Source organism: Lagenorhynchus albirostris, chromosome 10, assembly GCF_949774975.1.
Source record: "Lagenorhynchus albirostris chromosome 10, mLagAlb1.1, whole genome shotgun sequence".
In the NCBI taxonomy this organism is placed as follows: domain Eukaryota; kingdom Metazoa; phylum Chordata; class Mammalia; order Artiodactyla; family Delphinidae; genus Lagenorhynchus; species Lagenorhynchus albirostris.
The window spans coordinates 47,105,521-47,233,514 of NC_083104.1; the positions used below are offsets into that span (position 1 = coordinate 47,105,521).

The window sequence follows — 127,994 nt, forward strand, 5'->3', positions numbered from 1 at the left end:
TAAATAAATATTAAAAGAAAAAGAAAAGGAAAGTAGGGAGAGCTGGTGTCATAGGGCCATGGGGTTAAGGACCTCATCCATTCTCCACAAGCCTGGATAGTTATTCACTGCATGGGTGGAAGATGTGGGAGTGCCTGCTAGAAGGAGAGACGGATGTGTTCCATGCTCATGGCCTGGCTCTGGTTACCTTACTTTCCAGACCAGCAGAAGTTATAGATTCCCTTGTGTGACCCAACTGCCGGGGTGTCAGAGGGGTTAGGGGTGTACAGAGCAGGGAGATGTAGAGGCCATAATTGTTCTGTTGGGGATGATGGAGTACAAGTTGGATGCCGTCTTGTAGGCGGCAAGATGAGAGAATCAGGAGAGTTATGAGGAAGATGTTCTTGAGCACACAGTTGACACTTCATGTGTGGTCCTCAGTCAGTAGAAACTGGGCAGGGAATGGGTAAATATAGAGTCAGAATGACTCAATTGTTCCTTCCAAAATCAGAAGACAGACTGGAGACAGTATTCAGAAATTAAGTGGTTAGGGAGTCCTAGGAGCAGGATACAACCTTGATGAACAGGTAGGCCAGGACTGACATGGACAGGGAACTTGGGTGAAGTGTGTCAGTACTATCTACTGCCACCCTGTGAGGGATGTAGGTCAGTGATGAGGTCTGGGGTAACCCATCTGAGGGTTTTGGGGGTCTGGAATAACTGTTACATTCCCTCGAGCCTCCCAGGCTTAGCCATGGCTAAGATGCAGGTTTCATGAATGGCAAAACATGGGTTTTAATTCCTGACATGAGGTATAGTGGGTGCTAAATCTGATACCAAGAACTTCAAAAGAAGAGAGGCTGTAAATTCAGATGGAATAACGGTCTAGTTGGAGCTGTGGAGGTAGTGTCACCTTTATAACCCATGGAGGAATGACAAAGTGTAGTGTTTCTCAAATATGTCCACAATTTTTTGCTACTCCTACCTTCAAGAGATGGAGCGTAATTCCCCTCCCCTTGAGTGTGGGCTGGATTTAGTGACTTACTTCTAACAAATAGAATAAGGCAAAAGTGATGGTGTGTCACTTCTAAGACTAGGTTGTAGAAAGGCCTTGAGGCTACCTCTCTGCTCTCTGTCTTTCTGAGATGACTCACATTGAGGTAAGCTAGCTTCCATAACTTGAGAAAATTTGAGCAGCATTATGGAAGGCCTGTGACTTCAACCCTAACCAATATCATGACTTCAGTCTCAGGAGAGACCCTAAAGCAGAACAACCCAGCTAAGCTGCTCCTGAATGCAGAAACTGTGAGATAATAAAGTTGTTGTTTAATAATAAGTTTGGAGGTAATTTGTTATGTAGCAATAGATAATGAACACACAATGTTTTTAAGAACTCTCAGATTTCTCACATTGCCCTTGGTCTGCAGTTCCTGACTCCCTCTCTGAAATGGTACTTGGAAATTTTGAGATAGTCCGCTGCACTAGTTAGGACTTTCTTCGTCACACATAAGAGACACAGATCAAAATAGTTTGAGCAAAAGGGAACATTACTGAAAAGAACTTAGATAAACACTTGAACAACAGAGGTGCAGCTGGGTCTTAACAGCCACTGGAAAAAGACCAGAAAGTCTGTCAGAACATACCAAATAGCTCTGTTCTCAGTTGCAATTTAAAAACTTAGAGGACTTACCCGGTGGTCCAGTGGTAAAGAATCCACCTTACAATGCAGGGGACGGGGGTTCGATCTCTGGTCAGGGAACTAAAATCCCACATGCTGCGGGGCAACTAAGCCCCCATGCCACAACTACTGAGCTCTCGTGCCTCAACTAGAGAAGAGAAAACCCACACACCACAACTAGAGAGAAGCCAGTGCACCGCAATGAAAGATCCCACATGCCGCACCTAAGACCCGATGCAGTGAAAAATAAATAAAATAAATAAAAAATAAATCTTAAAAACAAAAAACTCACGAACATCCAGGTTGAGGCTGCACGTTCATTCCGAGATCAGTCAACAGTGCTGGGACAGGATTTCTGTTTCAAGTAATTTTGCATATTAGATAACCTGAAAACAAGCCCTCCTGCACAGAAATGTAGAGATTTGAAAATATGAAAGAGATTGAAAATGTGAAAGAGATATTAAGAGACTTAGGGGAAGGAATTAGGTCTCATCTACATCAATTAGGAATTCAGAAAAGAATAAAAAATGTCTGGGTATGTTCAATGATAGAATAGCCGATAATTTTCCAAAATTGTTTAAAGGGCTGAATCTTTAGATTCAGAAATCCCTAGACTTAACATATCCCAAATGGGATAAATAAATACACCTACACACATTGTAATGAAATTGCAGGGCATCAAAGGCTTTGAAGAGATCCTATAATCAACCAAAGATAAAAAGGACTTCCTACAAAGAAACTACAATTAAACTGACAAGAGATTTCTCAACAAGACAATAGAAGTCAGAAGATAATGTGGTATCTTCAAAAACCTTGAATATGGGGTCAGCCAACTACAGCCTGTAATAGAGTCTGCTTCATCTTTTTTTACGTTTGACAAGTGACATCTTTTAAGCCTAACTCTCCTCTTCCACTTCTCTCCTACATCTGAGCAAGCTGGTAAGAAATCCCGGGTGTTTCCTCTGTTTACACCAGTAGGAAATTCAAACCATTCAGGTTTTGCCCCTCTGTGAGAACCCTACCTTGGCCCCAATCCTGAACCACCATAAAAACCTCAGACCAATTTCCTTTCCCTGCTCTCTCAAGCCTTTTTGTTTGTTTGTTTTGGTTTTTTGTTTGGCTGTGTTGGGTCTTTGATGCTGCTTGCAGGCTTTTGCAGCGAGTGGGAGCTACTCTTCGTTGCCGTGCACGGGCTTCTCATTGCAGTGGCTTCTCTTGTTGCAGAGCATGGGCTGGGCTCTAGGCACGTGGGCTTCAGTAGTTGTGGCACACAGGCTCAGTTGGTGCAGCACGCAGGCTCTAGAGCGCAGGATCAGTAGTTGTGGCGCATGGGCTTAGTTGCTCCGTGGCATATTCCCAGACCAAGGACCACACCCGTGTCCCCTGCGTTGGTAGGCGGATTCTTAACCACTGCTCCACCAGGGAAGTCCCTCAAGCCATTTTGGATCTGCGTAGGAGTCACCCTACTCTCCCAGAATTCCTCATTATGTGAGTAATAAACCTTTGATGAATGTGTGGTATCACTAATCTCAACATACATGCCAAATTTGGCAGAGTGGCTGCATGACAGCCCATGGGCCAAATCAAGCCTGCTGCCTGTTTTTATAAGTAAAGTGTTATTGAAATACAGTCATGCCCATTTATTTATGTATTATTTGTGGCTGTGTTCCTGCTACAGTGGCAGAGTTGAGTGGTTATGACTGAGACTATATGACCCTCAAAGCTGAAAATATTTACTATCTGGCCCTTTACAGAGAAAGGTTTTTTTTTTTTTTTTCACGGTACGCGGGCCTCTCACTGCTGTGGCCTCTCCCATTGCGGAGCACAGGCTGCGGACTCACAGGCTCAGCGGCCATGGCTCACGGGCCCAGCCGCTCGGTGGCATGTGGGATCTTCCCAGACCGGGGCATGAACCCGTGTCCCCTGCATCGGCAGGCGTACTCTCAACCACTGCGCCACCAGAGAAGCCCTACAGAGAAAGTTTTCTGATTCCTGCATTGGAAGATGGCTACAACCTATAATTCAATACCCAGCTAAGCTATCACTCAAGAATGAGGGGAAATCCCAAGAAAATATTTGCAAAATGTATTTCTGATAAAGGATTTATACCCAGAATATACATAGAACTCTTAAAACTCAACAATAAAAAGGCAAATAATCCAGTTGAAAAAATGGGCAAAGGATCTGAATAGACATTTCTCCAAAGAAGATACATATATACAAATGGCCAATAAGCACATAAAAAGGATGCTTATTACCATTAATCATTAGGGAAATGCAAATGAAAACCATAATTAGATACCACTTCACACCCACTAGGATGACTGTTAGATAATAACAAATGTTGTCAAAAATGTGGAGATATTGGAACCCTCATACACTGCTGGTAGGAATGTAAATGTTGCAGCCACTTCAGAAAACAGTTTGGCAATTCCTTAAAATGTTAAACATAGTGTTACTATAGGAAAATATATATATTGTTCTCTGTCCCTGATCCCTGACACAGGGTTCCTAAAACCCTTGTAATTTCCTAAGTAATAAGAAGAGCACTAGGAGCATCTTCAGTTTTAATGAGGTGACTCCGAATGGGCTCCTGGAGGAGGGCTGGTCACTGGAAAGTAAAAGCCATGATTAGAATTTTCAGCCCTGCCCCCCATCCTCCAGAGAGGGGAGAGGGGCTGGAAATGGAGTTAATAATTGATCATACCTACGTGAGGAAGCCTCTATAAAATCCCAAGAGTATGGAGTTCAGAGAGTTTCCAAGTTGGTGAATACATCCACATACTGGGAGGGTGATGCACCACAAATCCACAGGAACAGAAGCTCCTGCCCTCTGGACCCTCCCAGACCTTACCCTATGTTATCTCTTCATCTGACTGTTCATCTGTATCCTTTATCATATCCTTTAATAAACTGGTAAATAAATATAAGTAAGTGTTTTCTGAGTTCTGTGAGTGGCTCTAGCAAATTAATCCAACCAAGGAGGGGGTCATGGGAACCTCTGATTTGTAGACAATGCAGACAGAAGTTGTGGGTAACCTGGGGACCTACTACTTGTGATCGGCATCTGAAGTGCGGTGGGGCAGTCTTGTGGGACTGAGCCCTTAATCTGTGGGATCTGACACTATCTCTGGGTACATAGTGTCAGAATTAAGTTGTAGGACACCCAACTGGTGTTTCAGAGAATTCCTTGGTGTGGGGAGAAACCTCACGCATTTGGTGACCAAAAGTATCAGAAGTTAAGTGTTTTGTGTGAGTAGTAAAGGAGACACACAGGAAAGAAAGACACATTAGGGAAGAAATGGGTTTTTCCTACTCAGGAGGAGAAAACTGGTGGTTCTCCTAATAGAATACCAAAGAAAAATGGAAACATATGGCCACACAGAAATTGTACATGGATGTTTGTGGCAGCATTCATGTGATAGCCCCAAAGTGGAAACAACCCAAATTGGGAATCAACTGGGAATGATTAAACAAAATGTGGTATATCCATACAATGCAACATTATTTGGCAATAAAATGAAGTACTGATAGATGCTCCAACATGGATGAACCTTGAAAATATATACTAAGTGAGAGAAGCCAGTCACAAAAGACCACATATTATATGATTCCACTTATATCAAATGTGCAGAATAGGGCTATGACCCTAGGCTCTGGTATACAGTGAGCAGGGCCAGGGTCAGGACAGGCAGGAGGGCTGTGAAGCCAGTCAGAGAAGGTGGGAAGGGATGTACCAGATGAGAGAGCAGCATGCAAAGGCCCCAAGGTAGTCACGAGCTTGGTGTGTTTATAAACTGAAAGACGGCCAGCATGGTAGGAAACTGCCAGAGAAAAACCAGTCCAGACTTAGTAAATAGAGACTTGTATTCAAAAGAATTAATGCAACAGGGAAAGGGGGACTATTGCAAGACAGAGATCGTGACCCTGGGGTCTGCAAGTGTCTCCAATCAAACAGAAGATGGTTTTTCTTTTATAGGGTAAAGAGGAAGCAAAGATAAGCAGAATCTTTGGAGGGAAAGCTGGACAAGCAAGGTGAAATGACTAGTGGGGTCTGACAGAAAAGTATCTCCCTGGGGTCCTACTCCCGATTCCCGGGAGAAGCTGATAAGGGGGCATGTCCCACTTTTCTGTGCTTGCTCAGTCTTGGGGAACAGCAGAGGTCAGGGGCCTGGAGGAAAGAGAAGCCTGACTGAAGTCTGGCTAGCAAGCATTTTGTTCTGATTGATCAGTGGGGACAAGCAGCTCAGCTAATGAGACAAAGAATGGGAATTTGGCCAGTCTGTATCTCGCTCCGTCTTAAGTACCATGGAGGGTGTCTGTGGGTCTTAACTGAGTCATATATGGGAGGGTGGTTCTGTGCAGTAAGCTGTTTTCTGGAACACAAACGTGTGAGGGGATTTCTTTTTTTTTTTTCTTTTTTTTTTTTTTTGCGGTACGCGGGCCTCTCACTGCTGTGGCCTCTCCCGTTGCGGAGCACAGGCTCCGGACACGCAGGCTCAGCGGCCATGGCTCACGGGCCCAGCCGCTCCACGGCACGTGGGATCCTCCCAGACCGGGGCACGAACCCGCGTCCCCTGCATCGGCAGGCGGACTCTCAACCACTGCACCACCAGGGAAGCCCGGGGGGATTTCTTAACCTTCACTGTTTACCAGGATCACAGGGCTCAGGCAAAATTCCACATTGCCTGAACTGAAATCAATCATGGCTTCTCCGAGGCTAATCCAAGTCCAGGAGCTGTTCATGAGTCAGATCTTTACAGAGGATCTTTCTTGGGCATAAGAGCAGAGAAGTTAGAAAAGCTTGATTTAGTCATAAAAATGCCTTAAATTTTCATACTGAAAGCTACCTTTTTCATATTAAAGATATGTTTAGGGCCAGATTAGAATAATACAAATTTATCTTTTTTCTTTTAGATAGTTCTTATACTTTATTTATTTTAATTTCTTTATTTTAATTAAATTTTTTTTTGGCGGCATTGGGTCTTCGTTGCTGTGCAAATTTATCTTTTACTTTAAAATTATATTTTATCAGTCACTGCTTGACTCAGTGCTGGTTTTCTTTTTCTGCTTTCTGGAAAACCCCTTTAAGTGTGCACTGTGCATCTACATTATACATTAACCAGACCTCCTTAGAAGATTCAGGGATGACTGCTTGACCGAAAAGAGTTTTCTCCTGATGCCAGCAAGATAACTCCTTAGGAGAAAACATTCCTTTCTTAATCCTGTAATCAAAGTGAAACAGCACCAGCTTAAACTGGTTTTGCCTCTTTAAATAGGTGGTTGATTAATCAAACCTTGAGTTATTTTACAGAGACAGCACCACACGTGCGTAAGGCAGGGACCCAGGCCTCCACGATGACCCTGGAACCAAGAATCTTCAGTCTTGACACTAAAGCCCTTTAGGAAGCGAGAAGTCCTTTAATTAAAAAGAAAACATCTGGCTTCCAGCAGCACAAGTAGCTTATCTGGACTAATTCAGGACTAGCCAACCAGCTCCCAAGTTTGAAATTCCCCTACCTCTTAAAATTTTGCCCCAAACACTGGATGGGGAAGGCAGATTGAGAGCCTAAAAGCTGGTGCTATAGTACTGGCTTCCAAGCCCATTAGAAAGCAAGCCCTTTGCTCGGTAACATCCCCACAAATGGAGGAACTGATTGCTTCTTTTAGGCAGTTAAGGGGGAGGTAAAGAGCTTTTCCTGAGTCTGCTGGGTCTTGACTGAACTCTAAGCAAAATAATCCTCATGCCAAAGTGGCATCTTTTCGGGGACTTGTTCGGAACCCCTTCAAGAACAGGCACTGGGCTTCCCTGGTGGCGCAGTGGTTGAGAGTCCGCCTGCCGATGCAGGGGACACAGGTTCGTGCCCCGGTCTGGGAAGGTCCCACATGCCGCGGAGTGGCTGGGCCCGTGAGCCATGGCCGCTGAGCAAGCGCGTATGGAGCCTGTGCTCCATAACGGGAGAGACCACAGCACTGAGAGGCCCGCGTACCGCGAAAAAAAAAAAAAAAAAAAACAGGCACTATGACAGCTTTCCAAGGCAGACTCAATCCCCTATGAAGCTTGCTGGCCATGACATTAAATAAATAGGAATATGGATTAAGCCCTTTAAGTTCTTTTTGGAACTTGTAGTTTATTAGAAAGATCCACAAAAGGGACTTTCAGCTTGCATCCTGTGCTGTTTCTTTTGCCTTTATGATGTGGTTCTGAAACATATCTGCCTCACCTGGAGGCCCTGTTTGCTGGGCCCTACTCCAGTGTTTATGATTGAGTAGGTCTAGAATGGGACCTGAGAATTTGCCTTTGTAGCAAGTTCCTGGGTGATGTTCATGCAGCAGTTTGGGGCACCACATTGGGAAACCCACTATCTTAATGGAAAGCCTCTAAGTTGGCAGCTCAACTTTAGTTGCACATTAGAATATCAGGAGAATTTTTTTAAATTCAGCCCTCCACCCCACCTCAAACCAATTCAACCAGAATCCCATGGGCGGGGCCCAGGCATTGGATTTCTACAAAGCTCTAAAAAGGTCCTTCTGTGCATTAGAGTGAAGAAGCACTGCCCTAAATTTGTTTTGCTTCCTGGGGAAAAGTTCCACATGGATTTCTTAAGAAAAAGTGATACGAACCTCCTCTGTTTGTCGAATTGGAGGGTGGGGCTGTATAAAAATCTGCTCCACCTAAGTTGTGTTTGATCCCAAGTGTGGCCAATGGTTTCAGCCTCCTGCCCTCTGTCCCTAGCTTTTAGAGTCCACAGGTGCCATTGATTAGAAGACCTTAACCTCATATGTACCCTCTGCTTCCCAACCTCTCCTCCTTGGGACTGTTGGGGCTCCTAGAGATGAAGCAGGAATTGTAAACAGAAGGCTCCACCCCGACCAGCGCTTTTCAGACTTTAAGGTACATACAAATCACCTGGGACCTCGCTAAAAAGAAGACTGATTCCATGGGACTAGGCTGGGGCCTGAGATTCTGCATTTCTAACAAGCTCCCAGATAATGGGGGCGCTGCTATTCCGAGGGCCACACTTAAAGGAGCAAAAGCCAAATCTCTTTTTAAAAATTAATAAACAGAAAACTCAGTTAAATAGAGCTGGGAGACCAGAAGAGGGAGCTCTCACGCCCTGTGACCATAGCAAAGCCCAATAGGAAGAAGAAATACTCCTCTTATATCCTGGCAAGGACTCAGCCAATGAAAAGTCATGGGCTCTTTGTTTACCATACCCGCCCTACTTCCTTTTCCTTTATGAAAGTGTTCTCCTTCCCTTGTCGTTCAGGAACTTGCATGTGGTTTGCCATGGTTACAGACCTCAAGTTGAAAATCTCTGCTGATCCTGAATAAACCCACCTTTGCTGGAGAAATATCTGGCAGTCTATTTGTTTCAGGTCAAAATTTTGGTAGCCCACACAGGGACCATTGAAGATCCTCCCATGGCTTCTGCGCTGGTGAGCAAACAGGTGTGGTAACCACAATTTAGCCTACTGAGCTTTCTAGCTCATTGCTTTCTTGCTGACCCTGGAGTTTGAAGGCACGTCTTTCTCCTGGATCTGAGCTCATGCCGTCTTTGCGTTTGAAGCTCCACAGGGTTTATTTGGGATCTACTTAAAGGTTTCATCTTTCTGGTTGAAGTCTTGTTTTGTATGTGTTTGGCACTTTGGTCTGATTTTCAAGTCAGACTGTCAACCAAAGCTGGCTGAAAAGGCCTTTGGCTGATTCCTTCAGAAACAGGGGCTGCTTCTCTGAAACTGTGCTGGTTTTTCAGTCTTTGGCCTATTCCTTTGGAAAGGGCCATTCTCTGGAAACTGGCTGAAAAAGCCTTTCCACCTGGCTTCTCCGAGACCAAGCTATCTCCTTAGGACTGGCTGGTATTCAGGCTTGCAAGCTATTCATATTGAGCTGTTTGTGCTGTAAGCTCTTGGAGCTGTTTGAAAATTGTTCTTTACTCTAGAGAAAAACCTCTGAGAAATGGGATCCCAGTTATCTAAATATTTGGAGGGTGCCTACAGGGACTCGGGCCAATTTTATGTTTCTATGTATTATGGCTTCCTCATGTGCATTTTTTAAAAATAATTTTTCTTGAAATATAGTTATTTACAATGCTGTGGGATATTTTTAAAATAAATTTATTTATTTATTTACCTTTTGGCTGTGTTGGGTCTTTCGTTGCTGCGCAGGCTTCCTCTAGTTGCGGAGAGCGGGGGCTACTCTTCACTGTTGTGCACGAGCTTCTCATTGCAGTGGCTTCTCTTGTTGCGGGGCATGGGGTCTAGGCCTGCAGGCTTCAGTAGTTGTGGTTCACGGGCTCAGTAGTTGTGGCTCGCGGGTTCTAGAGCGCAGGCTCTGTAGTTGTGTGGCACAGGCTTAGTTGTTCTGTGGCATGTGGGATCTTCCTGGACCAGGGGTCGAACCCGTGTCCCCTGCATTGGCAGACTGATTCTTAACCACTGTGCCACCAGGGAAGTCCCCTCATGTGCATTTTTAACTAAGTGGACTGACCTGACTAAAGGCAACTTGTGATATCAATGGCCATTATGGGGAACTTCTGAAATCCCCAAACTTAATTTCCTTAAAACTGAAATGGACTACAAGAGCTCAAAAATTTCCAGAACTGAGTGGAATGCTTATTTCAATTGATATTTTAAGGCTTTCCAACATTATCAAGAGTCTAAATTGCCTCTCTGCAAAGTAAGATTCTGAGATCAACTGAGGCAAACAAATGATTAAAGAAAGATGAAATAGTTCCCAAAGCCTCAGGCTCTTCTCCCTTGGCCTCTTTGCCTCAGGCTCTGCCTCGGGCACCATCTTGTCTCTCTGCAATCTATGCTGCCTATGCCTCCTCTATACCCTCAGTTCCCCCTTAGTAATTCTCCCACCATACTTCCCCTTTTCTCTGAAACTTTTTCAGTCCCCTTTTCCTCTGAACTTGTCAGAAGCTGTCCCTTTAAAATTAAGCCTTCTAAGGTTCCAGAAGCTAAACCCTTAATTTCTTATAATCTCTGGAGTAAAGCTGAACTGCGAGCCATAGTCAAAGATTTTCCCGAAGTAATTGAAGTTCCTCACAGATTTGATGAGGAATTTCATATAGCCATTCTAACTTGTCAGCCTGGATTCTCTGACTTACATCATCTAGTGCATATGCTTGTTGGTGAAGGCCAGACCCAGCTTTGGATGAAAACCACCAATTAGGAAAGTCCTGAAAGGTCTCTAGAATTACAACTGGTAGACCAGCCACCTAACTTACATGATCAGGCTCTGGCAATCGCTAGGCAACTTCATCAAGCAATTCCTGGGGCCTTTCCAAGGCCTGTTAATTGGAACAAAATTCAGGCTTACACACAAATCTGTCAAACCTGTTCATGATTATTACAATCAACTTCAGACTGTTTTTAAAGGAAATTCTGGTCTTCCTTCAGATATTGATTCCATCCAAGTAGCTTTTAACTGTGTCTATTAATGGGCTGAACTGAGACTGTTCCCTTCCAGTAAAAAGGACCAGGATGGAATGGGAAACTATGTCCACTCCAGATTTAGTTAATCTGGCAAGCCAGCTCTCTCATACTCTAGATGAGTCACCTCCAAGGAAGACTGCCAAAATTCTTAATCTTCAACAAATGAAGGCTCGGAAATGAAACCAAAACCCTCCTAGTTTCTTCTATTATTGCAAATAGCCAGGACATTGGAAAAGAGATTGTTACAAATTTAAGCACTTTAGGCACCTTGCCCTCCAACCAGCCTTTCCAACATCTTCCCTATTTTCAAAGATGGGGTTCCGAGGAACTATAGGGGGCTCTTTCTAATCCTCCCTCTTAATTCGTTGGAGAAACATTTCTCCAGATTGGGGATGAATCTCTTCCAGTCCTAATTGACACCAGAGCCCCACACTTGGTGCTCAACCCCACCACTATGGAACAGCCCCCAGCTTGGAGTACTAAAACAGTTCAAATAGTAGGGATCTCTAAGAGGTTCCCCTATTCCCTTTTGTTTAGGCTCTTTGAGAGATATACACCATTTTCTCCTTAGTTCCTCCAGCCCATCCATTTATTTATTATTAGAGAAGTATTATGATGGAATTTCTCCCCCCAAATTGAAATAATTCTAGAAATTGACAGTAGCCATTAAAGTAACCAACACATGAATTGAATAACTCTTTGACATTTTTATTTTTTCTGTCTCTGACTGTACTAAAGCTGATTCTGGAAACGCTGATCATTAGTTCCTATTGAATCAGCTACCACTTTCCTTTTGGGCAAAACCTCCAAATGATGTTGGCAAAATTCACAGCACACCTTCCATCAAGATTCAAATAGTCCCCTCAAAACCTCCTCCCAGAATTAGTCAATACCCTATAAATAAAAAAGCCCTTCCAGGCATAAAGCCCATAATAGATTACAAGGGTTAAACCTCATTATCCCTTGTACTAGCACCTGTAATACTCCCATTTTTATCAGTGAGAAGACCTAAGGGCCAAGGATGGGGGTTTGTCTCCAACCTCAGAGCAAATAAACAACATTGTTATCCCTCAACACACTGTTGTTCCTAACTCTCATAAGTTATTAACATCCATCCCACTGGAAGTAAATTGTTTACTGTAACTGATGAATGCATTATTTAGTATTCTAGTTGATGAAGCTAGCCAATACCTTTTGCTTTCACTTGGAAAGAAAAACAATTCACCTGAACAATAATGTCTCAGTTTTATATTGAGAGTCCTTATTTCTCACAAATCCTGAAAGCTGATCTATATGATATAAAGCTCCCTCGAGGTTCTACTTTGTTGCAATATGTGGATGATCTGCTTCTATGCTTTCCTTCCCGAGCCTCCTCACAGGAATACAGCATACACTTACTAAAGCTTTTTTAAAAAGTACATTAGGTTCCCAAAGAAAAATCTCAGTTTGCTGAAACCCAGGTTCAATATTTAGGGCATCTTGGACTTCCCTGGTGGAGCAGTGGTTAAGAATCCGCCTGCCAGTGCAGGAGACACGGGTTCAAGCCCTGGGCCAGGAAGATCCCACATGCCACAGAGCCCATGCACCACAACTACTGAGCCTGCGCTCTACAGCCCGCGAGCCACAACTACTGAAGCCCATGCACCTAAAGCCCGTGCTTTGCAACAAGAGAAGCCACTGCAATGAGAAGCCTACTCACCACAACAAAGAGTAGCCTCCACTCACTGCAACTAGAGAAAGCCCACACGCAACAACGAAGACCCAACACAGCCAAAAATACATTAATTAATTAATTAATTAAAAAATATTTAGGGCATCTGATATCAGAACAAGACCTATACCTAGAACCAAATAGACTTCATGGTGTTGTAAGTTTCCCAAAACCAAAACCAAATGCTAACTGTGAGGTTTGCTTGGGCTAGTTGGTTATTGATGAAATTGGATTCCAAATTTCTCTTTTATGGCCAAATCTCTGTATGTTTTACTTAACAGTAACGATCCAACCCAACTTAATGGGAAGAATTGGACAATATAGCCTTCAAGGCCTTAAAGGAGAATTCTCATCATACTCAACATTTCTGTCAGTCACCTCACCTCCTACGAAGTCCTTTTGTTAACTGCTCCTCACATAACTCTTTTACCTGGTGTTAACCTTAACCCGGCTACTCTTCTCCCCTTGTCACTAATCAAGTACCTCACAAGTGCATAACACTGACAGACCACCTCCTGTAATGATCTACAGGAAATTCCACTGGGTAACACTGACTTCTCATGGTTCACCGATGGTTCTTATTTGAAAGGTGACAATGGGGAATTCCCTGATGGTCCAGTGTTTAGGACTCCACACTTCCACTGCAGGGGGCATGGGTTTGATCCCTGGTCAGGGAAGTAAGATCTCACATGCCGTGCAGTGCAGCCAAAAAAAATAAAAAGGTGACAATGGCAAATACTGTGCTGGGTATGCTATTGCAACTCCTTTTGATGTTGTTGAGGTAGCATCTTTAACTATGGCTACTTTAGCCCAACATACTGAATTATACACTCTTATACGGGCTTGTGCTTTAGCCAAGGACAAAACTGCCAATATTTATACTGATAGTAGATATGCTTTCAGAGTAGCTCATGACTTTGGAATGTTGTGGAAGCAACGTGGCTTCCTTACTTCCAGCAGAAATAAAATTTTAAATGGTCCTATGTTCGGGAATTACTGAATGTAACACTTTACCTGCTGCTTTAGCTATTATTAAGATTCTGGGGCATTCTAAACCTGACTCTCTGGAAGCTAAGGGAAATCACCTCTGATATTTTTGCAAGGAATGCTGCCCTTAAAGGGACCAACAGCAGCCAAACCTGTCATGGTCCAAAGAGATTAGTTCACCAAAGGATAATTTAGAAAAACTGGCCAACATTTGGCCTCAAAAAAAGGAAAAACAAGATTGGAAATTCAACAACTGTTGGTTTGTTCAAAAGAGAAAGCTCTGGTTTGTACCAAATAACAATCCAGTCCTACTGGAAGCTCTAAAATTCCCATTCCTCACCACTGTACATGCATTAAACCATTGATCTACTGACAAAATGATAGCCTTCATGAATCAATGTTGCTGGGGAAACATTAACAAATTTGCAAAAAGTGCTTACCTCACTTGTCCCACTTGTCAAAATACAACCCAGGGAAGCCTGTTCATACTGCTCCTGGACATTTTAAACTGCCAAATGGACCATTCGAGGTCTGGCAAATGGATTTCATACAACTTCCTTTGTCTCTTGGATATAAATATGTTTTAGTCACGGTCTGTACTTTTTCACACTGGACTGAAGCCTTCCCTTGCAGACAGCCTACTGCCTCTTATGTGACTAACTTTAAACTTCATAGTAATCAAGTAACCCATTTCACAGGCCAGGTGCTTCAAGAAGTCTGTGCTGACCTTCCCTGGTGGCGCAGTGGTTGAGAGTCAGCCTGCCGATGCAGGGGGCACGGGTTCGTGCCCCGGTCCGGGAAGATCCCACATGCCGCCGAGCGGCTGGGCCCATGAGCCACGGCTACTGAGCCTGCGCGTCCGGAGCCTGTGCTCCGCAACGGGAGAGGCCACAACAGTGAGAGGCCCGTGTACAGAAAAAAAAGAAAGTTTGATAGATATCAAAAAAAAGACAAATGAGGAAGCCAGCTAAAAGTTCATTTTTCAGACAGTGTTACCAGGAATTTTTAATGGTTAGTATTTGATCTGAGTTTTGAAATTGGAGGACTTCACAGCAGAGTGAAACTGGAACAAAGGTGTGAGATTAGGATTAATGAAATGAAACAAAATTCTGGCAATAGGGCTAGAAAAGTCCTAAAAGAAAAGATACATTAAAACTCCGGGGAGGGAAGTGCATCTTCCAAAGAAGAGTTGTAGCACTTATCATAGTCCAAGAAGCAAAGAGCAAACACAGCTAAATTCCAATACACAACTGACCTTTTCACATTGCGAAGTTTCCACTAGAGCTTTACTCTCCGAACTTTACTGTGCATCCCTTATCCGTAAACTTGATGCCAATGACAAGCCCTTTCTACCCTAAATGGTACTTAGAGAGATATCAGACTTTTCTTCACTGTTATCCTCTTTCCAGGCTCCACCAGCTTCTGGGCAATGGAAGGAAGCCAGAAATGACAGGGATTTAGGATGACAAGGCAACAGGCTCAACGTATTTCAGGTGAGCAACCCTTGGAGACAGCCTTGTTCCAGACACTGCTAGGAAAGAGAGAGAGAATACTCCTGTCCACCTCCTGGGAGAACCAACCTGGCCCTCTGGAACACCTTCTCTGAGGAAGTAGGAAACATCCACTCACTTAGCAAGTTCTGCATGCTTACTCTATAGAAACATTAGTGTATAGAACACTGGTGTTATTGGGGCACAGGGTAATCTGCTAGATACTCTTAGAAAAGATTAGGCTTAGTCATGTAAGCCCTCCAAGTGCAGATGGAGACATCCTGGAGGCCTAATATGGGAAGAGAATTTACAATTTCCCTGGAGTATCAGGGCTCAGCTTCTTCTTGGCTTTCTCCCGATTGTTCAACTAGCAATAAGGAATGGAAGTACAGTATCACCTGTCCTCTAAAGTGGTGGAAAAACAGGATCATCAGGGGACATTATGGTGGCTTAGGGGGCACATAGATTTTATACATCTAAACTAGAGATCTCATCACCGTTTTTAAATTCCCTACAGCTTATAATACTGGACTGAAATAACGACCCCGCCCCCCAGAAATGTGTATCTCTCAACATTTGATCATATTGTTCCTTCTCCCTCCCAAACCTCCCTAAATCCCACTTCAAGGCTCAACTCAGTGCTCTGCCCTCTGAGGCTGCTTCTGATCCCTTTCAAAATCAATCCCTTCCTTGGCTCTCTGAACTTCTCTTACGTTGTTATCAGATACTGCCTTTTGTAAGTCACCAGTGTCTGCCTGCCCCTTGCCCTTCATGTTTCCAATGTCCAGTCATTTCCATCTCCCTCCTTGAATCCAAAGTTTCTTGTGTAGGTGTTTTTGTTAACCTTTGAATAGTGCTTAACAAGACATGTCAAGACTCACAACTTACCTCACTCAATCCTCCCAACTCTGAGGGATAAGCAGGCATGGATTGGTTTTTTCCATTTCACACATGAAGAAACTTAAGACTCAGTGGATATATAACTTGCCCAAATTGCAAATCCCAGATTGTAAGTTGCAAAGTTGAGTTCTGCCATACTCACAGCCTGGAAAGAAATTCCAATCTATGTTTGAAATGCTTCTGGAAGAATTTGGATTTCAAACCTAAGGCCCAACAATACACAGAAACTGAAAGATTACAGCCAATAGTATCAAGTTTATTATTTCCAAGACCAAAACTGTGCTTTAGGAGACTCAAGGTCGCAGACACTGGCTCAGAAAGAGACGAGGTCTCTGGAATGGGAGGCAGAAAGTCTCAGTTCAAATCCCTCCATGGTCCTGTTTCCCCATCCATAACAGGTAGGAAGATGGTGGCTGGACCAGCGGCTCTAAGGATCCTTTGTGCAATCCACGAGTCCTTGCTAATAACATCCCTGGTGTCTGTGGGAGCTGTGGGTAGGACAGACTGAAAACGCTCCTTCCACTTGGCAAATCTGCAGTTTGGTGGGTCAGAGGATGAGCTGAGGGTCGGGCTGAGGGGTTTCGGGATGGGGATTAAGCTAGAACAAAGAACACGGAATACAGTGCCCCGCTTTTCCGAAAACCTCTGGGGTAAACCCCGGGAAGGAAGCACGGAGAGTCGAGCGGTATGAGGCGGGGAGACAGTCCTGCGTTCCCACCAAACCCCGTCGGGGATGCGCTGGTATCCCCGGAAGTTTCCTGCTGCCCTCTGGGCCTGTCTCATCACGTGTGTCACGGGGTAGGGTCAATACCAGCGCCAACAGCGGGCTGCAACAGCCCGGGACCACGGCTCCCACTCCTGGCAACCTGAGGAAGCTCCACGACTAGCGCGATGACCTCCCCACCAACAGCAGCTTCCAACGATTCCTGAACAAAAGATGCGCCGGAAGCGAATTCCTCTCCGATCTTCGGGCCCTTGGAGCCACTTCCGGTTCTGTCTAGGAAGCTCGGAGGCCTTCTTATCTCGTTGGTCTCCGCGCCAGGGGTTGGCTCCTCGCGGGATCATTAAGGCCAGAAGACCCAGAGAATCCCTGCTTTTCCGGAGTCTACCACGAGGCCATGTTCTGTGACCATCGTTGACACACCACCAGCAGGAAGAAATCTGAGAGTAATTAAAGAATGAGGAATGAATGAGGGTTAGAGATAAGATCCTAAAACAGAAAAAAAAAAGAGGAGGAGGAGGTGGTCTATAGACCTGAATTCAAAGCCTTCCGTGCCCTTTTCATGCAGTAAAATTGTTACCCAGGAAGCAGGACATTTGCCGAGGCTCAGAATCCTCGACTGTAAACTAATGATTCTGTCTTACAGAGGCACTGGGGTGGCAAAGCAGATAAGCAGATACAATTGATGTCTCAATCTCTTTCCTTCCAAGCCCCTCAGTATAGCTGGCAATCAAAACCCAGACTGAACAGATTCTTTCCCTGCTTAAAAACCTTCCACAGCAGCCTGGATCAAGGACACATTTCTTAGAGGTTAGGCCAGGCTCTGTACTGGACACCAGGGAAATAAAGGTGGACTGACCTTGTCTTCCGGCCAAGACAGATATTCAAACCAGCCAGGCTTAGAGTTTGTGCCTTGGGACCCAACTGTGAACCAGAGAGACGTAGCGGCAGCCCACGTAAGGCTTACTGTGCATGGGGGAAGCTGACAAGTAAAGTGTTAACCTGGTGTGACAAATAAGGGCCGTGACAAGCACATGGCAGGCCACCACGGGAGCACAAAGGAAGGGGCACCTAATCCAGGTGGGGAGATGGGGTCCCGGGACGTCTTCCTGGAGAATGGAGTTTCTCAGCTAATTCTTGAAGGATAAGGAGAAGTTTTCAAGGTGATAGGACAGTCTCTTTGCTCTCTTGGCTAGAGCTTGGGCCTCATACATTCCCATTCAAGCATAGTAGCTGGGGTCTCCTGCCCATATTACAACTATCCCCCCACAGGGGACAGTTCTAGGACCCCCATCTTATTTTCAGGGTGTGTAAGAGTGTCCTGGCTGTTGAGAAGGGGACTGTCCACACAGATGATGTCAGAAGGTATGAGCAGTTTGGGGACAAAGAATCTCCAGACCTGACCATGCTCCTCTCTTTGTGGTCTCCTTAAATCCCAAAGGTCCCTAGGAACATCCTTCTCACAGCTGCCCTCACACCAGGCAGGACTTAACACAGGGAAGTGAACAGTGGCGATGATGCAGAGCAGCATAGTAAGTGGTATAGGTATTTTCTATTGTTTTTTGTTGTCATTATTATTGTGATTACATACAAATGGGGCAAAGACTCAGCAATAATCTGGATACAGGGTATAAAGAAGTGTGAGTAAACATGATACTAGAAAACACCTATAATACCTACAATGTGCCAGGCACATTCTAAGTGCCATATATATATATATATATATATATATATATATATATATATATATATAAAATCTCATGCAATCCTCATATCAACTCTATGATTTAGGTATCATTATTATTATTCTCCTTATTTTACAGATGAGGAAGCTGTAGCACAGAGAGGCTAAGTAGCTCTCCTATGGTCACCCAGCCCATGGTATGACATCCAGGGTTCTAGTTTGGGCTCTTGGATGAATGATAGTGCCCTTTATAGTGATGTGAATGTGAGTGGAGCTTCAGGGTTGGGGGTAGATGGTGAGTTCTGCTTCAGGCACGTAGAACTGGGTTATTTGTTCTATTAGCTCTCATACCAAAGCTAGTGTGATAGTTTCCCAGAGAGGTCAGGGGTGGTGTTCCCTCAGGTATTCTGGGACTGTCTTTGGCCCAAATATAGGTTTCCCAAGGTGCTATATGAGGGGCGTCATGGAGCATGTCTCCTCCACTGGAACCCAATCCAGTCATGGTAGGTTAGACCCACAGTGCTGGCCACAGAGGAACCTATGAAGTGTGGACACACTTCCCAGATGAAGCTGGCTCTCACAGACAATGAAAGCCAACCACCTGGGCATGAAACAGCTCTGAGGAATGAAAAAGCTTAATCTTGTTTTCCAGATCCCTAAGTCTCCTACATACCAGGCAGCCAGAACAACGCATCATCAGGGAAACCTGAAAAAGAGATAGCATTTGGCCTGGCCTTAAGAGATTTCCTTCTCGATATCCCTGAGTCTCTGAGGCCTTAATGGGCCAGTGGGCCACACGCAGTGGCAATGTCAGGCAGAAGCTAGGACCAGATAGCCAAGACCTCCCTGTGAGGTTTCCAAATGTAGAGAGTGACCTTGATATCAGAAGGCCACTCATCAGGCTCAGTGGGCAAAGACTGCTGTAAGAGACCTCTTTAAAGACTGTAAAAACCCTGCAGTAGGTCTTCTTATGCCTTCGTTTCTGTCCTGGCTTATGCAGAGATGTGATGGACACATGTCAGGTCCAGAGGTAGACCCAGAACATCCTTGGGATATTGCTGATGGCCTGGACAGCACAAGTTACTGTTACTTCGGACCCTGTAAAGGAACTACTTGCTGGGCTACAACAAGATATTGGGTTGGCCAAAAAGTTCATCAGGGTTTTTCCGTAAGATGTTATGGAAAAACCCGAGCGAAACTTTTGGCCAACCCAATGCATAAGATACATAGTTAACTCCATTGGAAATGTGGCTGATGTTATCCTTTGCCCTTTGTTTCTCTTTGGAACTCAAGTTTTTCTTGAATATATTTTTTTCATATGTCCTTTTACTGCCTCAAGTTGCAGAGGCTTTTCGTTAGCCCCATATATCATTCGTTTTTGGAGGTTGTGCCTTCAGAGCCTCCTCAATCCTTTTAGCAGCAGGGACCTGTTCACATGCTTCTGTATGCAAACCATTCTTCCAGGTGAAGTCCACCTGGGTAACACCTGCCTCCCAGATATTAGACTAGACAATTGCATCTAGATTATGTTGTCTCCATAACTTCCCACTTTTTACTGGCTCCTTGGCCCTCCCTAGGGGGCCTCTCCTTGGACACCAGAGTGCTTGTTCTGTTTTAGGAAAGATTAACCACACCTGCGGCCAAAATATCACAATCTCTGGGCTCATTTCTTCTTTAGTAAGACGGAGATACCTGTTGCTCATTTCATTAAGACTCACATTGGGTGAAAATGCCCTGGGTATCACATACAGTATAATAATATCTGACTGCACGCTCAGGATATGTCAGGTCTTTTGCTGTGTAGTGTCCTTATGTTACCCCTTTCAGCTCTCACAGCCGTGTCAGGCACACGCTGTGCTCTGCATTTTTCAGATGAAAAAACAGGCTCAGAGGTTAGGTTTTCTTTCCCAAGGCCACCAGGAGGGGAAGGGACAAAGCTGGGGTGAGGCAGGGTCGCCCAGTCCTAGAATGGTCTGAGAGCGGCACGTGTGCAGCCTGAAGCCTCAGTTGAGACCCCCTCCCCGCTGCCGCCGCTGTGCCCCAGCCAGGCCCGGAGAGGGGGATCTCCGTGCCCAAGGTGTCACCAGCTGTGTGGCTGCGGGGTCGCGGGCGCCCACTTTCTCAACCGAGACTTCCGGGATCCTGGAGGGGCCGGAAGTGGGGCCTCTCTCGCTTCCGGTCCGGCCATTGTTTTCGCTTACGCCGGCCGCGGCGGCGTCTGGTGTTCGGGAGTCGCGGGCGCGGTGCCCTGGTGAGCGGGCCCGGGGCGGGGGGAGAAGTGTTGCTGGGGCCCGGGGCCGCTAGGCTGGAGCTGCGGCCGCCCACAGCCCAGGTCGGCTACGCCAGCCCGACCCACTCTTCGCCCCCGCGGCTGGCGGCGCGGTCCCCGTGACGCTCAGAAGCCGCCAGATGTAGAGCCGCCTCTTTGTCCCAGTTCCCTGACCAGCCGTGCCTGGCACCGAGCCCAGCACCTGCGGGTACAGCGGTGAGCAGGGCAGACGTGGCCAGGTGAGCGGCGCCGCAGAAGCCTGGTCGAACGCGAAATGTAGATAGACGTTTTTCCAGCCTTGCGCTGGAAGACAGTACGAAGCGTCAGAAGTGGGTCAGACCCAGTCAGAATTTCAGACGTGAAGTATAGCTTGGAGAGCCAAAAATCCAGATGAGATGAGGGGCTGAGCATTCGGAGCAGTAAGGGAAGTAGGAAAATGGCCTGAACTTTCTATGTATTTCAGAGCAGACTCACAGATTTTTAAGTCTGTCTTTGTCTTTTTAAAGAAATTGAGCCCTGGAGAGAGTAGCTTACCCAAGGTACCAAGATGCATGGTGAATTGGAAGCATAGCACAGATGCCCTAGTTACCACTAAGGTGCTGATTTTCAGGGTATTACAGTATGTAAACTGGATAAAAGTCGCCCCCACCCCCAACTTCAGTATCATTCGTTCGCTTCCCACGTATGTGCCTCTGTATGCCAAGTACACACACACGTACAAAGATGACTGGGAACCAGCTCTGCCCTTTGAGTCCTCCCATAAAGTAGAGGAGGCAGTCGTCTAAGTCCCAAACACAGTGTGAGAAGTGCTCTAGCAGAGGTTTGAAGAAAAATGTACTGTGGGTTCACTGAGGCAGTAACCACACTTAAGCCTGGAGAGATCAGCAAGGCTTCCTAGGGGAAGTGGGTTGAGTAGAAGAGCGTCTGGCATTTCTTACTCCATTGGGTTCCTTTTCTTTTGTGGCCATCCAGCAGTTTGGAGGGTGTGAGTGATGAGTTGTGCATAAATTAGTTAAAATACAATGTTACACTGAGAAGTACGGAGAGGGAGGTGACCAGCTCCCCTTCCTGCATGGGGCAATCAGGAATGCCTTCAAGAGAAAAATAGAATTTGTTCTGGGTCTTGACAGGTAAGTAGGTGTTTGTCAAAAGTTTCAGAAGCAGAAAAATCCAGAGAAAGAGTATGTGTGGCTTCTAGCTGTGTCTTTAGAGCTTTAGTCGCTAACTTTCTTTATTGTGCATCTCTATTACAAAAGAGTAGAGTAGAAGAGTTTTGAGCATGCATTTCCAACATAGGTTTATTTGTGAGTTAAAGGTATGTACTGTTGTACAAATTTCAGTGAACATTATAAAACATCCACTAAATAGTTAAATAACAACTTAGTATTTCTTTATCTGCCTTTTGGATTAGCTTGCATATCTCACATTTGGAGATCATTGCAGTCTTTCTAGCCTGGTGGGTACCTGGGGAAAGTGGTAGGGGGTGTGGCTAGAATAGAGGCCTCAGGCCAGGTTGTGGATGCTAGGCATAGACATTTAGGTTTTATCCTGTAGGTGATGGGAGCCACTGAAACTTTAAGGAGGTTACTTGGAGAGATGCTTAGAGAGACTGCCCTGGTTGTGCTCCTTTTTCTTTTTTCTAGAGCTTTGCTTTTTAACTGTGGAGGGTCTGTCATCTGCCTGGGGCTGAGCACTCTGGGGACTCTGATTTCTCTCTTGATGTTTCTGTAGGTGACGTTCCCATCACCCTACATCCTCAACTCTGACAACAGCTTCTGAGATCTGAATTACAGACCATCATTTTAATCGGACAAACCACAACTGAAACAAGCTTCTCTTTGGTGTCACGATGGCCGCCCAAGGCAGGGGAACTTCAGGCCTCATCCCCAGGGGTGCTGTTCTCCAGCGGCAGGAGGGGCGCTTGACCGTGAAACAGGAGCCAGAGAGCCAGAGCTGGGGACAGGGCTGCAGTCTCCAAAAGAATCACCCTCCTGTCTGTGAAATTTTCCGGCTGCACTTCAGGCAGTTATGTTATCATGAGATGTCTGGGCCGCAGGAGGCGCTGAGCCGGCTCCGGGAGCTCTGCCGCTGGTGGCTGATGCCGGAGGTGCACACCAAGGAGCAGATCCTGGAGCTGCTTGTCCTGGAGCAGTTCCTGAGCATCCTGCCAGGGGAACTGAGGACCTGGGTGCAGCTGCATCACCCTGAGAGTGGTGAGGAGGCTGTGGCTGTGGTGGAGGATTTCCAAAGACACGTTAGTGGACCAGGAGAGGTGAGCGGCCGAGTCTAGAATGGCATCTGGAACCATTCTATACTGCTTGGGGTAGCCTGAGAATAGACATTCTCCATTCCCTAGGCCCTAAGCTGGTTTGCCTTTGGGATTCCTGAACCAGTGCCATGTATAAAGGGGAAAGAGTTTTGTGCTCCTAGCCTTAAAGAAAAATGCAGATCCCAGCCACGCTCTGTGAATTACTTTGTGAAGTGCTGTGTCGTGAACCTAGCTGCAGCGTGGAGCTCCACAGAGTGCTCCTGACAGGCAGAGGATCCGCACACGGGTTAGAATAGGGAAGCATGTCAGGGAGAAGTAGCCCTTAGGGTATGCTGATAACATGGGCCCTCATTTGAGAAGTTCTCATTACTTCCTCGGATTTCTCCAAGTTACTGTGCTGTTTTCCTGCCTTTTAGGTTCCTTATGAGATGTAACAGTTCTGGGCCTCATCATCATTTTGTTCTTTTCTAGCTTTCCAAACTCAACTGGGATCTTTTTGCTTCTTTAATTCTGTTTTTGATTTTCCCTACTTTCTGGGGTTCTCTCAAATTTTAAGCCAGGGTAACTCAAAAGGAAAAGTTGGAGAGTTAGCAGTGTCATAACAGTGGGAAATCTGGCTTCTAGGATCACAGAGCTAACTAGTTCAGGGACTATGTGTATTAGTCAGGGTTCAGCCACAGAAGCAAAACCAGTAGGAAATTATATATATACATACATATATATATTGCTAGAAAGTGACCTGTCATTGGGGGAGTTGACAGGTCAAGTCAGAAATTTGTAAGGTAGGCCGTCAGAAAGTTCAGGCTAGAACTCTCAGGCATAGGCTGAAGCTGCTGTCCACAAAGAGAATTCCTTCTTCATGAAACTTCAGCTCTGATTTTAAGGCCTTGCAACTGATTGAATCAGGCCCATCCAGATTATCTGAGATAACCTCCCTTACTTAAACTGATTATGAATTTTAATCACTTGTACACCATACCATCACAGCAACACCTAGTTTAGAGCTAAACTGACATCAAAAGACCATCACACCATGCATGAGTCAGTTCTTCCTGATGAGTCTCCAGTTGCTCCCTTGTAACTGAGCAGGATGGATTAGGGTCCCCTCTACTTTTCCTCCTTTGTGCTTTACCAGGGAAAACCAGTACCAGTGAAATTTCCTTAGTACCCAGTACATCATTTTTATTCAGCGCTTTTTCAAAACTGATTACATATCTAGGCCTAGGGAATGAATTCCAATTGATTGGAGTTCTAGGGCTAGACTTTTTCCAGAGGTAATAGCCAGTACCCTCTGACAGTATCAGATACATTGTCAATCGTTATTTCCTTGTTTAAACAAGTAAACACAGGGATAAATCAACTATCAGTAGGGTCTAGAGAGCAGCTAGGCCCAACCATAGGCAAGGACAAGTGGTTGAAGAAATGTTTAGAGTGCTATTTAGTGAGGAGGGTAGAAGGAAAATTTCCCTATCTCCCGCCTTCTTTTGCTTAAGCAGAAGAGAATATAGCCTCCATTAAAACTGTCTTTTATCCAGGGAGCCTCAGAAGAAAGGTGACTGAGTCACAAACCCAAGAGAGTGACTAACAGTTGACAGTCAGGGCAGCTGAACACTCATGGCTCTAGCCTAGAAGTGGGATCTTTGGAATCCATTTCTTACTCTGCCACTGTCATCAGCTTAAGTTTTCTGACATAAGGACATGAGAACAGGACTATCTCACCTAGCCTGGATTCAGAAAATGTTTTTACGACTAAATGAAAAAACAGGCGTTTTCGTGGGAGTTCGCCAGGAGGAGATTAAGGAATGTCATTCTGATCAGCAGGAGTGAGCATGCACATGTGTGCACATTGGGGCTGGAGAGAGTGGTAGAGGCATCCCTACTGGGCTGCAGAATTTACAGAATGCTTTTATATCTTTTTTAATTTGAGCTCCTAGCAGGCTTACAAGGTATGCAGATAGTAATCATTATCTCCATTTGACAAGCGATGCAAACGTGGAGAAGTTAACTGGCTCATCTAAGGTGACAGAGCTAGTAAGCAGTCCCTTTGTCCATGTGTGTGGGAACCAGGATTTTCCAGCTCCCTAGATTCTAAGCCACTACCTTTTCCCTAATGTCTTGCTGTGGAATGCCATCTTGGAATGAAAATTGGAATGGGGTTTTCATGGCCTGCGAGGAGAAGACACTTATGAGTCCTAGGTAATGAATAGGAACTTTATCAGGATTTAATTGTCAGTGAATTACAAGGTTGTGTTATCACAGTGCAGTTAAGTTCTATCTTCTGCCAGTACCCACAGCTGCTGTATTTAAGAGCTCTAAGTCCCATTTATAAGAACCATCCATGGGAGAGCTGGGGAACCTCAGACTGCAGGGAGCCTCTTGGACCTACCATTCCATTGGAGAGATATACACTAAAGGAGAGAGCCCCCTAACTTCTCAGCAGATGTAACCCAGTAGGGCAAATCCATGTGTTTTGTTGAAGGAGAAGTTATTTTCACGTTATGCTCTGCTATGTATATGCCAGAGTGAATGAGCTTATAAATGTGATTTATTTAAGATAATCAACAAGGACCTACTGTATAGGACAGGGAACTCTGCTCAATATTCTTTAATAACCTATAAGGGAAAAGAATCTGGAAAAGAATGAATATATGTGTATGTATAACTGAATTGCTTTGCTGTACACCTGAAACTAACACAACATTGTAAATCAACTATATTTCAATTTTTAAAAAGTGATTTATTGGGCTTCCCTGGTGGCGCAGTGGTTGAGAGTCCGCCTGCCGATGCAGGGGACACGGGTTCGTGCCCCGGTCCGGGAAGATCCCACATACCGCGGAGCGGCTGGGCCCGTGAGCCATGGCCACTGAGCCTGCGCGTCCGGAGCCTGTGCTCCGCAACGGCAGAGGCCACAACAATGAGAGGCCCGCGTACCGCAAAAAAAAAAAAAAAAAAAAGTGATTTACTTAGATAATGTTTTAGATTTTCTGCTCCAAATGCTGGTACAAGTAGTAACCATGAGATTGTGAGGAACTGATTTGATGACAACAAGCAAGGGTTAGAAAATAAAAGGTCTGTGCTCTGAGATATTCTCGAGGTCTCTAAAGATTGGTGTTATGTGATCCTATTTGACTTTTCTTTTTAAATTTTTTTTTTCTGTTTGACTTTTTGTATAAATTTTTGGGGAGAGGTAGTACATATTGAAAACCAAGTTTGCAGATAACTCTTAGCAAAATATTGAGAGGAAGTCAGTCAGCAAATATTAATTGAACACCACCATTGGGCTAAGCATTGTTCTAGGAGCTAGTGACCAAGACAGAGTGCTCACCCTCAAAACGCTTATACTTCATTGGCAGAGAAATAGACAATAAAGGTATAAATAAGATAATTTAAAGACTAATGTATGCTCTAGAAAACATAACCAGGTAATTTGAGAGAGTGTGACTATCCTTGCTTTGTCAGTGTGATCAGGGATGGCTTCTCTGAAGAGGAGACACTTTTGCTGAGAGAAGTTGGAAAAGCTGAGGTTTGTCAGCTGCTGTTCTGGGGTATTGCTCCAGCTGTCAGCCTCAGTAGCATTACTTGTGCACATACAGGTACATAACACCTGTCACTTTTTACTTCCTTGGTACTTCTGATTGATCTATTCTGTAGGCTGAGGCCCTAGGGAGTGTACTGAATTACTTTCCTAACTCCTTTTTCCAGGGGGTTCTTCATAAGCAAATGTGTGTCTGAAGCACTGACACAGAGTGGAAATGGTTATATAATCTGGTCTTGAAGCTCCTACCGAAAGGGTCAACAGAGGGATAGCAAATAGGATTGTAAGCTGTAGATCCTGCTTTGGCATTTTTGCCCCAGTTGGCTTACTGGTGGGGCTAGAAGGACCCTCTGGCTCTTCTTTCCCTGGCTTTCTCTCGTGGGGGTGCTTCTTAGAGGTTTTGGGTTCTGTACCTTCAAGGATGCTCTTTTGGACCCAATTTTATTTCCTTGTCTCTAGGTTTCAGCTCCAGCACAGGAACAGGAAATGCATTTGGAGATGACAGCCTTGGGTGCAACAGAGGAATCTCCTCCTACCTCACTCCTCAGTGAGGGTTCGGCACCCGGAGCCCACCTGGAGACTCCTGGTGACCCTGGGGCACACCACCACCTCCCCAGTGGGCACTCTGGTACTCACTCCACCCGCTTTGGCCTTAAGTCATTCCTCCTTTCTCTCTTTCGGAGTCTCCTTTCCTTCATCTCCCCATCTCCCACCCCATTGGAGTCCCTTATTGCCCTGCCCTGTGTCTTCCTTCCCTAGTGACTTTGTTCCTTTTGCTTATTCTCCAGTCATTCGTGTATTTAGCACATTTTTGTCAAGCACGTTTCATGGCAAAGGCACTGTTGAGGACCAGAGAGATGTAGTACACCGGCACTGCTTCCAAAGAGCTTGTTATCTAGTTGGCAGAGAGTCAGTCCTAAGTGCAAGAAGAGGCAGCCTCATAAGGTACATGTGAGTGATATCTGTCCGCAGGCATTTGATGCCGTCACGAATGAGCCATGTGGACATTGTAAACGGTGAGCGAGATCATGGAGGGCTGGAGCAAAGACACTCGCTAAGTGGGAGTTCCTTGGACCCCATTGAGGTCAGGTCAGGAAGGACTTATTTGGGAGCCTGAGGTCTGCTTGTGCAGGGCCTTTGGATGGAGGCCAGGAAGATTTTGGGGGCAGGGGATTGAAGCGTTAGAAACAGTATTTCAGAAGGATTACTGTGGCACATGAGCACTGTGGGTTGAGTGTGGAGACCAGTGACCGGGAGCCTCACTAGGAGGCTAGTGTAGAACAGATGTGAGGCACTAATTGCCTGAGTGGGTTTGAGTGGAATGGAAAGTGATAGATGTGACACGTATTTGAACGAAGAATCCATGGGACAATGGAGAGGAGGGAGAATTAGTGGGTTTTGGCTGATGTTTGGAATCACTGAGAAAACTTGTTAAGTCAGGAAAGGAAGATGGAAACATGCACTTTAGACACTGAATTTCAGGTGTTGTGGGACACCCAAGTGAAATGTCCAATAGGCAACTGGAGGCTTGTGATATGGGTCTCAGAGAGAACTGACAGCTTAAGAGCAGAGATTGGGAGTCGTGAGATCTCTGAGAGAGGGAAAGGGGAAGCTCTGAGGCCTGAACGCCTGCCGTGTCCGTGATGAGAGGGCAGGTGCAGGAAGAGAAGCCAGGGAATGAGGGGCAGAGAGGTGGGGGGGAGGCCAGGCAGGCTGCTGCTGGGGAAGCCACGGGAGACAGAAGGTGGTCAGAAGTGTAGCTTCCTTCCGAGAGTGGGAGAGAGAGGGCTGGAAGGAACCACCAGTTAGGTTTGAACAGGGACCTTCTTGCCTCCAGGAAAAGTTCACAGCTCACAAAGGATAATGCCTTTATGGAACAGGGATGAGGGTCCGTGTGTGTGGAGCCACCTGGGTTCTCCTGAATCCACTTGCTGGGATACAGACCTCATTGGAGCCAAGAGCAGGGCTGGTCCCACTCAGAGCTTTCTTTCCTCCCTCAGCTCAGCATGCTTCCCCGGTGCCTGCCCTTCCCCAAGTGGGGAACGTAGGAGACCAAGCAGCGGCAACTGTGCTCCGGATGGTCAGGCCCCAGGTGAGCTTCCTGAGTTCCAAGTCTGTGGCCCAGGAATAGCTAGAGCTCATCTCTGGGCCTCTGGCCCATTCTGAGTCTGCTCCTGTGGCTTCCCCTGGAGCTGGTCCTGTCCTAGATTTGTCCTTTTTTTTTTTTTTTTGGCTGCACCCCACAGCTTGTGGGATCTTATAATAGTTCCCCAACCAGGGATTGAACCCGGGCCCATGACAGTGAAAGCACTGAGTCTTAACCACTGGACCACCAGGGAATTCCCCCTTTTAATCTGTCTTTCCCAGATTCCCTCCCCCCGCCCCCCCCCCCCCATTTTACCACCAGGTTCCCCGACCCTGTCCTCTTGGTGCCCCTAATGACTGCTTTCCAGGCTGGGAATGTCCCTGAGCAATAGAAGCTTGTCATTCCAGGAGGCTGCAGAGTTCGAGTTCCTGTCTGTGGACTATACTCAGAAGAAGTGGAAAGGTCCAGCTCTCAGCCAGAAAGCAGCCCTGTACCGGAACATCGTGCCAGAAAATTGCTGCAGCCTGGCTTCATTGGGTAATGACTCTGTTACCCAGTAACTTAGAGTCAGCCTTCTTTACATATTCTTTGCTATATTCTTTTTCTTTTTTTAACTTTTTATTATGAAAATATAAAGAGACAAAGTGGAGAGAATAGTATAATGAATCCCTCTACATCATCATCCACTTTAACTGTTATTAACATTCTTTTTACTTTCTTATTAATTGAACTGGGCTGGTTTAGTTAGAGTTTGTAGTTGGAAGGAATAGAAAGCCACTCAGTTGTAAGCAGTGAGCTAAGTTACTTACAATAAGACTAAAGGAATGGAAACCTAGAACAAACTGACAGCTAGACCAGACTTCGGGAAACAAAGCTTTGTAGGGACTTGGGAGCCTGGGAGCCACAGCAGCAAAAGTGAAAGAATTTTTACACCAGTGTCGTAAGACAGCTGTGCTCTGTGTATCTGTTTTCTCCTCCCTCTGATACCCATTCTCTTCACTTGAATCTTTTGTCAGAGCTCCTTTTTAGTCATACTTTCTGTTTCCTCACACGTTCTGCTTGCTTTGGCTCCCGATGGCTTGCCTTCTCTCCATGCATCATTTCAGCTTGGGTTTCTACTTGTAATTTCCTTCATCTTGTCTTACCTTCAGTTCAGAATTTATGTAGAGAGGAGCTCCAAGGGTGGTTCAGCCATTAAATAACATCTTTGTTTGAGCAGAACTTTGGTCCTTGCTGCACAGAGGCGGATGATTAATCTACAGATAAGCCACACTTGGGTCTAGTGCTGGGCCCTGTTCCAGTCACCTGTTGTCCATCATGGGCTGAGCTGGGTTGTTTGGCACAAAGCATGGTTGCCTCAGCTTCTCCTTCAGAAAGACTGGGGCAGGGCTGCTTCCTGGAAGGAGCTGTTGTCAGGGCAGGTTCTGGGCTTGACCGGTCTAGGACAGTAGCCTACTCTGGGGAGGGTGGGCTTAGAAGTGAGAGATTCAGACGTCTACAACTTGCACACACTAAATTAGCATGAAGGTTTATAGCCCTGATGTAGATGTCATTGAAAGGAACCAACATTTTTAGGTTAAGCTATAACCATAATTGCTCTGCCTTCTCCCAGTTTTTGTACTGAAAAATCCTAGAATTTAAAAGCAAATATTCAACTGCTCACTTTCCTTATGATTCCTGATTATCAAGATACCAAAAACATGTTTGATTTATATTTCAATTTATTGATGCCATTCTTAGTTTTTTGGGGTTTTTTTTGATGTGGATCATTTTTGAAGTCTTTATTGAATTTATTACAGTATTGCTTTTGTTTTATGATTTGGTTTTTTGTCCTAGAGGCATGTGGGCTCTTAGCTCCCCAACCAGGGATCAAACACGCACCCCCTGCATTGGAAGGCGAAGTCTTAAGCACTGGACTGCCAGGGAAGTCCCCCATTAGTTTTATTTATTTATTTATTTATTTATTTTTGTGTGTGTTGGGTCTTAGTTGCTGCGAGCGGGCTTTCTCTAGTTGCAGCTTGTGGGGGCTACTCTTTGTTGTGGCGCACGGGCTTCTCATTGTGATGACTTCTCTTGTTACGGAGCACGGGACCTAGGTGCACAGGCTTCAGTAGTTGTGGCACGTGGGCTTCAGTAGTTGTGGTGCACGGGCTTAGCTGCTCCATGGCATGTGGGATCTTCCCGGACCAGGGCTCAAACCCATGTCCCCTGCATTGTCAGGCGGATTCTTAACCACTGCGCCACCAGGGAAGCCCCATTCCTAGTTTTTATAGGAGTGCAGTATTGTACTTACCAGTCAGTGCTCCAGGGACTAGTAGGTGCCCAATTTTATAGCTTTGCTTTCCCCTTCAATACTTTTCCCCAGTATTTCTCTACCCATGGCTTCTCCAAATCTTGTCATTGTCCTGCTACACCAGAATCACTCCTTTATATACACTTTTTCCTAATCATATCCTCATAATATAAATTTCCCTTCTACTCTCAGGTTTGCCCACATTGTTTCTCATATTTGATTTGAGGTATTTGCCACCACTTTCTCTCCCCAACATCTTTGCTGAGAAGTGTGGAACCATACAATGTCATGGTTGGAAAGGACCTTAGAGTTCATCATTTTACTAAGGAGACGTCGCATCTAAGTGACTTCTGGAAGATCACACCATGCTTTACAGTCTGGTCTCTTGCCTTTCAACTGGCCTGTTCACCTGGCTCAGCATCCCTCTGTCCTGATAGCTCTTCTTCTGCCTTCCTCCACTGACCAGCTTCCCCTCATTGTTTTTCTGTCCATGAAGAGAAATTTGAGCTGTTTTCTCATTTTCTCTCCAGTTCTCAATGTGTCTCCTCATTCCTTACCCATAATATGAATTTTTTTTTTAGGTACATAGGTTCCTGATAGTTCATTTCCTCAGTAGGGTAAGAGTGAGTAACAGTTGTTTTCTTCTTTCTTTTGGCAGCAGGTGAGAACAGGATGGAGAGTTCAGAGTTGCCTCCAAAGCAGGAAATTTCTGAAGAAATGGGGTCATCTGATAGGACCTCAGGAGTACTCTATGGAGTGATTCCTGGAGGACCAGAAGCTGGAGATGCCTGTGAAGAGGCTTTAGAGAAGCTAGAAGTTCAACCCTCAGGCAAACAAGGGAGCAGACTGAAGAGTGATTTCTTGGAAATAACACAGGAGGTTAAAAATAAATGCACAAAAGATGAATGTGATGTATATAAGGAACTTGAGGAACATCCAGATCTGTCCTCAAGTCCTGCAGAACATAAGGAAATTCTGAAGGGACAGAAATTCTATCACTGTGATGAATGTGGCAAAGCTTTTAATCGGAGTTCTCACCTCATTGGGCATCAGAGAATCCACACTGGAGAGAAACCCTATGAGTGCAATGAGTGTGGCAAGACCTTCAGGCAGACCTCTCAGCTCATAGTCCATCTCAGAATCCATACGGGGGAAAAGCCGTATGAATGCAGTGATTGTGGAAAGACCTATCGCCACAGCTCCCATCTCATTCAACACCACAGACTCCATAATGGGGAGAAATCATATAAATGTAACGAATGTGCAAAAGCTTTCACTCAGAGTTCTCAACTCATTGACCACCAGAGAACCCATACTGGGGAGAAACCCTATGAATGCAATGAGTGTGGGGAGGCCTTCATTCGGAGTAAAAGCCTTGTCCACCATCAGGTGCTTCACAGTGGTGAGAAACCTTACAAGTGTAATGAGTGTGGGAAAGCTTTCTGTTCCAACAGAAATCTTATTGACCATCAGAGAATCCACACTGGGGAGAAGCCTTATGAGTGTAATGAATGTGGCAAGGCCTTTAGTCGAAGTAAATGTCTTATTCGACATCAGAGCCTCCACACTGGGGAAAAACCATTCAAATGCAGTGAGTGTGGGAAAGCCTTCAATCAGAACTCTCAACTTGTTGACCATGAGCGAATTCATACTGGAGAAAAACCTTTTGAATGTAATGAGTGTGGTAAGGCATTCAGTCTGAGTAAATGTCTCATTCGACATCAGAGACTTCACACGGGTGAAAAGCCCTATAAATGCAAAGAGTGTGGAAAATCCTTCAATCAAAACTCACATCTTATTATACACCAGAGAATTCACACTGGTGAGAAACCTTATGAATGTAATGAATGTGGGAAGGTCTTCAGTTATAGCTCCAGTCTTATGGTACATCAGAGAACTCATACTGGGGAGAAACCCTATAAGTGCAAAGATTGTGAGAAGGCTTTTGGTGACAGCTCACAGCTCATTGTGCATCAGAGAGTTCACACTGGAGAGAAACCCTATGAATGTATTGAATGTGGGAAAGCCTTCAGTCAGCGTTCTACTTTCAATCACCACCAGCGAACTCACACTGGAGAAAAGCAGTCAGGTCTGGCTCGGTCTGTTTTTTAAGATGTGATTCTCTAAGACAGCAAGGAACTCTGAGTTAAGGTTTCTATAGAAGAAGTATGCTCACCCTGGTCTCCTCTTGGAACCACTAATCAAAGTGGATCATTCCCTAAATGCTCTCTGGTGGTCAGGAAGGTGGGAGAGTGGGAGTAACAGTATGGTCCTTCCTCACTAAGGACTACACATTTCATGTGCTTGTAGATTTCTTTCCTTCTTTCTTTTATTTCATCTGTTTAAAAATCTATCTCATTTTTTATTTAGGTGTCCCAAAATCAGAACATGTACTTCTCAAGGACAGAGGTATTTCCTTATTGAGTTCCACTTCCTCCGTTTTACCATTTACATAAAGTCATTCTCCAAGGTACTGACTCATTCTTTCTTTCTCTTGGCTGTGGCCCTCCTTATTCTACTTTTTGAACTTCTAATATAGTCCCTCATCACTTATGTTCCCTGTCTAGAAAATCTTTTTTCTTTTCTTTTGCTAATATGTGTCCCTCAGAACCTGCCAGATCCAACTCATCTCTGAAAGACTTTCTTCTTCAAATACGTCTTCATTCATCTTAAACTGCTATTCGTTGGACCTCAGTGCTTTGACTTAGCTGGTGCTATGTGTACAACTGTTGTTAAATTGTGTTGTAAATTATTCTGTATTTAATGCATATGTGTTCATACCAACTTATAGGCTCTTTGAGGTTGGGTATAGTATCTATTTCTTTTAGTATATAGATAATAATTTTCATATGGTAGTTGTTTAATAAATACCTTTTGAAAACTCAGCTCTGTAATTGAATCATCCTTAAATTGGACACAATCTCCCCTCCCCCCATCCCCACCAGACTAGAAGCTTCTAAAGATAGAAGTGACATCTCTTCATAGGATATCTCATATAAAGCCCTCATTGATATCTTCTACATGTACCCCTGGAAGTCTCCCTATTGTTTTACTTCATTGTTGGTTTCTGATAAATATTCTATTGGGTTTAGGAAGTTTCCTTCTTTTCCTATTTTTTTCTTTGTTTTGGCCATTCTGCACAACATGCAGCATCTTAGTTCCCTGACCAACGATCAAACCCACATCCCCTGCATCTGAAGCTCGGAGTCTAAACCACTGGACCACCAGGGAAGTCCCTATTCCTATTTTTAGAAGCAGCAATATAATACAGTAGTTAAGAGAATAGATTTTTGTGCCTGGTACTCGAGGTTCAAATCCTGACTCCTTACTTTCTTACATGTGTGATCCTGAGTAAGTCATTTAGTTTCCTTGTGTCTAGCTCTTCCATATATAAAATGGAGCTACCTCAGGGCTGTGAGGGTTAAATTAGTTCATAAGTGTAAGGCACTTAAAACAGTGCTTGGCACATACTATACCCTATAATTATTATTATTGTTTTGTACTTTGAGTTTTTGTTATGGTTTTTAAGTTCTACCATTTTTTTAAAAAAAATCTGTAATTTCATGGATAATGTCCTTTATTTTTGTAATTTTAGGGGGAGCAAGTTTCTAGATAATTGAAATTTCCTTGCATTCCTGGAATAGAATCCATTTGTTAATGTTTTAAGTACAGAACCAAGTTGAATTTACTAATAAGGTTTTGCCTGCCTTGCAAAATGTATTTGTTTTTCTTTAATTACTCTGGAAGAGCTTGAATAACGTGGGAATTATTCTTTGAACAGTAAAAATAACTGGGCTTGATCCATTTTGGGGGATGAGGGAATTGAGAGGGAAAAGTCGTTTTTTTTTTGTCCTGCCCCACCCCAAGAAGCATAAATCTTTAGCAACATTTTGATTTCTTCAATTACTGCCCTCTTTAAGTTTCTACCTCTTTGTAACTTTTGGTGAGCTCTATCTGGAAATCATCCTTTCTACTGGACTGTCAGAGAGTGGCATAAAGCTGCACCTAGTATTCTGTAAAGTTTTTTTTGTTTTTTGTTTTTTTTTTTGGCGGTGCGCAGGCCTCTCACTGTTGTAGCCTCTCCCGTTGCAGAGCACAGGCTCCGGACGCGCAGGCTCAGTGGCCATGGCTCACGGGCCCAGCTGCTCCGCGGCACGTGGGATCTTCCTGGATCAGGGCATGAACCCGTGTCCCCTGCATCGGCAGGTGGACTCTCAACCACTGCGCCACCAGGGAAGCCCTGTAAAGTTCTTTTATTCTCTTTTGTATATGTAGTTAGAGCTGTGTTTCATCCACAGTTTTTTTTATATAGATTTTATTTAGTTATTTATTTTTTAGGCTGCACTGGGTCTTCCTTGCTGTGCGCGGGCTTTCTCTAGTTGCGGCAAGCAGAGGCCACTCCTTGCTGCAGTACACAGGCCTTTCACTGCAGTGGCTTCTCTTGTTGCGGAGCATGGGCTGTAGGCCTGCAGGCTTCAGTAGTTGTGGCTCGCGGGCTCTAGAGTGCAGGCTCAGTAGTGGTGGCGCATGGGCTTAGTTGCTCAGCAGCATGTGGGATCTTCCCAGACCAGGGCTCGAACCCGTGTCCCCTGCACTGGCAGGCGGACTCCCAACTACTGCGCCACCAGGGAAGCCCCATCCGTAATGTTTTACATTTTGGTTTCCTTTCAGTTTTCCTTTCATGATTGCCAAGTTTGTGGGGATTTTTTAAGTTTTTTTTTTTTTTGATGTGGACCATTTTTAAAGTCTTTATTGAATCTGTTACAATATTGCTTCAGTTTTATGATTTTTGGTTTTTTGGCTGAGAGGCATGTGGGATCTTAGCTCCCCAACCAGGGATTGAACCCACACCCCCTGCATTAGAAGATGAAGTCTTAAGCACTGGACCACCAGGGAGGTCCCTTGAATATATTTTTTTCTTATGTCCTTTCACTGCCTCAAGTTGCAGAGACTTTTTATTAGCCTCATATTTCATTTGTCTTTTTCTTCACTAATCAACAATATTTGCCCCAAGATAGGGAAAGTGGGTTTTCCTTGAATTGCTTTATATTCTCTTTGCGTGCTGTTAAAATTGTCTGTTTAGACTTGGAGCTAGAAGGTGAGTTATAAATTTATATTACTAATATGCTGTGCAGCAGTAAAGAAGTAAAAGAGCAGCTCGACATTTTGCTAATCTGGTTGCAAATCTTCCGCCCAGAGCCCTCTTTTCTTTTTTGCTCAGCCTTCACACTATGGGTACAGTGGAGGCTCCTTCCATGTGCTCTACCTGTTGCGAATAGCTTTGTTTTAAAAGAACTGAATGTGGAAAAACCTTCAGTCACAACTCAGACTTTATTTTACCTCGGCAACTCCAAACTGAGAAAATAAACTATTCCTGAGATAAGTGTGAGAAAACATTCAGTTGTGTGAAACATCCACCAGAGACTTTATGCTTACAAGGAAGTCTACTTATTCGTGTGTGGGAAAACCTTGGTTATAGTTTATTTCTTGTTTGGCATAACAAAACCCACCTGGGTTATAATCTGTTTTGGATTTTAGAGGGCAAGAAATCATCCAGAGCTTCTATTATTTTGTACACATTTTTGAAAAATATTATTCCTGGAATAAGTGTAGAAAAGCTTTTAGTTATAGCACATGGCTTCTGCTCCATTCATGAGTCCACAATGCAAGTAAAGAATTACAGTAAGCAGTGTGATAGAGCTCCCAATTTGTTTTTAAAAATCAAAGTTTGGAACTTCCCTGGCGCTCCAGTGGTTAGAACTCCATGCTTCCATTGCAGGGGGCACGGGTTCAATCCCTGATCCAGGAACTAAGATCCTGTATGATGCGCGGCACAGCCAAAAAATTAAAAAAAAAAAAAAAACAGACAAAATTTATACCCAGGAGATAGTTCAGGTGACCAAATATGGTGGTAAACGTGTTAGGAGCTGGACACTTACCCTCTTACCTCTTAAACACAAAGAAAATATTCCACAGCTATATTCTGCATCTCAAACCCTGGTAATTCAACTTCTAAGACCAGTAGGAAAGGTCCAGAGATTTTGGGTGCTGACAAGTTGACGAGTACTGTCCCATGCTGGAAGACATTTCTGTGAAGTTGTCGACCTCTTGGAGTGTTACAAAGGATACTCTAGGTGTTAGGGACAAATTGTGAATACCCACAGGGTGGCTTTTGCTCTATAGAAAATTAAAAACAAACCCCCTATCCCCCCTAACATTAGGATGTGTTCTAGCCTGATGGGGCCTTATAAAACTCTTGCCCAAGGGGGATAATGGGAAGGTGTTATGATGTCAGCTGGCTCCAAGTACCTTGTTGTACAGGTATTTGACCCAGGAAAGGACATTATAGACTGATTCCTTAGTGAACCACAACAGTCCTCCCACTAATATATGCACAGGACCAACGGCCTGTACTTTGCCCAGGTGGATGCCCTGTAGGATGAGTGCGCTTTCCCTTTCAAGACCTGTGAATACCCTGCGTGAAAACACAGTTTGAGAGAAATATTCGGTGTTCCACCCCCTTTTCTGATCTGTGACTCTTGGTTAGGAATTTGCAGCTGACTGAAAACATAATGTTTTTCCACCCTAGGTGGCGCAGTCCAATGACTTAAACTTTTCTAGAGATGTATGTACAGTTGGCATTTTATGATATCTAACAGGCTTCTCCCCCAAATCCCTTCCAGTTGCAATGTCTTGTGTATGGATGATGCATTTACAAGATATTAAGTTTCCCAAGCTGGTGCCATATGGATTGTGGATGGAAAGGGACAGGGCCAACAGTCACCCAAGATTTGAGTACAATTAGATGAAAGGACAGAGTAATCACAGGACAATATATATTCCTCTAAGATTAAATGAGGAGTGGTAACAACGGCTGCATGTTCAGGGTCATGGGGTGCATAGGTACATGCTCATCCACCAGGTTGTATACATTATACTTTGGTTTCCATTTGGATGAGATTGAAAAATGCTATATCCCCTCTCTGAGACTGTCTGTGTTGCTCCCCAGGCAAGGAGGGAACAGAATGATGCAATTACACCATACCTGTAGGGACCCTGGCAAGTCAGCATGACCTGATTTCAGAAAAAGGCCACTAGTGAAACCTCTAGTCAGGCTGCCTCAACAATGAGCAAAAATCGATGACACTCAAGCTCTCACTGGGGAGCCACACTACTGGTGCCCTTAGGATTTGAGGTATGTGCAGCCTACTACAGGGGCCATTTATGAGGAAGGTGGTCATGGCAGCTGTTATGGTGCTAAAATTAAAGCCACTGGCAACTGTATTCTCCAGGCTAAGCTGTGCACTTACCACGCTATCCATTGTCAACATCTGTCCTAATGAGCAGCACTGAAATAACGAGATAGTGAGTTATTTAAAAGACTTTCAAAAGAGAACCATTAGAAGAAGTCTAGACAATTCACCTCTTCTCAGGGGTTCCCTGAGGTTTCCATTGAGAGTGGATATGTGGGATATTTGAACTGTATAATCAGGAACTGCTGGGCAATTCCCAAAAAATCTGCAAGAACTAAGGAAGTTGCACATCTGGTTGGGGGCCTCTGATTTGCCCAGAGCAATATGCTCGAATAAGAGTCAGGAATATCTTTCATTGGGGCAGAGCTAAAGCTGTGCTCTACCTGCCCTCCCCCAAACAAGAAGCTATAATGTCTTGGCCTGTAATTAATATCAAGGGTAAAGCCATCTTCTGACATGCCACCTGCTCTGCATCTCCAGGTTCTGGAACACCCCTTTTCCTCTTCTTGGGGGAATCATGAGTTGGTTGCTTCTCAAGGAACTATGTTGCTTCTCAAGGAAGTTGGGTGTATTAGTCTGTTTGGGCTACCATAACGAAGTTCCACAGACTGGGTAGCTTAACCAACAGAAATTTATTTTCTCACAGTTTTGGAGCTGAAAGTTTGAGATCAAGGTGTCAGTGGAGTTGATTTCTTCTGAAACCTCTCTCCTAGGCTTGTATATGGGCATCTTCTCCTTCTCTCTTTACATGGTCTTCCCTCTGTTAGTTTATGTCCTAATTTCCTTTTCTTATACAGTGGTATTGAATTAGGATGTACCCTAATGATCTCATTTACCCTTTATTACCACTTTAAAGGCTCTATCCCTAAATATAATCACATTGTGAGGTCCTGAGATTTAGGACTTCAACATACAAATTTGCGGGGGACACAATGTAGCCCATGGTATCAGTTTAATGGAAAGGCAAGTCTGGATTGACCTGCTAATGTGGGGATTGGCCTTATTCTTAAGTGAACACATTTCCCCCTAGGTTGAACACTGTGGCCGTTGCCTCCTGGGTTGTCTTCCAAATGGCTCCTCAATCTGTATTTTACTCTCTGTTGAAACCTGGACATTTCAGCACTATGGCAGTCACACGAATGGTTCTCTGAGGTGAGTTCCTGACTCTTTTTTTTTTAACGTTTTTATTGAAATATAATTCACATACCATATACTTCATCCTTGTGAAATGTACAGTTCAATGATTTTTGGTATATTCACATGCATGTGCAACCATCCCCACAGGCAGTTTTAGAACGTTTTCATCACCTGAAAAAGAGATTCCCTACCTTTTACCTATCCCTCCCCCTAATTCCCCCCTCTGCCAGCCTTAATGTTTTGTTTTTACTTTTTACTATGGAGAAATTTTAATGTACACAAAATACAAAACAAGAAGAAAAAGAAAAAGAAATTAAGGATGGTATGTAATACATAAGTTCTAACACCACCAGTGAAGAAAAGATATAACTTGAATCTAATCAGGCCTCTTTTCCTACCTTCCAATTTACAGGAAATATAGGGGGATATGATGAGAAAATAAGTCAGATTCACTGATTTTTAATTTGTACAATGTGAGACACTATATAAGACAATTGACCTAGACTCTTTGAAAAGTCAGTGAAATGAATAAAGTTGGCCAACTGTTCTAGATTAAGAGAGACTCTTCAGAAACACAACCACCAAATGCAGTGAGTGAATTTTGAATTTTTTTAAAAAGCTGTAGCAGATATTTGGGGATCAATGGAGACACTAAATATGGAATGGATATAATATTTAATAGTAGGCCCATTTATGATAATATACAATTGTTTAGATTTCTTAAATCTGACAGTTATATTTTGCTTCTGTAAAAGAATGTCCTTATTCTTAGGAGATGCATGCTGCAGTGTTTAGGATTGGAGGCTCATGATCTCTTCAACATATTTTCAAATGGCTAACAATAACAACAAATAAAATGTGTATGTGTGTGTAGAGAGAAAAAGCGAATATGGCAAAATAACAGTTGTTGAATCTACCTAGAGGGTATATGCATGTTTGAAAGTTTCAAAATAAAGTTTGAAAAAGGTAAAAAGGGATTATGGACGGCTTGTTACAACTCAACACCTTTTAGAAGAAATGCAATTTATAGTTTGAGGCAGTGTGGCAGTAGACAAAAGAACACAGGATCTACAGTCAGAAAACCCAGTCCAAGTTTCAAATTGTCCACTACTAGCTGTGCAACCATAAGCAAATCATTTGACATATCCAGGCTTTAGTTTCCTTATCTAAAAATAAGGATAGAATTGGAATTCCCTGGAGGTCCAGTGGTTAGGACTCCACACTCTCACTGCTGAGGGCCCAGGTTCAATCCCTGGTCAGGGAACCAAGATTCCACAAGCTGCATGGCGTGGCCAAAAAAACTAAAAGTAAAAATAAATAAAAATAAGGACAGCATTAAGCCATAAAATTACTCTGAGGCTTAAATTATTTAATGCCCATGGAAGCCCTGTGTGTGTGTGTGTGTGTGTGTGTATGGCAGTAATGTCCCATTCACTTTTATACTTTTGAAGTATCCTTTGATCTTTTTTAAAAAACATGTATTTATTTATTTGTTTTATTTTTGGCTGCATCAGGTCTTGGTTGCCACACGTGGGATCTACCTTGCGGCATGTGGGATCCTCTGCTGTGGTGCACGGGCTTCTCTCTAGTTGTGGCCTGCGAGCTCAGCAGTTGCGGTGCACTGGCTTAGGTGCCCCACAGCAAGCGGGATCTTGGTTCCCTGACCAGGGATTGAACCAGAGTCACCTGCATTGGAAGGCAGATTCTTAACCGCTGGACCACCAGGGAAGTCCCTGATTTTTCTTTCTTTCTTTTTTTAAGTGAATTTATTATTTATTTATTTATGGCTGTGTTGGGTCTTCGTTGCTGTGCACAGGCTTCCTCTAGTTGCAGCGAGCAGGGACTACTCTTCATTGCGGTATGCAAGCTTCTCATTGTGGTGGCTTCTCTTGTTGCAAAGCATGGGCTCTAGGTGCACGGGCTTCAGCAGTTGTCGCATGCACGCTTAGTAATTGTGGCACACGGGCTCTAGAGCGCAGGCTCAGTAGTTGTGGCACATGGGCTTAGTTGCTCTGCAGCATGTGGGATCTTCCTGGACCAGGGCTCGAACCTGTGTCCCCTGCATTGGCAGACAGATTCTTAACCAGTGCGCCACCAGGAAACTCCCCCTGATCTTTTCGTAAAGCCAGAGTCATATCCTCAAAGAGACTGTGAATTACCAGAGGGAAGCATTGTGTTATCACCATTTTGACCAATAAAGTAAGACCTGAATAACTGGATATTTATTTCATTTACCCAAAAATGAGTTGTAATTTCTTTGGTTGACAGATGTCATGATAAAGATTGAAACTGCTGAATATTTAGGCAATTATGAACCCCACAAATACTCTGATTCTGAACAGTGACATCATTCTGGACTGAATGAATAGGTTTTGTCAGAAAAAATAAATATCCTTGTGGATAAAGGCAACAAGTTGGATAGGGTGGCCTGGAATTTGCATTTTTAACATGTGTCCTCATTATGCTCTCTAAAATTAGAGACCAGCTGGAGCTGGAATATTAATGAAATATTGTTACCCCCTGGGACCAGAGGTGGAGTTAAGAGTTTTAATCAGAATTAATAACTCCTCCCCCAAATAAAAGAATAGGTGAAAAGCAAGACCAAGTTGATCATTACGGTCATAATGTACATGAATATTCTTCTTAAGTGTTTCCTGATGTAGTGGCAATAGTGTTGTGCTCCTAAGTTCTACTTCCAGCATCAACTGGGGGTATGAACTTGTGCAAGTCTTATTATTTCTCTGAATCTCTGTGCCTCAATCTTCTTTGGAAAATGTTGTGCCACCTATAAGAATTGATGGATAAGAATGCTCCTGGTATGCTTTAAGTATTCAATATACATCTATTGATTAATGAGCTTCAAAGCTCATTGCTCAGATGACTTCTTTACCTACAGTCACTCCCTAGATTGTCCCATCCTGCCCTATATAGCAACACCTAAATTTACATCTCTAGTTGTGATTTCTTCACTGAACTCCTGACTCCTATCCCAATTGCCTGTTTGACATTTACTCTTGGTTGTCTAATTAGCATCTTTAACTTAACACATCCATAACAAAACTATTGATCCCTCTCCCTAAACCTGTTCCTCTTTCAGTCTACTCTATTTCCAAAAGACAGTCTTATTATAGTTGCTCAGATCAATAACCATGGAGTCATCCTTAATCAACATCCAATTAATTAGCAAATCATGCTGGACATGCCTTCAAAATATATGTAGACCATTTCTCATCACCTAAATCACCTCTAAGCTCGTCCAAGCCACCATCATTTCTCATCTGGAATAGTGCAGTAGCTTCTTAATCTCTCTACTTCTACTCTTGCCCACCTTCAGACTGTTCTCAGCAGAGCAGCCAGAGCAAATTTTTAAAACGTTATGTCATGGAGGTTTATGTCAAAATGACTAAGAACTGAAAGCAAGAAATTAGAATTTATAGAAAAACAGGTTTCTTGGCTCCATTCATATCTGATAGCTAATAAACCTTTGAACATGTGGCAGGAAGAAAAAAAAAAAGGTAAGATCATGTCACTTCTCATTCCCAAAACCCTCCAGTGTTATTTGGGACATATCCAAATCCCTCATGGACCAAAACGTGCGCCCCCTTCCTTCTGGTTTAAGGCCTTTGCTTCCTGATGTTCCATCTATCAGGAATACTCCACCAGCTACCCACATGCCTAAGTTGCTCACTTCCCGTCTCTGCCTTCCCTGTCATCTATAAAATAGCCCCACCACCACCTATCCCCTTCTCTCTCTCTCTCTACCTCCCTCTCTTCCTCTCTCCCTCCTTCTCTCCCCTTAGGCACTACTACATTCTAGGTATTTATTTATCCATTGTCTCCCTGACTTGAAGGTAAGCTTCATGGGGCAGTAAGTTCATTGTCTTCACTACTGTATCTGCAGAGCCTAGAACAATGACATAATAGGCACTCGACACGTATTTTTATATGCTGCCGATAAATGGTAGCCGATCCTGACTTTGAGGCTGAAAGGAGAAGGATGTGTGAAAAGGATGACTTTTCCGCTCAGCAGCCAGAGCTGGGGGTGTGTCTTCAGAGAGTTTCAGTTCGAGGAAGGTAGTCTGGCCGCCCAGTTGATTGGTCCCTCTTCCCGCCCTAACCAAGTCCTTTCCCCAGGCTCCACCCCGTCCAGGGTCTCTCCGCCTATTGGCTGAACTCTCCACACCCTTTCGCCCTCTCAGCCAATGGTAGGGTAAAACTGGGCGGGAGGCGGGGCCAGAGCGTCCCCTGACCTGCGGGCTCGCGAAGCGGGCACAGAGATGCAGAAACCTCCCGATGCCTAGAAGGACCGGAGGGTTAGGGTGGGAGTTAGTGGGGAGTCGGTGACGTAGTTCCTTCTCCGCATTGTTCCAAGATGTGGGTCGGGCGCTTTCGGTGCGGGGTATGTGGCAGCTTGGTGTGGGGCTTCGGGCCGGTTCTGGGAGCGGGTGGGGCACATAGGCCGGGGGCCAGGCCTCCTTCACCGCTGCCCGCTGCGGAGACGGGGGCGCGGCAGGTCAAGGGGTCGTCGTGGGCCCCGCTCCCCTTGTTCTGCGCTGCCCCTTTGTCTTGGGTCTCGTCTCCTGCTCCGCGTAGCTGCTCACTCGGACCAGCTGAGAGCGGTGACAGAACTGTATCATCCTCGTTGCTAGCCATGGGGCCTCCCTGGTAAAAGCGGTCCACATCCCGCTCAGGCTCTCAAAGGGCTCCGCAACACCTAAGTATATGGCTCAGATCACTAATCCAATCCCTGCTGTGTTCTCAGTGAGGAAGCAGACCCAGAGAGGAGGGCAGAGCCTTGCCGAAGATTACTCATTCATTCATTCAAAAAGTACTTAGCACCAACTTGCAGTGTATTATTAGATCCAGGGATTACAGTTGTGTACAAGGCAGAACTATATTCTGGTAGGGAAGAAATGGAACAAGCTTGAAGGGTTAGACGCGGGGTCTGGAAATCTGAAGGGGGAAACACAAAACCGATTTTGAGGCCTAGTGATCCTGAGAGATGGGTAATCATTAAAAAAATTCTCCTTCTAGCATCCCTGTAAAGCCTTATTTCTTCCTGTCTTTAAAGACATTTGACTCAGCAGAGTTTCCCTCATCCCTTTTCTGCAAACTTTTGTTGGAAAGCTGGATTGCAGAGAACTTCTCACTTGGAATGCATTTTTCAGTTAGAGGAGAATGTGGAGACTTAGATATCAACAGAACAGGTGAAAAGGAGCGACCGTGGTGTGATGGAATGAGGATTTCCTTCCGACGCAGAAGGCTTATCTCTTACTACCCATACGACCTTCAGCAAGTCATTCCATCTCTGGGAGCTTCATTTCCTCATCTTTAAAATGGGAATGATTATCCTTATTGCTCTCAGTTCAATAGGAAGGGAAGTGACCCAGGGATGGGACATTGCCCTGAGTGTCCACTTGCAGTTGAGCTGTCAGAGAACTCAAGTCGTTTCTGTGTGTTTACAGTGATCCAAGACCCCACCAGGAACTTTTTCCTGGGCAGATCCTTTGGAGTGAGGCTACTGTGCACAGGTGTGAAAGTGAGCCATTCCCTTCTCTTTGGCAGGTGAGATCTTTATTGTGAAATTAGTCTGGGGACGGGAATCCTGCCTGCTAGAGTATGGGAACCAGGTCTGAAAGGGAGCATTTCTCGAGAGAAACAGAGAAGTGGGAGGCGGACCTCTGGATCCTGAGGAGTAGAGTTTTGGTGAGGAAGGGTGATGTAGTGGAACTCAGTTTTGGGTGTCAGGAGACTTTGGCTTGAGTCCCAGCTCCCCTCTAAGTTCCAGTTTCCCCAGCTCAAAATTTTAATATGAGACGAGGTGGTCTAGGAGTTTCCTTCCAACTCTGACATTCTGAGAATCTCTGAGCAGTTAGACTAGGTCAGTCTCTTAAGGAATTTAAGCCCTTGGATGGCCCTGTTGAGACAGAACTGCCAAGAATGTCAGTATTGTCATGGTGTTTCGACAATATGAAGCACCAAAGAGATAAACAGGTGGAGAGGAGGGATGAGGGTGGTCATGTGTGGAGGGTGCACTTCTCACCATCCCTACACCCAGATAGAATTAGATAGAATCCTGAACTTACTTAACGTTTCAAATCAAACATTTATTGAGCCCTATGTGCCAGGCACTGAGTGGGATCCACATACGAATATCATGGACCCTGTTCTCTGGGGGCTTAGAGCTTAAAGTATACATGTGAGGAGGGACACAGACATACACAGAAGGAATTATGGTATAAGGCAACTCTATTTTATATTACAGATTTTTAATGTTTTTTTTTAAGTGAAGAAATTTTTATATGGTCAAATCTATCAGCTTTTCTGTTATGGTGTCAACTTTTGTTTTATGCTTAAGGCCTAGGCCTTTCCCTGAGATCAAGATAATTTCTAATAGTTCTTTTTTTTTGTCCTTTAAATTTTTACACTTCACTCATCTGTTTCTCTGGAATTTATTTTCAGGTATTGCCTCTTATTCATCACTCCACTGCAGCTAAACAGTAACCAAAGACCATGTGACCACTGCCCAGAGGAACCTGAAAGGCTGGTGATGCTGGTGAATTAAAGGAATACAACGCCTCTAGGTAAAACCTCTGTCTCTCTCTCTCTCAGAATAGAACTTTGCCCTTTGTGGGTTCCTCACGGCCTGAAATGAATGGTGCTCCTGAGATCAGGACACTCATCCATCAGTCTCAGGGATTTGTGGGTCAGAGACCTGTGGGGCCTCATTGGTCCTCTTCCATTTACTGATTGTCTGAGATTGTAATTTTGTGCCCAGTTGCCTGGATACTTCTAGTGACTTGCTATCCTTATAGCCTCATCTATCCCTCCTCCTACTTCTTTAGCTAAGTCCCCACCTCCCTACTGCCTGGGAATTCTTCCAGAATTTCTGAGGGAATTTCCCATCCATTTGGGCAGAGGGCAAATAGTTAGGTTTCCTTGGATCAAACTCTCTTCAAACTATGCCTCCCTGCTCTCCTGATAAGTCTTGCTTCCACCTCAGGTCCCCCAGAACCACCCTGAGCATCCTTACAGCACATCCTTGTGCATTTCTCTTTCTCTCTGCCTGCTCTTTAACCAAAATCTCTATTTCAGCAAGCTTATACATTTTCATGACTTCATCTGTCCCCTATGTCTTATTCTCAAATTAGTATTCCTGACATATTCTTCCTCCTCTTGTCTAAAGTGTTTTCCCACATCCCCATCTTTCTTAGTGATAGTACCATTCTCAATATTTAGACCTGGATCTGATGGCCTAGAATTCTTTCCTTTAGTCATCCTCTATATCCAGTCTGATATATGCATATGCTTTCCTGGAAATAGCTGGACTTGTTTTCTATCCTGTTGTTATTCTGGACTAGGGTCTCACTATCTCATACATTTGTTTATTCATTCAGCAAACATTTATTCAGCACCTAGAAAGTCGCAGGCCCTCTAATGGTCACCCATACTGCATTCCTAAACTTTTCTCCCAACTCATTTCCCTTCCTCCATTCTGTTTTTCAACTCTAATCCATCTGGGCTAATCTTCCGAAAGCATTCTTTTCCTAATTTCACTTTTGGGTAGGGGGATACAAAATTTATTATCCAAACTGGGATGCTTTTGTGAATTAAGGGGGACACTATTAATAATGATGCTGGAAAAAAATTTTTTAATAAAAAAATAAAGAATAATGATGCTGGAATAAACCAGCATCATAGCAGGTATAAACCAGGACTATTCTGGAAAAACCAGGGTATATGATCACCTTACTCCTAGGTGACAGCTCTTGGATTCTTTCTTTTTATTTTCCTCAGTTTACTCCTCATGGGATACCCCAGCTGCCTCTTTCCTGTTTTCCACTTCATGAAGCCCAGAGAAACATGAATGTGCTGGAGGTGGAGGGAAGTCTGGGACTAGGGGAAATGAATGGTAATGCTTGAAAAACTTTGTTCTTGACAAGTGAGAATGAGAAGGAAAGTAACAAGAAAAGAGAATAGCAAGGTAGAAAAAAGAATATGGAAAATAGAGGGAATTCCTTCGTGATCCAGTGGTTAGGGCTCCGAGCTTCCACTGCAGGGGGCACAGGTAAGATCCCTGATCAGGGAACTAGGATCCTGCAAGCTGTGCCATGGCGCAGCCACAAAAAAAAAAAGAATATAGAAAACAGAGAGGAAATTAAGGTTAGATTTCACTCTTCCATTTAGAACTTGTTTCCTGTTGACCAGCAGATTATATCCATATTTTTTGCCCCGTGATTTCAGTGTTCTGGCTGGTATCACTTCACGCAATTCGATTGTTTCATTTCCTCATTTGTTCATGAAACAACAAAAAAATTTTTTTTGAGTGCTTGGTATGTGCGTGGAACTTTGCTAGGAATACAATAATGAACAATATGGACAAAAATCCCTGCCTTCATAAAGCTATGTGATAGTGTAGCCTCCCACTTATTTCTGAGTACATCAACCCTGTGCTAACATCCTTTTGAGAAAACAGTTCTTGCTTATCCTCAGGTTCAGCCAAAGTTCTACCTTTTTAAAGCACCTTTCCACAAGCGTCTCAAGCCCCAGTACTCACTCCCTCTCCTAGCCCTTCATCCCCTGATTGGGTACTTTGTAAATTTGTAATTTACTTTCTTAGTGTATTGTCATCACTCCATTATAAGTTCCTTAAAAGTAGGTATGATATTTCACGTTTATATTAGTCTCCTTGGGCCTCCATAACAAAATTCCACAGATTGAGTGGCTTAAACAACAGACATTTATTTTCTCACAGTTATGGAGACTAGAAGTCCAAGATCATGATGACTGGCTGATTCAGTTTCTGGTGAGGACTCTATTCCTGGCTTGTAGATAGCCACCTTCTTGCTGTGTGCTCACATGGCTTTCCTTGGTTTGTGTATGTGGTGGGAAGGGGGCAGGAGTGCAAGTTGAAAGCTAACTCTCTGGTATGTCTTCCTATATGGACACATTAATCCTACTGGGTCAGGGCCCACCCTTATAACCTCATTTAGCCTTAATTACCCACTTAGAACTCACATCTCCAAATATAGTCACATTGGGGGCTTGGGGTTCAACATATGAATTTTGGAGGGACACAGTGTGTAACAGAACTTTTTTTTTTTTTTTGCATTCAATAATGGTATTTATTGCTTGTGGAAGATGGAGTCATGTAAATACCTGGTTATTAATGTTTTTCCTGAACACCTCTTTTTGGAAGGCTGCAAGACTGATCTTTCCATAACAGCCTTTAAGGATATAATAGTTACTGCACTAGCTAACTGGGGAGCATTGGATCAGCCATGCCTAGAAATGAGACATCCGGGGGCTGGCTTCAGGGCACTGTCTCATTCTGAATCTCTAACATACTTTGTTCTAGTAATTATGGGAATTTGTTCCTCTAAAGTCATTTCCTGAGTTTTCATAAGTAATACTGTAGAAAGAAGAAGAATTAAACAATAACACAAGTTAGCAGAGGACAATTTGCCAGCAAAATGGGAGGCTTTCATAACAGCAAGTCCATAAACTTATCCACCTAGTCATCCATCCATTCATTCATACCACAAATGGTTTCACTTTTCTGCAACAATGCTTTTTGAAAATTTCCCTGCGTGAGACCCAGGACAGAGATATGTACAGGGTAGAGTGTTCAATAATTACTAGTTGAAGAAATGTATGAAGAAAAGAAAGTTTCAGAGAAGATTAAAAATGGAAAAGAAACTGAGAAAGAACCATCAACTTTCTCAGAACTCTGGAGATGGCTTCACTTACTGTCCCACTCTGCTCTGTAGTTCCCCTGGCTTCTCACTGAGTTTCCTCCACCTGCTAACTCCTGTTTGATTAGGAGGGTAACAGCAGCTGGATGTGAGTGTGCTCAGGCTCCTGCCAGGAACCCCTCCTCCCCCACCATTTTCTCTGCCTGCCCTCCATATCTTGGGTATGAGTCTGTGTATATATGCCTGTGTATCTTATGGGTGGCACTCACCCTTCTGAGATGTGAACTCTACCTCCACAGTTCTCTTCTTGCTGGCCTTGAGCACTCACCATTGAATATGTCCCTCCTTCAGAGGTCTTGACTCAGTTTTTCAGAATGCTATGGGATAATGAAAACTGGTCAAACTTTTTGAAAAGCAGTAGGTAGTACTACAAAACAATGTCATTCCTTCTGACCCAATCACTCACTTGTGGAACTTTTATCCTAGGAATATATTTCAATGAGAAGAAAACTTTATATGTATAGAGTGATCATGATAGCGTTATTAATAGTGGTTAAACCTCAGGGAACAACAGAAATGTCTGACACTAGCAAAATTGTAGGTAAACTGTAAGGAGTTTAATTGGTGGTGAATTATGCAGTCAGAAAATGATCATATGAAGAGTTAATAGCAATATGGAAAAATACTTACAAAAATTAAGTAAAAGAAGTAGGATGCAAAATTATATCTACTGTATATTTACAACTATATAATTATGAATATGGACAAGTCTGAAAAGGAACATAGTAAAAGGAAAATTAGTCATGTGTTAGTATCATGGAGTCATCTTTCAGTTTTCTTTTATGACTCAACCCCCTCTAGATTGAGGTCTGCTAGGGATATCTATATGTTCAGAGCTTTACATCAAACCAGTTGGGAAATTCCTGCTCATCCCTGACATTGGTTTCATGTATTGCCCCTCTTGGTTGTGCTGCCCACTGCTCTCACCCTATTGCCATCTTTAGATATTTTACCACTGTACCATGCAAGGTCCTATTAGAGTTTCCCCTGCCATGCTTTAATTAACCCTGTTTCCCAGTTCAGCCTCTCAGGTTCACCCAGTAGACTGCTTGGTGAAAAGCAGACAGACTGAACTAGCACATACGGCTGGATCCAGCTACAGACCAGCCGCTACAGAGTAGGCTATGATATGACTACGCTCCAATATTGGAAGAATTGTGTTACCCCTATCACAACAAAGTTTAAGAAGAGGGATGTAGTACCTCGACCAAAGCAAAAGATGAAATCTTAGTCATACCTTAAGACAAAATCCAAGTTATTATTCTATAAAACAATTTTTGAGCACCTATTTTGTTCCAGCCACTATATCACTGGTACTAGGGGAATAGGTCAGCATGAACTAAATGCCAAACTGATCTGAAGATTAGTCACTTAAGCTACTGAACGAAGGATCTTTCAGTGCATTTTTTCTAGGGATCAGATTAGGAGTTAGATGGCTCCAATTCTGGGAGTAGAGCATGAGACAGGAAGAAACCAGGATGGGTTTTATACTACTTATCATTCATGCTGATGCTGGACATGTTGGGCTCCTGTCAGCCCCTGGCTTTCCATAAGCCTTTCCATTGGCTTCTATGTCTATCCTCATTTTTCTCATCTTTTTGATCAGGTCCCCCTGCCTTTGAACACTTACTTTTCCATGAGGGACCTTGTGTTCTGCCACATCTTGTTATCCTTGGATAATTCTCCTTCCTCTAGTATAGAGAGCAGGTGACATGTGCAACTTTTCTTTCTTCTGTCAGATGGTGAAACGGGGATTGAGGAAGTATTGATTCAAAAACATCATTCCCGAAAAATCTGAATCTCATACTTTCAAGAGAACTCCGCAGACGTGTTGCCAAGGAAGTCGATGTTTAGAAAGCTCCTCTGAAGGGAAAGGGAAGACTCAAGGGGCCACTGGGATGCTTCAAGCAAGAGAAAATGAGGAGAAAGACGAGAAACTTCAAACAGAAGACAGTTAAGGATAATAAAACATTCACAGAAGTGAGTGACCAAGAATCTGAAAAAGATGACCCTACAATAAATGAGAGAAGTCAGGCTGAAAAGAGACAGTATGTGTGTACTGAGTGTGGGAAAGCCTTTAGTCAGAGTGCAAACCTCACAGTACATGAACGAATCCACACAGGAGAGAAACCCTATAAGTGTAAGGAGTGTGGAAAAGCCTTCAGTCATAGCTCCAACCTGGTTGTTCATCGGAGAATCCACACTGGACTGAAGCCCTACACGTGCAGCGAATGTGGGAAATCTTTCAGTGGTAAGTCACACCTCATTCGGCACCAGGGAATCCACAGTGGGGAGAAAACTTATGAATGTAAGGAGTGTGGGAAAGCCTTTAGTCGGAGTTCTGGTCTGATTTCACATCACAGAGTTCACACTGGCGAGAAGCCCTACACTTGTATCGAGTGCGGGAAAGCCTTTAGCCGTAGTTCAAACCTTACTCAACATCAGAGAATGCACAAAGGAAAAAAAGTTTACAAATGTAAGGAGTGTGGGAAAACATGTGTTTCTAATACAAAGATTATGGACCATCAGAGAATTCACACTGGGGAGAAGCCTTATGAATGTGATGAGTGTGGGAAAGCTTTCATCTTAAAGAAGACCCTTAATGAACATCAGCGACTTCATCGTAGAGAGAAACCTTACAAATGTAATGAGTGTGGGAAAGCTTTTACTTCTAATCGAAATCTTATTGATCATCAGAGAGTGCACACTGGAGAGAAACCCTATAAATGCAACGAGTGTGGAAAAACCTTCAGGCAGACTTCTCAAGTTATTCTACATTTAAGAACCCACACAAAGGAGAAACCCTATAAATGTAGTGAGTGTGGGAAAGCCTATCGTTATAGCTCACAGCTTATTCAACACCAGAGAAAACATAATGAGGAGAAAGAAACGTCATAAATGACATATATTGTTGGAAGTGGACCTAATTGCTACTTTCTGGAAAAGCAATTTTTCAGTATCATCAACCTTAATTCTCTAAGAACTCATACAGGGAAAGTAATCAGAAGTAGACAAAGATTAACAGAAGGGCTATTCATGCCAGCATCATATATAACTGGAGGAAGAAAACTAGATTTTCAACCATACAGGGTTTAAGTGAATGATGGTCTAGCCATATGATGGTTTGGCACCCATTGTAAACATTTTTAAAGAATATTTAATGCCATGGGGGAAATGATTTAGATGAAATGGAAGATAAAGAGAAAAACAATGAAATACGATCCAAATTTTTAAAAAACATTTATGCAAAGGAAAGAAATGGGAATGAAATAATACCAAACCAAAATGTTAACAGTGATTATCTCTGGGTAATAGGATTATAGGTAATTTCTATTTTTTTCTCTGTACTTTTCTATGCTTTTTAGATTTTCTACAGTGAGAATGTACTACTTTCATATTTTTCTACAGTGAGAATGTACTACTTTTGTATTTTTTAAATACAATGAGTACATGTTCATTTTCACTCAACAGGGTTATGAAAGGCGCATAGAACATAGACTCTAAAGTCCTGGGATTGCACCCTAATACTGACACTTAGTAGCAGGGGAACCCTGAGCACGTCACTTTCTTTTAGAGCCTGTTTCCTGTGTATTACATCATAAATACCAGTTGTTGGCTTTTGCAGTTTTGAGATAAATTGACTTTACAGTTGTCAACAGAATGTATAATCCACTTTCTTAATCACTGTTAGGTTAAAAGAAAACAGCAAAGCTTTACTACATTCTCCTCTCCCACAGTTTTAGAAGGATCCGCAGATAATAAAGAACCACCTAGGCTCCACCTTTTCGATATATGTCTACAGAAAAAATGCCATCTTATGAAATTGGAACAATTGCAGTTTCAAAGCCTTTAAAGAGACACAGCATAATTCAAACAAGGAGAAGAGTCTGCCTTCACGTGTTACATGGAGTTTCGTAGCTGAAAGTGCAGACTTTTGGGTCAGAGACATATGAGTTCTAATTCCAAATCTGCTGTGCCCTAGCTTGTCAGTTTTGGACAAGTCCCTCAAATGCTCTGAGCCACAGATTTATCTGTAAAATGGGAATAACGACCTACCTCACAGGGTTGTTGTGAGGATTAAATGAGATAATGCATGTAAATGTGTGACAAGCCTTTCTTTTTGTCTAGCCCTCTGAGAAGGCCTTAATCTGTTTACAACCAATATTTTAAACTTTTAAGACAGCTCAGAATCCGTCTGGGAACCCTTAGAATCTCCCCATTCTTAACGCAGCCATTCCTCTTTCTTTGTATACAGTGAATGCCCAAACCTAACACCATTTGTCTTATGCACGTAGTGATTTATTGTTTCAGGGATTACTGAGGATTTGATATCCCATCCAATCCTCATAACATTGGTACAAGAAAATTGAGTCTCAGTGAGGTTAGGTGACTGGCTAGTAAGTGGTTGGAGCCAGAATGTGAGCTCAGATCTGACTTTCAAGTCCATGCTTTCTTTATTATACCAAAGTGCCTCTGTCCATCATGATGGTTCTATGTGAGGGGGAGACCAGTTGGGATCCCCCTGAGTAGCCACTTCTGTGAAAGGTGGTTGATTATATCTGGACAGTTATTTGATCATGGTTTCATAAGGAAGATGCTGTCAGTCTTCTCTGAGTTAGATTTATGGCCTGTCTCTGCACCTTGTAATTTAGTTTTAAGGATTATATATTTCTTCCTTGCTGTTACTTCTTAGAAAGAATTGGAAGGTGTGAAGGGTATATTTGGGTGAAAAGGGATTGTTTGGTTTCGTCCTATTTTGATAGGATAATGGCTTACATATTATTTTGTGATGTAATAGTCCCTCTTTGCATAGTTATTCAAAGCAAGGTTTGGAGGCTCTGGAACAGATCTGCTGCATTCAGGGGGTAGGACTCTTGTAACATTGGTTACCCTTGGGTAGGCACTTCCCCAAGAGTCTGGGTGGACACGAGAGTAGGGTCACCCACATGTGGCAGTGGCTAAACAGAACTGCAGCAGTAAGGGCACTTCCATCATTTTTCCCTTGTCATGTGTCCTTTTAAAATTCTACAAGGGATTTGTCATTAATATTCATGCCTTTTGTCATGGCAGCCATCCTCACCTGCTGATTACCTATGTGGAAACTCCCAGGACTAATGTCTCCTGGCCCTGCTAAAACTGCTTTAAGAAAATAGGCAAACAGCTTCCTGTGTGCCTGTCAGGTGGTACTTTTTAAGCATTTATTATTGCTAAACAGAGTTGTTGATGCTTCCTATATTGCTGAGCAAGTGTTCTCTGACCAAAACATTTTCCTACCACTGTGTCATAGCATCTGAGATTTTTTCTTCAAATAGGCTTTCTTTTTCATCTTAAAAGACTGTGATCTTCAAGAGTAAATACCTTCTAGGAGACTGGCCAGAGATCAGAATACGTTCACTTTTCTTGCCCAGGCAAGCTAAGATAGCGGACCCTGGAGGAGGCCTTCACTAGCTTCTAGTCTGAGAGGTTGATGCCTCTCTTAAGCTGCAGGAGTAAATATTGACAGATGGTCTCTGTACCTTTTCATATAAATATTTTGCAATATAATTTGAACTGACCATCCACCTTCTTCCAGAAGTTTTTCAAGACTACCAGCTGCCTGCTTCAGCCAGAGTTTAATTTTGCAGTTCCTTTCAAGCCCTTTCATGATACACTCTGGAATTCAGGATCTGTCTCCTTGAATGTGTTTTTTCCAACTTCCTGTTCTAATGGAAGCCTGGTTGTTCCCTAACAGCAGTGTTTCCTCTGCAGTCCCTCAATTGCTAGTTTTTTCTCCCCCAACCCGTTTACCTCTTTGTACGGCCATTTCTTCTCTATTCCATCAAAACCCCAGCTCTTTTGAAATGTACATCACTAAACTACTGTGTATTGCCCATCCGTGTTCTTGTCATTTGCCAGCTTCCTGTGCACTCACATTTATTCACTTTAGTTTTTAGTACCCTGAATATTCCTGAGGAATACGAAGAGGCAAGTATTTTTTAGTCACAGATACCCTGGTTATTGAGAATTGCTTTGGTGTGGACTAGAAATATACACGTCTCTTTTTAGTTGTGAGAAAAAGTGTGAAATTAAAATCTTATGTAGCCTTGATTAAAGGGAAATATGAAAGACAAAGAATCATGCATAGAGAGGAAAGTGTCTCCCTAAACTTAGAGATATTTTTCATTGATGGTGTGTACTATGTTAGGTCTTATTAGGAACTGAGAAGAAAATTGAAACCAAAAAGAGCTTTAAATAGCTGAGTAATTCCATTGAATATGAATCCCGTAAGACTATATTTCATTTCAGCTCTGTATCCTGAGAGACAGACTTGCTTTTTAATGTTTTCCCATTCAATATAAATAAAATAGTATGCTCATATTGTTAGGTTGTGTTTAGAAACTAGACTGTCTATAGTCACCTCTGATGTTATAAAACTGGAGTCATAAAACTGTTTTTGCAGAAGATAGCTATAATTCCTCCAATAAATATCTGTTGTTATTTACTTGTTATAAATATACTGAATTTTTTTCCCTTTGCTTCCTTCCTTTATTGAGAGTGGGAAGAAAACTGTCCAGTTTGCTCTTCTTTTAAGCAGCTGTTTTTAGAAAGAATGATTCTGTTGTTTGAGATTCAAACACAACATGAAGCTTGTTATTTTCACACTCATAATAGAGTTGTCCCTCGGTAACTGCAGGGGATTGGTTCCAGGAGCCCCACCCCTATACCAAATTCAAAGGATGCTCAAGTCCCTTATATAAGATGGCAAACTATTGCATACAACCTATATACATCCTCCCGTATACTTTTAAATCATCTTTAGATTACTTATAATACCTAATATGATGTAAGTGCTATGTAAATAGTTGTAAATACAATGTAAATGATATGTAAATAGTTGCCAGTGTGGCAAATTCAAGTTTTGCTTTTTGGAACTTTTTGGAATTTTTTTTTGTTTTTAATATTTTTTATCTGTGGTTGGTTAAACACATGGATGCAGAACCCAGAGATACGGAGGGCCAGCTCTACATAAACTAGAGCTCTAACCATTAGAAAGTGTCCTTCTGTTATTTCCTTAGAGAACTTGAACAGCCACTTATTGTCCCCCCCCCCCCCCCGGTCTCATCTGTGTTTCAAACCTATACTATTATGTAGACATCATTTGGCTGAATAAAACCAGCATGTTCCCTGAAGTCCATTTCTGCTCCAGAAGGCAGTTTGGTGAGGGGTCAAAAAGGATATGGCAGATGCCTTTCTGGACAACATAGATACAGGACTTGACTAGGTCACACTCTTTCCACTGACCATTTCAAATCCACGTGGCACAATTTGACGTACAAGGTTTGTAGACACGAAAAAGCTATAACCAGTCTCTAAGTCCAGTGAAGTCCAAATCTGGGAATCACAAGAAGTAATATAAGTAATTTCCCAGGCCCAGCAAATCAGCATTTCTGGGACAGGGCGTAGGAATCTATATAAAGCAAAACTTTTGCTGTGGGGATTTAAGAAAACTCTCCATTAGGAGCCTTGACTCTTTACATGACTATTTGTGTGATGATTGTCCATTTTCCCTCAGAAAAGTCTATAAGTCACAAAATTATTGAGACATATACCAAAGTTAGTATAATCATAACAAATTAGCAACCAGTTTACTGAGTGAAAGAAAATGCGATCACATTTGCAGTGTTGGTTTAACAACAGAGTTGAAGAGAGATTCATGTTTTAAAAATTTATAATAGAACAATATGGCAAACAAAATAATCATAAAGCCCTTTGGCTATGAAACAACCTAGAAATGCTGGATAAAACTTGAACATCCTTTTACAGGGCTTTCAAGAAAGTGAAATAAATCCTCAAAGCCTAGAATGAAGAGGAAATGGAAGTCAGAAAGATAAGTGGGTGATAAGGCCTTGGGTGCCATGCAGCAGTTTGGAGATCTTGGTCGCCAAGGGACTTAGATTTTATCAGCCACAAGGGCAGGATTTGAGTCCTTGGGCTTACAAAGAGGTGGAAAATTGGAACCTAGATTAACAAGAAACCTAGATCTTTACAGGGCTACATCCTCAGTGAAAGCAAACATTAGGAAAAAAAGTGAGACAGGAGCAGAGAGAAGACATTAAGGAAGCTTGTGGGGCTTGTCCTGGGCTTTAAATGTAAAATAAAAGTCTCCCTAATAATTTATAGCCATGGATCAATCCTCATGGTATTTTAGGGTTCAAATTTGGTAAACACCAGACCAAGAAAGTAATATAAAATTAGGTATTTACATATCCAAGTACACCTGGAACAGTTATTTAAAAATTAACAATTAAAAAAGTTGAGTTATCTGATTGTTTTAAGTTGAACTTTTTGGGAAGTAAACTCTGGGACAGGATAATATGCAGCAAATTTATTGGAGAGCGTTATTGGGATTAACATCTGTAGAGAGAGTGACGAAAGCAGGATTAGCAGTGGGAGAAGATAGCTGTGTTGCAGTCATAGAGTTACCTATGTTCCCTTTGCTGGCTTCAGACTCAGACTGGGATGGCCTTTCAAGATTGCCCAAACTTGAAGTGAGAGGTCTGGGCCATTAGACCCCTTCACTGACACAAGTACTGATTGGCACAATATATGAGGAAACATATATATATAACCAAATCATTGCTGTACACCTGAAACTGACACAACATTTTAAATCAACTATACTTGAATAAAAAAAATTTTTTAATCAAAGTGAGCAGAAGAAATGAAGTAATAAGGTCAGAGTGGAAAACTAGAAAACAGAAAACAAAAACAATAGAAAAAAATTAATGAAACCAAAAGTGGTTCTTTTAGAAAAATCAATAAAATTGATAAACCTCTACCAAGACTGATCAGGCTAAAAGAAGAGAAGACACAAAATACCAATGTCAGGAATGAAAGAGAAGACACCAATTAGATGAGATTCTACACTACTTAAAGGGATAATTATTATGATGGTTAATTTTTTTTTTTTTTTTTTTTTTTGCGGTACGCGGGCCTCTCGCTGCTGTGGCCTCTCCCGTTGCGGAGCACAGGCTCCGGACGCGCAGGCTCAGCGGCCATGGCTCACGGGCCCAGCTGCTCCGCGGCATGCGGGATCCTCCCGGACCGGGGCACAAACCCGTGTCCCCCGCATCGGCAGGCGGACCCTCAACCACTGTGCCACCAGGGAAGCCCTATGATGGTTAATTTTATGTTGAATTTGACTGGGCTAAGGGTTGCCCAGAAAGCTGGCAAAACATTATTTCTGGGTGTGTCTGTGAGGTTGTTTTCAGAAGAGATTAGCATTTGAATCTGCAACTCTGGGAGTTAGAAAGGGCTCTGACAGTTTGGTTGACTGGCTGAAACATGGACCAAAAGATGGCCTGTTGTGAATGAATCAGAAATGCCCGCCCTCCCTTGGTTTAATGTACGGGGCGGGAATTCAAAGGTTTAGGGAGATTGGATTATTAAAGTGGATTTGTCGTTCAAGACCTACTCACCCACACTGGGAGGGTCCAGAAGACAAAACTTTCATCAATACTATGAGAAATAAATTGGCAAAGGGAGTGCTAGCATTCTTGAAGAGCTCCATGATCTCTTCTCTGTATGCCTGACTCAGAATTTAGTGTCTAGAAATAATCCCTTCAAGCATGTAGTACTAATTCCATTATTTTCCAATACCTGAAAGAGAAGTATTTGCATAATCTCTTGGACTGGGGAGGGCCTCAGTTACATTTTGTTCTGCCCAGACACCTAGCCACTGCTAAGGATGGAAGATTCTAGATTGACTTAAAAGTACGCTTTTGGGCCTCTCCAAATTAGAGGTGTAAGAGCATCAATCAACATCATAGATAGGTATTTGAGAAGAGGCTGGAGGGAGAGGACCGATAGTCTAAGATGGGGCTAAGACCTCAGAATACTGGTCAACTAAAACAGAAATCCTAGTCTGAATGTTAAGGTCGTGTTTCTCATCTTTCTATAAAATCCTACTCTACCAGTGTTGTGGGGCTGTTTGTTTGTTTGTTTTTAAATGCAAATTGGTGTGTGACTGACCTATGACAAAGGATCTGGTATAATTCTTCCCTCCCCAAAATGAAGGGTCAATTTTCCTTCCTGTTAAGGCAAGACAATGAAATTAAACAGGAGAACCACAAAGATAGGAGAATGTGTTGATCTTGCTTCTCAGAGACAAAGTGGTCCATGAGAAGGTGAGGCAGCCGTGAGTGTACGTCTGGTCCCTCTTATTTTTTTTTTATTTTTTATTTTTGGCCATACCACACCGCATGTGGGATCTTAGTTCCCTGACCAGGGATCGAACACATGCCTCCTGCATTGGAAACGTGGAGTTGTAACCATTGGACTGCCAGGGAAGTCCGAGGTCCCTCATTTTTTAGTGTCCTTTTCTTTCTCACAAAAAGGGGGTTGTACTCACATATGAACCTGGATTTAAAATCAGAGATTTTGGCTCCAGAGTCTGGGCCCTTAAAAACTATGGGAATGGTTGAAGGGATGTTTGGAAACTGCCATATTAAGAATGGAACTCAAGTTTCCAAGCTATTTATTGGCATTAAAGTAGGGGCTTAGTTCAGAAGAATGTTTCAGAGTTGGCATGTTCTATGTTTAAGTGAACTTCTATGGTATCTGGACAGTTTAGGTGCATGTAACCTGTTGCAAAAGAAAGAGCAGAAAGATCTCAGTTCCATTCTTGCCTATGTCCCTAATTAACTGAATATACTGTATAGCCCTAACAAACTCATTTAATTCTTGTTTGCTTTTGAGGTGCCTGAAGTCCTAATATTAACTTAATGAACAAATATTACATTATGCCAAGTTCTAGATTTTGACCATTACTTCTTTTATCCAACTTTATTGACAACTAAATTGTCTCATAAAGTATTTTCACATGATCCTTTTACTGAATGCTCACAACAACGCTATGAAGTAGGCATTATACCAATATTTGACCGACAGAGAAACTGAGACTTAGAGGCTGACTTAATAACATCACAGAGCTAGTAAGAGAAAGAGCCAGGACCCAAACCTAGGTTTTCTGATTCGAAATCCAGTGTATTTCACCTGTGGGAATTCTATGTGCTAAGAATGTGTGAGTGTACGTAAAACAGAGGCTATGTGTTGTATTCCACCAACATCCCAGCTCTCTGGGCCACTTTAAACAGATTCCATATAGTTCCATCTTCTTCAAAGGTAGGGTGTCCCTTTTCGACTACCATCATCCCACAAGATAACCAAGTCTTTCATCTTGGGGTGAGGATGAGGAGGCTTCAAATTCCTTGACTGTCAGCTGGGCACCAGGCTGAATCTCAGGGCACAAACTGAATGATAAAACTGGGGCTCTAGGCTGACCATTGGCAATTAGTGGTCCTCACCAGCAGACAACTCTGGTTACATCCTTCCAGGCCACTGCTTGGTAGGGTGTGGATGATTATAGGCTCACTGGTCAGTCATCCACAGCCCAATTAGTCATTTTGGCTCCTCTCATTCCTTTCTTCTTCCCCAGCAGAAACACTTGTTTGGCAAGCATGTCTTTCCATCTCCCAAAAGTGTCTATTGACCTGACAGTATAGTCTTTGTCCCCTTTTTTTCTAGTCTTACAGTGAATAACCTCTGTCTACTTGGGCAGGCAGGGGAGGAGAAGGGGCCTCAGGTCACAAGTAAAATGATTTAGTGTAGGGGGAGCAGGGACCACGTTGATTATTATTTCAAAATCTCCCATTCGTGCTTTGAGACCTATAAAGTACTATCTCCTGGTTCTCCTTCTACTTGGTTGGCTGCTGCTTCTAAGCCTCCTTTGTTGGGTCTTTACCATCTTTCTGCTTAGCATGTATCACTCCCTGACATATTTTGTATTTGTTTTCCTGTCTACCCCCACTAGAAATGTAAGCTCCTAGGGACTTTACCTCTTCATTTATGTCCCTAGTGCCTAAAATAGTGTCTAGCACATGGTTAGTACTCAGTTAATACTTGTTGAATGAAAGAAAGAGTAGAGGCTGAAATGTTTAGGCAAGTGTTCATTGAAAGCCAGGAGAGAACATATATACAGAATAACACCTTGCTCATTCAACAAACGTTCATCTAGCACCTAGTATGGCTTTGTGCTAGGTGCCAAGTATACAAGGGATCCAGACAGACATGGCCCTGGCCCTTGACACAGGAGGGAAAGGGGCAGGACACAAACTCTAGATAAATGAAGATGGAGTGCAGTTGTTTGGATTCGATAAAGACCAGCTAGAACCTGCTTGGTAACCAAGGTAGCTTTGAGAAAAGTCTGGTCATTGACCTTTAGCTCATTATACCTTCATTGTAATACTAAAAATCATGCCCCTTCAGCCACGACAGTTCCCAGACAGACCAGAAAAGGCCAAAAAGTGGGCAGTGGCCCAATTCCTGGGAAATCCCCACCCTTCCGAGAAATAGCAATATTCCTTCTGGTAACAGCAATATTCCTCCCATTCCTTAGCATATTAAATTACTTAGCCCATAAAAACTACAGCCCCATGCCCTGGGGCCGCTCTCACTTTCTGAGACAGTCCACATTCGGCCCGTGGAGTGTGTATTGCTCTAAATAAACTTGCTTTCACTTTTCTTTGGTGAGCTCTTGAATTTTTTCCTGCACAACCCAAGGACCCTCACTTGGCCATGGTCCATCCTAAGGGCTCCTGTGGGTCCCAGGACATGACATTTCCCTCTCCTGCAACACCCTCTTGGAGCTTCTTTCTGGTCTGTCTTATATAGGGGTTGACGACTCCAGGAGCCCAAACTTAAAATATCTAAGCATCAAAGAGAGAATCAGAGTTCAGTTTCCTTTACACAGACCTAACTTTACCCAGGGTGATGGACAACTGCAACAACTTTCTCATTCCAGAGAGGCAGTGTCTCTCTATCGCAGTTTCAGCTTGATTAATATTTAACACCAGAGCTCCATTATCTCGTCATCTGGGCAAGAGATACTCGACAGTAAGCCAGTTCACAAGGGAGTCATTTATAAGCCATGTTATTTACAGTGAGAACTGCTCCGGGTTCAAGAATAGATTGGAAAAGTCACCCACGAAGTCACTCAGACATAGGAAGAATTACTCCCCATCAACCTCAGTTGAACTGCAAATTAAAACAAAAAGGTTCCGTTCCTTCAGGAGACAACAAGCGTCCTGAGGGCCTGAACCGTGTGATTCACCGCTGATCCTTGTGTTCCGGAACACAGCTACGCCTACTCTTTGCTTGGGAGGAATGAAGACCCAAGGGTCCAGGAGCTCCGCTTTTCTTCGCCTTCGCCGGGAAAAACTAGGAACCATAGAGCTATGGCTTCCTAGAGAGCCGGCACTGGGAGGTGGGGTGAGCGACCGGAAATCGCGGTATCCGCGGGTCAGCCATTATTTGGGGCCTCAGGTGCTGTGGCGTCCAGTTCCCGTGTCATCTCCCGGCGTCCCGGCGCCGAGGCGGCGGTCCCCAAGGCCGGAGCCGCTGCGGGAGCCCCCGGTGAGCGGGGTGGGCTCGGGTCAGGTTGGCACGCGGGGAGGGCGGCCCGGGGTGCGGCTTGAGCTCGCCAGGGCAGCGCAGCCTTCGCCGACCCCTCACCGGCCCTTACCCCCAGGGCGGTCCCTCCGCTCCGTGTTGAGGTGGACGCCTTGGCTGCGGCTTGGGGAAGGTATTGAAGACAGAGCCCCTGAGTCTGAGTGTCTGTGGACCGGCCCTCGAGTTAGTAGAATGTGCTGCCCCTTTGAGAACACCGCCCTCAGTAGTCAGGTTCCCCAGCTCAGGCTTTTCTGCTCTTTTCCCATCTTCTCTGAGACTGATGCTGAGAAACAGCTTGAGACTTCCCTGGAGCAGGGGCTCCCAGACTAACGGGGGCTTTTTTTTTTTTTCCCTTTGAGGTATGGACCGGTTCTCATCTTTTAATTTTGTAATATAATGGTAATTAAGAAGCAAACTTAGACAAGCCGTACCACCATTGCTTTAATGTATTTTCACATTAAGCACTAAGATGGTAAACTCAGCGTAAACGCCGTCTTTTGCAAGAAAGGTCATTGCCAACCTGCGAGTGACTACGTATGGTTATTTTCGTTTTACCGCTTGCCAGATTAAAGCTTTATAATGAATTGTTGTCATTATTATTCTAAACCATTGCTTTAGAATAGTTGTTTGGGTTTCAGAAGTCTTTTCTTAGATGCAGTTATTTTGGACTTTTGGAGTTAGAATCCCTGAGTTCAGAATTTGCTCCCATAACAGAGTGGCCTTGAGTGAATCACTTAGTTCCTTTGAGGCTTCTTTTGTTCTTTTTAACGTGTGGCTCACAAACCTTTTGTGAGAAGCAAACAAAATGTATGTTTAAGGATTTGTTATTTGTATCTATCTGCAAAGTAAGAGTAAATAGAATTCTGATAATTTACTGTAGAAAATTATTTAGAAATCCTTCTCTTCCCGCCCCGGGTTTTATTTACTTACAGACTTTATTTTTTAGAGCAGTTTTACGTTCACAGGAAAATTAAGCAGAAAATACAGAAATTTCCCATATACTCCCTGCCCCCTCTCTTGCATAGCGTCCCCCCATATCAACATCCCCCACCACTGGAGGGATGGAGTGGGAGTTTGGGATTAGCAGATGCAAGCTAGTATTTATAGAATGGATAAACAGCAAGGTCTTCCTGTGTAGCACAGGGAACTATATTCAATATCATGTGCTAAACCATGATGGGAAAGAATATAAAAAGAGTATATTTATGTATAACTGAATCACTTTGCTGTACAGCACAAATTAATGCAACATTGTGTAATAACTATACTTCAATCCAAAAAAAAAAAAAATCCCCCACCAGAGTGGTACCTTTTGTTGCAGTTGGTGAACCTGTATCAGACACATTTTAATCACCCAAAGTCCATAGGTTACATAAAGGCTCACTCTCTGTGTTTATATATTCTATGGGTTTGGACAGATTTATAATGATTTGTATAATGTATCCACCATTTTAGTATATAGCATGGTTTCACTGCCCTAAAAATCCTCTGTGTTCTGCCTGCTCATCCCTTCCTTCTCCAACCGTTGGCAACCACTGATCATTTTACTGTCTCCATAGTTTTGCCTTTTCCAGAATGTCATATAGTTGGAATTGTACAGTATATTAGATTTTCAAATTAGCGTCTTTCACTGGGTAGTCCATATTTAAGCTTCCTTTGTATCTTTTCATGGCGTAATAGCTTGTTTCTTTTTAGCACTGAATAATATTCCATTGTCTGGATGTACCACAGTTTATTCATTCACCTATTGAAGGACATCTTGGTTGATTCTAGGTGTTGACAGTTACGAATAAAGCTGCTGTAAACATCCATGTGCAGGTTTTCGTGTGGATGTATGTCTTCAGTTTCTTTGGATGAATACCAAGGAGCACAATTGCTAGAATTTATGGTAGGATTATGTTTAGTTTTGTAAGATACTGCCAAACTGTCTTCCATAGTGGCTGTACCATTTTACATTCCCACCAGCAATGAATGAGAGTTCCTGTTGCTCCACATCTTCACCAGCATTTGGTGTTGCCAGTGTTCTGGATTTTGGCCATTCTAATAGGTACGTAAGGTATCTCATTGTTTTAACTTTCATTTCCCTGATGACATATGATGTGGAGCATATTTTCATGCAGTTATTTGAAATATGTATATCTTCTTTGGTGAGGTATTTGTTTAGGTCTTTGAGTCATTTTATCTTAACTTTTTTTTTTTTTTCCCTTGTCACACAGCTTGTGATATTTTAGTTCCCTGACCAGGGATTGAACCCAGACCCCTGGCAGTGCAAGCTCTGAGTCCTAACCACTGGATCACCAGGAAATTCCCCCTTGGGCCATATATTAATTGAGTTGTTTGTTTTCTTATTGTTAAGTTTTAAGAGTTCTTTGTATAAAATATACAAAGGAAGGATAATAGTATGTGTCTTTTGGAAGTATTTGTCTTCTCATTCTTTTTTTTTTTTTTTGCGGTACGCGGGCCTCTCAGTGCTGTGGCCTCTCCTGTTGCGGAACACAGGCTCCGGATGCGCAGGCTCAGTGGCCATGGCTCACGGGCCCTGCCGCTCCGCAGCATATGGGATCTTCCCGGACTGGGGCACGAACCCATGTACCCTGCATCGGCAGGCGGACTCTCAACCACTGTGCCACCAGGGAAGCCCTGTCTTCTCATTCTTGACATTGCCTTTTGCAGAGCAGAATTTTTTAATTTTGATGAAGTCTAGTTTATTAATTATTTCATTCAAGGATCGTGCCTTTTGTGTGTATCTAGAAAGCTATCACCATACCCAAGATCATCTAGGTTTTCTCCTAGGTTATCTTCCAGGAATTTTATAGTGTTGCATATTACATTTAGGTCTTTGATCCATTTTGAGTTAATTTTTGTGAAAGATGTAAAGTCTGTGTCTAGATTCATTTTTTGCATGTGAATGTCCAGTTGTACCGGCACCATTTGCCAAAAAAGACTATATTTGCTCCATTTTATTACCTTGACTCTCTTTCAGAGATCAGTTGACTATTCATGTGGGTCTATTTCTGGACTCTCTATTCTGTCCCATTGATTTGTCTACAATTTTGCCAGTACCATGCTGACTTCATCACGGTAGCTTTTTAGAAAGTTTTGATGTGGGTAGTGTCAGTCCCTCAACTTTGTTCTTCTTCTTCAATATTGTGTTAGTTATTCTGGGTCTTTTGCCTCTCCATGTGAACTTTAGAATCAGTTTGTCAATATCCACAAAATAGCTTACTGAGATTTTGATTGGAGTTGCATTGAATCTATAGATGAAGTTGAGAAGCACTGAAACGTTGACAATATTGAGTCTTCCTATCTGTGAACATGGGATAGAAATCCTTTTTTTAAATTCCTTTCCATCACCCCAGATCAGTTACCAAAGAACTGCTCAGTTTTTCTCAATTGTTCTATCCCTACTACTACTTAATTTAGAACTTTAATTATTTGTTTAGACTACAGGTTTCCCCTAATGTCTGAAAGTAGGGTTGTTTTTGTTTTGTTTTGTTAATTTAGGTTGCGCCAGGTCTTAGTTGCGGCAGGCAGCCTCCTTAGTTGCGGCCTGTGGGCTCCTTAGTTGTGGCAAACAGGGTCCTTAGTTGTGGCATGCAAACTCTTAGTAGCAGCACGCATGTGGGATCTAGTTCCCTGACCAGGGATCAAACCTGTGCCCCCTGCATTGGGAGCATGGAGTCTTATCCACTGCACCACCAGGGAAGTCCCTGAAAGTAGAGTATTCTTATGAAACCTTTCATAAGCTGAAATGATGTAAAGCAAAGAAGCAGTTCCCTTAGGACACGTCTTGCTAACAGATGCACAAAGTAAAAATAGATAAAGCACAGATGCTCACAGACACAGGTTAAATCTACAGTGGCTTGGTGCTGAAATGCTGAGTGTAATTCCTGTGGAAGGAGCTTGACAGTGCCACTCTGGCTACTTGGGATGCCTCTGGCTGCCTCTCAGTAGCCTTTAGAATTGGCTTCTGTTTACCTCTTCACTCTAATTCTACAAAATTACCTCAAAGTTTACTTCCTTCTCTGATTTGCAAAGAATCTTTTTAACAGAGCTATATGTGCTGTCTCTCCCTTGCTTTTGAAATTACAGTTTCTTTATTCCTGGAATGGCTTTTCTAATACTCCAGTGGTCTTTTTTTCTTTACAGCCCAACCCAAAATTACGTTCATGAATTCTTACTGTGCTTATATGTCCTCCTATTAATTGTACTCACACATTATATTGAAATTATGTTTATATTTTGGCCTCCTCTGCTCCATTATAAGCATGAATTTTAAGGGTCCATGTGTTAAATAAAATTAATGAGGCACTCTTATATGTTACTGATAGTAACGTAACTATTACAACCTTAAAAGTTTAAAGTATTTGTACCTTTCAGCCAAACAGTTTCTTTTCTGGGAAATTTTCCTGAAGAAGTAAGCAGAAATGTAACCAAAAATTCATTAACAAAGATGGTCATTGCAGCTGCATTTGTAATAGGAAAAAAATATAAATCTAAACGTCTAACAACAGAGGACTAAAGTATGAATGGGCTGATATATTCTTTTTTTTTAATAAATTTATTTATTTTTGGCTGCACTGGGTCCTCGTTGCTGCACACGGGCTTTCTCTAGCTGCAGCGAGTGGGGGCCACTACTCCCGGCGGTGCGCAGGCCTTTCACTGCGGTGGCCTCCCTTTGTTGTGGAGCACGGGCTCTAGGCACGCAGGCTTCAGTGGTTGTGGCACACGGGCTCAGTAGTTGTGGCACACGGGCTTAGCTGCTCCACGGCATGTGGGATCTTCCCGGACCAGGGCTCAAACCCATGTCCCCTGCATTGGCAGGTGGATTCTTAACCACTGCACCACCAGGAAAGTCCCATGGGCTGATGTACTCTTGAAAATAATGATGAAGAATATTTGATATTGTGTTTACAACACAATGTGTGTGAAATTATGGAGCAGTACAGTTGGATCCAGTTTTGTGATCCAAATTGCCCGTTGGAGAAAGGACTGGAAGAATGTAGTCCAGAACAACAGCAGTGATTGTTCTTTGGTTTTGTATGTGTTTTCTGGTTTTACAGACTTTCCATTTTGTAATAAGAAAGAGACATATTATTTCTAAAAAACGCACTATTTCTAGAAAGCAGAAGCCTAAGAACATAGGAAAGGGTGCTAGTTGCAGAAAGATAATGATTAATATTTGAATCCATATACCAGGCACTATTCAAAAGCCTGAAATGTATTTCACATCAATTTCTTACAACAAGCCCATAAGATAGGAATTGTTGTTGCCCCTATTTTACAGGTTACCAAACTGAGACTTAGAAGTGAGGTAACTTGTTCAAGGTCACACAGGAGTAGCCAGGATGCCCATTGTTAGAATGGTGGATAAAGGATTTATTGTAATTAGGTGGAAGAGAAACTGTGAATAAAGACCAAAGGAGGGACTTCCCTGGCCGTCCAGTGGTTAAGACTCCGTGCTTCTACTGCAGGGAGCGCGGCTTGGATCCCTGGTCGGGGAACTAAGATCCCACATGCCACGTGGCCAAAAAAAAAAAGACCAAAGGAATTTCATGTTTTTGATATCAGCAATGGTCTGGGTAACATGCGTATTAGTGTCCCTAGAGCCTTGGGCCCGGGCTTCTCTGTTAGAGGAGGCATGGCCCAGAATCTAGAACTTTGCATTCAGGGAGGTTTCTTCATTAGTGAGAGCTAACTGGGGTCTGGAAAACCTGATTGTTTCTCTGGGTTAACTTTAACAATGATTTCTTGAGGTCTTATAGATGATGTTCTCCAAGCTCTAAGGAAGAAAGCAAGCAAGGATTAAGGGGACCTAGAGAGGAGCCTTTCTTAAATAACAACAATGACAAGAGAAAATTGGGCCCACAGTGCTCTGAGACAAGAGGGCCTTGTTAAAGGGAAGGATGATACCTGGAAGTGGGGAACCAGCTTCCAAGGGAGCAGCTCCTCTGTTTGGGAGACCTCCCACCTGCACTTTAGACAGTTACGTTACCATGAGACATCTGGACCCCAGGAGGCACTGAGCCGGCTCCGGGAGCTCTGTCGCCGGTGGCTGAGGCCAGAAGCACGCACCAAGGCACAGATCCTTGAGCTGCTGGTGTTGGAGCAGTTCCTGAGCATCCTGCCCGGAGAGATACGGACCTGGGTGCAGATCCATCGCCCCGGGAGTGGTGAGGAGGCAGTGGCCCTGGTAGAGGAGCTGCAGAAAGACCTCGATGGACCAGCACTAAAAGTGAGAAAGGGGAAGGGGGAAGAGTTTGAGGTGGAAGGAGGGAGTAGGCCCAGGACAGAGGGGATAGAGGATGATGCTGTGATTTTCATTAACAATAACACAATAGCAACCCTAATGCTAATTAAAACAGGTTCATGAGCTGTTCAGACCACAGAATGTATTTTGAGAGAAATGGATTTATGATTGGGGTCTTTGGGCCAATTCAGAATCAACACAAGGCATTGACTCTACTTTGCCTCCTTGGGTGATGCTTGCTAATGCTGAGTTTGGTTCAAGAATCTGAAGAACGTAATATTTGTAAGTGTTCCTCTAAACAGAAACATATGTATTGTTTGTATAAGTATGTTTGGAGTGATGTTGTAAGCCTGAAGTATAAAAGGCAGTGGGAAAGCATGAATGAAGCTTTCTAGATCTGGCAAGACCTCCCCATGTTTTCCCCTACTGGGGATTCTGTGAGCCAAGGGATTGGGTTGAGATATTTGCCTCTGATAAGATTTTATATCCTTGGCTATTAAATTGGGATCTTGATATAGTTTCTAGTATGTGTCAGATCTCTTTCTGTCAATCTGGAGCCCACTAGAAACATTTCTATATAAGAAGTCTGGAATATAACTTGGGAGTGATACCAAGGATGGGCTTATTTGTTTAAATCATAAAAATGAAGAATTTAGAGCTACATATTTCAGTACTAATCACTAATCCATCTTTCTCATTTGAGAGATAAGAAAATGGAGGCAGGAAAAGGTTCACTACATTGTCTTAGGTGAGACATCTAGTTAGCAACAAAAGCAAATGTCTAGACTTCTAGTGTTCCTTCTGTTGGAGCAGGAAGGGATAAGTAAAGGGGTAAATAAGTAGAAGAGTGTATTGAACCCAGGTGTAATCTAAAACGAGGTCTGAAGCTCTTAATTGCTTGTTACTTCCCATTCCCTCCTTAACCCACACCCAGGTCTGGCTTCTGTTTCCACCGTTGTGTTCAGTCTCCTCTGGGAGAGGTCACCAGTACCATGAGTGGGGCTAGAGGGCAGCTCCATTGTTCTCAAGGCAAAGCTTTACTGCTGTTTTGATGCTCCATATTTGAGGTGGGTCACTCTCATCTCACAGTTCTAGATTACGGGCAGAAAGAGGTCCATGTTAGGTGAGTCCATTTTCTGGAGGTACAAGAAGAGTCAGCTTATTTTGTTCTGCTTGTTCCCAGGTTCCAGTCCTTGTCCAGGATCAGGACAGTCTCCAGGAGGGTCTGAGCACTCCAGGAATAGCACTTCCTCATGCACCCACTGGCAGCCACATATCAGCTGAAATTCGCTCAAATCCTCTTACTGACCCAGTGGTGTTCAACTTGCTCCAAGATCCTCAACATGGTAACTTACTGGCTATGACTTTGGACTTTTCTCAGGACTCTTACTGTGGCTCATCTCCCTACTCCCAGATAGTTGCTTCCTCTCCTGCCCTTATATGAACCCCTTATGGTACCAAGCTCTTTCCTGTTCTCCCTCTTATCCTTTCCTGGGTCCCTCTGACCCTTTATCCATTCTTTTTTTTTTTTTTTTAATTTATTTATTTCATTTACTTATTTTTGGCTGCGTTGGGTCTTTGTTGCTGTGCGCGGGCTTTCTCTAGTTGCGGCGAGCTGGGCTATTCTTCATTACGGTGCGTGGCCTTCTCATTGTGGTGGCTTCTCTTGTTGGAGCACGGGCTCTAGGCACATGGGCTTCAGTAGTAGCAGCACGTGGACTCAGTAGTTGTGGCTCACAGACTCTAGAGCGCAGGCTCAGTAGTTGTGGCACACGAGTTTAGTTGCTCTGCGGCATGTGTGATCTTCCGGGACCAGGGCGCAAACCCATGTCCCCTGCATTGGCAGGCAGATTCTTAACCACTGCACCACCAGGGAAGCCCTTTCTTTTTTTTTTATTAAAATTTTTTTTTTTAATTTGGTTACTCTGGGTCTTATTTGCGGCTCGCGGGTTCCTTAGTTGTGGCTCGTGGGGCTCCTTAGTTGAGACTCCCCAGCTCCTTAGTTGTGGCATGTGAACTCTTAATTGTGGCATGCATGTGGGATCTAGTTCCCTGACCAGGGATCGAACCCGGGCCCCCTGCATTGGGAACACGGAGTCTTATCCACTGTGCCACCAGGGAAGTCCCCCTTTATCCATTCTTATTGCTATTCTTTGTGCTCTTCCAGCCCTGCACGTGGGGGTCAGAAAATATTTGTAGGTCATTTTATAGCCATCGTTGCCTAGTTCTGGGAGCTCTGTGTCTTTTTGAATTCCTTGTTTATAGAAGATAAAGATATTGGACTTGGAGTAGTGGGCAGGAACAACAGTTATCTCATATGCAGCTTTTTCTCCTTCAGATTCTCCTGCTCCTGAAGCTTCTGCCCTTTCCCAGGAAGAGAACCCAAGAAATCAATTAATGGCTCTCATGCTCCTGACAGCCCAGCCCCAGGTAAGATTTGCATCCTCTTTTCTTCCTAAGATCCTATCTGCACTATCTCATTGTGGCTGAAGTATCCTAATTGTGGTTGGAGTATCTCTCATCCTTGTGCTTGGGTGTCCAGTCAGCTCCCATCTCTAAATCAAGATCGATGCTATTGGAAGGCAGACTTCATGTGGGGTCTCCTATGTCTCCCTGGTATCCCTTGCCCACCTCATGCCCTCACAACCTGTCTTCCCCATAAATGAAAGGGACCTTTCAGTAGGGGAGCTTCCTGGGCATGGATAATCTCACACATACCTGTTATTTCAGGAATTGGTGATGTTTGAGGAGGTATCAGTATGCTTCACTTCAGAGGAATGGGCATGTCTGGGCCCAATTCAGAGGGCTTTGTACTGGGATGTGATGCTGGAGAATTATGGAAATGTGACTTCCTTAGGTAAGGACACTTTCTTTCCATAATTCTTACCTTTACTTCATCAGCTTTTTTTTTTTTAACGTTTTTATTGGAGTATAATTGCTTTACAATGGTGTGTTAGTTTCTGCTTTATAACAAAGTGAATCAGTTATACATATACATATATCCCCATATCTCTTCCCTGTTGCGTCTCCCTCCCCCACAACTTCATCAGCTTTTGTTTGTTTTTCTTTTCTTTTTTTCTTCCCCCTACAGTGGAAGTGCAGATTCTTAACCAGTGGACCACCAGGAAAGTCCCAGCTTTTGTTTGTTTTTCTGATTATGAACATAGTATAGCATACTTATTTTGGAAAACACAGAATATTAGGAGAAAAAAAATTTTTTTAATCCACTATTTGCAAACAGCTACTATCAAAATTTTGATATATTACCTTTCTGGCTTTTTTTGTGTGTTTGAGGTTTTTTACATTGTTTTGAGAGTGTGTATTTATGAATATATACAGTTTTATAGCTTGCGTTCTTTGCAGTCACCTCACTCTCATATTATCACAAAGTCTTTGCAACAATTATCTGTATTGGCTGCGTAATTTGTGTCATAATTTAGTTAGCCATTTCTTAATTTTAAATAATTGCCATAATAATAATCTATCTCTATGCCTAAGGTTTTTTTTTTGTGTGTGTGTGTGGTACGCGGGCCTCTCACTGTTGTGGCCTCTCCCGTTGCGGAGCACAGGCTCCGGTCGCGCAGGCTCAGCTGCCATGGCTCACAGGCCCAGCCGCTCCGCGGCGTGTGGGATCCTCCCAGACCGGAGCACGAACGCGTATCCCCTGCATCGGCAGGTGGACTCTCAACCGCTGCGCCACCAGAGAAGCCCCTGTTTTTGTTTTTTTAATTTCTCATTATTTTTTAGAAGTAGAATTACTAGGCCTAAGTGTTTGAATTGTTTTAAGGCTCTTGCTTCATACTGCCAAACTGCTTTCCATAGTGATCTCAGTCCTCTCTGCTCTTACCAGCTGTACGTGAGAACCACTCCTTTGGCTCTGCCTTCATTGCTGCTGAGTAGTCCCATTCTTTTAAATTATTGTTAATATAATTTTTTAAGTTATAATATCTTTATTCTCTAGTGGATTTCTTTGATTAATAACAAGAGTATTTTTTTAAAAACTGTTTGCCATTTATGTTTCCAACAAACATTAAACACCTACCATGTAATGGCAACTATGGAAATGACGTGATTCTGCCCTTAAGTAGCATGATTTGGGAGATGAACATAAAAAGAATAAACAAGGCAGAGTAAAATAATTGGTAATAGAGTGACGTAAGCCTCTTGAGATGGAAATGAAGAAGACAAAACAACCAGTACCAGTTCCTGGGGATTAGGAAAGGCCATGAAGGAAGTAGCTTTGTATTTCATTGTCTGAGTATCATGCTTTACATTGACAGCTTTATGATACTGAATTTCTATTCAAGAACATTACATATAGTTCCATTTGTTCATACTGCCTTTGTCTGTTTCAGGCCTGTTTTAAAATTGCATTCAGGTGGATCTTACATATTCTGGTTACATTGATTCTTTGAAATAGGAAACTTTTCTGATGTTTTCTAATTGATCATTGTTTGCATACATAAAAATATTTAATTTTTGTATGTTAATTTTGTACCCAGCAACCTTAGTAAATTTTTTATTGTTCATAGTAATTTATACTATATATTTTTACATATATGAGAATATGTCTTTTAGTATCTCAGCTATGGTGTGGTGGTCAAACATTTTGTAGATTTTATATTTTGATACATATTCCCAAACTGCTTTCTATCAATGATGTACCAATTTACACTTCTACAAAAAGAGTACAAGAGGGCCCATTTCCCCTGTATGTGCTTATGATTTGGTCACTGTTTTGGGTTTTTTTTTTTTTTTTTTTAATTTTGTTTTGGCTGCGTTGGGTCTTTGTTGCTGCACACGGGCTTTCTCTAGTTGCAGCGAGCAGAGGCTACTCTTCATTGAGGTGCGCGGGCCTCTCATTGCAGTGGCCTTTCCCGTTGCAGAGCATGGACTCTAGGCACACGGGCTTCAGTAGCTGTGGCTCATGGGCTTCAGAGCGCAGGCTCAGTTATAGCGCATGGGCCCAGTTGCTCTGCGGCTTGTGGGATCATCTGAGACCAGGGCTTGAACCCGTGTGCCCTGTATTGGCAGGCGGACTCTTAACCACTGCACCACCAGGGAAGCCCTGGTCACTGTTTTAAAACTTTGCTAGCTAGCTGAAGGATACTATCTTTTGTTTATTTTTCTTTCATTTCTTTGATTATTAGTGTTATCATGTTTATTGGTCATTTTCTGCTTATTCATATTTTTTCTACATATTTCTTTTATTTATTAGAACTGCTAACCCTTTGTCACATGTTGCACATTTTCCCATTTGTTTGCCTTTCAGTGGTATTATTATTACCATTATTTTTTAAGTCTTAGAAAATCTTTCATGTAGTCAAACAGCAATATTTTCCTTTGTGGTCTCCTTCTCCATAAAATTATTAGTTTTTAAATCACCTGTATTTTCTTCAGACATTTTCATTGTTTCGTTTTTACATTTAAGCTTTAGTCCATCTAAAGTTTATCTTGATATACAGAATGACATAGGAATCCAGTTTGTATGTTTGCTTTTTTTTTTTAACCCAAGTGGCCTTCAGTAGTTCTAATGCTATTTACTCAATAATTCATCTTTTCTTTGAAGAATTTTAAAACATGCTTTATGGGTTAATTGATTAATTTTATGAAAAACACTCACCATGGATCCATACCTCACGCTGTAAGCCAAAATAGATTCCATATGGGTCTAGGAGTTAAATTTGGAGTTAAATTTAAAAACTAAGAATAAAATGTAATTCCTTACTTATTCCAACTCTTTAAGGGAAGAGAAGTTTGAATCAACTTTAATACGTAAGATATGCTCTAACTGCAATGCTGTTAGGGCTTTGGGCAAACAGATACCAAGGTGTTTATGCTCTTTGACCTAGTAATTCTGACTTGAGGAGGCTACCTTAAGGAAATGGTTCAGAAAGAGGGAAAATAAGTAATGTGTCTAAAGAATCTAGTCCCCGTGAAGGATTTATAATGTTTAAAAGTTGGGCACGACCAAATTCCCCCAGACAGAGAAAGTACTACACAGCCCATGGTGTTTTGACCTGGGGGTAGACTGTGACACTATCATATTTGACAGTTTTGTGCACTCAGTTTCTGTGCATTGATAAGCTGGTAGAAAAGCAGACTCCCAGATAGCTTGCACATACTTCTTCAATATGTAAAAGACTTGTATATGTTCATTTAAGAGATTGGAATAGGAGTTGAAGGTTATTATTCAAGAAATATTAAGTATCTCCCACATCAAACTTAGCCCCTGCCATAAAGTACATTCAAGTTGGAGTAAAAGACATTTACACAAATAATTACAATACAGTGTGACAAATGTTATATAATAAAAGTATGCATGAGTGCGGGAGCATGTAGGAGCTTGGTTAGATGGAAGAACTGGGAGGGTGGGGGGGGTGGATGGTTTAGGAAAGGATTTACAGAGGGTGAAAAAATGAAATGTCATTGCTATTTCAATTTGGTTTCATGAGCACCCTCATTACTAGTCAGGTTGAGTATCTTTTCATATGTTATGAACTACCTCGTACTGTTCTTTGCCCATTTAACTTTTGGAATATTGGTCTCTTTTTTTTGGCTGCACCGTGTGGCTTGCAGGATCTTAGTTCCCAACCAGGGATTGAACCTGGGCCCTGGCAGTGAAAGCGCCAAGTCCTAACTGGACAACCAGGGAATTTCCGGTTGCTATTATTTCTTAATTTCCTGTTTTTTGATTGTTCAGTGCTAATGTACAGAAATACCACTGATTTTTGTATATTGATATTTATCCTACAACCTTGCTGAACGTACTTAGTTCTGATAGTTTTTTGGTAGATTCTTTAGGATTTTCTATATACAAATTTTGTAAATAGAGATAGTTTTATGTCTTCCTTTCCAATCTGGGTGCCTTTTATTTCTTTCTTTTGCCCCATTGACCTGGCTAGAACCTCCAGTACTGTTGCGTAGAAGTGGCAGGAGCAGACATCCTTTTCTTGTTCCTGCTCCTAGAGGGAAAGCATTCAATCATTCACCATTAAGTATGATGTTAGCTTTAAATTTTTTGTAGGTGTCCTGTATCAGGTTGACGAAGTTCCCTTCTATTCCTACTTTGTTGAGTGTTCTTATCATGAAGGAGTTTTGGATTTTGCCAAACACTTTTTCTGTATCTGTGAGATGATTATGTGAGTTTTGTCCCTTATACAGTTGATATGGTATATTACATTAATTGATTATCTGATGTTATATCAGCATTTGCATTCCTGTGAGAAGTCCCACTTGGTCATAGTGTATAATTCTTTTTTATATGTTGCTGGATTCAGTTAGCTAATACTTTGTTGGGGATTCTTATGTCTGTATTCATAAGATATGTTTGTAGTTTTCTCTTTTTTTGTCATATCTTTGCCTGGTTTTGGTATCTAGGTAATACTGGTCTCATAGAATGAGTTGGAAAGTGTTCCCACCTTTCCTATTTATTGGAAGAGTTTGTGAAGAATTGGTATTCTTTTAATGTTTGGTAGAATTCAGCAGTGATACAGTCTGGGCCTGGGGTTTTCTTTGTGGGTAGTTTTTTGGTTACTGATTTAATTTCTTTACTTATTATAGAACTATTCAGATTTTCTATGTCTTGAGTCAGTTTTAGTGGTTTGTGTCTTTCTACGATTTTAGCCATTTCATCTTAAGTTGTTCAATTTATTGGCACAGAATCATTCATGGTATTCCTTTATAATCCTTTTTTTATTTCTGTAAGATCAGTGGTAATTCCGGGGGCAGGGGTGACTTTTGTACTTAGTTTTTAAGGCTGTAGGTTTGGGCAGGTAGCAGATTGGGACGAGGAAGAGCAATTTGGGAAGAGAAAGGGGCAAGGGCAGTGATAGAGAAGCAAGCAAAAACATGACATGTTTGGGCATCTCTACGTAGTTTTCCTTGCCTAGAGTCTCCAGGCATAAAGGGTACTAACAAGAAGTGAAGCCAGAAAAATAGGCAGATATAGGGTGAAGGCAACTCTTGGGCTGTTCTAGTCATTTGTGCTTTATCCTATAAGCAGTGAAGGGTTATTTGTTTTGAGCAGGTGAGTGACATGATCAAATATACTTATTGGAAAGATAATTAGCAATGCAGTGGACATGGATTAGAGGAGTGGGCAGTATTGGAGGTAGGGAACCCTGTCTTTTTCTTGCAGGCTTCACCAAAGATTGCAGAAGGTAACCAGCTTCCTCTCTCATTCTCATATTTTTCTCCCAAGTCCCTTAAAGCTCAATAGGCCCATACATAGTCTGATTTCTATACTAAAATTTCGGATCATTTAACCAGCTAATTAGCTACTGTGTATATAAAAGTTGCTCATTTCTTAACGATTTTCCATCTCAGTTTAACCACTTGCAACACTTCTATTCCTTAAAACACTTCTACTTCCTTAAAGAAAGGGAACCTTCCTTTCCACCAGCATCCTGCTTAAATTGTGAAACCAGTCTTGATACAATCACTGTGGACAAGGAAACTGGAGTACTGGTATTGGATAGGCCTAGGACACATGCCCATCCCTACTGCCAAGTGAAGCAGTGTAGTGTGATGGGCAGTCCTACCCAAACTCCAGAGAGAGGGACAGTTGAGATGAGATATGACGGCCTGATCTAAGAATGTAGTTCACTTTAACATTTATTGGATGTTTTCCATTTTCATACTCTCATAAACTTAAAGAAGTTCATAATAGAGTAAAATAGTTACACTCCTTTCCCATGTCTTTTCTATTTAGGGAGAATAATAGTGTTTTTATACTCAAATAGAAGATAATGTTACTATTATTTACATAATTTTACTTATTAGATAATTTGGGGAACTAGTTCATAATTTTTCTCACATTTGGATGGTGAAAATAAGTTTCCAAAACATTTAAAATATATATAATTTCACATTTTAAAATATTTGAGAATGTTAGAGTAGAAAAGAGGTTAACTAGTTTAGCCTCATTATTTTATAGATGTTTTCATGGTTTTTAATGTCTATTGTTTTTCATTTTGTTCTGTATTTCTTCTCTTTTTTATTTAATTAAGTGAGGGAGTCTAACCAAACCTGATAGTTTTGTGAAATGAATTTTAAAATTCTGTTTCTCAATTTTGGAAGGAGAATTCTAAGCATTAAGTTGCTTTTTCATGGATTTTTTTTCCCTGTAGGTTAATTGCTTTCAAGTAATTAAAAAGTGCTTATACACTTGACTTCACCAGTTAAAGATTGTCTTCCAAGTTTTTAGGTATATTTTCTTTCTTTTAGAGTTCCCATCTTCCTAGCAAGAAGAAAATAAAAAGACAGCTCTTTATAAGCCAAATGGTTCTTTTTGTCCCATCCAACTTCTTGAGCCTCAGGTGTGAACCACCTACGAAAGATCCCATGTTCTTTCTCTGGTTCTTCCTTGCATCTGTTTTTTCAGAATCCTTTCTATGTTTACATCTGCTCCCTGAAGGCAAAGAGCTTAGAAGTATCTCAGAATGAATTTTATGTTAATCCATTTACAACATTCTGTCATTAGCATTCTGCTTTATACCCTCATTTAACAAAAATCTTTTCCTTTTTGTATGCATATAAAAGTTGCCTTCTAGCTTGTTTTAAAGTCATTTGAAGATCTTGTTCTTACTAACACAGGGATATGATAATATTTGCATTTTTAATTCCTTTTACCAGAGTGGGAGACCATGACTGAGAATGAGGAGGTAACATCAAAGTCAAGCCTATCTCAAAGAGCAGATTCTCAGAAAGGAGCATCAAAAAGACTTCAAGGAAGTGTTCCCCAGGTTCTTGACTTTGAGGAAGAGTATGAATGGCAAGTTTTAGCAAGTCAGTGGGGAAATGAAACAAGGGAAAGAGATACACTGAAGAAAGGTTCCCTGTGTGAACGAGAAAAGAAGAAAAGGACTCCACCAGAAAAACGAGGCCAAAAGTGGAAGGAATTTGGAGAAAGCTTAACTTCAGATTCAGCTTTTTCTGAAAGTTTAATAGGCACTGAAGGAAAGAAGCTTTATAAATGTGATATATGTTGTAAACATTTCAATAAAATCTCTCATCTTATAAACCATCGGAGGATCCACACTGGGGAGAAACCTCATAAATGTAAAGAGTGTGGAAAAGGCTTTATTCAGCGCTCAAGCCTTCTAATGCATTTACGGAACCATTCTGGGGAGAAACCTTATAAATGTAATGAATGTGGGAAAGCCTTCTCTCAAAGTGCTTACCTTCTAAACCATCAGAGAATCCACACTGGGGAGAAACCTTATAAATGTAAGGAGTGTGGAAAGGGCTTCTATAGGCACTCAGGCCTTATTATACATCTAAGGCGCCATTCTGGAGAGAGACCTTATAAATGTAATGAGTGTGGCAAAGTTTTCTCTCAAAATGCTTACCTCATTGATCACCAGAGGCTCCACAAAGGAGAAGAACCTTATAAATGTAACAAGTGTCAGAAAGCTTTCATTCTGAAGAAGAGCCTCATTCTGCACCAGAGAATCCACTCTGGGGAAAAACCCTATAAATGTGACGAATGTGGAAAAACCTTTGCCCAGACCACTTACCTTGTTGACCATCAGCGGCTCCACAGCACAGAGAACCCATATAAATGTAAAGAATGTGGAAAAGTTTTCATTCGAAGCAAAAGCCTCCTCTTACACCAGAGAGTTCACACAGAAAAGAAGACGTTTGGTTGTAAAAAATGTGGGAAGATTTTCACTTCTAAGTCAAGCCTCATTGACCATAAGAGGATGCATAGCAGAGAGAAGCCTTATAAATGTACTGAATGTGGGAAAGCCTTTACTCAGAGTGCTTACCTTTTTGACCATCAGAGACTCCACAATGGGGAGAAGCCCTACGAATGTAATGAATGTGGGAAAGTTTTCATTCTGAAAAAGAGCCTCATTTTACATCAAAGGTTCCACACAGGAGAGAATCTCTATGAATGTAAAGACTGTGGCAAGGTCTTTGGTTCTAATAGAAACCTCATTGACCACGAGAGACTCCACAATGGGGAAAAGCCCTATGAATGTCGAGAATGTGGAAAAACCTTCATTATGAGCAAGAGTTTCATGGTCCATCAGAAGCTCCATACACAGGAGAAAGCCTACAAATGTGAGGATTGTGGGAAGGCTTTCAGTTACAATTCAAGCCTGCTCGTACATCGGAGAATCCACACCGGGGAAAAGCCCTTTGAATGCAGTGAATGTGGTAGAGCTTTCAGCTCTAACAGAAACCTCATTGAACATAAGAGAATCCACAGTGGTGAGAAACCCTATGAGTGTAATGAGTGTGGCAAATGCTTCATTCTGAAGAAAAGCCTCATTGGCCATCAGAGGATTCACACAAGGGAAAAGTCTTATAAATGTAATGACTGTGGGAAAGTCTTCAGTTACCGCTCAAACCTTATAGCCCATCAGAGAATCCACACTGGTGAGAAGCCCTATGCATGTAATGAGTGTGGGAAGGGCTTTACTTACAACAGAAATCTTATTGAACATCAAAGAATTCACAGTGGGGAAAAAACCTATGAATGTCATATATGTAGAAAAGTCCTTACCTCTAGTAGAAATCTTATGGTACATCAAAGAATCCATACTGGAGAGAAACCTTATAAATGTAATGAGTGTGGAAAAGACTTCAGTCAGAATAAAAACCTTGTTGTACATCAGAGAATGCACACTGGGGAAAAACCATATGAGTGTGAGAAGTGTAGAAAATCTTTTACTTCTAAGAGGAATTTAGTTGGCCACCAGAGAATCCACACAGGGGAGAAACCATATGGGTGTAATGATTGTAGTAAAGTTTTTAGGCAAAGAAAAAACCTTACTGTACATCAGAAAATTCATACAGATGAAAAAAACTGTGAATGTGATGAGTCTGAAAAAGAATTCTCTCAGAGTTCAAACCTTCATCTTCAACAAAAAATCCATTCTGTGGAGGAATTCCCTTGGCTCCAAAATGCCAATGAGTCCAAGACAGAGATTCAGAAAATCTAGTATCGTGTCAAATGGAATAGAATCCCTGCCTACTTAAGTAACTGTTGGATAAATGGCAGCATATGGTTTTTATAAGGAAAAAAAAATCATGATCACCCCTTTATAGACAAGTATGTTGCATGAGGAAGAAAGTTAATCTAGACTTTCAAGACTACAAAAACATAAGCCAAATTCTAGTTAAATACTCTGTCCCAAACCATTTGTTATGAACCTAGAAAAGGACCTTGGAATGATCAAAGATTCTGAAGAAATTGGGTTATGTTTTATAAGATGTAATGGTGTCATTGTAAATGATAGCAAAAATATCTTGGTATTAAAAAGTGTACATTTTTGAAAAGGTATATATACATTGTACATTTTAAAGATAGTATTACTGCTAGAGAAAGTCTCTACAGATGGTATGATTAAGACATATCAAACATGGAGTTGGATGGGCAAGAGTCTGCTGTTTGAGGACAACTTAAGTACACTGGATTTGGAATCAGAAAAGCTAGGTTTGGGTCCTGGCTCTTTCTTTTACTAGCTCTGTGATGTTATTAAGTCAGCCTCTAAGTCTCAGTTTCTCTGTCAATCAAATATTGGTATAATGCCTACTTCATAGTGTTGTGAGCATTCAGTAAAAGGATCATGTGAAAGTACTTTATGAAACAATTTAGTTGTCAGTAAAGTTGGATAAAAGAACATGATCTAGAACAAAATCTAGAACATGGCATAATGTAATGTTTGTTCATTAAGTTAATATTAGGACTTCAGTGCACCTCAAAAGATTCATTTTTATAGTAAGAGGAAGTATGGTGGATAGCTAACTTTGTACTTTAAAAAGACCTTTTTAAAACAGCTTTTTAAATGTCTAAGGGAGATAATAGATAATATATTAGTTTTAATGGAAAAAATATTGGCTTATTAAATAGTATGTCCAGCTATTAGTATGATGCCAAGAAAAACAATTTATTTTTCAACCTTTGGATTTTAAAACTAGTGGACGTAGAGTATCAAAATGGAAGGACAGTCCTATGTTGCTTTCCTTGTCAACAGGAAAAAATCCTTAACCCCAACCCTTGAGCTGATTATCCGTGCTACTGTCATTCTGAATTCTAATCAGCATTTCATCATTATTGACATACAAATAGCTTGTTACTTAAGAAACAACATTCTGTCCCAGCATTCAACTTACTACATAAGTTTTTTTTACACAGAGCCAAGCCCTTCAAAGCTCTGATTAAACCAATTCAGAATCCACCTCTGAGTGGTCAGGCCCATTTACTCCCAGTGAACCAATCATTCATTCAGTCTGTACCCTTTTGTACATTTGTAAATTTATTTCTTCCTATATTCTTTATTTGATAATTTTATGTTGTAATTCTCAGAACTCCAGTTCTGTCACTGGAGTATAAATACCTTACCATTAGGATTGTGTTTTCTAATACTAGCAGCATTGAAGTGGTGTGTTGATTATAATAAGTGTTATTAATTCAACCCCAAAGTTCCTTGAGGGCTGGTTCCTCAGACTGAAGGGACCAAGAGTGAAAACTGGAAGGGGTCCAGGTTAAAAGTCTGAAGACCCTATGAGTCAGATTCTGCCACTCTTCCTTGGACAAATGCCTTCATTTCTTGGAGCCTCGATTTCCTTATCTGTTAAACAGAAGGAAGAATATCTACCTCACCAAATTGTTATGAGGTAATGAATATGAAGATGCTTTATGTCCATACAGAAGAATCACCCCGGATTATGTAATAATTACACAGGGAAAGATGTACTTTAACAATGAAGAGAGTTGGCATTTACCTCTTAATCAGTTTAACAAAATGTAACATTGCTAAGACTGAGACAACTCACATAATGTGCCTCTCCGCATGTAATGCAATAAAGCCAAAAGTATAACCTGAATTTATCAAGCTTCTTAGACCTGATTGCCAGTTTACAGGAAATACAGGAGACAGAGGAACAAGATAAAACACACCATGAGAAACAAGTTTAAAACATGGGATATTGTGTAAGAAAACTACTGGGAGAATCCCCTGGCGGTCCAGTGGTTAGGACTCCTTGCTTTCACTGCTGAGGGCGCAGGTTTGATCTCTGGTCGGGGAACTAAGATCCCACAAGCCAAGCGGCCCGGCTATAAAAGAAAAACAAAAAGAAAACTGGATTCTTCAAAAAGATACGGTGAAAAAGGGAGGGGTGATAATTGTTGATGCTGGGTGAATATTGAGAGTTCATTGTACTGCTATTGTATATGTATGAAATTTTCCATAATGAAAAGTATAGTTGTTTTTAAAAGATACTAAAGAGCCATAAGATACTGAGCCAGGAATAGACGCACAGATGCCCAATAGATTTTTGACAGGTGCAAAAGCAATTCAGTAGAGGAGAGATAGCCTTTCAACAAATGCTGCTGCAGCAATTGGATAGCCATAGGCAAAAAATAAAAATCACAGCAGGAACTAAGACTAAGCAAAGAATTCTTAGACATATCAAAAGCATGCTCCGTAAAAGGAAAAAAATGATAAGTTGAACCTCGTCAAAATAATTTTCTCTCCAAAAGACTCTTTAAAGAGGATGAAAAAGCATTACAGACTGGGAGAAAATATTTGCAAATCATATATGCAACACAGCACTTGTATCTAGACTAAAGAATTCTCAAAACTCAGCAGTAATAAATAGATCCAATTAGAAAATGGGCAAAAGACATGAACAGATATTTATGGCATATGAAAAGACGTTCAACATCATTAGCCATTAGGGAAATGGAAGTTAAAAATCTGCACAGCTATCAGCTTTTTTAAAAAAGTTTTAACACCAAATGCTGGCAAGGATGCAAAGGAACGGAATCTTTTACATTGCCAGGAATGAGAAATGTTACAGCCACTCGGGGGAATAATTTGGCAGTTTCCTATAAAACCAAACATGCACTTGCCATATACCCAGTATTTGCACTCCTGAGCATTTATCCCAGAGAAATGAAAACTTGTGTTCACAAAAAAACCTGTACGTGACTGTTAAAAGCAGTTTTATTTGTAATAGTCAAGATCTGACTGGTGGTTAAAACAAATATCCTTCAACAGGTGGTTAAAACAAACTGCAGTATATCTATACCATGTAATACTACTCTGCAATAAAATGGAATGTCCTATTGATACCTGCAGTGACTCAAGTGTATTCCAAGAGAATTATGCTGAGTGAAAAAAATCCAGTCTGAAATGTATGGCCAGATTTATATAATATTCTAAAATGATAAAAGTATACAGATGAAAGTATACAGATTAGTGGTTGCCAGAGGTTGGGAATAGTGGGAGGGAGCAGGGGAAGAGGGAGGGGTAGCACTTAGGGAGGCCTTGGTGGTGTTGGAACAGTTGTGTATCTTGATTGTGATGGTGGTTACACAAATCTACACGTGATAAAATGACAAAGTGTACACACACATTGTACCAATATCAATTTCCTGATTTTTTAAAATATTAAACTATGTAAGATGTACCCATTGGGGGAAACTAGTTGAAGGGTATTATCTTTGCAACTTTCTGTGAATCTGTAAATTCAAAATAAAAAGCAAAACTGAAAAGCCGTACCAAATAAAGTGTGTGAAACTGATTTGGAAAAACAAAATTATGAAATATATATTTTAGGACAGTTGGAAATTTGAAAATGGTTATTAGATGGTTTCACGGAATTATTGTTAATTTTCCTACCTGTAATGATGGTATTGTTAGTTTGGAGATTATTCTTATTACTGAAGGATGCATATCGAAGTATTTGGAATGAAGTGTTTTGATGATTACAAATTAAAAAAATGTCTTCAGTATATAGAGAGGTAAGGCAAATATAGCAAAGTGTTAATTGTTGAGTACAGAAGGAGGATACAGGCATTCGTTGTACCATTCTCTGTACTGTTTGATATTTCCAGAACATTTAGGGCAAAATTATCAGGGTCTTCCACAGATGGATGCTTTGTAGCTTCAGGCTGTCGGGTGCGCGCCTCGGTTAAGTGGCCTTACCCGACCTAGGGATGCCCCGCGCTCTGAGGCTCAGTTCCCCAATCCACCTGCACTCTTCCTCTAGGCGCTTTTGCCCCCATCACTGGTCGGTAGCGATATTGGACACCCAACGAGAAGACAGCACCTCCGAGATTCCTAGAGAGGCTGGCCTGGCGACTTGGGGAGCCGGAAGCCCATCCCCAGGCACTTCCTGTCCGGTCATTGTTCTCGCGCCGGTAGGCGCAGGGGTCGCGGCCGCTTGCCTTCTGCTCCAGAGCCCGCGAGCTCCGGCCGGGCTTCTTCTCCGCGCGTGGTGAGCGGGGTTGGCGTGGCCTGGGCGCGAACGTCGGTGGTGAGGGAGGGGCCATCCAGGGTCCGCTAGCCCCGTCCTCCCCTCGGGGATCCAGCCCTGTCTGTCCGGAGGTGGCTCCGCGCCCCGCCACCTCGGAAAGTCGGCTCTCGCCTACTTATGGGGGCCTAGCCCGCGGGAGGTTGGACACGGACCGCCCAAGGGGCCAGGGTCGACCCCACAACAGGGCTGCGTGGGGCCTGGAGAAGGAGGAGATGCGTTGCCACCTTTGGAACTAGGGAAAGGACATTGAAAGGAAACCCTTGTTAGGAGACTTTGCTCTCTAGGGCTGGAGGCCGATTAGAGTTGGATCAGCAGTCTGATGACAATACTCAAAGTAGGCAATCTTGCGTATAGATAGGTGAAACGAGTGTTAAGGGCCTTCCTCCCTGGTAGAATTCAGCTAGTCATGGAAAGAATAATTCTCCAGAATTAAGATGTGTTGCAGGACTGAAAATATTGCACTATTGAAGAGATGCAGTGTATACAATAAGTTGCCAGTACGTTAATGTAGGATAAAGTATGTGATCACTTCAGTAGCAGCAAAAAGGGACTTAATGAAATGTAGCACTTTTTTCCCTAATAAGACATCTAAAGGGGAATAGGAAATTTTCAGTTTCTTCATAATCAACTAAAATGGTAAGGTTATTTTACTCACAAATCAAAAAAAAAATCTGTTGGCTTGGCTATGATACAGGGGTACTGTTAAGTTGGTGGTGGTATGATTTGGTGCAGTCCTTTTAGAAAGCAATTTGGGGAACTTCCCTGGTGGTCCAGTGGTTAAAATTCCTTGCTCCCAATGCAGGGGGCCCGGGTTGATCCCTGGTCAGGGAACTAGATCCTGCATGCTGCAACTAAAAGATGTGCATGTTGCAATGAAGTCCCGGCGCAGCCAAATAAATAAATATTTTAAAAAATAAAATAGAAAAAAAAAAGAAAGCAATTTGGCAATACATGTCACTCATAAAATCCTTCAATCAGTAATCCCACTATTGTAAAGGAATAACTCAGCAGCAGAAAAAAACTATTTGCATGAAAAGAATCTTAACAATTATTAAGAAAATAAACTGGAAACAAAAGTCCTTTTACTAAAGCAGTGGCTAATAAATAGGGGCTGGGGACTTCCCTGGTGGCACAGTGGTTAGGGGGCCCGGGTTTGATCCCTGGTCAGGGAATTAGATTCCACATGCATGCCGCAACTAAGAGTTTTCATGACACAACTAAGGAATCAGCGAGCCACAAGTAAGACCTGGCACAACCAAATAAATAAATACTTTAAAATAAATAAATAGGGGCTGGTTAAGTAAATTATAATGTAGCTGTAACTTAGAGTACCATGGTAGAAGGAGGTGGTGCTATATGTACTTATATTGAAACATCTACCTAAGACTATTGTGAAACATAGAAAGTGAGTTCAAAAAGCAAACAGTTCAGGTTGCAGTCTTTTGTTCATGCTATTGTCCTTGGTGATTAAAAAAAAACAACCAATCAAACGAAAAGCTTTGCATTGTAATGTCTTTTCTTAAAAAGAAACCATAGTTCAGAAGTTTAAGTCATAATTGTCAGTATGGTTAGAGGTTTTTTCCTTAAAAGAAATATCTTAAATTCTTTAGTAAACAGCGATTATCTCTTTGGAGATGAACCAGGGGTAATTTTTCATAATCATTTTCTGTATTTTTTAAGTTTTTACAATTAAAATATATTAACTTTATAATCAGAGGGAAAATCAATAAATATTATATAAAGGTGTTTGTAATGTGATTATTATGGGATAAATTGCTTGTATACTTTACAACTCCTTCCATCCTCTTGAGGAGTAGAGCAGACCCTGTAGCGGTAGTGGCTGCTGCCTAGACACTGGTGAAATTGGCTTGTGGGCTTGGTGGCATCCAGGCAAACCTCTGCTCTACTGCTAACAGTGTTTTCTGATTTCTCAGTAGACATTACTCATCCTGGCCCCGGGAAGAAACTCAAGAAGAAGCTTTTGAGACTTAAAGATTAGATGGGGCTTGACTTCTGCTGGGCAGCCCCCAGCTATAGGAGTTCCCCTCCTGAGCAGAGAGGATGACTACAGAATTGAGAGAGGCCATGACCCTGGCCTCTTGGGGCCCAGTGACAGTGAAAAAGGAAGAGGAAGAGGAGGAAACCTTCGTGGGTCAGGCATCCAGCCAACAAGTGCATTCTGAAAACATCAAAGTCTGGGCTCCTGGGGAGTGTCCTCAGACAGGCCTCGATGTATCAGAACAGGAGGAAAAGGTAAACAATGGTCTGGGAGGAGGGAGGAAGGAGACAGCTAAAGATCTCAAGTGATTTCAGAGGGGACCCTATCCCTCTGCTCCCACATCTGTAGTCTTGTTGTCTGGTGAGGGCTCTGGCCTCTAGACTTTTGCAGTATAATTGAAACATTATATTATTCTATTGATGTGACACTTGGTACTTTCTATAAACCAGTGCTTCTCAAACTGTGCTACAGTTTGCAATTACCTGGGGAGCTTCTTATCAAATCATGATACCCATGCCATACCTTATGTCAGTTAAATCAGTATCTCTGGGGGATGGGACCCAGACCTCTGTATTTAAAAAAAAAACTCTTCGGTGATTCCAGGCAGGATTTGATTACTCTAACCTGTACTTCTCAAACTTTAATATGCATAGGAATCACCAGGATGTGGGGGAGGGGATCTTGTTAAAATGCAGATTCTGATTCAGGAGGTCTGGGGTGTGGTCTGAGATTCTGCAGGTCTCACAAGCTCCCAGGTGATGGTGATTCTGCTGATCTGCAGACCACGATTTGAGTTTGTGAGGCTGTATGTTTTCAAACACACACCTTTCCATCACTAGCCAAATGAGGCCTGAGGTTCCCCAAAGCCTCTCTGTAATAATATGATTAGAACCTTGCTTCTTTGATCTTTAGACCTTGGGAAAGTGTACTCTGGAGAATCTCCCCATATGCTCTCTTGTCTTGTGCTCTCACTGGCAAGTTAGGTTTGGGTGCTGAAGTGGACAATGAGATGAAATCAAAATGATCAGGAGGAAGATAACAGGCTTGCTTCTCTGCCCACCCCACCTTGGGAATTAGGGAAGACTCTGGCTTCCTTTTCCTTTCTTTATCTTTAAATGTTTGGTATTTTTCTTTTTTTTTTTAAATTTTTTATTTTACGGTCTCCAAGAACGGGTGCTTATGTTCTCAACCTCAAAGCTATAATTGTACCATCTCCCAGTGACAGTCTCCTCATAAACCCACCTGTGCCTGCTTGTTTCTAGGGTCAGAACGTGTTCTGGGACATGGCTGTCATCCTGAAACCAACACAGGAGGCGTCTGCTGCATCAACCCCCGGCAGCTCCTCATTACCAGAGACTCTGGCCAAGAGGGAGCTACTGGAGACTCATGGGAGCATGACCTGTCTAGGTGAGGTTCAACCTCAATTCAGAATCTGACCATTGAGGTTTCTCAAAATCTTTTCAGAGACTGGTGGTCTCGTCTCCTAACCTCAGCAACAGAGAGTATTGAGGTGTTGAAAGTGTCAGGGAGAGCTGGACAGAGGAATACTGAAAGATGCCTATGCATTTGTCACAGGAAATGGCTTATTTTGCACACAGTCTCAAGACACCAGACAAACACAGGTGAACTCCAAATTTACCTTTTAATCACATTTATTGTTCAGCAAGTTTCATATTTATTCACCCGTGTAGACACGTGTCCTCTTCAGTATGCTTCGTGTTTATTGTAGCTTGGTGAGCCTGCAAGAGAAGCTGGCTAAGGTAGGAAGGGTCACCTTTTGTGGTGATATTTTGAGGAAATGCCCTGGAGGTGTTCTGTTTTCATAGATCTTTGTGCAGATTCTAGAGGATTTTGAGCACTTGCGTCAGCCATGATGAGGTTTAAAGCTAGGTCTTCATGGAGGCTACTGATGGCTGGCTTATCACCTGGTTCTCTAAGCTGGGACTCAGGATGTGTCTGGCTAGCAGTGGCGGAAGCTTGCCTGTGAAGGAGTGACATGTAACTGTGGGTCAACGGTGTGGTAGCCATGAGTCCTGTGTTGTGGAAGCAATCCCTGGATGACTGCCAAGGCCCCTCTGGTACTCATATGCTATGAGTATAGGGCTGTGCCTGAATATCCTGAACCTATTCTCCTCCCTAGCCAATTACTCAGGCATTTGCAAACCAAGTCAGTTTCTTAAACCAGTGTTGTAGGGAAGGCTAGGATTGCCACCTTTCATTTTCTTGTCTCTTCTTTAATTCCCCAAACTCTCAGCAGCTTCTGTTTCCCGCTTTCTGCTTTGTGCTCCATTGTCTCTGAAGTGTTCCCCTCTGTATCACTTCTTTTCTGTTTCCTTGCTTTATCAGTCAGTCATTTATAGTCTTAACTCCAGCAGCTGCCCCCATCCACCAGGAATGACCACTGTTTTCTTTCTCTGCTATTCCTAGCCAGGACTCATCTTTCTGCCAGCCATTTCTGTTGTAATAGGTAATGGCGAGGGACTTCCCTGGTGGTCCAGCGGTTAAGACTCTGAGCTCCCAATGCAGGGGGCCCAGGTTCAAACCCTGGTCAGGGAACTAGATCCCACAGGCCAGAACTAAGCACCTGCATACCGCAACTAAAGACCCTGCACACTGCAACGAAGATCCCACATGCCACAACGAAGACCCGGTGCAGCCAAATGAATAAATATTTAAAAAAAAAAAATTATATATATATATATATATATATAGGTAATAGCGAGCTCACTGAGCTCTAGGAATTGAGAGGGAGTCACGAGTGTAGTTGCTGCCCTACCTCTGATAACTCTTTGACCTTGAGCAAATCCTTTCTCTTCTGGACGTCCACTTCCTATTCTATAAAGTGGGGTGCATTGATTCAGTAAATACAGGATTCGTTGGGGGCCTGCTTCCTGGGTGCCGGCAGTGTGACAGGTGCTAGGGATATAGCAGTGAGTAAGAACAGCCTTGCCCTTTTTTAGCTTCCATACAAGTGAAGGAGAACAGTTTCATCTTGATGATAAAATTGTATAATATACATGAAAATACTTAGGAAATTTTGATGTTAATGTTTGTGAGTTTTATCTACAGTTTGGTATGTATTCATTAATATTGAATTTATTAAAGTTTATACATTTAAAGCCAAGTTTTTAAGCTTTTAAGCATAACTTATTTTTATGTCCTTTATACATCTAGAAAAATTCAGAATATTTCACAAACAAAAAATGTTTTTACATAAAAACCAGGAAAGGAAGGGTGGAGAGGCAGTAGGGGAAAGAGGTAACAGGGAGAAAGTAAGATAAGAAGGAAGAAAAGAAGATGTAATAGCAGTTTTAAACTGCAGGGAGAAAAGTGGAGTAGATTGAGAAATCAGAGCAGTAGTAATAGAAATAACCAGAAAAAGATTAGTCTTTCAGGGTTTTTTGTTGTTGTCGCATTCGGGACTTTGCTGTATCCAGTGCTCAGACATTCCCTTTCTCTGACATTGCCCTTCTTTCTGAATGACTGTGATGGCCTTAGCCTGGCAACCAAACTGGGCTGTCTTCCTTGCCCAGTATTGGTTTGTGCCTCACAACATCCCTGTCCCACCCACTCATCTTACTGGCTGGAGAGTTGCCCTGGCCTGTGCCAGTAGGATGTCTTTGGACATTAGATTCCCCTGTGCAGTTGCTGCATGACCTGCAGCTCACAGCTGAAGTCACACGCTTCCTGACCGTTACGACTTGACTATCCTATTCTTTTTCTAGGCCAAAAAAATCTGACATTTATTTTTTCTGTTTGCTGTTTCAGGTGCTGAAACCAAGAACCCACAGTTATTCGTTCCAAAAACTGAGATATGTGATGAAGCAGAAAAACCTTTCATAATATCAGGAAGAATCCAGAAAGTTGACCCTCCAGGACCTGAATTAGGAGAAGGCTGTGGAAAAGGGAACATGTTAAAAAGGCAGAGAATAAAGACGGAAAAGAAAGATTTCAGACAAGTGACAGTGAAGGACTGTCACATACCTGAAAACTTCAAAGAAGAAGAAGACCAGAAGTGTCACAAATCTGAGGAGAGATATAGCCTTGGTTCTGGCTCTGTTAAAAATCAGAAAAGCCAGGCTGGGCAGAAACCTTTTACATGTAGCGTGTGTGGGAAAGGTTTTAGTCAGAGCGCAAACCTTGTAGTGCATCAGCGAATCCACACTGGAGAGAAACCCTTCGAATGTCATGAGTGTGGGAAGGCCTTCATTCAGAGCGCAAACCTTGTTGTGCATCAGCGAATCCACACTGGACAGAAACCGTATGTTTGTTCAAAGTGTGGGAAAGCCTTCACTCAGAGTTCAAATCTGACTGTACATCAAAAAATCCACTCCTTAGAGAAAACCTTTAAGTGCAGTGAATGCGAGAAAGCCTTCAGTTACAGCTCACAACTTGCCCGGCACCAGAAAGTCCACATTACAGAAAAATGCTATGAATGTAACGAGTGTGGGAAAACATTTACTCGAAGCTCAAACCTCATTGTCCACCAGAGGATCCACACCGGGGAGAAGCCCTTTGCCTGTAATGACTGCGGCAAAGCCTTCACACAGAGCGCAAATCTTATCGTGCATCAGCGAAGCCATACTGGTGAGAAGCCATACGAGTGCAAAGAGTGTGGAAAAGCCTTTAGTTGTTTTTCACACCTTATCGTGCACCAGCGAATCCACACCGCGGAGAAACCTTACGACTGCAGCGAGTGTGGGAAGGCCTTCAGTCAGCTCTCTTGCCTTATCGTGCACCAGAGGATTCACAGCGGGGACCTTCCGTATGTGTGTAATGAGTGCGGGAAGGCCTTCACCTGCAGCTCGTACCTGCTGATTCATCAGAGGATCCATAATGGGGAGAAGCCGTACACATGCAGCGAGTGTGGCAAGGCCTTCCGGCAGAGGTCGAGCCTCACCGTGCACCAGAGAACCCACACCGGGGAGAAGCCCTACGAGTGTGCCAAGTGCGGTGCGGCTTTCATCTCCAACTCACACCTCATGCGCCACCACAGAACCCATCTCGTTGAGAGCACATAGAGGGACGAGGGAGACCTCCAGGCGCCAGTCAGAACCTCCCGCCCCCACCCCACCCCCCCACCCCCGCAAGTCAGACACCTCTTGGCTGTTTTCTCCTCCTTGGTGAAAACGAGGCCTGCTCTGTCCTTAAAAGTAATAGTTTTCAGGAGTGCAGCGCAAAACACAAGAGGGGCATTTCAGAGGCTAATTTAAAGAAAATGAAAATGAAGGCCTCGAGGCAAGGATTTTGTTTTTCACTTGGTGCCCCAAGCGGTCATGGTGTCTGAAGTGGAATGTGGCTTTCTTAGAAATGGATCATACAGAGCTCAGTGATAAAGATCCCTTTGGGGGAAAGGCATTTTTCACTTAACTTTGTTTTGAAAACTCTGGTAATTTCTTGGGCAATGGGCAGGTTACTGGTGGAGGTCTGCCTGATGGAATTCCGGAGCTTTGAACCTTGTATTCTAATATTTTGGGTTAAGCAGTGACTCATTAAGGAAACCACTTGGGGTAGCAGTTCACCAACAACTCACCTATGAACATTTATAGGTTTTCCATTCCCTAGGTAATTAAAAAAAAACAAAAACACCCTACTAACCATCTACTGCTCCTAACGTGGATGGAAGTAGGAAACATGCGTTTCCCTCATCATCTGTACCTCATGAACGTTGGTGTGGTAAAGCTCTGGGGACCTCTGACGAGAGTCTCTTCTGACCGTTTCCCAGCCTGCATGGTCAAGGAATTGAGGACTGATGGAGACAGCCACAGACGCTGCTGGGCTGTGTCCCTTTGCTAAGGTCAACAGCTCTTCCCATAACTTAACCCCAGTTGCCATTGCATTCCGTTTGAGTGAGACGCTGCTAGCAGCCCCCTTCCCAGATAGAGGCATCAGAGAATAAAGCTTCCCTGGAGGTATGCCCGCTTTGTCTCTGCTCTCATTCTGCTCAGGCCCAAGCAGGGGGCTCAGTTGGGTGTCATTGTCACTTTCTGGATGGTCTTTAGAAGAAATAATGGAGCCCTTCTAATTCTGAGAGGAGCCAAGAGGGAAATGAAAAGAGAGGGAGGAAGCAGAGTGGGATTCCTAAGGTCTTCATTTGTTTTTTTTAGAAGTTCAAAGGTATTGGAATATGCAAACTTTTAGAAGGATGAAGAAACTGGCTAAGGTAAGATACCTTTGTTACCATTGAGCCTTTACTCCCGAAAAACAATTTCTACAACTATGCAATAGATAAAGTTATGTAATAATATTGCCTTGTATTTATATAGAACTTGATTCTTTGTCTGTGTACCTTCATGTGTAGAGTCATGATACCCGGCACTTACCTCATACTTTCAGATAGATCATTACCTTAATCCTTGTAACACTGAAAGAGGTGTTTGCCCCCTTTACCTGAGAGAGGTCATTTAACACAAGACCAAGTAACAAGTGACAGCCTGTATTCAGGCCCAGGTCCTAAATCCAGGTTCCTTCTGTTCTTCTATGTTTATCCCATGTCTCACCACCTGTAACCCCACCCAGATCTGTGGGAAAGCCTGAGAAAAGGGTATATAGAAAAGGTACATATATATATATAGGTGAGGAAGCTGAGGTGACAGATTTGGGGGTTTGCCTTAGGCAGTGTGCCCAGCAAGCAGCAAATCTAAGGCTGGAGTTTGAGTCTCCTAATTTCTGGGTCTGTCTCCACTCCCGCTCTCAGCAAGCAAGAGTGTTTATCATAAATGCTATACCTGGTGAAAGCAATTGGGGGCACCTCTCGTGCATAAGTCCACGCATTTATTGTGTCATTTCTACAAGACTAAATATTAGTTAGCATAGCGTTTTGTAGTTTACAGAGCACTTTCACATACAGAAGGCATACACAAGAAAGCTTATTAACTTTTTTCCCCCCTTTAACCACAGTCTTTCATCAAAGCATGTGTGACAACTTCTCCCAGTTTCATTCTAAATGATATAGACACAAATACAAAAACATCAATACAGTTCAAAAGTAAGAATCAAAAATGCTCATGCGGGGCTTCCCTGGTGGTGCAGTGGTTGAGAGTCCGCCTGCCGATGCAGGGGACACGGGTTCGTGCCCCGGTCCAGGAAGATCCCACATGCCGCGGAGCAGCTGGGCCCGTGAGCCATGGCCGCTGAGCCTGCGCGTCCGGAGCCTGTGCTCCGCAACGGGAGAGGCCACAACAGTGAGAGGCCCGTGTACCGCCAAAAAAAAAAAAAAAAATGCTCATGCCCTCACAGACCCTGGTAGTGACTCTTTCTGTCCCCTGTCTGGGAGTGGAAAGACCCAAAGATAACACCACATGTCTCCGCTGAGATTAGGAACAAGTTAGGTTTTTCCCCCTGCATGATCAGGAGGCTTAGAGAGGGTGAGCAGATCTGAAGATTTGAGGTAGATCCGTGACCCTGACCCACCAAGAGGCCAAAAGTGTGCTTTCCTGAAAGGTATCAGCTGGGATTTGTGACCATTAAGATGGTTAAACTGTTTGAGCCACATGCTGTATATTTATTCTCGTAAATGAATACTCAGTCATGACTGATTGTGATATCCTGGCTAGAGATTTCTATTCATAGGGAGCTCAGAAGAGCTGTCCAGGTGATTGTGATATAAAGCCAGGTTTGGGAATCACTGACCCACGGTTTTACAGCAGTGGTTTTTAACCTTGGCTGCATGTTAGAATCATCTAGGACACGTGAAATTTTTCCATTTTAGGCCTCAGTATTTTTTAAAACTTAGAAGGGGAATGAGCCACTACAGACAAGTAAAACCTGCAGGTCACAAATGTGTGTGATCAAAGGTGGACGGGAACTCCAATACAAGGATCTGGATGCACATTGTTCTGTTTCAGCAAAACAGGACAGTAACTACATTGCCTTCCGTGCCTCTGACAACCCTTGGCTGCTGGGACTCTGTGACCTAACTTCCTGTATTTGTATTTTAAGTGAATATACCAAACATTTTATTTATATGAGCAAACCAAGTTCTACGTAACATGCTTTTCTGTTCCTCATTCAACAAAATGGCTTTTTACATTTTTGCTTATATTTCATCTCCAGGTCTGGGTTTCCACCAATGTGCACCCAGGTTCAGGACCCCCGATCCTACACAAATCCTGTGAGCCTAGTAGGTTACTAGACAGATCAGTTCCTTCCCCAACTCATAAAAACTTTCCCTTCCAATTAAATTCCAGCCCTCAAAATAAATTACCTCCCACTTTTTTCTACAGGGTTTCTGATAGGAGAGGAGTGCCTACCCTTTGTTGTCAGACTTGGCTTAGGTTTTCCTTTTCCTTGGGGTCATCTCCCTTCTTTCTGGGCTGGTCTTGCCAGAAGTAGATGGGAACTCTGAAGCCCCATTTTCTTAAGTTGCCAAGAGCTATCAGTCTTATAGATCTCAGAGTCAGACCTAGTGATGAGCATTAAGGGTAGAGCCAAGAAGTGTGTTTTTACCCTCAAATGAGACCAACAGATGTATGTTATGTGGAGCACAGGGATGAGAAAGTGAAATCACGTATAGGTGCTTTGGAGGCTCGGTGGGGAGAGATTCTTCATCAGCATGCGTGTAGACACACACCCGTCTCAAACATAATTGGCTGTGAATTCCTCCAGGCTCAGGAAGCTAGTCCTTTTTCTATGCTCTAGATCCCCTCCCTCCCCTAGGTGGTCATCCCTCTCCCACTTCTGTCACTTCTCCCGTTGTGTGCCTAACTTTTCTGGGGTCACAGCCCCTTTGAGAATCTGATGGAGGTTGTGGACCCTCTTCAGGAGAAGCTCGGATTGCACTCTCAGTTCTGTGCTTATTTTTGGAGGCATATAAATTCCCTGAGGCCAATCCGTGGAGCCTCCAGGGCCTCAAGTCACACCTGGGGATGCACTACATAATTGCCCTCACATGCTACAAAATGGTGGCTTTTTAAAAAATGAGGTCAGACTATGGAATCTCTGAGGATGTTGCCCAGATACATAACCTTTTCAGTCTTGCTTCTCCTGGCTTCCCTCTCTCAGCAAATGGCATTATCCCGCACCCAGACTGGAAACCCAGGAGGCATTTCTGGCTTCCGATGTATCATGCGTTGATTACAAAAATATTTATTATGCACTCTCTTTGTGGCAAACATGGTGCTAGGTCCTGGGTTGCCAAAGCAAACAAGGCCTACCATACCCCCTTTTCATGTCTCTCATGGGAAAGATGTCTGGATCCCTCAACATGATTTACTGAGCTCTTCCCAGCCTCATCGCTTCACTTAACACGCACCTTTACTGCAGCCTGGAGGCACGTGCTTGCTCTTCTCGTGCCTTTGCTCACACTGTCCTCGGTGCCTGTGATACCTCACCACCACACCCCACAGCCCCTGTCTGCTTTGCCTAACATTTGGTTTCTTTTAAGATTTGGCTCAGGCCCATCTCTGGGAAACCTCTGACTGCCCTATGGCCAAGAAATATATTTAGAAGTATCGAAGAGCATGATATTTGTATCCAGAGTTTTACTTTATGCTTTAAAGTGAAAAAAGTCTGGATTCGAAATTGTGTATATAGTACAGTTCTCAAATAATGTTATGTACACTGTATACTATGAGAAAGTATATAGATAAACATGAAGGAAATGTAAGAAAATGTTATAAATGGTTGACTTGTTCAGAGCCATACAAATGGTAAATTGCAGAGCCTGGGCTCAAACCCAGGTCCTAGGGATAATTGAATTATGGGTGATTAAAAGTTTTTTTTAAAGTAATTTCCATATTTTTTATAAGGAACAAAAATTTTATAATCAGGAAAAATAAATTATTTATTGTAACTACAAATTTAGTTTTATTGTATTAACTGTAAACAGTATCTCAATTCTCCATTTTGTAGAATGGGGGATGCACCCTGCTTCTGTCTCCTCCCCTTGTCCACCTCTCTGCCTCTGACAATGTCAAGTCTGCTAATTCTTGAATTCTGTTCTGAAACCATAGTTTTTTATGCTTTGTTTATTGATTTGTTCTGAAAATTGAAATAAACAGCATGAATGTTATTATGACTGTGTAAATGTTGTTCACTGCAGACCTAAGTAGTTTATTGTGATTATATTTCCTTTTTGGAGCAGCATTTAATTTTTACCGAAGTTTCTGGTTGTCTTTCTTTTTCCCTTGTACTGGTTGCTTTTAACATATCCTCAGTTATTTTCAAATTCTCCGTCCAATTAGACACTCTTCTGAGTCCCCCTTTCTCCTGTATATATCCCTTCCAGAGACCTCCAGCCTTCTGCTCTAGTCTGTCCTTGATGTTCTTTTTTTTTTTAACCTTTTTTTTTGGCCATGCCCTGCAGCATGTGGGATGTGGAATCTTAGTTCCCCAACCAGGGATTGAACCCACACCCCGTGCAGTGGAAGCACGGAGTCTTAACCACTGGACCGCCGGGAAAGTCCCTGTCCTTCGTGTTCTCTCTGCCTACTGTCCAGTTGTTACACTGGGCTCCATTGCATCCTAAAATCCACATTCTTCCTTTCTTCGTTTACATACTCATTTCACTGCAGCACGTCAAGTCACTTGCCAAGAAAGAGTATGTGGAAGGCAAAATTGTTGGGTGCTTATATATCTAAAACAACTGTCTCTGCCCTCACAGTTGATTGGTAGTTTGGCTCTGGAATTCTAGATTGAAAAATTTCCCCCAAAGTTTGTAGGCATTGCTTCCTTGACTTATAACATCCAATATTGCTAATGAGATGCCTGATTCCAGTCTGATTCTTATTTCTTTGACAATAAATAGAATTTACATTTTTGTGATCTGTTTCCCCACCCCTTTCAAGCTTTTAAAGTCTCCTGTTTATCCTTGATGTACTCAATTCCCTAACGTACTCTGAGATTTTTCAATCTAGCGACTCAGGTACTTCTACTCTTGGAAATTTTCTCATGTTATTTATGTGACAGTTCTCCGTTTCCATTTTTTTTTTTCTATTTTCACTCTTTCTGGAATTCCTGTCAGTCAAATGTTGGACCTTCTGGATTGATCGTCAACTACTTTCTCTAGTATTTCCATTTCCTTGTGCCATTTTCTGGGAAGGTACCTTGATTATTTTTCAACCTTTCTAAGTGAATTTTTTTATTTTTGGCAGTAGTTAATTTCTAAGAGTCTTGTTTTCAGTTTGTTCCTTCTTTGTAGCGTACTTTTCTGATTTTAGAGATACCTCTCAAATCTGAGTATTGTAATTAGAAGGATTTTCCAAAAAGTCTCTTCTGTCACATGAATTGTCTCACCATCTTCGTTTGCCTGCTCTGGGTCCTTTTTTCTCTTTATTTTGTTGACTGTCTTTGGAGACTTTCCTCAAATATGTTGTGATTCTTAGTGATACACACACACACAAATACATGGATATATCTGTGTGGTGCGAAGGTGGGTAGTGGGATTGGCTCAGTAAAAGGCTTCCCTCTAGAGTGGTTGGTAATGAGCAAGCTGTTTCCCTGGTGACCTCTAAATGCCAGAATGCAGAGATCTTTTGGCTGGGGTGCTTACATTTTCTTAGCAAAAAATCCTCTGATGTTTTTGTCTGGGGTTTGGATGATGTAAGTGCTTCTCTAGAGTGGGAGAGAAGGGGATCAAATGTTATTACATACCTTCAGTTAATGCCTTATTTTTAGCCCCACTTCTCCCTCTCACCCTTCGTTGCACCTGGGATTTCCAAGTCCCAAGTCACCTGGGGTTTGGCAGGTACTTCAGCTGCATCCTTCCACTATATTGCCCTCAACAAGTGTTTCAAGCCATCACTCACTCCACCCAACTTTCTCAGTTACCATTTCATCCATTTTCCATTTTCTAGAAATTTGTTCCCCTGTCCCATCATTGTTATTTATATATTTTAAACAATTTTAATACATTATTGTTTTAGGGGAAGCTGAACGATTTAAAAAAGAATGTTGATATTCTTTGATACAGTAGTACCACTTTTAGAAAGCTATCCTAAAAATGAATATTTTGACAATGGTATATATACTTATCAATGTCCATATTTTACAAAAATGGAAACAACCCAAGTGACTAATAACAGTGGAATGATTAAATTACAATGTGATGGAATATTATGCAACCACTAAAAATCATAATTTAAAGAGTATTTAGTGATAAAACGTTCACAATAATATTAAATAAAAAAAGCAAAGTATAAAATTCAGTGGTGTGTACAGACAGCCCAGTTTCCTTAAATGTACATGTATAGAAAAGATTGGAAGGAAATAAGTGCATCAGGTATTAACAGCAGTTGAATTTTCCTGCATTGTCCACATTTTCTACAATGAACCTGAATTACTTTTATGATCAGAAGGGAAAAATTAATTAAAAGATCATGGCTTGTTTGGAGTGGTAAGGCATCCTTTTGGGGTATGGAATGGGTCGTGGGGAACAGCAGAATAAGGGTCTGGGGAAATAAGGTGGCCAGTTACCAAGGACCTAATGCCAGGCAAAGGGATTCAGCTGGGGCATATATGTAACCCCAATGTTTGTGACATGCAGTTGTGGCTGGAGTGTGGAGGCTGGGCTGGTGAGGGGAGAAAGGATCCGGGAGACCATATAGACAGCTTTTGTCAGAGTCCGAGAGAGACCCTGGGATTCTGACCCAAGCAGCACCAGGGGCCAGAGGAGAAGGGACAGAGGGGATGAGCAGGCTGCCTTTGGGGCATGGAAGATCAGCAAATTCCCAAGCCAGAAATCCAGCCCTCCACACCCTCTACCACATGACCTGTGACAGATGGGGCCTGACCCAGGCCCGAGAGGCCCTGGTTTCTTTGTGGGGCTGCCCTGTGTCACCATGGGTAGAAGGAGGAAACCCAAGTCCTAGCAGGCTACTTGGCTACCCGGGTCCCCCTGCTGGGCCAATAGCAAGGTTGTAACTGCTCTGTTAGTTGAGGGGTTCCTGTGTGCTAGGCACTGTGCTAAATGCCAAATGTTTCTTATCTCATTCTGACCTCACCTGAGGAGGGAAGTTCTCTCACCTCCATTTTCAAAGTCAGTAGTCAAAGGATTAGAATAACTGAGGCCAAAGCCCGTTCTCCCTTTTCCGAAGCTACTTTCTCAGTGCGCCTCCATGAACCCCTCTCCTCATCTAAAAGTGCTTTGTTTAATTGGAAGAACAGGGCTTGCCTGGGGTGAAAAGTTTAGTGGTACAAGAGCAGACAATGAAAAAGTCATCTCCCTCCCAGTCCAGAGTACCCTAGGTAGGAGCACCCCAGAGATAACTGTTGTCAATTTCTTGGGGATCCTTCCAGACATGCATTTAGAGTCTTTTGTATTCTCCCTTAAACGCACACACACACACACACACACACACACACACACACACACACACACACACACACACGAGCTTAGGATTCACTAAGCTTATTGTGTCTTGGAGACGGTTCAGTGTTACCCCGTAAGATCTACCTCATTCTTTTTTTCACTGCCGTGTGATAGTCTGTTGTATGGATGTACCATGATTCATGAGCAAGGGTCCTATTGGTGGCCATGTAGGTTCTTTTCTCTTTTGCTTTTGCAAACAATGCCATGCTGAATATTCCGGCACACTGTCCTTGGTATGTGCACGACTTTGTCTGCAGGATATATTGATAAAGGGTAGGTACTTTTGACATTTTGATAGAAATTGCAAATGCAGTTCCCAGTACAGTATGTGTAGGAAAATGCTCATTTCCCTGACTCCTCTATAGAACTATTGTTTGTCTTTTCTGATCTGATAAATGAAAAACGCTCTCAGGTTTTCATTTGCATTCAATTATGAGTGAAACTGAATATCATGTCTTGTGTTTAAAAGCCAGGTGTATTTCTTTTTTGTGTGAATTGCTTGTTCATGTTCTTAACAAGTTTTTCTGTTGGTTGTTGATCCTCTTAGGAATTTATTTCTACAATTCTGTAGTAAAGAAGTTACTCTTTTCATCTGCCAGATGTGTTGCAAACATTTTCCCCAGTTTACAGTTAGTCCTTTTACTTTAGTTTTTGCTGTTCGGATATTTAGGATTTAATGTCAAATCAAAGACTTGCCCTCTTCAAGATTATACATTCTCCCGTGATGTCGCCTAGTCTTTGAGATAGGTCCGTTTGAAATCCATTTTGTAGTAAGGGCCAAGTTGGGTCCTGGCCCCGCAGCCCTCCCCTTTTCCTCGGAGTCCAGCAGGGGGAACTGAGCGGAAGCACCACGAAGAGGGAGGCACCTCCCTGCTTCCTGAAGCTGCGGTGCAGCAGCCGGCAGCCGAGTGCTCCCACCCCGGCCGTTTCCCTGGGCCGTTCTCAGGTCGCCGACGGTCCGCGGGCTGGGAGAGACAGGCTCGCGCCCGGATGAGCCGGGAGTGGAGGCCCAGGGGAGGGGCAGCTGCCGGAGAAAGAAGGGATAGCCGGAAGGGGCGGGGTGGGCCAGGGGATGGAGGAGAGGGCGGGTTCCGCAGTCCTGGGCGAGGGAGAGAGAGGACGCGGCCGCAGTCCGGCGCTGGGGGGTGGGGTGGGGGTGTATTGTGAAAGCGGAGGAGGGGCTGCAGCCTGAGGTCAGCTTAAGGGGAGGAGGAAGGCTGCCACGGGGGTGGGGAGTGGGGGCAGTGGGCGTGGGGCGGGGGCCCGCACGGGGAGAATATGCGGTGGGGATGGGCAAGAGCAGAGACGTGGAAGAGAGAGTGCCGGGGCGGGGAGAGGGGTCGGACAGGGTGGGAGGGCGAGGGGCAGCGCGTTGGAAGAGGAGGGGCTCATACCAGCTCAAGGGCGGGTTCCTCCGAGACCCTGGGATACCGGTCCTGCTGAGCTTGTTTCGCTGGCCTCGGGCCGGTGGACACGAAGGAGGCGTGCCGCTGCGGACGGGATTATTTTCCCAAACCTCTTGTTGGGGAAGAGAGCATTCTAGACTGGCCCTGCCCCTCACTTACCTCCAACTCAGGACAAATCCCTAACGTCTCCGAACGTAAGTCCTCTCTTCCACTCCAGGTAGGAGGCTGGGATGAAATGAGGAGTTTGAAATGGCTCTGTAACCGTTAAAAAGCTGCCTGGTTGCAGAGACCTGCCATATTCCTGCTGGAGGACAGGGTAGGCATGGATAAAGGAAGCCAAGCTTTACCTGACTGGGAAAACATTTTTACTTTCGCAGTTCAACACGGGGTGCAGTTCCTGCTGACTGCCTCACGCATAGACATCAATGGCAGGAGCCGCTGAGCAGCTGGGGACCGCAAAGGCCTTAGCCAAGCTCAGTCCTGCCCCTGGAGCTGGGCTGGATTCCCCCATCACTGCTGCTGGAAGTTACACCAAATCTACCTGAAGCTTGAGACTAAGAAGCAGAAGCCTTGCAGAGGCCTTGGCTGTTGAGAGGACAGGAAACAGGTCAGGGAGGGGAGATGCAAAGTCATAACTCAGGTCCCAAAAGGTAGAATCTGTTTAGACGAGAGTCCAAGGAACCACTGTGCTGAGGAAGGAGCCAGGTGCTTCTGTGACCCCTGAGGCCAGAAGAAGCCATGAGGGGATGTCTCAGGAAGTAAGAGTCTCTGGCAGGGTCTGGACTGAGGCAAGAGCAGGATGGATAAGCCCTGGTCCCAGACAGCTGTGGGTGCTGGAGTGGCTTCCAGTGCCCGGGGTGGCCTGGAGCACCTGTCCTTCCTTCCAGCCTGCTGGGCACCACTGGGCCTTTGGAACAATGGGTACCCACTGTCGTGAGCTGTGTTCACAGGAGGCCTGGTCCCAAAGCTGGCCCTGCCTCCTTCAAGAGCCAGTGACCCTCCCAGGATGGGCCAGCTCTGTGTTGAACAGTGTTTACTGCCCCTTCAGGTGACACTCCCTGAGCCTGAGGAAGTCACAGTCAGGAACACATCAGGGTTTCTTCTTTGCCATCAGGGAGTTGAGTGAGAATGCGATGCACGCGAGTGAGGACAAGCCCCGTGAGCCTGACAGAGGAGGAGCCCCGGCAGTGGCTCTAGCCTTGGGAACACCACCGGCAGGGCTGAGCGGAGCTCCCATTTGGAGCCTGGTGGACCATCGCTGGCCGTGAGAGGTGGGGAGACAGGCTGGCCCTAGAAGAAGGTGAGAAAAGGACCAGGGATTGCCGGGGCAGGGGTGGGACTCACCTTCTGGCCTTCTCATAAGCCATTCTTGGTTCCCCTGTGGGTGTATTAGGTGTATTAGCCCAGATGCACTGGGCTCATTTCTTTCTTATTAACCCAGTGTCAAAGTGGCCAGCTCGTACTGAGTGCTGAGTGCCAGGCAGCCCTGAGGGTCCTTTGAGGACCTGCTCTTCCTCTGACTTGTTGGGTCATCTCTGGGAAGCCACAGACTCCTCACCAGCCCAGCCAGCTTCCCAGTCAATTTCCTCACCTGCCCAGCCAGCGTCACAGGGTGGTGAGCTTCAAGGAGACGGGGCCAGGACGAGGCTGTGAACCGTCAGTCATGTCGCATTGCTGTGATCATTAGTCAGGCTGAGTTCCCTGTCCAAGAAGAGAAGGTGTGCTCTTTGGGAGGGATGCTTTTGTGACTGTATGGGGCCCACATCCCCTGCTGGAGATGAATCTTCAGCATATGCCTCTTTTTTTTTTTTTTTTTTTTTGGCTGTGCTGGGTCTTCATTGCTGCGCGCGGGCTATCTCTAGTTGCGGCAAGCGGGGTCTACTCTTCGTTACGGTGAGTGAGCTTCTCATTGCGATGGCTTCTCGTTGCGGAGCACGGGCTCTAGGCGCACGGGCTTCAGTAGTTGTGGCACACAGGCTCAGTAGTTGTGGCTCGCGGGCTGTAGGGCACAGGTTCAGTAGCAGTAGTTGTGGCACACGGGCTTAGTTGCTCTGCAGTATGTGGGATCTTCCCGGACCAGGGCTCAAACCTGTGTCCCCTGCATTGGCAGGTGGATTCCTAACCACTGCGCCACCAGGGAAGTCCCTCCTCTTGGCAGATTTGAGGGCAGGAATTATGCCTAGCCAGCACTGTGTCCTCACGGAGACCTGCACCAATGCACCAGGTTAGGAAGGCTGTAGGCATCGTAGGATTCAGCTGTGGCCCTGCAAAAACTCATAGCCTCATTGGGAAGATAAAATGGACAGATGGGAAAGAGAAAGCTAATTCACAAAAAAATATGAAGTTATTTGTCAAAGCAGTGGGGATGGATAGCCGAGGTGGTTGAGGAGACAGGAGGGGGGCAGTCACTGGGAGCTTGGGGAGGGGCAGACCAAGACTCCCTGAGGCAGGTGCGACCTGAGCCAGTCCCAGATGATGGATGGCTGGGTGGCTGGGCAGTTGTGGTGAGTAGAAGGACAAGTATTGACTGCTCCGGGCCATGAGGAAGACGAGAGAAAAGAAACAGTCAAGAAATCTTTTTTAGGGAGCATGAATATGACCAGAAAGTTAAGGGAAGCCGAGAAGGGGGTTAGGGAATGGGAGATAAGACCACAGTGAGGTCTCAGGCTGGACTGAGGTAGACCCTGGCCACCTCTACCCTCCAAACTGTTCTTTGCTCTTCGAGAATGTGTTCAAAAACATTTTGACCAGGTATCACTCTTTCCCGGTGTTGGGCTTGAGTCTTCCCTCCCTGGCTCTCCCAGTCCCAAAGGGAGGAAACTGGACTGCTCCGCTAAGGAGCTTCCTTGGCGGTTTTTTTGTTGTTGTTGTTTTTTAAAATAAATTTATTTTATTTATTTATTTTTGGTTGCATTGGGTCTCCGTTGCTGCGCAGGGGCTTTCTCTAGTTGTGGTGAGCGGGGGCTACTCTTCATTGCGGTACACGGGCTTCTCATTGCGGTGGCTTCTCTTGTTGTGGAGCACGGGCTCTAGGTGCGCAGGCTTCAGCAGTTGTGGCGCACGGGCTTAGTTGCTCTGCGGCACTTGGGATCTTCCCGGACCAGGGCTCAAACCCATGTCGCCTGCATTGGCAGGTGGATTCTTAACCACTGCGCCACCAGAGAAGCCCTTCCTTGGCATTTTGATGCTCCCCTGCTTCTGCAGCCCTCCTGGAAGCAAAGGCCGAGTTCCGTCTCCTGGACCTCCTTGAGTGGGTCTTCTTTCCTTTTCTATTTCCTGTAGATGTGGGGTGAAAAGGGGCAGAGTGTGTCCATCCCCACCGATTTGGAGGGTCGGCCACTCTGTTCTCTCTTCCCACCTAGACTAAGCTTGTAGGCTGTGAGGCTGGGGATCCACACCTCTGTACACCACCTCCCTGCCCCACTGCCAATCCCAGTGCCTGGCTTTGCCCACAGCAGGCCCTTGACCCTGCCTACCTCGTAGCTCCCTGCTCCCCTGCCCTACCTGATTGCATGGACCCCTCAGTTCCCTCTCAGGAGTTTTCATCCTGCCTCTCTCTCGCTGGCAAGGGGGATGTGCTCAAGCTCTTTGACTCCTAGGACCCCACAGTCCACATCCAAGCCCTTCTCTGACCTTCACTTGCTGCTTTGGCCAGTTCCCAAGACATCCCGTGTGTCCCCTCCTGTTTTGGCAGTCTTTACATCTGCAGGCTTGGTCCTCCCTGGGCACAACATCTCTGGTGACAGAGCCATCTCCGCTTCTTCCCCAGAATGCAAGCTTTCCTTTACTGCCCTTTCTTTCTTTTTTTTTTTCTTCCTCTGCCCATACTCTGAAACCATGGTGCGTGTATAGAAAAATTATGAATTTAAGTACTCTACTCCCTCACTCCTGATGTTTCAGGAAGCTCACTGGTGTAACACTTGAATCTTCTCTCTGACCCCACACTCACTCTTGCCCTAGGACAAAAAGGGATTGGATTTGATTGATGACTTTGGAAAAGAAGTGGACTGTGTGAAAGCCAGCCCTCCTCCTTCCTACCCTTAGGGTCCAGTTTTTCCACAGAGACCATGTGTCTGCCCTGTTCTTCTTTGCTGCAGGTGTTACAGGGGCAAACCCATGGTTGCCCAGCACTGTGTCCCTGGGTGCTTAGTGCTGTCTAATCCTGGGATTCGGTGTTAGTAACCTCACTTGCCTGCAACTATAAGGCACATTCAACAATATCAGCTTTTCAGTAATAAAGATAATATATTGGTCTTTGCATATCTTATTTGTCAACTGAGCAGAGAATTTTACTAATAGCTAACACTTACCTAGCTAACACTTTATGGACATTAAATTTTTTAATTCTAAAAACATCATGAAATAGGTACTAGCATTAACCTATTCTACAGATAGGAAAACTGAGGCACAGAGAGGTCAAGTAACTGCTTGTGACAGAGGCAGGATTTCACCTCAGCAGTCTGGCCCCAGTGCTATGTTGATTCTTTACGTTTATTTATTTATTTATTTTGGCCATGCCCCATGGCTTGCAGGATCTTAGTTCCCCAAACCCAGGCCCTCAACAGTGAAAGCACGGACTCCTAACCACTGGACCACCAGGGAGTTCCCCCATGTTGCTTCTTTAAAGAGAGAAGTCATTTATTGGGTTTCCTCAAATCCCAATATAGTCTCTTTTACCTGTCTAGAATATAAAGCTGATTCTCCTTTTCTTTTTGCTATATATGATTTGTTTTTATCTTCTATGCCTTGCTCAGATAGTGAGACCAAAGTTGAAAAGGAGGATTTGATTCTAGAGCAAACTGAAAGGAGAATTCTTTGAAAGACTCCAGGGAGAGATTCCAGAGGTCTGTGCATTGGGGAAGCCAGAGAAGAGGGGAGCAGGACAGCAGGGCATTCTGAACAGCCTGCAGACAAGTAAGTGAGGAGAGACTTGTTAATGAACTTTTTTCAATGGTAATTTTTAATTCAAAGGGAATTCAATTCAGGAATATATTGATTTAAAGTACGTAGAATCTTTATATGACTGATGCTACAGATAGACTTGTGGATAGATGGGTGCCTTTACTCTGCTCTTTTCACCTCTTTTCAAGTACCTCTCTTGTGAATGAGTGTGTGTTTTCATTTTATTCTGAAAAAGTAGAAGGCCCATGAAAGACCAGTTATTGATATATCTTTATCCCAGAGGGAGTGTTATTCTACTTCCTTGCATGGTGCATTTCCAATCTTGTTTCCTTTTTATCAGGGGGTATATGAAAGTTAAACAAACAAAACACTTCTTGCCCCCAGCAAAAATCTCTCCACGTGTACTGAGTGTGGCAAGCCCTTCAGCCAGAGCTCCACTCTCATGGTCCACCAGAGAATGCACACGGGAGAAGTCGTGTGGGTGCGGGGAGTGTGGGAAGGCCTTCACGTGCCGCTCCCACCTGATCTGCACCAGAGGGTGCACACTGGGGTGAAGCCCTACGTGTGCCCTGAGTGCTGCAAGGCCTTCAGCTGAAGCCCTTGCCTCCTGGTGCACCCGCAGAGCCACACAGGCAAGAAGACCTATTGCCACACCCAGTGCAGGAAGGCCTTGGGCCAGAGCTCCCATCTCGTCTGCCACCAGACCACTCACACCCAGAAGAAGCACCAGGCCGGCCTCCCTGGTCAGAGCCCAGAGTTGAGGTCAAGGTTCATAATCAGGAGCTATTTTTAGCACATGGAATGTACTACTCCCTTGCTGAGATGGTCCATTCTTTTTTTTTTTTTTAAATAAATTTATTTATTTATTTTATTGGCTGCCTTGGGTCTTTGTTGCTACGCACGGGCTTTTCTCTAGTTGCGGGGAGCGGGGGCTACTCTTCGTTGCGGTGCGTGGGCTTCTCACTGGGTGGCTTCTCTTGTTGCAGAGAACAGGCTCTAGGTGCGTGGGCTTCAGTAGTTGTGGCACGTGGTCTCGGGAGTTGTGGCTCGCGGGCTCTAGAGCACAGACTCAGTAGTTTTAGCGCACGGGCTTAGTTGCTCCGTGGCATGTGGGATCTTCTCCGACCAGGGCTCGAACCCACGTCCCCTGCATTGGCAGGTGGATTCTTAACCACTGCGCCAACAGGGAAGCCCGAGATGGCCCATTCTGACTCCCACTTAGCACTCTTTCCAACCCTAACGCCCCCATCTACAGGTTTCCCCAGACATGAGGTGGTCACTGTGTTCCGGGTGAAGGCAGTCTTTCATGGGACGTCAGGCACGCCACTGGGCTTGGAGGGAAACCAGGCCCCAATCACCTTGTATGAGGCCCCTATCGAGAGGCTCCTCCCGATTCCTAGAGAGGCAAGCGAGGGCTGCTCTTCGGGGTCGCTGATGACGCACTACCGGCCGCGCTGCTGTTCTACCGGTCCGGGCGGGTGAGCCTGCGCCTTGGGTTTCCGTGTACCTCCGAGACCGTGGTCGCCGCCCGCTGGGAGCTGCGGGACATCACGGTGAGCGGGCGGGGCCCAAGGGAGGGGAAGGCAGCGGCTCCGGGTGCGTCTCGGCTGTGGCGGCGGCCCAGGTTTATGTAGCAAGCCCGCCCGGGCCTCGTTCTCCCCGGGTTGCTGCCTGCACGGCGGCTCCGAACTCCCGGCGGCCCGGCCCGGCTTGCAGCTTCAACCCTGCACTCACCAGGGCCTGGCACAGAGGACACGCCTAAGAAGATGGTGGAGTGAATAAATGAATGAATGAATGATGATTGAGTGATGGATAAATGATCAAGACCTAGGACCCGTGTTCGGAAATGAAATCCTGGGGCCAGAGTTCTCGGTCTGGATACCAGGTACTTCCCCCAACCAGTCCTGCAACTCAAACTTTTTTAAGGGACCGACTTAAGAGCAGAAGGCAAATAGTGTAAAGCGCACTAGCTAAGGAGTCTCGAGACCTGGGTTATAATTACCCACGATAGAGCCGGTTTCTTGATCTTTATAAAGTTGGACTATCACTACCTTCTTTTCTCTTTAAAGCTCAGTTGATAGCATGTACATGATAGCACGTATGGAAATGTTAACGTCTAACAACAAAAATTTACTATCCATTACTTGCCAAATATTACACAGGGTTTAGAGGCGGGGCTACAGGATGAGTGACCTCAGAGCCTGCCAAATGGGAAGACGCTTCCACTGTAGTGCTGGAAGATATATGTGTGAGCAGATTTCTGTGGTAATGTTTTAAAACACATTTATTTGGCACTTAACGTGTACCAGGCACTGTTTTAAGCAGTTGCGCTAATTTATTTAGCTTTCACAGCAACGTATTATCTAGTTTTTAGTGAGGAAATTGAGGTACGAGAGAACAGGTAACTTATCCGAGGACACATTGCTACTGAATGACCCAAGGCTGCAGAAGAGATAGATCCAGTGTGCTGCTGCAGCCTAGAAGAATACGTTACTTGGGGCCAACAGGCAAATCAAGAAGGGCTTCAGAGAAGAGTACATTTAAGTGTGGTCTTATTGAAGGAATTGTAGTTTCAAATTCTTGGAAAACCCCACCTGGCTTCCCCAGAATCCTTCTAGAGGGATAGGGAAGTGGCAGCAGGGAGAAAGCTTACAAGGCATGAGGAGGAAGCCAGATCCCTCTTAGTTTAGCAAGATGAGGATGGAGATATATATGTCCGTTCACCATAATACCCGTTTTCCCCAAATCTGGATTCAGATAGATCTTTTCAGCATCTTAAAATCACCAATAGATTATTCCACATTATGTATTTGTGGAAGCACCTATACATCCTATTCTGGGCAACTCAGAGGCCAGGGGGACAGCAGACTGTGGCTCATGTGCTAAATTTTGGTCTACCACCTGTTTTTGTTAAAAAAAGTTTATTGAAACACAACCAAGATCACTTGTTTACATATTGTCTAGTTCTGTTTTCAAACTACAAAGGCAAGGTTTGCTAACTTTTGGCGTAGACAAACAGCTCAGATGATCCACGACTGGAGGACAGTGGTTGTCACCAACCTGTCCTTCTCAAACATAATAATGCCTAACCCCTGTTGAGTGCCTGATATGTGGCAGATATCTTTATAAATGCTTTACGTGAATTAATTAACTCATTTAGGGAATTCTCTGGTGGTCCAGTGGTTAGGACTCTGAGCTTTCACGGCTGAGGGCCTGCGTTCAATCCCTGGGGTCAGGGAACTAAGATCTCACAAGCTGTGCGGCACAGCCAAAAAAAAAAAAAAAAAAAGGGGGTTTCACAGAACGTTGGAGCTGGAAGGACTCGTGGATATTATCTAATTTGTCACCTTTTTCAGATAAATAGCCTGCTCTTGTGGGCTGTGGCAGAGCATAGTTTCCTGAGCCCCAGCCCAGTCCACTTTGCCACTTTGATCCTATTTTGAAAGGGAAACCAATACCATATCCATTAGGTGTGGCATTAAAAAGAAAGGTTTTCTTTTGGGGGTGTGCTTAAACCCCTGAGTGAGATCTCTCATTTTTAAATGTTTTAGTGACTATAAAAGTAATTCGTGTTTATTGCAGGAAAAATGAAATATGTAGAAGGATATAAAGGACAAAATAAAGTAACCCATTAAATGACCTAGAGATTAGTTGTTGACATTTTAGTGGGTTTTCCTCTGTCCTTTTTTATGTGTGTGTTTTGTATATATCTGTGTAGCAATAATAGTTTCTGTTTATTGAATGCTTACTTTAGTACTGGTATATATGTGCATGTTTTTTTGTTTCAGTGTTTTGTAGTCTCCTGTTTTAACATATTGTATTTTCTCATGAATATTCTTTGAAAACATGACTCTTAATAGTTTCATAATCTATCATATTGATATGCCATCAATGTTTACTTGCCTGTATTTTTACAGTTATAGTAACAATGTGATCTTTGTACATAAATCTCTGTGCTTATCTCTGATTATATTTTTTTCACTTGTTTTCTGTGATTACAGAGTTATTTACTTATTTCTACAGGAAAACTTTCAAACATTGCAAAAAGAAAGGCCTTAAAACAAAAGTTTACCATAATCTTATTCCTCAAGATGATCATGGCTAACAAATTGATAGATATTCTGAGAGATTTAAGTTTTTTAAAAACAAGGCAAAATATAGATAATTGAAGAAATTTGGAAAATAGAAGAGAAAATCATTCATAATTTATATCACCATAGTGGTGATTACCTTTCCTTCTTGATCTTATTCATATGTATATTTTAACATACATATATTGTATTTGAAATTTTAATATCCTGTGTTTTTTTTCACATTTGCCTATAAGTATTTTTCCACATTGTCACATATTTTCATTTTCAATTATCTGATGTCTGTATAATTTCCACCAAGTGGAAGTACCATACTTTGCTAAATTGCTGAGCCTCAGTGTCCATCAACAGAAAAATTGTGTTTTCCAACAACATTTCAGGGGATTTTTTTTTTTTTTTTTACAGGTAACAAAAGAATTCAGCTTGGGTTTTTTTCTCCCACTCTGGGAGGTTCCTTCTCTATGAAAAAGTTCTAACAGTAGAATTACTAGGTTAAATAATATAGGCATTTTTATGACATACTGATGACTGAGGATATTCTGAGATCCATTGCAGGTGTTGTATATAGTACAGATTGAGAATTTTGTCCTGACTTTCTGTACCTACAAAATGGTGATCGTGGTGTCCCAACTGCCACTCAGCCTACAACTTTAAGACCTAATACATTGGGTTGGCCAAAAAGTTCATTCGCGTTTTTCTGTAACATCTTACGAACAAACTTTTTGGCCAACCCAGTATATTGCCAGTTAGCTCTAGAAAGATGGTACCAGTTTATATTCCCACCAGTGGTGTGTGAGAAGCTCTCGTTCCCTGTACCTTTGCCCGTTTTGAGTTTTAGCATTAAAGAGAGAGTTTCCAACTTGATATAAAAATTGATTCTTCATTCTTTCAGTTCTCATTTCTTTGATTACCAGTGAGGTGAAACTTTGTTTTGATATGTCTATTGGCCTTTTGTAATTCTTGGTGTATTTGTTGTACTTTGCATTTTTCTATCAGTTCATCTTTTTTCTTTACTCGTTAATAGGAAGTCTTTTATTTATCAGGTCTATCTACTCCTTGATGTATAAATCAAAAATACATTTTTTAACCCTTTACTGGGTTTTGGTTTATTTTGGCATGTTGTGTGAGGTAGGAATCTCACTAAGTGTTTTTTCCAGATACTTAAGCAACAGTCGCAACATAAATTGTGAGTAATCAATTTTTTTCTGATTAGAAATGCCAATTTTTATCATATATTAAATTAGTTTACTTATTTCTCTTAGGGATTAGGAATCTCTAAAATTAAAAACCAGAGTTAAACCTCCTTATAAATGTGTAAACTCCCTGTTGAGGTTTCCTAGCTACACTGTTTTGATGATTTTATCTGTTACCCCCAGAATTTCAGTTACCTTTTTTATGACAAAAACTCTAAATCCAAGTTTTCAGTCCACACCTCTGTCCTCTGTTCCATATATGTATGCCTGATATTTCAAACTGAATGTATCTTTTTCCTCCTCAAACCAGTGTTACCACTCTCACTAAAGGTCACTGTCATCTCTGAAGCCCCAAACCAGCAAATTATCATTAACTTCTCCTTCTCCCTCACATCTCGCTCCAGTAGTCATCCTGTCCTGTTGTTTTTGTCTCTTAGTCATCCAAGTCCCCTTATTGGATTGCTGAAGCAACCTCCCAAGGGATCCTGCAGCCTTCACCTTGCCTCCTACCTTCCACCCCTTGTACATGCTTTGCTCTATGAGCAAAAGGATAAGTTGTGTGTGTGTGTGTGTGTAGTAGAAGATCTAATCATGTCACATATTTTTCAAACCTTTTCCAATACTTTTTATGGCTTTTTGCTCACTTTAGGGTAAATTCCTTAAAGTGATTTGCAGGGTTGTATTTGCTTGCCCTGGACTTCATGTCTTATTTCTAGTGCCTAATACTTTGGCCTTACTAGATCTCTTTCATTCTTCCAAAGTATGGGGCTTGATTCCTTTTGTATATTCTGTTTCACCTAGTATCTTCTTTTCCCTCTTCACCTGTCTAATTCTTATTTATCTCTTCTTATCTTATCTATTCTTATTTATCTTCTTATCTCTATCCCAGATTAGATTAGGTCCCCTCTGCTCTGCATTCTACAGGACCCAATATTTCTCCTTTTATAATTCCCTTATTTGTAACTACTGGTGTTAGTGTCTTTGTTGAGCTGTGACATAAGCTCTGGGTAGGCGGGGGCATTTCTGACTTTTTTTCCATTGTCTAGCTCTGATTATAGCCAAACCCCACCCTACTTCATGAGTCTCTGTAGGATTCTGCAGTGGGTCCACTTTATGTCCCTGCTATGGAAGAGGATCAGGAAATCCCAGATAGGATCCTCTTAAACCTCTAAAACTCAACACCGAGGCACAGGCCTTGATGAGAATTCCACAGTGCCAGCCTTATTATATACTTCACCAGACATCCTATTCCTCCATGCCTTCTGAGCTCTTGATTATGGTAAACCATCTCTCTACCTTCTGTTTTTCTTGAAATAATGCTTCCAATTCTACTTCTCACTTCAGGGTTATATGGAGAGACATTTTTGGATGAACAGTTATGATTTTGACTTTCCCAAAACCAGAAACTCTCTATACTATTTTTGCAACTCTTTGTAAGTCAAAAATTATTTCACAGAGTGTTTTTGTTTTTTCAACTGCAGCCTACACTCTTATATTGAGCTATGCCTGAAGAAAAGATTTTGAATTGATAAGACATCTTGAAGAAAGGACAATCAGCATATCTCTAGGTTGTATCAAATAGAAATCCCTAATTACTATCCAACTCCTTGACATATAGGGGAGGTGGGTGAATCAGACTTAATGCATTAGCCTTGCTATGAGGCCATTTCCCAACACAACATTTGACTATATTAATTGACTTTTCATATAGATTATTGTATAGTGGAAAGAGTGTACTAATTGACATGGATATTCCCATTCACTTCATAGTTATTTTTATCTTTGTAAATAACATTCTGATTTATTTCTCAAGTACTTGAGTGTTTGCTAATATGTCAGTCTGTCTGGCTGCCACTTCTTGGACAGCTGACAAATGGAGTGTTAACCTAGAAAGCTGGAAGCCACCCCTGACTCTTGGTGATGCAGGCACGTTGCTGTCCTGACAGGTTTTGTGTGAGTTACCAGATAGTATCCTTAGGCAACAGCTCTATCTCGTTTTTCTGTTTACTGGGACAGTGATATCCCCTCCCCCACCTTTTTTTCCTCTATGAGCAGGGCTCCCAGTTTTTCAACCTTGAAGTCTTTTACAATCAAAGCAAAGTGAAGATTTGTGGATGTTAAATATGCAAGGAGCTGAAAAGAGAGAGATTGAAAGAGAGATTTGTCCAGGTGAGTAAGCAAGGGATCACCAGTGGAAGAAACAGGAGGGCTTTGGAAATTTTACAAGAAAAACTGAATGAAGCTCAGGAGAGCAAATTACCCTCTCTTTTAGGAATGCTGGGGTGAATGTGAGTGAGCATCTATTGAGTGAGCATCTCTTGAGGCCAGCTTTTCCCTGGTACTCATTTGATCTCATTTCCACTATTTTGCACTTTTACATTCTCCCATTCTCCACTCTTTGAATACAAACCATCCATGTTTCTTGTCTTGCCCGAATCTTAGTCTGTTATTGTTTGTTTTTTTCCCTTTATCTCCCTGGTCTCTGATTCTGTCACTTCCTTGGTGTCTGCAGCTACTCATTTATCATTAATGGTGATCACCTTACCCTGATGCAGATCTCTTTCACCAGTTGTAACTCTGAATTACTTGCCCCACTTGCTCTTTTTTTTTTTTTTTGGCTGTGTTGGGTCTTTGTTGCTGCACACGGGCTTTCTCTAGTTGCAGTGAGCAGGGACTACTCTTCATTGCAGTGCATGGGCTCTAAGCATGCGGGCTTCAGTAGTTGTGGCACAGGGGCTCAGTAGTTGTGGCTTTCAGGCTCAGTAATTGTGGCACACGGGCTTAGTTGCTGCACGGCATGTGGGATCTTCCCGGACCAGGGCTTGAACCCGTGTCCCCTGCATTGGCAGGCAGATTCTTAACCACTGTGCCACCGGGGAAGTCCTACCCCCACTTGCTCTTATTGGCCATTACTAATAGGCCATTACTGAGACCTGTCAAAGTTAGGTCCCTATAAGTTCAGGGGCTTGCACTCTGCCTTGCACAAGAGATACTCACTGTGGTGGTTTTTTTCAGGTTGGGTGAACAAGCCTGCTGCAGAGCAGGATGGCTCTGAAATTGATTTGCCAGGGATAGCATCAAAGAGATCCCAAGAGGATGAATACCAGGATTCTACATTTGAAGAAAAATATGTATGTGAGAGCATGAAGGAAAACCCTCCCAGAGAGGTCTCTGGACCATGCCTTTTCCAAGAAGGTTTTGGGGGAATAGCTTTCATCCACAAGGAAGCACCTCCAGAAATGATTAGACAAGAATATAATTTTGAGAGAAGCCTGCTTTTGACCTCAAGCCTTGTTACACATCTCAGGGTTTCTACAGAAGAGAGCCTACATCAGTGGGAGACAAGTAGCATATACACCAATGAGATTTCAGACCAAAGTAAATGTCCGATCTTCTCTACACAGAAAAAATCTTGGAAATGTAATGAATGTGGAAAAACTTTTAATCAGAGCTCATCCTTTACCCAGCATCAGAGAACTCATACGAGACCCTACACATGTGAGGAATGTGGGAAAACTTTTAGTCGTAGCTCATTCCTTGTTCGACATCAAAGAATTCACACCGGAGTGAAACCATATGGATGTGAGCAGTGTGGGAAAACATTTCGATGTCGATCATTTCTTACTCAGCATCAGAGAATCCACACTGGAGAGAAACCGTATAAATGTAATGACTGTGGGAATTCCTTCCGCAATCATTCACATCTCACTGAACACCAAAGAATTCACACTGGAGAGAAACCTTATAAATGTAATAGATGTGGGAAGGCATTCAGTCAGAACACACACCTCATTCATCATCAGAGAATTCACACTGGTGAGAAACCTTATTTATGCAATGAATGTGGCTCTTCGTTTCGCAAACACTCAAATCTTACACAACATCAGAGAATTCACACTGGGGAAAAGCCCTATAAATGTGATGAATGTGGGAAGACTTTCCATACAAAGGCAAACCTCTCTCAGCATCAGAGAATTCATACTGGAGAGAAACCCTATAAATGTAAGGAATGTGGGAAAGCGTTTTGTCAGAGCCCATCCCTTATTAAACACCAGCGAATTCATACTGGAGAAAAACCCTATAAGTGTAAGGAATGTGGCAAAGCTTTTGCTCAGAGCACCCCACTCACTAAACATCAGAGAATTCATACAGGGGAAAGACCGTACAAATGCAGTGAGTGTGGTAAAGCTTTCATTCAGAGCATTTGCCTTATTCGGCATCAGAGAAGCCACACCGGAGAAAAACCCTATAAATGCACTGAATGTGGGAAGGGCTTTAACCAGAATACCTGCCTCACTCAGCATATGAGAATTCATACTGGAGAGAAGCCCTATAAATGTCAAGAATGTGGGAAAGCCTTTGCTCACAACACGTCTCTTACTGAACATCATAGAACTCACACTGGTGAGAAGCTCTATAAGTGTAGTGAGTGTGAGAAAACCTTCCGCAAGTATGCACACCTTAGTGAACATTACAGGATTCACACTGGTGAGAAGCCTTATGAATGCTTTGAATGTGGAAAATTCTTCAGACATAGTTCAGTCCTTTTCAGACATCAGAAACTTCACAGTGGTGAATAAACCTGGCATTCAGGTTATGACAGTTCTCTAGAGACAGTGACTAGGAATCTGGCTGGGGAAGAGGGACAGGAAGAGTTCCTAGAGGAAAGGATAAAGGAGCCTTGGATACTGCACTCAGGAGGGTATTTTGAGAAATGGAGGTGGGAGCTTGGAGAATGCAGAGCCTACTCCAGGTGGGCATCTGGGAATACAGGGTAGGAAAGAAGTTCCTACTTTTCACAGAAATCCTTGCTCTTTGCCATTCCTTTGTCTCCATGGCATTCTCATACCTGGAGATGCCATTTAAGTTAGCACTGTGTTTCCCTTATTACACCCCTGCTTCACCCTCCCAACTTGTCACCTGTGTTCACTGGTCATAGGCTGAGGTGCTTTTCCAGATTGATTGTCGGTGTGAAAGTGGCAGCAGCTCTGAGGTAGTGCTGAGTAGCCTGCAGATGCCTGAGGCCGCTCTGACTATGCCACCGTGAGGAGGCTGCCCATCTGTGGAGGCGTTCCCGTGAAGGGGAGATAGAAACAAGTGAAAACAGAATCCTTAGTCATTCATCTATTCAGCAAATAAGGGGATATGTGGCAAGAGCTGGGTTGATTGCTACAGAAAAATTGGTGAAGAAGGCTTTTATCAGGGTGAGGGAGCGCTTCCTGATCCTTTCAAGCTGGAGGGTGATTTGGGGCTAAGAAGGAAATAAGAGATCAAGAGAGACTTCTCTTGAATGATGTCAGTTTGTGGAAAGGAAGTCAGATCTGCTCAGAGGAAGCAGAGAGGAAGACCTAACCTCTTTCCCAGAGGAATATTATCTTACCCAGAAAGAAAATGGTTTGTGCTAGACTGCTAGTGCTAAGAAGCCTCAGAGCAGGAAACCTGCCTGTGACTGAGCAAGCTACCCACATATCCCTGTCCTAGACTAGGGCATACACCTGTCTCTTGTAAGTTTGGCTGGGACACTAGTGCACAGGGACCAGGGGAGAGGGGCCCACTAGGATTAACAAAGTGGGACTTGGTTTGTTAGCCTTTAGAGAGGAGAAAGCATTAGTGATGAAGTGGTCACCGTAATGGGGATGGCTATGTTTTGTGTAATCATGGCATTGGTGGCTCTAACCATGGATTCATTAGATCTCAGATATTTCTGTTTTTATTGGGCCTCTTTTTCCAGGATATTTATCATTCCCTGCGGATTAGGAGTATCTAGGGAAACACTTCTCGTGGGATGAATTTGGAAAGAATTCTAGAGAGAATTACCTCTTTTTCAAATCCCTGAAAATTGAGATAACATGGTTTGCCATGACTGTGATGGTATTTTATTCTTTTGAGAGAAAGGAAGGGCATGTTTCCCCTTTATTTCCCCATTCTCTTTCATGTTTTTAACTGCTACCCAGAGATTCAGCTCTGGAAGATTAAGTGATCTTAAATTAGCCTTTGACTAGTATTTGAAATAGTTTCTATGCTCTGAAGCTTATATAGTTTTTAAAATATGACTGTTTAAAAACTAAAGTAAGTTAATTCTGGAATGGTTATTTGGAACTCAGCATCGATTTCTTTTTTTTTTCCAGAGCAAGTATCTTACAAGCATTGGTTTGAGCAATTAATTACCAATAATGGGAATGTGGCAGAAATAACATATTTTCCCTCTCCAGCTGTAAAGATTATGTTCTCAAATCTGCCATAGGACAATTCATAATTAAGTAAATTAATATCTTATGGGCAAAAATAACCCTATGAAAACTTTACATTTTATGCTCATGGAAAAAAAATATAGTCTACTGAAAGCAAATGTCAATGTATTTTTTTTCTAAATGAAAAAAAAACACTAAACTCATTGCTAGCATGTATAAATGTTCAATAAATTTGTATTTGTTGAATTAATATATTTTAGTCAAACTTTGCCCACCAAAAACTTTAGGAACTTCCTGATATTTAGAGTAATATTTATATGCTACCATCTTTGGAGTCTTGAGTGGTGATTAGAGAGGAAAGGGAGAATTTTCTTGAGGAAGAAATGTGTTGTAGTTTATCTTATGACAGGGCCGAAAGTAAGCTCATCACACGAGATGAATTGTGCCGAAGCACAGCAGTAGAGGGCTGCCGCTCGCCCAGGCAGAACAGCGCCGTCTGTCCTGCTGTGGTAGCTTTTATTAAAGCATTATCTAGGTTTACACTTTAAGACTTGTTTTCTTAACATTTCAGAAATGCCAAAGCAGCAACCTATGTTTTTATTAATTATACAAGGAATAATAGGCTTTCTTGAAAATATGCCGTGCTGCGTCCTTGAGCACAAAAGCAGCACGAAGTTCCCACCACTCTGATTATACTGAGGACATCTCATGGATCAGTGCCCAAAGCACTCAGTGCTTCTTCGCAGGCCCCCGGTTTGCCGGGGGCGGGGGGGGGGCTCAAAGCATTCAGGACTGTTCACAGCTCTGGCTTATTCGCATGCCCCCGGTTTGCCGGGGGGGCTCAAAGCAATCAGGACTGTTTGCAGTTCTGGCTTATTCGCCAGCCCCCAGTTTGCTGGGGGTGGGGGGGCTCATGGGTCACGTCTCCTTTCCATGTCCTCGGTTATTCCACTACAGAAATGGGAAAGCCTTAGGGGTGAAAGATGCCTAAGTTGATGTTAGAAAGATTTTCTAAAATGGAGTGGAGAACGTGGATTAAGTGGAGTTTTTAATCCTCAGGTTAAGAGTGTCCAGTACCATTTTTACTTCCTGGAGAAGCAGGAAGGAAAGGAACGTATCATCTTTACTCTCATCCTATATTCTCACCCTTGCAATATTTGCTCCTGATTTTCTCTCAGTTGCTGGCCCACCATATACCTAGCCACTTCAGCTTGGCCCCAAGTCTAGGAATTGTCCTCTTCCTCAGACTTCCCTCGTCATATCCAATCAACAACTATATCCTGTTGACATTACGTAACTCCTAAGTCTGGAAGCCATCTCTACTGCTGCTGCTTTATTCCAGCTCCCTGGTTTATTTCCTAGGCGATTTTTATGTTTTCCCAACCAGTCTTGCAGTTTCTTGCCCCACTAGGCCATCTTTCACATTTCTTCTGGGCGGTCTTTGCAAGACACAACTGTGGCAGCTATGTTGTTCTCTCTCTGAATAAAGTGCTAGCCTCAACGGGCATCTGAGGCTCCTCATCTGGCCCAGGCCCCCTTTGCCATTCTCAGAGGACATTCCTTGCATGTTCTGTTCCATAGTGCAAGTTCCTGTGACTCATCATCTCTGGACTCTACTTTGGTACCTTTGCACATACTGTTTTTTATGGCCTATTTGCCTTCCTTGCTTCTGCTTGCCTGGGAGGCTCCCATTTGTCACTTATGAATGTGCTCAGGCAACAACTCTTCAAAGCTGTTTCTGACCTCACATATTTTTGTATTATTTCTGTGTTTTGTAACTTCATCATTTCATGTATCATGTTAGGTTGTAATGGCTAGTTTACAGATCTTTCTCTTTCCACTGAACTGTCAGCTCCATCAGGGCAGGAGCCATGTGAAATTTATTCATCTTTGTATCCTCAGTCTCTGGCATTTCGTAGGTACGCAATAAATATTTGTTGAGCTCAACTAAAATCAAGTCAGACATTTCTCCATGCCCACCTACAGGTCGTGACTTAGGTCCACAGTTATCAGCAGAAAGGAGGTATACATGAGCATACCTGAGCAGAAAGGTGAATACACGAATGTGTCATGAAGCGTTTGCCAGAAGCAAGAATTCTGCACCTTCCTCCAAGGTACAGAGTGTGTGGTCCACTCGGATACTTTTTCTTATGAGATCCTACAGAGAGGATCTCATAAGAAAAAGTAATATGTAGCAAAGAATTTTTTTGGTTTTGTTACAAATTAGGCATTTAAATGTCCCATCATAGTTTAACAAAGTGCTTTCAGATATACTGATGTCAGGGTCAATAGGAAGAGGAAAATCCATGCAGGTGTAGAAGCACAGCTATGTCAACTGGAATATCCATGAAATAAGAGAGACAGGAGCTGAGCAGTGATGCTGGCCTGGCAGGAGAGCAGTTGAGCTGGAAACCCCAACATGGAAGCTTATGTCTTTCCTTGGGCTCTGGAATGATAAAGAATTAGAATGTGTTGCTTATGTTCAGTGTGCCGAAATGTAATTTGTGACTTCAAAAGGACACGGGATGAGGCCACATGAGATCCTCAAAACGACAGAAGGGAAAACAGAAAGATGGTTGGACTTGCCCAAGGTCACACACCTAGTCTCAGGTAAAACTGAAACTCCAGTGTCCTTTCTTTGCCCTCAGATTTCTCTTTACTGGTTGTAATTCTGCTCCATGATGCCTCTTTACTTGTGTCTGTTAGGCCCTACTCCTGAGAATGGGAGAAGCTCACTTTAGATCAAGAAGCTTTTTGGCCCACAGAATAAGACCTTACTGCATATAAGTGAGGGTGAGAAATAAGTTGATTTTACATTTTGACCCCATCTTTCTTTCCACATAATGCAGAAGTCTAGTCTTGACCCGGGGTAGCTCTAGTTTCACTCTCTTGCAGCTGCTATCTAGCAGGGCTAGGATCATTTTAATTTTGTGGAATATTTTTGGTGTCCATTCCTCCAATCCATTTTCCACCTCTCATTGAAAAATCTCAACCCAAATTTCAGTTAAGCCCCAGATTCCTGTTTCTAACCTGCTCCGCCTAGGGTACCCCACTCCAGGGTTAGTTTCCACCCAGCAGAGCCTGCTGATTTAGAGATTCTTTGAAGCCTAAAAGTTAGGGGGGAAATGAGTAGGCCTAGGCTCTGTGGTATGTGGGATGTTAGGGCTATGGAGGAAGAACCTGCTATCTTGCTGAGACTGTGACATTGGGTAAAAAGAAAGGCAAGCCCAACATTGTTCCCTGGCATGTCAGCTAACAGTTCTACAAAGGGTCCCCTTTTAGCTGAAGATGGTTAGTGATGGTTTCAGTCTGGCATCTCCACTCCTGTTTTCAGCATCCTAAATGGATTCCATTTTGGGAAAACAGTCCATCTGGAAATTTGAGCAGGTAACTGCTGCATCTCATTCATTTATTAATTGTTTACTGAGAGCCTACTCACACTAGGGATATGATGGTAAGCAGACAGCCCTATTTTCCTGAGCTTGCAGATCAGTGGGAATGCCTGGAAGTAGGTCACGTGCCGCATTGCCCATGCCTTCATCCCTGGGATACATTTGTCAGGATGAGCCCTTATGCGCAAATATTCCTTAATGAGGATCAGCAGGATCTAAAGTTTCCCCAAAAGGGGGCAGGGGTGCTACCTGGAAGGCTTGAAACGTCCTGGAAGCCAATTCAGTCAATGGGGGACTGGAGCTGGGATTTGGGGAACATGATAGGACGAACATTTATTGAGCATTTTTCAAGAACCAGAAATTCTTGGTAATTTACACGAGTTAGCCTCATTTAATCCTCACAACCCTGTGAAACTTGGTATCATTAAGGAGTGCGCACAGAGGGGTAAAGTAACGCCCAAGTTCACACACTGAGAATCTGAGCTCTTGTCTTTTGGCTGATTGTTGAACAAAGATCCGGAAGGGTGTTTGCGGTTCCTCTGAGGAAGCCAATTATCCAGCAGGTGAAAATGTGTATAAGAGTGTTCTATAAGCTTTGGGAAAACCTTTAGAAGACCTCCAAAGGACCGTGACCTGGAAAAGAGTTTTTAGGAAGATCAGTGTGGTCGAATTGCTGGGTGAATTAACCTGGAGTAAGAGCTCCCTGTGGCGTCCCCCAGTCTCACTTGCGGTCAGCCTCCTTATTCTGGGAGGAGGTATACTGATGGATTTGCCACTGTTTCTGAGCCGGGGAGGAAGCCCCCTGCCCTCCTAGGGAGACAGCTGCGGTTGCTGGCGCGGCGCGGACTGGTGACGTCATGGCGGCCCAGAGCGCCCAGGAAGAGCTGCGCGGGCGGCCCAGGAGCGCGCAGATGATAGAGGGTGGAGAGGTGTGGCCGGCGGCGCCGCGGGGAGCGCGTGGTGAGCTGAGTAGGCCGTACCCGGCTGCGGCTGGTTCCAGGAGGAACCCAGTCGGCCGCAGCGCCTCTTCATTCCGGCCGAGCAGGGCACTTTGGAGCGGAGGCCCGGGGACCGGGACCGGCTCCCCTGCAGAGGGAGGGGCGAAGGCTGTCCCAGAGCCCTGGTCTGGGAGTTGGGAGCCCGGGGTTGCATTTGCATGTACTTGAGCCAGCGAACCCCTAAGTTCCGTTTTCTCTGTTCCAGAAGCGAATACTATTCCTCGCTTTGCCACTTCACAGAGTTGTACGGGTTGATTAAGTATATGTGCAAGTTATCTCTTTCCTTTCATTAAGTTTATATTCCTCTCTAATAGCAACAGGATAGGTGCTGTACAAAGACATCAATAATAATTTAACAGCAGGTACTATTTATTGAATGCTTATCAGTCAGTATTCTTCTAAATACATTACATGTGTTAACTCATTTATGCATCATCACCCTATGAAGTAGTTATTATCAGCTCCATTTAACATTTGTTAAAAATGGAGTACAGAAAGAGTAACTTACCCCATATCACTTAGTTAATAAATGGTGGAACAGGGATTCAAACCCAGAGACCACTAGCCCCGAGCCCATGCTATATTTGTTTTCAAGTTTGGTAGAGGAAAACGGGATGTAATCAGAGTATTAAACACAGAGTGGAAGGAGCTATAGTAGAGACGTGTGAAATTTTTCCAGAATGTTGAGGAAGTGCCTTGGAAGCGTGAAGAAAACTTTTCCTCAAGGAAGAAATGTGGTGGTTCATACTTGACCTGAATATTAAAATTGTTTAGAAGAGTAACTTAATCTAATTAGAAGTTTGAAGATAATTAGTTGTTCAGTGTCAAGAGGTGCTAGTGGATTGGGATGGATTAGACTGGAAACCGGGTCACTGCCTTTTGATGTGGTGGTCTTTCCTTTCTATTCAGAGGGGTTCTTAAAACCTTTCCTTTTAGGAGGGGTTCTTAACATCTTCCAACAGACACCCCCTGTCTTTTGTTGGAGATTTTGCTTCACACCGAGGCAGTCTTATTTGCCTGAAATTAATAGGCCTCTGATTGTGGGAGACTAAGTGCTGGGGTGTTGCCCTGCTATTGACTCAGCCTATTCTTAACAAGAGGGCATCTCACTGCTGGACACATAGTAGCTGCTCAGTTAGTACTTTTCACAGAAATGAATAACCAGCTTCAATCAAAGTGGGACTGGAAGGGCTTGATTTGAGGTTCTTGCTCTTTTCCATCTGTTTTTAGAGTCAAAGAATCACAAAGTGTTGGTACTAGAGGAAGCTTTAGATATCATCTAGTTTTTCATTTCACAGATTTAAAAAGTCACAGTTGAAACTGAGTGACTTGCTTCAGGTCATTAAGCAAGTTAGGGGCAGAGCAGAGACTAGAACCCAGACCTCTTGACTGAGTCCACTGTTTATCTCACTGCCTTTTACTGTAGCCCCATAGTCTTTGATTTCTGAAGTCAGTGACTTCTCCATTAGGTTTGGGGGTGGGGAGGTGCCTTTGGGCTCCAATCTTATCTCTGGTGGAGGAATTTTTACCCCAGGATGCTTGGTCCTTAAGAGCACCTGCCCTCTTTCTTTGTGCATTGTCACATCTCACTGACTTTTTGTCATTGGTGATACATGCCTACGAGAACAAGGACATTCATTCAGATTTAAAATAGTCATTTGGTTAGGGATGGGCTATTCCTGGATTCCCTTGAATCCAGAGTATGAAGGAAGTAGGCTGACAATTTATGGGTGCTCTTTCTCCTCCCTCTGTGCCTCAAATTCCTGCTCTTCCTCATGAGAAGAGTCCCCAGGAGACAAACTGTAGTCACTTGTATTCCTAACAGCTTGTCTCTGGGTAAGTGAAATCTAACTAGAGAGCCCAAGATGGGGCTGCTCAGTAGGCAGACCTAAGGTGGGACCCAGCAGTGACCACTATACCTAAACCCTGCAGACTGAAAACACAGAACCACCCAGAAATGGGACCATCTTACTTAAATCAGATTTAGAGTGGCTTATTGTGAAAGAAGGCTATGGAGTAATTGGTAATAGGGTAGATCAGAGTGTGAAGTAACTTTTTTAATATAAATTTATTTATTTATTTATTTATGGCTGCGTTGGGTCTTTGTTGCTGCGCGTGGGCTTCTAGTTGCAGTGACTTCTCGTTGCAGAGCACCGGCTCTAGGCATGTAGGCTTCAGTAGTTGTGACATGCGGGCTCAGTACTTGTAGCTCGTGGACTCTAGAGCACAGGCTTAGTAGTTGTGGCACACGGGCTTAGCTGCGGCATGTGAGATCTTCCTGGACCAGGGATCGACTCCGTGTCCCCTGCATTGGCAGGCGGGTTTGTAACCACTGTGCACCAGGGAAGTCTCAGTAATTTCTTATCACACGAACTTAAACTGCCGTCATCTGGTGGAACACCCTGAAACCACTTGCTGAACTGCTAAGTATGATGCTCTAATGGTGTAGTGGTCAGAAACCGATAGTAAATTATTGGAAGACCCATTGCAAAGGTGATTGTTTCCTCAGAGGGTATGCAATGGGCTTCTGGCCTCGTTTGGAACAAGAGCTTAAGTAATCACAACTGCCATTGTTATTGGCCATCAGAAGGCAGTGTGGAGCCTGGGTATCTGTTAAAGTAAGTAAGAATAGTACTGGGTGAACTGGATTTTTAGGTAATGGGAACTTTTTGAATAGCTATAATAGACTATTTATGTCCTGCAGAATTCAGTCTAGTCTAATATGTACACATAATACATGTACACATATGTGCCCATATGTGCATTGAGAGATCCTAGAAGAAAATTCATCAAAATACCAACTGTTTCTTTTGGGTGGTAGGATTTCAAGTAATTTCATTTTTGGACTAACTGACTGTTTTACAGAATGAGCTTTTTTTTTTTTTCCCCCTGTATGATTAAGAAAAGAAAACCTTTTTATTTTGGACAATAAAAATAAAGGAAATAAAGGTGTGGTTAGAGTTTTGGTTTTATGTTTAGCTATTTAAACCACTTAGAGTTTATTTTTGTATATATATGTCCATACTGGAAGTTTATACAGCAGATAAAGATAGATTTACACAAAATAGTCAATATATTAACAACCAGTGTGGTACAAAACTGCCCAATCAAATCAGTCTCTTGACTGTAAACCATTAAAAAAATTTTTATTGGATTATAGTTGATTTACAATGTTGTGTTAGTTTCAGGTGTACAGCAAAGTGATTCAATTATACATATACATACATTCATTCTTTTTCAGATTCTTTTCTCATACAGGTTATCACAGAATATTGAGTAGAGTTCCCTGTGCTATACAGTTGGTCCTTGTTGGTTATCTATCTTATATATATATATATATATATATATATATATAGTAGTGTGTGTATGTAAATCCCAACACCCTGATTTATCCCTCCTCGCCATGTTACCCCTTCAGTAACCATAAGTTTGTTTTCGATATCTGTAAGTCTGTTTCTGTTTTTTAAATAAGTTCATTTGTATCATTTTAAAAAATTATATCCACATATGAGTGGTATTATAAGATATTTGTCTTTCTCTGTCTGACTTCACTTAATATGATCATCTCTAGGTCCATTCATGTTGCTGCAAATGACATTATTTTGTCCTCTTTTATGGCTGAGTAATATTCCATTGTATATATGTACCATATCTTCTTTACCCATTCCTCTGTTGATGGACACTTAGGTTGCTTCCTGGCTATTGTAAGTAGTGCTACAATGAACACTGGGGTGCATGTATCTTTTCAAGTTATGGTTTTCTCCGGATATATGCTCAGGAGTGGGATTGCTGGATCATATAGTAGTTCTATTTTTAGTTTTTAAAGGAACCTCCATACTGGTCTCCATAGTGGTTTTACCAATTTACATTCCCACCAACAGTGTAGACGGTTCCCTTTTCTCCACACCCTCTCCAGCATTTATTGTTGCAGACTTTTTGATGATGACCATTCTGACCTGTGTGACGTTATATCTCATTGTAGTTTTTTTAAATTTTTATTTATTTATTTATTTTTGGCTGTGTTGGGTCTTCATTTCTGTTCGAGGGCTTTCTCTAGTAGCGGCAAGCGGGGGCCACTCCTCATCGCGGTGCGCGGGCCTCTCACTGTCGTGGCCTTTCTTGTTGCAGAGCACAAGCTCCAGACGCGCAGGCTCAGTAGTTGTGGCTCACGGGCCCAGTTGCTCCGCGGCATGTGGGACCTTCCCAGACCAAGGCTCGAACCCGTGTCCCCTGTATTGGCAGGCAGATTATCAACCACTGCGCCACCAGGAAAGCCCCTCATTGTAGTTTTGATTTGCATTTCTCTGATAATTAGTGATGTTGAGCATCTTTTCATGTTCTGTTCTTTTTGGCCATCTGTATTCCTTCTTTGAAGAAATGTCTGCCCATTTTTTGATTGGGTTGTTTGTTTCTTTTGACATAGAACTGCATGAGCTGTTTGTATATTTTGGAGATTCCAACTGTAAACCATTTGTGCAGATACTCCAGTGTGTACCAGTTGACTCTCAGCCCCAGTAGATCTGTATGTACCAACATGAAATGATCTCAAAGACACATTCCTTGGTGAAAAAAAAATCAAATTGCATAGCAGCATCTATACAACGATTTTATTTATGTAAAAAGAATCAAATGCTATATGTGTGTTAAAAATATGGAGAAAAAAGACTGAAAGAATATACTCCAGATTAACTCTGGGAAGGGGGTGGTTTCATTTGGGTAGAGTGGGGTGGTGATGGTTATAAAAATTACTGTCTTATCCTGTATACTTTCATATTATCTAAATATTTTAAGGTGAGGATACATCCATGTGTAACTTGTATAATTAGAAAACTAAAATAGAAGGAAGCCTCAGGGAATAAGAATGTGTTTGTGTCTCCAGACCATCCAGAGAAGAGGTTGCTCTGATGTGTGGTTCCTGAAGATCCATTCTCTGATTCTGTGCACCTTTATTGAGAGCATCAGGTTCAAAGTTTGATGCCATTAAGATTGTCTAAGTAGTCCACTCTTTCTCCAGTTCTGTGCTTCCTAAGGAGTGTCCTGATGACAACAGTTTGGTTCCCATACAGTTTTTCTATACTGGAGAGAATATATTAACCAGCTGGACATTAAGCATATAAAATTTTCACTGTAAACTGGTGAAGTGACTTTATGTTTTCTACATCACTCTCCTTGTGAATTTGATTAGTACACATCAGATTTTGAAGCATTTTTTGGCTTCAAGGGTGAGGGCCAGATCCTGGATCATGATGCTATAGTGAAATTACTGTCCAATGGGGGCTTCTTCCTTAAGGACCACCTCTGTCTTA

General features: G+C 43.1%; 4 protein-coding genes across 14 annotated transcripts; all 4 read left to right on the forward strand.

The window, feature by feature from the left end:
- The first annotated feature begins 20,809 nt into the window (after window positions 1-20,809).
- On the forward strand, window positions 20,810-53,277 carry LOC132527140 (zinc finger protein 660). 4 transcript variants are annotated; one of them, XM_060162308.1, is made up of 7 exons: window positions 20,810-21,102; window positions 22,595-23,135; window positions 27,127-27,295; window positions 28,668-28,759; window positions 29,161-29,290; window positions 31,705-33,127; window positions 51,237-53,277. In XM_060162308.1, exons 2-7 carry the CDS (start codon window positions 22,713-22,715, stop codon window positions 52,087-52,089), a joined length of 3,090 nt encoding a protein of 1,029 aa, XP_060018291.1. In that variant the 5' UTR covers window positions 20,810-21,102; window positions 22,595-22,712; the 3' UTR covers window positions 52,090-53,277. The 4 variants fall into 4 exon arrangements, with proteins under 4 accessions (XP_060018291.1, XP_060018288.1, XP_060018289.1 ...); XM_060162305.1 differs by lacking the exon at window positions 51,237-53,277 and having other exon boundaries at window positions 31,708-33,931; XM_060162306.1 differs by lacking the exons at window positions 20,810-21,102; window positions 22,595-23,135; window positions 27,127-27,295; ... (1 more) ...; window positions 29,161-29,290; window positions 31,705-33,127 and adding exons at window positions 43,734-43,835; window positions 44,902-45,001; window positions 45,899-46,020 and having other exon boundaries at window positions 50,931-53,277.
- A 9,256-nt stretch (window positions 53,278-62,533) lies between these two features.
- ZNF197 (zinc finger protein 197) lies at window positions 62,534-84,020 on the forward strand. Of its 4 annotated transcripts, none has more exons than XM_060162312.1 (7): window positions 62,534-62,643; window positions 64,645-64,726; window positions 68,445-68,914; window positions 70,113-70,275; window positions 71,268-71,359; window positions 71,660-71,786; window positions 78,566-84,020. In XM_060162312.1, the coding sequence occupies exons 3-7, from the start codon at window positions 68,525-68,527 to the stop codon at window positions 80,881-80,883; spliced, it is 3,090 nt and encodes a 1,029-aa protein (XP_060018295.1). In that variant the 5' UTR covers window positions 62,534-62,643; window positions 64,645-64,726; window positions 68,445-68,524; the 3' UTR covers window positions 80,884-84,020. The 4 variants fall into 4 exon arrangements, with proteins under 4 accessions (XP_060018295.1, XP_060018294.1, XP_060018293.1 ...); XM_060162311.1 differs by having other exon boundaries at window positions 62,535-62,643; window positions 64,617-64,726; window positions 68,436-68,914; XM_060162310.1 differs by having other exon boundaries at window positions 62,535-62,643; window positions 64,617-64,726.
- Window positions 84,021-85,090: 1,070 nt separating this feature from the next.
- On the forward strand, window positions 85,091-97,221 carry ZNF35 (zinc finger protein 35). Of its 3 annotated transcripts, XR_009542877.1 has the most exons (5): window positions 85,091-85,168; window positions 87,145-87,460; window positions 88,469-88,613; window positions 90,975-93,118; window positions 93,314-97,221. XR_009542877.1 is itself a non-coding variant. In XM_060162321.1 (4 exons), exons 2-4 carry the CDS (start codon window positions 87,269-87,271, stop codon window positions 92,225-92,227), a joined length of 1,590 nt encoding a protein of 529 aa, XP_060018304.1. In that variant the 5' UTR covers window positions 85,091-85,168; window positions 87,145-87,268; the 3' UTR covers window positions 92,228-97,221. The 3 variants fall into 3 exon arrangements, 2 of the variants coding, with proteins under 2 accessions (XP_060018304.1, XP_060018303.1); XM_060162321.1 differs by having other exon boundaries at window positions 90,975-97,221; XM_060162320.1 differs by lacking the exon at window positions 93,314-97,221 and having other exon boundaries at window positions 85,125-85,168; window positions 87,142-87,460; window positions 90,975-92,287.
- Window positions 93,357-119,103, forward strand: ZNF502 (zinc finger protein 502). 3 transcript variants are annotated; one of them, XM_060162317.1, is made up of 3 exons: window positions 93,357-93,369; window positions 113,589-114,276; window positions 115,123-119,103. In XM_060162317.1, the coding sequence occupies exons 2-3, from the start codon at window positions 114,222-114,224 to the stop codon at window positions 116,685-116,687; spliced, it is 1,620 nt and encodes a 539-aa protein (XP_060018300.1). In that variant the 5' UTR covers window positions 93,357-93,369; window positions 113,589-114,221; the 3' UTR covers window positions 116,688-119,103. The 3 variants fall into 3 exon arrangements, with proteins under 3 accessions (XP_060018300.1, XP_060018299.1, XP_060018298.1); XM_060162316.1 differs by lacking the exon at window positions 93,357-93,369 and adding an exon at window positions 106,806-106,835 and having other exon boundaries at window positions 114,163-114,276; XM_060162315.1 differs by lacking the exon at window positions 93,357-93,369 and adding an exon at window positions 108,308-108,376 and having other exon boundaries at window positions 114,163-114,276.
- Window positions 119,104-127,994: the final 8,891 nt, after the last annotated feature.

Coding starts and splice junctions, on each gene's coding strand:
- ZNF35 (XM_060162321.1), top strand. CDS start 87,269: ATGACTACAGAATTGAGAGAGGCCATGACCCTGGCCTCTTGGGGCCCA. Junction 87,461..88,468: donor TATCAGAACAGGAGGAAAAG/GTAAACAATGGT, acceptor GCTTGTTTCTAG/GGTCAGAACGTGTTCTGGGA. Junction 88,614..90,974: donor TGGGAGCATGACCTGTCTAG/GTGAGGTTCAAC, acceptor TTGCTGTTTCAG/GTGCTGAAACCAAGAACCCA.
- ZNF502 (XM_060162317.1), top strand. CDS start 114,222: ATGTTAAATATGCAAGGAGCTGAAAAGAGAGAGATTGAAAGAGAGATT. Junction 114,277..115,122: donor TGAAAGAGAGATTTGTCCAG/GTGAGTAAGCAA, acceptor GGTTTTTTTCAG/GTTGGGTGAACAAGCCTGCT.
- ZNF197 (XM_060162312.1), top strand. CDS start 68,525: ATGACAAGAGAAAATTGGGCCCACAGTGCTCTGAGACAAGAGGGCCTT. Junction 68,915..70,112: donor TCGATGGACCAGCACTAAAA/GTGAGAAAGGGG, acceptor GCTTGTTCCCAG/GTTCCAGTCCTTGTCCAGGA. Junction 71,787..78,565: donor TGGAAATGTGACTTCCTTAG/GTAAGGACACTT, acceptor TCCTTTTACCAG/AGTGGGAGACCATGACTGAG.
- LOC132527140 (XM_060162308.1), top strand. CDS start 22,713: ATGGCCGCCCAAGGCAGGGGAACTTCAGGCCTCATCCCCAGGGGTGCT. Junction 23,136..27,126: donor ACGTTAGTGGACCAGGAGAG/GTGAGCGGCCGA, acceptor CCTTGTCTCTAG/GTTTCAGCTCCAGCACAGGA. Junction 28,760..29,160: donor TCCGGATGGTCAGGCCCCAG/GTGAGCTTCCTG, acceptor TTGTCATTCCAG/GAGGCTGCAGAGTTCGAGTT.